Consider the following 143,068-nt stretch of genomic DNA (forward strand, 5'->3'; position numbering starts at 1 on the left):
CACCCAAAGCCTTCAAAAGTAAGAGGAAGAGGAAGTCCTTTTGTGTGGTTCTAACTGGGAAGTAAATAAAAGTGCTGCTAAAGGTGCTGTTGTTGTCAAAAGTATAGTATAGTATGTATCCTGAAAGTGGACTGGAGAAAGGCCAGTCATAGAGTATGTGGCACTAAAGCTGGCCGTTCACTTTTATATTATGCATTTTTAAAAATATTTTTCATCCATTCTTTTCTTCTCAGTATGTTCTATACTTGCCAATGTAACACACCCTACATGCTGTATATTCATGTTTTTTAATATTTCTTTCATTCATTTTTACTTAGCGTGTTCTAGTTTTTTAATTGTCGGTTGCAATATGTTTCATACCCCACATTCTGCTCTATTCTTATTTATATCCTATTTCTCCCTTTTGCTACATCCTATTATTCGCTGCTGCTGCAACGACCCAATTTCCCTGGGGGATCATTAAAGTTTTATCTGATCTAACATGAAGGGATTGGTGGTGGATTTGACGCGTCCCGTAAACGCCGTCTTTTTGTCCTCCCGCAGCTAAGCCCTCGTTCCCCAAGTCCTCGTCGCCCAGCCTGAGTCTCCACGGTTACGGGAAGAGCTCGTCCTCCTCTTCCTCGGCCTACGACTACTCCCACGACGCCGAGGCCGCTCACATGGCCGCCACCGCCATCCTCAACCTGTCCACGCGCTGCTGGGAGAAGCCTGAGAACCTCAGCACCAAACACCACCACAAGGTAAAGGCAGGAACTCACATTAGAGTGTATATCATAACTATGGGTTGGATAGGGATGGAGGGGTCAGAGGTGACGCTAAAACAACAAGCCAGCATGCCATAAATCAAACTGATAAACCATCACCTTGCTTGAGCAACCTGCCACTGTGCTTTGAATAAAATATTTAATTAGATAAATGGGTAGGCTTCCCTCCAAAGCTCATGCCAGTGGGCTTCAGCACTCCACACATTCGAGTCCAGGCCTTTTAAACAATGCCAGTGCCAAAACCCTTCATTATTTTTCATTGTTCAGTTTTTTTTTCAGTATTTCAGTATTTTTTATTCCATCTCTCTCCTCTCGTGGTTTTTTCAGTGGTCGTCAGATACAACTTTATAAAAAGACACCCAAATAATCTTCATTTATATTTAAAAAACACTTTCAGTTTTACAAACCACATATTGACATTTACCAAGGATTGTAAATGTCAGTTGCAGCTTTATAATTGTGGCCCAGATAATACAAATTTATGGTTTACAAATCATTTGTTAATTATTTCCAAATACTTAAGTATTTAAAAGTGTTTCACACGGACATAACGAATGATTAACAAAGTGTTAAGTAAGGCAATCAAAATCATTGATTTAATTTCTTAACGGTATAATATATTAATGAGTAAGTGATCATTGTCATGTCATTAATTAAAATCTACACTATATAATTTACTGTTAATTATACTAACAATGTAAGAAATTAACCCATCATCAGTTAGTTGTTAGGTAATCATTAAATGATAGTTAATAAATATTAAATCATCATTTATTAGTGATGGTTGTTGTAAAGTGCTATCCTGTTTTTCTTCCCATAATGCTCGGGGAAAGAGAGATTGAATAAACTGATTGTAGTGAATTGATTGAAACATTGGAGGCCACAGCTAGGGAGATGAGAGGAGAGAGTGGTGGGTAAGCCTCTCCTCTCCTCTCCTCTCCTCTCCTTTCCTCTCCTCTCCTCTCCTCCTCTCCTCCTCTCCTCTCCTCTCCTGTCCTCCCCTCTCTACTTGCCTCATTTTTTTCCTCCTCAGCCCATCAACTCGGCATGAATATATCATCAGGAGGCATTGGCTTACAGCAACAGGATGGTGTTGAGATGCAGTTGCATCACCTCTCCCCTCCTCTTTCATCCTTTCATCCCTCCATCCCACACACTTTTCATGTTGTTATTGAATTTGGCTGACTGCCAGTTCCCTGGATTACTTTTCCACCAGGTAGCCTTTTTTCATTATCTGCCGGACGGATCTCCCACTCTCTTTCTCCACCCCCGTCACTCTCTTTCATTTTCTTTCACTTCCCTTTCTTTCTCTCTCTATCTTCTTCTCTCCCTCCCGATGTATGTCTCACTGTTTCTCTCTCACTGTCTCTGTCTCCCCTCTCTCTATACCTCTCTGTTGCTCTCTCACTCTCTCTCCACTCCCTCTTCTCTTCCCTCTCTGTGCACAGGAGGTGTAATTGGAGCACCACTTTCCCCCATATTGTGATTTTTAAAAGCTTTTTGCCTCACCGAGGAGAGAGTGACTGCTTCATCATTTTTCGATTTCCTGACACGGTTTTAGGGGGATAAAAAGTGAAGATTAATGTCTCTGGCAGCACAGCAAGGCAAGGTGTTGATCAACAAGGCACTGATCCAGGAACAGGCCTTAGCAGCCCGGTATTACGGCGCAGATCAACCGGGGCCTGATCTGGAATCAGACGCAGAGGCGGTGGAAGTACAATATTGAAACATTGGAACACTGAGCTTATCAACCGGGGACATTTCTGGGATCAGTTCCCATTTTCTCTCCTCCTCTCCTACCCCTCGCTTTGATTTTTCTGGCCCTTGACCAGCCCATATGAGCGCCATTTTAGCTGAATGCTGAAAACATGGCCCGCTTCACCCTTCTGCTTCTGTTCACCTGCCAACACTATAATAGAGCGTGGATAGATGAACTGTGCTGTTGGCGCTGTTGGCAAAGTATGGCCAGAGTACATTAGATATTATTACTAGCATGCTTAACAAAGGCAGGTGCTGCATTGAGCTCATATGCACTCTGTGTATAATATATTGCAAAAGTGCATTACACCGTTGTGTGTATCAACTACAGGATGCTAGAGGCTTTTCTATATGACCAAAGTGATGTAAGATGGACGGCATCCTCTTGTAAGCACAAATTATTAAATGCATCCCCCTGTTAACGAGAGATTTGAGGGGTGAAATTGCAAAAAATTCATCAGTTCCCCACAAGAATGATTTGTTTCATCTAAATCGCCCACCGCCTGTGACTGTGAGCACTGTAAGTTTCATGAAGTCGTGAGACAGGAGTGTGTGTGTGTGTCTGTTAATGTATGCGTAATGCTGCAACAGAATCTTGTCAAGAGGGTAATTAAAATCATCACCATCATCATCCTACAGGACTGCCTCTCATATACGTTGAAGTGCACCGGAGAAGCTGGCAAAAGCTATTTATATTTGTACATGCTTAATTGGATATATTACCTACTAAGCCATCCACATCAATTTTCTCCCAATTACCACTTCCTACCCCTGCTACAGGTATCATTGCTCAGCTCTGTTGCCATAAAATCATGTCTGTTTATCTCTCCTCAATGGTGTCAAAGAGATCAGATGCCGTTTAAAAGAAACTTATTGAGCCAAGACTGCTGGTAGTATGAAAAGCTGATGATGCCATGCAGCCTGACTGTAATCCCGACTATAAAAGTAACCCCATCGTATGTCTTCTCTCAAGGAAATGGACATCGAGGTGGACGAGAACGGCACCCTGGACCTGAGTATGAAGAAGCCCATCAAGCGCGAGGGCAGCCTGTCCGGCGCCAGCCCCGGGGTTCGGTCCCCGGACCCCTCCTCCTCCTCCTCTTCCTCCCTCCACCACGGCGGAAGCAGCGGGATGACGTCGCCGCACCACGGCCACGCCTACAAGCAGGAGGAGTGGGAGGGGCCTCTGGACTACACCAAGCCCAACCGCCAGCGGGAGGAGGAGATGGACGAGGTCAGTCACTAATCAGAGATACATGTATGTTGTAGGCTGTGAGTACTGCTGTGCCAGTGTTTGACCAGACTGGGTGCACACCAAGGTAGAAACACTTGGACAGTATTTCCTATGATGGTATTCACAGAGGAAGTAAATAACAACAGAAAATTCCCCCTTGGCTTTCTGAATATAAAAAACCCTGAATTGTTTATATTTCTTTGTCTTTCCCTAATCCCCTAGCCTTATTTCCTATCCCCCTTTTCCTCCTTCTATTATTCATTTATCTCACCGAAATGAGAGTTACTGTACAGTTAAAACATTGCGCACTGCATCAGAGGTGGTGTGTCAGGTGCATTGCACCATCCTGGCTTTGGCGTATGCTAATTTTTACTCCTTTGAACTTTTTCAAAAGAAATACAAAGGGCCTTGAATATTAATTTTTGATGAGGACACTCTCTGCATTTGGAAGCATCACTTGTCTACAAAGAATTTAAAAAAAATGGGATGAGAGTAGAGACTCTGGGTGTGTGCACACAGTAGTTTCCAAAGTTCCAAAGTTCCTTTTCTTGGATACAAACATGCAGAGGATAGACTAGGACAGATAGACCATACAAGCCCATTCACCCAAAAAAGGCATCCCAAAAAATAAATACAATCCACACCACAACACATGACAATAATTTACATAATAAGACCTTCACCAGGCAGCCTGATGAAGGTCTTATTGACCAAAACGTTGCATTAAAGTGTCATGCAAGTGTAGACGGTGTGCAGGATTCTATTTCTTTCTCAACGTTTTTGGTTTTTGTCCTATGCACCTGTCACTCAAAGACTTTTAGGTGTGCAAAAATTATTTTTTCTTTAATAATTTACATCCTCTCATCCTCTTCAGATGGAGCACACCGGCCAGTCGTTCGCCTCGTCCGACCCGGAGGACTGTGACATGATGCAGGACTGTCTGGAGGAGAGGAAGTACCCGGGAGAGGTCACGACCCCGAGCTTCAAAGTCAAGTTCCAGCCCAAGGACAGCAAGAAAGAGCTGCTCCTGTAAGTGAACGGGACAAAGGAGAAGGACAGAGACTCAGTATTTACCCAGGCGTGTTCTTATTCACTGATCCTTCCTGTGTCCTCTCTCTCTCTGTCTCTTTCCTCCTCTATGTCTCTCTCTTCCCTTCTTTGTCTCTCCTCCTCCAGGTGTCCTACCCCTGGTTGTGATGGCAGTGGCCACATCACTGGAAACTATGCATCTCATCGCAGGTACACACTAAAGCAGACTTTAGATGCACTTTATTTAAATTCTCATATGAAATGTTAGCTCTATTCAGACTATTCTGTTGCTCACTCTGCACCTGAGTCCAGAATCGGGCACACCACAACTATTTCAAATATTTTATTTGATCCTGACATGCCAGAGGCAATAATGTAGCGTGAGCGTGGAGAGCAAAGGCGGTCAACCACTTTGATATGCATCAGTAATTTACTTCCTTGCCGTCTGTCCTCTTCTTCCTAAATGACCTTGGTATGCCTTGCATTCTTGATTTCCCTTCACTCACTTCTTCTTTCTCCTCCTCTCTCCTCTCAATCCCCTCACACTCCTCGCTTCCTCGCCCCCTTTTTTCCTCGCCCCCCTCTCTTCTTCCGCCCGCCCTCCTCTCTTTCTCTCCTCCCTCTCCTTCAGTCTGTCTGGGTGTCCTCTCGCTGATAAGAGCCTTCGGTCCCTCATGGCGGCCCACACTGCTGAACTCAAGTATGTCTGCTCTACACCTTCGCTGCCTTTTCACTGCCACTTCAATGCGCTGCTACTGACACCGCCAAACGCCACAATGCTGTATTCTGCTGACGCTCACTTACCTATTGTTGCCGTCTGCTGCCTCTGCTGCTGCTGCATCCGTCATGGTGTTTTCTCTGACTCTGGCTGTGTTCGCTTTCAGTTCAATCACTTCATGTAAATGTGAAATGGAACTGCAAATCGCATCGTATTCACAGCACTTTTTCCTTGACAGTATCTTTATCGTTAGATCTAGACAGATATAAGCACCGTTTTTATGGCAAAGAGCCTGAATAGATTGAATTGAATGTGAATCAACCCCAGCGTTACACGCGATGAGTGAATGGAAAAATGAGCAAATTAATAAATGGACCATTTCTTTCATCTGCATAATGCTTTTTTTTCATGAAGATTAAATGTCCCTCTGTTCCCCACTATGAAACATCTACTATATCATTTATTCCCTGGTAATGTTAGCCTGGCATTAAATGTTAAACATTGCTCCGCCATTTCCCAGATGTCCTACTCCGGGATGTGACGGCTCAGGTCATATCACAGGAAACTACACCTCCCACAGAAGGTAACAAATGAAAACACACACAAATACACACACACACACACACACACACACACACACATAAACACACACACACACACACACACACACACACACACACACACACGGCCAGAGAAGTCTAGAGACAGATCATACTAGTATTAGACAAGGGCCACATACTCACACATTTCCACACCTTTCCATAATCTAATTTTTGGCCGTATTTGGAAATAGTCTTTTACTTGCCATTTCAATTCATTTTCTTCTTTGTGGAATTGACTGAAAAGGCTACTTGGCTCAGTATTGATATCGCTTTTTTGTATCTTTTTCTTCCTTATAATGTTCCTTGCCTCTGTCCAACAATGACTATACCAGCAGCACCACATAAAGGTGACATCTTGTTGAAGAGCTTTTCCAACCCTATGTTATCAACTCCATACTTTCTGTTTTCAGTCTGTCTGGGTGCCCGCGTGCCAAGAAAAGTGGAATTAAAACAACTCCTACCAAGGACAACCAGGAGGACTCCGAGCTCTTAAAGTTCGTACCGCTCAGAAAGCCATAATGTCTGCTTTTAGCGAGACTGACGGTAAAAGTAAAATGCAATAAAAAAAAAAAGAGAGAGAGGAAAGTCACTCTGAATCATATGCAGAGGCAGTGACCTGCCCCCCTAATTGAATCAAACAATCAGTCCCCTACTCATGGGAAATTACACTTATCTGCAGATACTGACTCCTTTGACTGTAGTTCATGGTAGAGTATCGCAGCGTAGATTGCCAATACATCAGAAATATATGGGCTTCATCTTGCATTTGCACAAATTGCGGTTAAGTCAACAGCATGTTGATAACAGCTTGTGCTATACTTTAGTGTTTGTGTTGTGCCGACTTAACAACTCTGGCCTCAGTAATATTACTCACTGCATATTACAGTAATATATCAAACACAGACCCAAAAAAATTATTTTGGTCCAGTAGAAAAACTGTATTACATTATTGATGTAGCATTCTTCAAAGTGACATGTATAACTTCAGCTTTTGTTATAATATTCTCAACTTTCTCTACATTCCATTGCTTTGGATTCTTCTTGTCTAACCCCTGCGCCTTCTGTTTCTCCATTTCTTTGCTTCAACACTTTTCTTCCCTCTCCGCTCCCCTCCTCCTCTCGCGCCTTCCCTCCGTCCCTCCTTCCTCTGTTCCTTCCCTTGGTTCCTTTGCTTTCCTCTACCCCCAGCAGATGCCCCGTGCCAGGCTGCGACAGCCTGGGCCACATCAGCGGGAAGTACGCCACCCACCGCAGCGCCTACGGGTGCCCGCTGGCGGCCCGCAGACAGAAGGAGGGTCTCATGAACGGCACGCCCTTCAACTGGAAGGCCTTCAAGACGGAGGGGCCCACCTGTCCCACCCCGGGGTGTGACGGCTCCGGACACGCCAACGGGAGCTTCCTCACACACCGCAGGTAAGATTGATTTTAGTGATCTAATTTTTCTGTGTTCTAACCAGTTGCTTAAAGTATGAATTGATATGCAAAATGGGTTGTGAGCCTGTTTCTGGTGGGTCTCCAAATGAGAAGGATAGCAGTGTGTTGGAAAACTTGGTTTGAAAGGTAGACAAAATTATGCAATTCAAATCCTGTACTGAAAAGTTCAAGGAACTGTCAAGTGCTTTTGTATTCAACACATTCATTCAAGTCACAAGGAAATGGCATTTCAATGGTGCCTTGCTTCCATATATTTGACATATTTCCAGGATGTTGGGGTGGGATATAATGTGGAGAGGGACTGTTCAAAAGTGAGCAGGTTGGACCAAAAAGTGTCTTAGTGCTTTGTGCATAATCTTGAGCTGTCACAAATTCCATATTCTTCACAATTCATAAATTCCAGCCACAGGGACACGACCATGGTGTCTTAGGAAAAGGAAACCCACAGAATGCACCATTGTACCATGTTGCCACTCATATCACTTTGAAAGTGAAGTTTTGTGAAGTTGCAGTGTTTATTTGATGGGAGTGGAGAAATGTTCAAAAATCAAAGTGATAGTATTGTTGGTTTTATGGATGGAACCATTTGAAATACAGCATTTTCCGGGAACTAAAAGTTCAACTGTGAATGTAAATATTTTGGCATTTATTGTTAAAACGGTGTACGTTGTGATATGGAAAATTAGCAAACAAGGTGAAAAAGTCATTTTTCATTTCATTGTGACAGTTATTTTAACATACAGTCCACTACAAGTTACAGAATGTCTGTTTAGATACAGTGTAAAATACAGTGTAAGATGTAATGTAACACATGACTGTACATGGCCTCAGGGTAAGTCACAGCACAGTAACCCTGCCTCTGTGTCATGGTGTCTGCAGCCTCTCAGGATGCCCCAGAGCCTCGTTCGCCAAGAAGAAGACCAAGTTCCCCGGAGACGAATACCTGAGCACCAAGTTCAGAGCCAGTGATGGTGAGTGGTGATGGGAAAGTAAATCAGTGGAGTGTATGTAGGCTTGTGTGTGTAAGTGGTGTGCGTACGTGTGTGCATCTTTATAAAAAAATCATAACTTTTGTTTATAGAGCACTTATCAAAACACTGACACAAAGTGCTTTACAGGACAGATAAAAAATGACAGCAAAAAATAAAACCACAAACATGACCAATAAATAGGGAAGAAAGAATAAAAACATTTATCAGTCTGGTGAATGTTGGGTCAGCTAGTGAAATGGAACAAAATTAGTGTACAGGGAGGGTTAGGAATAAGATTATGCTTCTTAAATATACCAACATACTAACAAAACCAATACACCTTATTCTATTCTATTCTATTCTATTCTATTCTATTCTATTCTATTCTATTCTGTTCTGTTCTATTCTATTCTGTTCTTTAGTTCTGGACAATGATGAGGACATCAAGCAGCTCAACAGGGAGATCAACGACCTCAACGAGTCCAACAATGAAATGGAGGCTGACATGGTTAACCTGCAGACTCAGGTGTGTGTGTGCTTCTCTTTTTGTCTCACTTTATGTTAGAAACTATGGATCAAGTGCTAATATGTTTTAAAGAGTCTAGGTTCCAGACCTTATTTACTCAATTTTGTATCCTGAGCCTAACATGCTGAAGAACATGTTTAGGAGCCTTTGATTTTTACTTCACATACCCCTTAAAACATTTACTTACCTGCTTCAAAACCTTAAAATGATAGTGTCACTCCTGAAAACACGATAATGGAAAAATAATGCAACCCAATTACCAGTATCACATATTTGATATTTGATCGCAATTTCAGTTTCTAGATGCAGAATCAGTATTATATGATGCAAACACTGAGAGCTTTTCACTAACCTTATGCCTAAAGTGGCACTATTGCAGAAGAGCCTTTACGCTGGATCTATCCTGCATTAGCACTATAGGATTTTCCAATACTTCTTCTTCTGGGTGGGGCAACAGTGAAACAAGAGACTGTGATGCTCTCCACTGCTGTGAATGCCTTGTCATGTTGAGCTAACGCTGGCCGCTGTGCGCTGCAGATCTCCTCCATGGAGAAGAACCTGAAAAACATCGAGCACGAGAACAAGATGATCGAGGAGCAGAACGAGGCTCTGTTCATGGAGCTGTCGGGCCTCAGCCACGCTCTGATCCGCAGCCTGGCCAACATACGCCTGCCACACATGGTGAGCACACACACACACACACACACACACACACACAGGGCTGGACATACTCACACACGCTCACATACACCCTCACAAGCCGACAGAAACATCCATTCATTCCATATGAGATGAATCATTCTCGTGCATTGACAAGCCCATAGCCGTTGGTGTTGCTCCTGTTCTCAGTGGAGATTGGTTGTCGTTTTTTGCACCACAGCAGGAGCCAATCACGGAGCAGAACTTCGACAGCTACGTGAGCACCCTGACTGACATGTACACCAACAAGGACTGCTTCCAGAGCCCCGAGAACAAGGCTCTGCTGGAGAGCATCAACAAGGCCGTGAAGGGCATCAAGGTCTGAGCCTCGGCGCGGCGAGGGAAAAAACGTCCGAAACGAGCGAGGAGCGTTAACAGAGGAACGGGGTGAGGGAGGAGAGGGGGTGTTGGAAAAAAAAAAAACTCGACAATGTATTGAAAGAGAATTCAAATACAAAAAAATAAAGGGCATTCAGGTTATCTAAATAAACGGCAACTTAAAAAAAAAAAAAAAAAAATTCAACCCAGGGAGCACTCTGTTTAAAGAAGACGACAAAAAGTGACGCGGACCAAAATCCACACCATGCTGCTGCTGGGATTGGACAGGAGGCGGGAAGAGGAAGACGAGAACCAAATCCTTCAGTGGGAATGGATGGAGAAGAAGAATACTGATATCTATATATCCGGGGGGGGGGGGGGGCGGGGGGTTTCATTTGCTGTGTGTTTACCTGTTGTCTCTTTTGTGTCCTTAACCGTTTTTGGGGGACGGGGGGTGTCGCTGTTGTATCGCCGTTTTTGCGCTTTGGACCAGCTGAAGAGGAGGAGGAGTGGGGGTTTCGCTAACAGGAGGGTGTGAGGGCGCGCCGCTGGGCCGCGTGCAGAGGAAGACGCAGGGGTCAGTTGTGTCTGCTCACTCTCGTCCCGGCTCCAGCGGAACTCGGAGACTCTCGGCGCCGTCCTGTAGCATTCGACGTGGCGAGTGTGTGCGTGCCTGTGTGCTCTCTGACCGACGACCACGCACCCCCAGCAATATGGAAGCATACACTGAACTGGGTCGGTGTTTGCTTTGTGTTATTACTGCGGCGAGATGTCAACAGCGCGAGGTTGACTCAGTTCAGCGGGGCAAGTTCCTCAAGCAAGGTCACGATACTCCGGTTTCTCTCCTTCAGAAGAAACGGTGCAGGTTGCCTGGTATCGATTCTTAATGGGACAACTGATATCATGTAGAGAGCAGCAGATAAAGCCTTCTTCTTTTTGTTCCTTTTTTTGAACTGAAATGAGAATAGTCATAGTGTGCACACATTTCAACTCCAGTTAGTCATATCAATAGTATTTATCAACATAGAAATTGCACTTCATTTCAATGAATAGTTTTGTGGTACGATAATTATTGTTATATATTGATTATTTAAATTTGTGAACTCTTAAATTGTAATTTATTGCCATTTATGTTATCAATGTTTATTTATTTGAATCAATCTATTTATTATTAACTTTGTTTTGTAACACAAAAAAAAAAATGCATCTCTACTGATTACCATGGTCAAAGTGATTTCAGGAGTCTTACGTCGATATTTTAAAAAGCTATATAGAAAACTGACCACACTTATTTTCTTTTGAATACTTTTTAAGAACATTTTTAAGTGCAGATATTTTATAACTGATAAAGTTTTGATAATTTTATAAAAAGTTTTTTTTTTTTTTTTGTTGGTTGTTATTGTTTTCTCCCTTTGTTTATGTTCTTTCTGTTACTGGTACATTCAGAAACCCACTGCTGAAAAAAAAGAAAGTATGTATTTATTATTTATTTAATATGAAAGAAATTGACTGTGATATGGTTGTATATTTATTTTGTTATTTATGTGCGTGATGTGACGGCTGAGTCTGAGTAGTCTTAAAAATCCATTGCTAATATTTAAATAAAGAAAAAAAAAAAATCAATACAAAACTGTTTGATTACTTAGGCTTACCTAGACATACCAGCAGTTCCCCTTAGGGAGTGTAAAAGCAAAATAACCAACAAAAGCAATCACTGTTCTGTTGGTATCTGGTCTCTGTGTGTGTCAGCCATCTTGTGTTTGCTTTTGTCAGGTGAAATAAGACCAAGAAAAGAAAAACAAATGACACGGTTCAAAAATGTTACCTCTCCCAAGCGCTTTGTAGCGGCCAGCACTGGCTCACCCAAAACCTCTGTAATGTACCATAGACGTTAAAGTAATGCCTTTTGATGAATTCTATTTATCTCTTTTATTGAGTTTTCCTTTTGTTTTTGATTTCACGAGCAAATGGTACATATATAGAGCTCTATTCCAGCAATGTTTTAGGCTGGATGAATGGGTCTAAAACACACACACACACACACACACATACACACACACACACACACACACACTGACATATCCAACCCTCAAGGATAGGATGGCCTCCTTTGACAAACTTATATCAGATAAGCATATACACCCTTGTAGCCTTACTCTAGATTTTAATTTTTTGATGCACAAAGTGCCACTAAAAACCCTCACTTTCTTTCCTGATTCTTCGCATTCTGCAATGTAACAATGTCTGGTCCCGGGAAGACCACGGCATCAAGAGAGTGGTGATTGTTTCAGATGCCTTTATTTCTCTGCCAAGATGGCCATAAGTACACTATATATACATTCTGTATAAATAGAATTTAAAGATGCTATATATATGAATATAAACATACATATATTTTTCCAGTGTAATTGTTGACTTGCTCTTCTTCTTCTCTTGTATTAGCTTATCAGAGGATCACTAGCTGTCTAGAAGAGATGGGAGAGGCGTTATCAATAGGAGGCAGTTACACCTTATATAATATCACTAAGACCTGCTCAACTGTGGCTTTAAACATACCGTTCAGTCAAGCTAAAGGCAAGTAGGCATTGTTGATGATACAGTACAATACTTTGGAAAATGTTTTTCTAGGTTTCCTTTTTTTCTTTGGATTTGTCTGTCCTTGATCCAGAAAATGTTGAAAACATCTACTGTATGTTGTACTACTGAATCTGAAAAATGACTGTCAATTTGAAACTAGGTGGTTGGCTCTTTGTTCCTAAGTGTCATGTGAGTTCATGTACAGTAAAAGATGATGCCTCTGAATAATGTTCTGCACATAGTGTTCGGCTACATAGTGCAGTTATTGTATTGTTATGGTAAGGCCGGCTCGCTGTGAGCTGATTCTCTCTCATGCTGACTCTTGAAACAAGCAGACAGGAGACTTTAGTGTAACCTGCCTTTGAGTGATCCGTTGCAGCTACTGTGGTGTACAGTACGATGCCCTTGTGTAACTCTGATGTCAAAGGCATGTTGTAAATGTGCTTTTAGCCAATGTAGAATGAAACTCCTTTGTGCACTTTCTGAATAACCATTGAAAATGCCAGCATTTGAGTCTCGACTTGTAAGAACCCAATAGATCACGGCCAATAGCAAGTAACATTTTATTCACCCCCACTGGAGGGAGCGTTACAGAACATTGTTAGACTTGTTTGTTGATGTTCAATGTAAAAAAAAAATACAAAAAACACACTGTACATTATGTCAGATAGAGAAATCTCTTTGATTCGGGGGTTGGTTCTCGACTCAACCCGCGCTGTCAAAGCATGCAAGTGTATAAATAGGAAGTGATACTTTCTTTTTCCAAACGAAACACTTTGACCAAACCAAAAGAGATTGACAGGAAGCAGAGTTTGGTTCTCAGGTGACTGGAGAGAGCTGCTAAAGCAGAACAGAGCAATGCCATAGGCCAGCCAGTCAGCTGAGGCTAGAGGCGATAGCAGCGGCTGGATCAAGGCCTCGTGTGAAATGAGATGAGTGTGTGGGAGTGGGAGATTGATTTGCCAGGCTACACAATCTCCCTCTTGGTTTTAGGAGGAGGCGTTTGTTGCATAAATATGTGTCCATCACTCAAAAGAATGTCAAAGTCTTTTATGACTTTTAAACCCTCCCCCCCTTTATGTCTTGTGTAACCTTTCCTCAGGAAGGATGATTTTGATGCATTTGATTAACAAAGTAGCGTATTCTTCCTCTCTTGAAATGCACGAGCATACTACCCAAGAGTATTAAGACTGTGAATATTCTCCTAACTTATTTGATATGGCATGACCCCTTTTAAACTGCTTGATGAAATTGTCTACTGAGGTATGTAAATGGAATTACACTAAGACCATGAAAGCAGAACATTTTCCAAAATGTCAGCTGAGAAAGTAAACGCAGCCTATGGTTGATCCCGTGCCCACGCACAATATGTATTCTTCTTTACATAAAAGCCCTGAGTGATGGAGCGAGGGGTTTTATTGTTCTCAGCAACAAAGTGCATTGAAAAAGAAAACTGGTCAGTGCAGTGCAGTTTCCCTAAAACATCTGGAGTTAAAACGGAGCGAAACAAAGCCCAGTCCAAACTCTGCTGTGTTTAAGAGGAGGGAGGCACACTCTTGCATCCTGGTGTCATTTCAGTTACAGCTGAAATGTGCGCTTGCCAATAACAGGATGAGCCACACTTAAAACGCACACACCACATAGAAAATGCGAAATAACGAACATTCTTTAGAAAGAAAGAGTGGCACTTTTCATCAAGCTGAGCAAAACCAAAAGCCAAAAGCGCCCCCCCCCAACCCCTGCCCCCCCCCCCACCCTCTTAGTTAGCTACTGTAGTTTCAAGCTGTGTGGTCTTATCATGTGTGCCTTTCTCACTCCACTCATTTCAAACTAAGGTATGTTTACACTTGGCAAACCTGGTTCAAATCCTGCTTAAGAACACTTGGTCTGGATCTAGATCTCTTAACCAATAGGTTCCTACGAGGGGAAAAGGGGGGCGGGTGGGTTACTATGTATCGGGAAGTAAAGTAAATGTGTCTTTTACACGCAGGTAGAGCATATGACTTTTGCCATGGTGACGCTACCGTTTTGTTACAGAGACGCAAAACATCAAGGTGTTGTTAGGGTAAAGAAACTGTGATCTAATTCTGTCGATTCAGGTACCAAACTGCATGGACAGTGTCTGTGAAGGAATATGAAGAACATCACCATCCTAGATAATGCATCAGTGTGCAGGGCATTATTTTGAAACAAGTGGAAGTCTCTGTACATATTTGTATCAAGAAGAAACAGTGTTATTGTTGTTGTATTGAAGACAAGTTGAAAATGGTTAAAAAAAAAAGAAAAAAAAAAGAATAAATAGAGTTTGTGATGAAAAAAAAAAAAATCCACAGCCAAGGGTTGTCCTGCTAGCACATTTTTACAGAGATGAGCTATTTTTACTGGTGATTTTCTAGGCATTGATATTGATATCCTTTTGAAAAAGTACAAAACTTCCAAAATTACAAGCACTTCCACAACGATAGATTGTATGGTAATTTTTGTTACTTTTGTAGAGGTGGTTGTTCCTTTGCTACTGCACCGTTTTGTAAAGTGGGACAGGCCTTGGCTGTGTGTCCTCGGGGTCTCCTGTTTTTTTTCTTTGGGAAGTAAAACGCTGTAGATGGGCCGATTTTGTGACTGTGTGTTTGTGTACTTGTGTACATGTTCCCCTGTTCCTGTGTCAGTGTTATAAAAACCAGAGAAGTGATGTCAGTTATTGTGGGGGTATGAACCATTTTAAATGTTCTCTATGAAAAACACAAATAAAGAATCATAGACAAGTATGCCTCTGTCTCTTCAGTGTGTGTGTGTGTGTGTGTGTGTGTATTAATCCTGTGTTGCTGTGACTCCAGGTCTCGCGAGAAAGCGAGCTGGGAGGCGGTGTATAAGTATATCATATCCATTGACGTGTGAATGGCCAAGCAGTCAGATAAGATATACTGCCTCCTTGACTGCTGAACAAAATGGGGGACTTTAGTGTACTGTTAACATACAGTTACATGTTGCTTTTATGTTGAAGAGCACTGACATCTGCTGGACCATCTCGTATCTACAAGCTCTGCAGGCTCAGTGGCTGCACCACACACACATGAAAGGTCAGACGTGCAGCATCTATCATGCAGCGTACCTCTGGAGCTTTCTAAACATAGGCGGAAACACACACTGACAACTATGACCTTTTACTGGGTGGCTTTTTGCTGACTGTGTTCAGGCTGCACACTGTTTGAGCGATGATTACTTTTTTAATGACTCCTGCTGGTTAAAGCAAACATCATTAGGTGGTAGAGCAGAGAGCAAGACATGAACTTTTGTCAAAGTATAGCTAAAATTAAATAAATAAAGTTGATGTCATCATTATTAAAGCCTAACTGGCACACTAAAGTACTGTATTAAAGTATTAAAGTAAGTACTGTCACTGCCAAGCATCTTGCTGGAGGATCTACTCTAAGAGTATATAGCTTAGTGTCTTTGAGAAGTTTGAAGCTACATATGCCACCAAGTGGAGAGTGTAGTTGTATATTTGTGAGTATATTTGTATAGTAGAAATTGGCTACACGGGACAGTTCATTAAAAAAATCCTAATAATAATCATGAAACAGTTTGTCAAGTGTTCATAATGAGAAATCATTGACTGCTATGCTGTAAAGCATCCATAAGAGCCAATATTCAATTTTAATTGGAAGAAATGTCACTCTTTTTAACAGTTATCTGGCTAGCTGGTTAACACTGCTTAGGCTATTTAGGTCTGTAGCCGACTAGGGAGAGAACAGGCTCAGGTTTACTGGTGGTGAGCAGTGGATATTCTCCTTAAGTTTTGGACTTTTTTTTTATTGATATAAACTAATACAGGTGAATTCTAATGTGCAATAATCTGATGACACCAATGCCTGTACTAGATTCAGGTCAATGGCCCTACTGACCCAATGAAGGCCTAGAAGAACAGAAAAACACAATGACTACCAAAGCATATTCAAAGCGTTCAGCTCGTTATAATTAGTTGTATTGTAACTCTGTGGTCAGAGCATAGACTGTTAAGAGCTAGAACAAAAAAATGAGCATTCATACAACAGATAGTTCCGGGTCTCAGTCCTGGTAGGCCGAGTCACGTTGTACGCTATGGTAAAATACCCGAACACCTCAGACCCACTGAGACCGCATAATTCAGATATTCATGCGCTAACCGAAAATCACCACTCACTATGTGTTGCATACTACGTTGTTAAGCCACTGCTGAAGAACTATAAGGCTTAACAAGCTTGACGGAAGATATTTAACTACTATTGCTATTTAATAATAAAATATTAAACATTAAATACGTATTAACATTTCCGTTCTGTTTTTATTAATAACGACCTCTTAGTTTGAGTGTCAGTTTCTAAATGTAGGCCATGTCTGAGCGTTATTTTGCGTATATTACGTATGACGTCAGGACGTCAGCTGGCCGAATGTTTACATCCAGCAGTGGTGTGTTTCTGACTGGATCCCCCCAACAACAAAAGGCTGAAGATAAGGAAAATCGCAAAGACAGGGAATAACAGTCGGCATTTCCACAAGGTACAACGTTAGTTTTATCAGGTGTCAATACATAGACTCATGGATAGCTAGCTGTTTGTTGCTACAGCTCTGGCAATCTTGCTGTTGTCATTCTTGTCTCGATCTTTCTTCTCTCAGAGAAGACGGGATTGCGGTTGTTTCCGTCTGTGTTAACCTTGCCAATGCATGGCAGTTCGTTATAAACGTTTTATTTTGTTGTTGTTATCTGTATCAGCCGATTGTTAGATCGAGAATGCTTGAATGTTATGGGTTATACAAAACTGGTTCACCTGAGTGGCGCAAAAAATAGCAGCCGCAACGTGAACGTTGAATGTATGCGGTGAATTCAAACCTTCTGTAGTTAACGGTCGCGGTGTGACTGCTGATGCTTGTTAATAACAATGTAAATAAAGGAGTGATAATAGTAATTCATTACCTCAACAACTGATTTGTGAAATATAAATTGCATTGTTTCGCAGGAAGTGTGTACCCTACTAGCCTACTAAACCAAATAGTTTGTTAGAGAATGGGTTACAGTGCCATCCTGTGGTTATTTAGGTTAACGAGTGTATTCATATTCATAACAAGCCATTTATTAGAATATCCATAGAGGTGATATGTGACATGGTTGCCTGATTCCCTTCCCTGCAAGTAGGCGTTCAAGGGATGCCAGGTCTGCTGTTTTTTCTCAGAGGAATCGGTAACTGACAACATCCTCTTCAACTCAACCAACTGGCATCAAAGGCGGGAGGACCAGTAATATTTAAATAGCCGGGCTCCTTTGTTCTTTTGTAGCCTTATGACATGGCAAGCATTTGGCAGTCAGTGCAGCCTGTGATCTCTGTCCCTCCCGTCCCTTGGCATGGCCCTCTGGTGTTGTTTTTAACACTACAGCCACTGCAGCAGCAATCACACCTAGCACGCTGCTGCCAAAAGCTTCATTTAGGCCTCTAAATTTGGTTGGCTAAGTCAGGTCAAGTTTTATTTATACAGCTCTTAATCACATTTACAGTCTCAAAGGGCTTCTCAATGGTTGCTACTTTGTGAGATCAGTAGTGGCTAACATAGTTTCACTCTAAGATTGCTGGCCTTATCTTAAAACTTACACTATAGTCACCCACTGCGCTACCATCATGAAATTTTGTACATATGCATCTCATTGTGGTTGTAAGATAGCCCAGACAAAGGGTTTGGGAAGACTCTGGACAAAATGATGCATAAACAAGATAGAATTTAAGTTCTTGTGCAAGTTACACAGCTATAACTTATCAAGTTATAACCAGTACAGATTCTCTCCAGTCCCACGGCACATTCTTGGTGATAACTTATAGTTCTTTATGAATACAAGAAGAGCATTGTAGGAGTTGTGTGAAAATTTGCAGCTAAGGTGTGAAGATTCATAGTTGAAGTTAAATCTTCACAATAATTAAACTTTCACTTCCTTTGGTACTGTTCAAGAAAGAACAAATATGGTTTGCAAAAAAAAATTCTCAAGCGCTGTAAACCGTGAGAAAGTTTGATAGTGTGCCACTGACCTCAATTCAACACTCAGTGGCATGATAAAAAGAAGTTAAAAAAACAAAAAAACAAAACAGGCTTAAACAATTGAGGAAACACTTGAAATTTAGAACTCATTATAATGGAGGTGCACTGCCTATCGCCCTCATCAACAATCAGAAGACATCTGTATATATAGAAAGAACAATTTCAGGATTTTCCTCTGAGGACCCTCACCATCCTGAAAACAGGGGTGGATGTTAAAAATAAATAGAAATTTTACATTTTGTCAATAATGGTTCTGCATCATTGGTGCAGCAGTGCTTACTGTAGGCTTTAAGATTGTGGTTTTGTTGATAAAAGATACTCAGTAGTCTTTGATGTTTAGAAATCCATTAACATCACATGCAGCGTATTTGTCATTTTAGAGAGTGTACTTTTACATATCCTTGAATCAACCAGTTCCTCTCTTTCTCTTCAGTCAAGATGGGCGGAGCTGTGAGTGCTGGCGAGGACAATGATGAGTTGATTGACAACCTGAAGGAGGCTTACTACATCCGCTCGGACCTGGTAGAGCGGGCCTTTCGTGCCATCGATCGGGCCGACTATTACCTAGATGAATACCGGGACAATGCGTACAAGGTGACTGATGGGTAGTGGGACTAAAATGAAAGCCAGCACTTGAAATTAAGCTTGTATGTCGTAACACACAGCAGCAGAGAGAATTGAGTGTTTCAGCACTTGGCCTTCATCGGTGTTTGGTGGTGAATGGGCCAAAATTACAACATGTATAGCAGGGGGGCATAGTGGGTAGAGAGACTGTCCTTCAACTGGAAGGCCTGGGTTTAGACCTTGGTGAGAGTAACCACCCGCCCTGCTGAAGTGTCCTTGAGCAAGACAATGAGTCCCTACCCGCTTCAGAGGAGCTGTTCTGTAGCTGAACCTGCTCTAATCTCCCTGTGGAGTGGGGGAAGAGAAAAGTGAATTTCCCTACAGGGATTAATAGAACATCACACAAAAAGGCTTTTAAGTCTGAAGCAATTTGCGGCATATAAGATTATAGTGGTTTTGGGGGGAAATGGCGGTGGATGAGACGAGTTATTCTTTATCAGACTCACCCGTTAGTGATTTGCATATGTGAATATCACGTTTGTGAGAGGACACAGTAGTAGTGCACAATGTGATTCATAGGCTTTTGGGTGTGAGAAAAACTGCTGAACTTATAATATTGGTGTTGTCAGGACTTGGCGTGGCGGCATGGCAACATCCACCTGTCGGCTCCATGTATCTACTCTGAGGTGATGGAGGCTCTGGATCTCCACCCTGGCCTCTCCTTCCTCAACCTGGGCAGCGGGACCGGCTACCTCAGCACCATGGTCGGGCTCATATTGGGTAGGTGGTAAATGCAGACTTGCACTTTGACATGTTTTAGTATCTCAGTGCATAAATGTGTGTAACTCTCCTTCCCTCTAGAACTGCTCCCCCAGGCCATTGCTGTAAACAAAAATATTCTTTGTCAACTTGCCTGGATACATAGAGTTAAAAGAATGGGCAGAGTAATACTGTGAATCACAGTATATCACAGCTATCATGGAATTTTAGCAGCCACCCTCAAATTAATACTCAAGGATGCAAGTCGCATATAACAATCTAGCTCAGGTCTAAAGCACAGTGGACATGTAGGTTGTGTTTAAACATTGTAATCCAAGGTCAGTCTAATTGCCAGTATGTATCTTATGACAATGGCTACATTTACATGCGCACAATAATACTCCAATTAAGTCAATAGTGCGATTAAGCCATTTACAAGATTCTGTAAAGTCACACCTCCCCTACTAAACCAGTTTACATGTTGTAGAAAGTAAATGTGTGTCCTTTCAAGAGTGGGATCTCAGTAGAGTAGTGTAAACTCAGTAGTGTAGAGATGTGGATCAAAGATCAGGCAGAGTACTACATACTTGGAATGCTGAAATGCTGGAAATAGATTGTTTTGGACAAGATAGTTTTTGGCATGACGGATGCAAAGAGCTCATATCCTACTGATTGCAATGTAGCTCACAGCTATACAGTACACAGGCTGACTCACAGAAGATATGCAGTTTGTCATCCCTACAATGTGAAATGTGCTTATTGTGAGTATAAAAACACACACTAACAAAACCAGAGTATGATGTTTATATGGGCCCTGCCTTTCTCACACTATTGTCTTCATCGCATGACAATCACATTTTTAGTGTTCGTGTAAATATGGTGATTGTAACACTGTGGTGTACTGACTGTTCCAGGACCATTTGGAGTAAATCATGGTGTCGAGTTACATGCAGATGTGATAGAGTACGCCTACCAGAAGCTTGATTACTTCATCAAAACCAGCGAGAGCTTTGACAAGTGGGTCTCCCAAGTGTATCCAGTAATATTTTATAGTACTCTTCATTCATTACTCGCTTGCGTACAACGTTTGCATTGCTTACCGAGTGTCTTCCTTCAGGTTCGAGTTCTGCGAGCCGTCCTTTGTGGTGGGCAACTGCCTGGAGATCCCTCCGGAGAGCCGTCAGTACGACAGGGTGTACTGCGGGGCCGGGGTGCAGAAGGAGCACGAGGATTACATGAAGAACCTGCTGAAGGTGGGGGGCATCCTGGTGCTGCCGCTGGAGGAGAAGGTGGGTGTCCCGCCTGAGAGGCTCGGGCTGGCAAAGTCCCAGTGTCGTGTTTCACTTCACCGTCGCCTCCTTGTCAATTTTTTTATTCTTCCGTTAACTCTGCTTTCTATTACGTCTGGCATTTTTATTGTTTGTTATTGGCTTTTATTTATCATTGTTTTATTGTGTATGAAGCACGTCGTAACTGCTTAAGAAGTCCTGTACAATGCAAGTTTATTATTACTGTGTGCACCCAGACACACACAGACCAGATCAGCGTTACATTGGCCTCAGTCAGACTTGACTAGAGAGGGGTTTCATTCCAAAATGCTTTAGATATATTTTGGGGGAAAAATTGTTCTCCAACATTCATCATGCAATATTTCAAAAACATGAATGATTGCATCTTAAAAAATGTTACCGTTTTCTCAGTAAAGACCTCAAAATAGCTAATGGTCTTAATTTTATACCATATTTAATTTCGTTTCAACATTTTGCAGGTATAGGTCTCACAATATTCAAATGGTGAACATCTCCTTTTGGAAGAAATCTTAGGTGATTGTGCAGTTTTGCATGACTGAAGGAATTAATTGAAGGATTTTTTCCATTGATTTGATTTTGATACAAGTCAGCTGTTTATGTTGAGTCAAATTAGATAAATTAGAAAATGTAATATACTCCACACAAGCAGTACCATTACTCAACACACCTTCTGACTTCAGTGCTGGTGTAATCCCTTACATCCTCCTGTATTTTCTGCAGTTGACCAAGATCACCCGTACGGGGCTGAACAGCTGGGAGACCAAAAAGATAATCTCTGTGTCCTTCGCTCCTCTGGTCCTGCCCAAACACAGCACTAATGGCAAACCCAAGACTGTCCCGCTACGTGAGTCTCATTTCAAGCTCTGTTACATGCATGACTAAGCCAGTATGACAAGGCTTGCTAAAAGCTGGCAGAAATGTCATTACAATAAGACTCTTGTTATTTGTGCAGCCTCAACGTGACTGAAACTAACACTTCATGAAAAATACAACTAGATTTGAATGTTGACAAATGTAAGATATGGCAAACATTTGCATTTTGTCTTCTTTATCCCCCCTATTTCTTCTTATTATTTTCCTACCCATCCTGTTTATTTTACAGCCATCTATGAGGTGCGGACGTTACAGGAGCTGGCTCGCATCTCCATCCGCCACACCCTCAGGGTGACCACGGATGGCGGCGACAGCCAATCGCGTGGCCGAGGCTCCTCGTTCAGCGTGGGCAGGGGCCTGGCAGTGGCCGGGCTTCATAAGTACGGCCCCCGCTTCAAACGGCGGCGCGTCCACCGGCGCCACTGCAACGCCCTGGTCCTGGCCACCCGGCAGGTGGTGGCCAGCAGCGGCATCGGCCCCGCGTCTCTGGACAGCAACAACAACCAGGGCGGAAGGGTGGAGGAGGAAGACGAGGAGGACGGAGAGAGGGAGGCGAGGCGGCAGTTGAGAGGCGGCAGGAGGGCGGGAAGAGGAGCGGGAGGGGTGGTGGAAGAGGAGGAGACGGTGGAGGAGGAGGACGAGGAGGAGGAGCAGGAGGAGGAGGAGGAGAGGGAGACGGGGGAGCTGCTGCGACCCGAGCCGGCCGTGAACGTCCTGAGAGAGAGGATTCTGGGCCTGCCGCTGCCCGAGCCTCTGAAGATGTACCTGCTGTACTACAGGGAGAAATGAGCCCGCCGGGAGCCGCAGCCGGGTCTTGAGCCGCAGAGCTGGAACCAACAACCTAGCCGAGGCCGAAGCCTCCGTTAACCCCACCACCACCTGTACAAGGCAGGGCAACAGGCCGCCTACCTTACTGACCCCCCTGACCCCAACCCAACCCCCCACCCCACCCCGGGTCTCTCCACACACTGTCCTCGTCCTCTCCATCATTCATTCTCTTTCCCACTCACTCGTTTGCTCTCTCCCCCGCTGTTCCTTACTTGATTCATTTGCTGACACCGTACAGAGTCAGCTCAATTTGTCCAGTGGAGGAGGGGAGGGAGGGTTTTTCTACGCTGGGAATAGAAACAATTCAGCAGTCTGCGTATAGAGCAGACAACAGATAGCTCACTGTAGCTCTCTCAGTCACACCAATGTTTCCGACAACCAAACAGTCACTGATGTATAACCTGTGTCTCCTCCCTGTCACCGCCAGTCTCCTTCGAGGCGGAAATAAATAGAATCTGTATATTGGTTCATAATGCATTTACTCAGTTTATCAGTTTTCTCTGCAGAGCTCTTCAATGCTAATATGCTAATCCAGCACAGCCTAACAATACAGTCACCAGAGCGCTCGGGTCTGCAGATCGTAAACAACAGGCAGCTTGGTAGTGAAGAGAAAGACCACCGTCGTTTAGTCTAGCAGACTAGACCTTCTAGTTCAGGTGTGTGCATGTATGCACTGTAGCACCAAAGGGAGAGAGAGTCTTTACCGGAGAGCAGAAGGCTTTTTGAGTAGAACAGAGAAATAAGACAGAGCGCCTTCTCTCTTCCCTCTCGCTCTGAGCCCACTATTACAGCTGTGACCTGTGTAGGAGGGTGTGGGTCGTGTGGAAGTGGATCTCTGAAACATGAGCGGAGAAAGGTCTGGCTTGTCCACATAAGGTAGTGTGCGATATCGGCTAGTGGGGGAAGGTGTATTTTTAGAAAAAGAATGAGGTTTTTAGAAAGGACTGCCGGACATAAAGTCTGCCCAAAGCTTGACATTGTGAGTGAGAAACATGTACGTCGAAAGATGCAGCGATTGAAGATGATGTGAGAAAGTCCAGTAGATTTTCTCTTACACCACATCATGTTTAATGATATTGTAGCTACAGCTAGTGAGTTTTGGCCGTGATGGTGTGGCGGTTGTGATGATTTCTACTGATTTCCAGATAGAACAGGAGCTTTGTCTTGAGCCCCCAACCAATTAGATAATTTAACATTAAATTATCTGCTTTTCCAAGGGGTTGCCCTCTTCTAATCTGCTTTCCTGGGGCATCAGTAAAGGGTTGATTTTCATTTCATTTTTTGGACACTAGTTGAAATTTGATTCATAAGTAGATGAAAGCGTTTTCCCTTTTTCTATGCAGATGTTTCATGTAATGCGTTGCAGTTCATCTTTGTCTCCGGACTTTGTCGTATGGAGATGAAACTGACCTAAACCCTGACGTGTATCCAAAGGCAGCCTCGATGTTTTTCTCCACATCCCATCGTAATCTCTCATACAAAAGAGAATGACCATAAAAGATCATATAATTACTGTCTAATATTCCAATTTACATTCAGAAACCAGCATGATGAAGACATATAGCGAAACAATTTCTTTGATTGACAGTGTGCAGGTTTTTTCACCGTCAACACATTTCGTTGATGCGTGCTAGTGCTCTAATCTTTTTTTTGTTCTTGTATTATTAATATTTTTATTTTCTGAACTTTATTTGAGACTTGAAGTGGTGTGTACACATGAATCTGTTGTATGTTTTGATTTGTGAGTCATGAAAAAAACATGAGTAGTTGATGAGTAGAAAAAATATCCTATGGACATATTCCTGTATAGTTTCTAGTTAGATGGGGCATTATTCCTTTGTACTATTGCTTTGGTACCAAACTTTCTTCTCCCTTCTGTGCCAAACTTATGTTGCATGGACTCTAAATTCTTGACAGGAATCTCTCTTTTGAATAGCAGATCAACAGCAAGTCACTCATTTGAAGAAACAAGATGTCAGTTTCTGTCTGTGTTGTATCATTTAAAAAAAAATAGCGAAACGCTACTAGCACTGGTAAAATGACATTTTTGATAGGTTGTGTTTTACTTTTCATCAAGCGATAAAATCTGACAGTTAAAGCCTTAAATCTTTCCTATTCTGATTTGAAAGGTAGATTCTGCAGTATGGAGAGCAAGGTGATCTCTGCACAGGGCAATGCAGAAGCGCCGGCATGAGCAGATACAGCGTTACAGAGTTCATTGGATAGATTAGGGATGTGATCACAACAATAATGCGGAGTTTGTATTAGCAGAGATTATATTGGTCATATATCCATTTCCAGGAAATATGAATGGGAGGATGGTGTCCAAAAAGGAAGTCTTTATCAAGCCTGGAAAATGACATCCCGTATAACTCCTACTAATGAGTGTGATGTGCTTCAGTTTTTTTTGCCATTCTGCCATTTTTACTGCTGCTGGATCTACCTTGAAGTACTGTATGTAGGACCATTCCTTCGTTTGACTTCAAATACCATTCATGTTCAGTTGTTGTGCAGTTGTGATTCTCTGCTGAATGTATATCATGTTGTACTTTTTGCACTTAACATCAAGTTTTGGTAAGGATGACCTGTTTGTTTTTAAATTTGAGCTGTATTATTGACTGCTGTTAATAAAGTCCATTATACAAAATATTCCCCATGCACAGTGTGCCTTTTGATTAGGAAACAGCAGTTGTGGTACAAAGTCTTAATGCTTTATAAATGTTTGCAGCCTTTTAATGGACAGGTTTTAGAAGAGACAGGACACATTATCATCTTGTAATCATATAATCGTCTTTAATAATCAAAAGAAACTAAACAAGTAAAAGACGCAGCCAGCCACAGACTGAAGTGCACCAGCATAATCTTGATTTGGCTACAAAACAATATCAGCACATAAAAGTTGGTCACAAAAGTCTTAGATATGGAGTTTGGGTCCAGTGGTGTAGCTATGGGATAAATATGCAAAGGTCTGCAATCAAATTAAGACATTCACATTTTGTTTACCAAATTCCTATATGGATTGATGAATACTCAAACAACCAAACTATTAATCAAGCTTGCTAAAATCATGCGATAGATATACAGCATTGCAATGTTACGGTTACCTCAAACAGGTCTTATTCCAAAGAGATTATCTTTGTATTTAGATTATCTTATGACTTATGAAGCTAAATGTACAGTACACATGTTCAAATACTCAACTCTGGTGTGGATAAATGTCACATTTCTTTTTCTATGCGCAGCCTCCATACTTCACCTAAGGACATCGTGCAACAGTTGATCCAAACTTTCATCTTGCAACAAGTTAGTGAAGTGGAGGAACTTTATAAAGACTAAAGCCATTTGAAGTGCGCACAAACGAACAAAAAAATAAACCTGTACCTTGCTGGATAAAAAAGAAGACGTATAGCACGTGTGATGCAAAAAAAATAAAAATTTGCACATTACTTTAAATTACAAAGCTCCAAAAATAAAACAATAGTCTGTTTTAAAGAAAACAATAAACTGTGAATAAAAAATTGTATCTACATCTGTTTATAAAAAAATGAAAAAAGATGGTAATAAGTTAGATTTTTTTCAATATGGAAACCCATTTTCTTTTTTTTACATCTGCAAAAGTGACTGAGGATTGCCTATCAACAAGTCTATATTCATTGTTACATATCTAAATACATAAGGTACGCAGGCATGGGTCAAACAGCATTTGAAATCCCCTTTTTTTTCTTCTTTTTTTAAGTACTTTCGAGGTTTCGCTTGTCTACTTGGACCGCCAAATGAGATGGGCTTGATGGTTTGGTGGCTCTTATGCAACAGACAAGATCGACTGCACACAGCTCAAATATTTCAGTGGATTTCATCTGCCGTTTGCCCCAGGCCTGATGCAATGTCACAGTGGGTTGTGGAACCCTACACAGTAGCAGCAAGCGGGCAGCACACCCCTCACAGTTAGAGGAGCGTGGGGAACAGAGAGCATCAGAGAGATGCAGACTGAACAATGGAGATTAAAACTGCATAATATTCATCTGTACGCGTACAAATGAAACGGTTTGTGTGTTCAGATCCATTCAAGTCCATAGTGTTTCGACTGAGCTCTATGGCACCGCGGTACGTGATGGGTTTAGCACTCTATTGGGGTTTCGCGTTGATACTTCTTTTACACCGATCAGTTCATTCCAAGGACCACTCAGACCAATAACAAGGTAGATGAGGTAAAAACAGAAGGGGGACCACGTTTCCGCCACCCCTCCACCTGCCCTCCCTTCCTGCGGCCCTTACCCCGAAGACCTGGGGGCAGTTGAATGTCGTGTCCGAATGCTCTGCCTCTCCATCTAAAGTGTGCACTTGATTTTGACTGAAATGCCGGGACCGTGCTATTGCCAGTTCCCTGCTGCAGGAGGGAACGAACGCAGCGGTCAAAAAGACTGGTCGAGAAGAAGAAGAGGAGTGCACACTTCAAGGAAAGGGGCAGAGCTTAAGGACGCAGGTTAAGGCACCTTGGAACCCTGATAAATCTGAGGCACGTTCCAGTTCAGAAACATTGCAGCGACCAAGGCTGTGGTTAGCGTTTGTGATTTAACATGCCGCTATAGAAGACCCGGTGGCCAACTGCAATACGTGCAACCTGGAATGTGTCCTTAGTGGGTGTTGGCGTGTTATGTGTTGAGCTCTCTCCCATCGTTCCCCACCTCCGTCTCGTGTGCCCCAGGAAGAACAGCATCTACTGATTACAGCAACTCGTGACATAGGCTAAGTCTGTAGTGTGCTTCGCTTTCCGGCCTGTACACTTACAACCAGACAGGTTCACTTATCTAAGACAAAAAAAACCCAAACAAACCCACACATAAAAGACCTTAAAGCTCTAACATTTACAGAAGTCCAACCATGGGGGAAAGAAAACAGCGCAGTATGATGTAAACCTAAAAGTCAAACATTCAGGAGAGACAGCAACTTATAGACACACACACACACACACACACACACACATACATACAAAGATACATGGCCAGACCTACAAAGACACACAGAACACTTACAAACACACCCCTCCCCCCATGTCCACACTTAAGAAAGGACTACAACCCCCAGCAAGCAACACAGATCTGGGAAGATATGAGGAAGAAGTGCATTGTGGATACTGCAGTTCATCAAGGGGGGGTTCAAAGCCCACCTTCAAAAAAAATTTTTTCCTGTACATTAAGAACATTGTGAAGTAAAGATAATAAGACGTTGTTGGCATTCAGGCCAAGTGCAGGGAAAGGTAACATCAGTGTTTAGAGTGATCTGGGGCTTCATGCGTGGCTGCCATCCTGGTACTGTACTAACCCAGGATCAGGTCATGATGAGTGGTTTCAAATCCCCACCCAAGATACGGCGAATGACAACAGTTACTGGTCTTGTGGTTAAAGTCAAGTTCAAACCTATAAAGCAGCATGAGTCTTTTAAGTATTCTATCTCTCTTCGCAGTCTGCAAGATTCTGTAGAAAACTGATGTCTTCACCTAAAAACAAACAAACAAAAAAACTTCCCAACAAAACAAAACGAAACCCATTCTCTCAAAGTTTTGGGTCCCAAAGGTGAAAGATGTGCATGAGAGGTGGGTGGTGGTAGTAGTCGTGGTGGTAGGGGGCTGTCACTTGGGCACCAGGCCGCGGGATTGTGGGTAAAGCGGGGATCCAGGACTGGAGGGGCTGAATGGAGAGGTCGGGGTGCTCGACTTCTTGCCTGTTCTCGGTCGACTGGGTGGCAGAAAGCAAAGATAGATGATTAAAGAGATTGTGGGGATGACAGAAAACAATTTGGTTTATACTTATTTCATACTTTCTTTCCTTTATTTGCTGACAAAGTTGACTAATCATACAAATAATGCGAGTATGAGCAGCAAGTGTATACTGAGGTTCTGGCAGCTGAAGTAGAACTACAGAGGACGGTTGTTTGTCTTACCCAGACTTTGGTTTCTTGAGGCTGCTACTGGCGCTGACTGGTGGCGTTGGTCCCAGGCTGCTGTGGAAGCCCGAGGCGTCCACCTGGATCTCGTCCTCATCCCTGAGCGCGTCCTCCAGAGCCGCGGCCACCGTGGGGGCGATGACCGGCTCCTCGTACTCCTTGGTGGTCCGAGCCGGCAGGTCCATCTCCAGCATCAGGATGTTTTCGGCCTGGGGGGGGGGGAACGGGGTGGAAGCAAAGGGTCAAATTTGCCATTCAGACAACTGAGTCAGACTGGGAGATAGAGCGTGCAGCAAAAATATGGTGTTAATGTGGGTGTAAAGTGTCACACTTTGCAATATTAGCTTTAAAAATATTGTGTGTAACTGCTGGCTCGCTTGCTGAATGATATTTATTTTAAACTGTGTTAAAATGTTTCACGTTATACTCCTGCGCACCTTGTAAACCGTGTTGATGAATACGCATATGCTGCAATTCTGCTATTGCTGGAGTATTGAGTAGTACTAAGACCATTCATTGCGAGGTATATGTGTGTGTTTATCGATAGTGGCGGGGCAACCTACTTTGTATCTGATGTCAGGCCTCATAATCATGGCCATGCGTGCGTGGTGACTGAGAGGCCTCCTGTAGCCCACCGCCGACAACGGCCTGCTCATCATCTGATGGTCGCTGAGACAGAAACACAGAAAGTGTTACAATGCACGCACAGTCAGGGAGAGATGTGTTGTTCTACATGCGTCTCTGCAATACACCGTCTCTGTCTACATGTGTTTCTCAGTAGTGAGGTATTCTGTCGGACCAGAGTACAAACACTGCAAGGGACAGAGGTTATACACGTGTGCTCACAGTGAAGCACTTTGGTTAAAGCCATTTAACTGGATTAAGAATGCACCAAAAGGCATGTTATGCTATGTATATTCTGTTACTTACTCCTCTATACGTGTGATGGGCTTCATTTTCCAGTGGTCGTCCTCCTCATCGAAGAAGGCTCTGTTGACTATCTTGTTCTTCTCCTCCAGGGGAATGAAGTTCTCGATGATCAGATGCCTGAAAAACAAAACAGTCAGACAGTTACAGACAGACAGGCAAGCAGACAAGGCAAGACAGAAATAGTTAGAATAAAAGACAAACACACAGGCCAACATGCAGACAGGCAAGAAATTCAGGTCAGTTTTGCTGTGTATTAGACTGAGGCAGGAAATCTAATGGTCTGAGGCAGTGGTTTAGAGATGCTATAATTAATTCAACAGGATGCCTGGGTCACTAGGGAAGAACCCAGGGCTGAAAAGACCTAAGATCCTGCTAGTCCATGTATAAAACATGACAAAAGCATAACCAGAAAATTATTTAAGCATTAGTTAAGCATGTAGAATCAATTCTGTGTAACGATAATGCATCCATGACTTGGCACTAATAACCTTTATTAACATGCAGTACAGCATGCCAATCCCTTTTTCTAATGATGCAGGCAAAAGCCCTGATATTGCTCAATCTCAAGCCCAAATTTTGATAACGGCATGCAATCAGATGCAGCTCGGGGATGATCGTATGTCCTCCTCTGCCAGGGCAGAGGGCGTATATATAGATATTGATCGCCCCCCTCTGCTGTCTTCCTGTTGAGTGAGTAACGTGATATGCGGACTCCATACTTGAGTTTGAGCTCCCTGGTGAGCTCGTTCTGGGTCTGTTCCAGCTCCTGACGCTCGTTGATGTGCGCCTCCTGGACGTCATGTATCTCTGACTTCACTGCCTGCAGCTTGGCAAAGAGCTGGAAACAGAGAGGGAGGGATGGGAAGGAGGGATCAACAAAGAGGAAACAGGGGGAGGAAGGGTGATTAAAAAGGTAACCAATAAAAAAAAAAAGGAAAGTAAAAGTAAAAGGGAGGGAGGAGCGGGTTATTTTGACGCAGGTTACCGCGCTGAATAGTCTTTATATAAAATAGTACAGCCTTGGAAGTTGGCTTGGACATACTTGACTGTCATTAATGTAAACCTAAAAGGAATAATAATAATAATAATAATAATAGGCAATCCAAACAGACAAAGGTAAAAATATATTCCTGCTTGATTTGAAATATCTGACCTACTTATGAAGCATTTCATTACTAGACACATAAAGCCTCACAAGAGCATCAGACTTTCAGGATGGAATAGTCACCGCTGACTATGGTGAGCAGGTCTGGAAACATCGTAAATAAAACCACAGGCTGACGACAGACTGCCTGGTGCCCGTTTGGACGGCTGACAGGACGGATAGCGATTTCCTCGACCGGCAAAGTAAGGCAGCCGCTACCTTTTTCAGCTTCTTGGTTTTGATGTCGACCTCTTGCTGCAGAGAGCTGTAGGTCTCCTTCAGCTCCAGGGTCTCCTCGTCACGACACTCCACCTGCTGCTGCATCTCACGCTCTCGCCGTTTCTGCAAACACACACACATACACACGTTAAGTCATGCACTTCTCAGCGCACATAGCAAGGCTCTGTGTGTAATCAGACTGCGTGAGTCATTGCTTGAAAGTGAGCTAGTCTTCTGGCATGCAATCTGCACCAATCGGCTAAGGAAGGGATAATGTACAGCAAGCTGGTCAATATTGCAAAATAAGCCCTGACAGGTTCAAGACCCCAACACGAAGCGAGGGACCTCAGATGACCAATCACAGTTGAGTATTCAAGAGAGACATTCAAAACACATTCAAAAACAACTATCCTGTGCTTGCCTTGTAAAAAGACTCTCCTTTCCTTGTGACCTTCAAGCAAATGCATTTATTAGATAACCTGAGCACAGCCTTAGCCCAAGACATTACCTGTTCAGCGATTTCCTGTCTCCTGTGCTCCAGGATTCTCTGCTGCTCATTGGTGTGATCCACAATGTTCTTTCCCCCTACCAGGAGCTTGCTCTCCATCGCCTGGATGGAGGAGGAAAAAAGAAAGCATATGGTACAGAGGGGATAAAATAAGATGAGAACCTATGTGGGCTTGTGTGTGTATTTTTCAGATAAACAAATAATTTGTCGCTTATGGATCCGGGGAAATAAATACCGGGGTTCAGGCCAGTACAGTGTTAGTGCAGTTCAAATTAGGGCTGGGCGATTAATCGAATTTTACCCCTTTCCCTCGCAGCGGTGCGCTCCACCCCTCCGCCAAAGCCCAAACACGCTGTGGTGCGTGTAGTTTCAGCTCGAGTCGAGAACAGAGAGCTGTTTTATTTTGAAACCTTCCTTGGTAGAAGATGACAGAAAGAGAGCTGTTGGTCGACAGGAAAGGTAAAACAAATTCATTGGTGTGGAAACCCTGTACAGACCCACGGCGTGTGTTCAACTGCACTGAAGCACTGCGACACTGTTGAATTACCTAATTCCACTAACGTTACTTAAATACCACAAGGTAACGTTAAAGTCACCTACTGTTAAAGTCTGTATGGCGGTGAAGACGAGTTACTGTCTACAAATCCCCGTTACTGACTGTGGAATGTTAAGTTTCACTTTTGTTTTCACACCTGGAGACTCCAAATTACAGACATGACATGATGACATCAGGCGCATTAGAGATCAATTTAGATCCATTTACATACAGTGAGCAACTTTTGATTTTGTGCCTCTGTTACCTGACTGAGTGACTGACATATAGAGATATAGTTTACCAATATGCTGAATATTTTGCAGTAGGTTGTGACTACAACATAGTTGGTGTTTATTATTATTTTTTATATTATTTATTTTAGTCATTTATTTATTTATCTAATTTTTTTTACTTGTATTTATTTATTTTCATTTATTTCTTTGTTTTTCAGTTCAATTATATTTAAAGTTCAAAGAAATCCAGTGTTAAAAGTTTTTTTTTTTTTAAAGTTCAATAAATGCATGATGTTCCCAAAGTCGATGAGTAATCGTGTTAAATAATCGTGATCTCAATATCAATCAAAATAATCGTGATTATGATTTTTGCCATAATCGAGCAGGCCTAGTTCAAATTCTTGCCAGGTTTAGGCAAAACTTACAAGCACATAGGCTACTTGATTGTCAGTAGGGATGCTCCGATTGATCGTCCATTGATCTGATATTCCCTCTAAATAAGACTGGTGGTGTGTAATTTGTCCAATCAGAAGAAACGATCTGATGATACAACACATGCGAGCTAAAACTCGAAATCGGAGCATTCCTACTTGACAGGTGTACATCCAGTCTGGCAAAGGCTGCTTACCTTGACTTTGGCAGCGAGCATCTCTCCGGCCTCCCTCTCCCTCTTCAAGTCTTCCATTTTCTTCTCCTTCTCCCTAAGCAGCCGGAGTTTCTCCTCAGCCACCAGACTGTGATCCTCCATGATAGCCTTTCTCTCTCTCTCCAGCTTCTCCTGCTGCTCCCGCCAGTAATCCCCTTTGTCCTCCCCTTCCTCATCGTCGTCCTCTGTCTCGCCTTCTTCCAGATCCTCCTCATCGTCCCCTTCTCCGACCCTCCTCCTTTGCCTCCTCTTCTTCTTCTTCCCCGAGCGTTTTTCTAGCTGCTCCTTCAGCCTTGCGATCTCCTCCTGAAACTCCCTGAGCAGGGCGTCCTTGGGGTCCTCGTTGATGCGTGGTTTGTTCTTGATGTTCTTGGCCCTGTTGGAGTAGCGCAGCGTGGTCAGCGTCTCCTCCACGTTGTAGGACGCCGGGCCAATGTTGGCAACCATGACAGTGCGGGCGTTGCCCCCCAGAGAGTCCTGCAGCAGACGGGTGAGTTTAGAGTCTCGGTAGGGGATGTGGGTGCTCCGGCCATCCACCAGAGCTGAAATGACGTTCCCCAAAGCAGAGAGCGAGAGATTGATCTTTGTGGCTTCTTTGAGCCTCTCCCCCTGAGCACCGGTCTTGGTCTGCCTCTCACTACCGGCCAAATCTACCAGGTTCAGCTTGCCCACTCTGATATGGTTCTCCCCATCCACGCCCAACTCACTGCACTCAATGGTGATGACAAAGATGGCGTGAGAACGCGAGCTGTGTTCGTTCATGTTGGTGGCGCCAACTGACCGGTTCTGGTTGCCCACGTTCATGACGTGCTCGATCTCCCGCACACTCTTGGTGACAAATGACGAGAGGTCTTTGACGTACACACCCGAGTCAGGCCTCTCCTTGAGTTCAAGGCGACGCGACTGGTCCTTGGAGAGCAAGTCTCTGATCTCCTCTTGATAGATCTCTAAATATGACGCTCTCACCAGGTACTGCTGATTCTGGGACCGTGAAATGTGTGTGAAGATGTGGTCAAAGGAGTTGGGGATCACCCCTCTCCTCTCTGGGTCATTTCTCACCCCCTCCATAGTGTAGGTCTTCCCTGTACCTGTCTGGCCATAGGCAAAGATGGTCCCATTGAATCCCAGAAGAACTGAATCCACCAGGGGCCTGAAGGTTTCATCATAGAGATCCAATTGTTTGGAGTTCGAGTCATAGACTGAATCGAACGTGAAGACTTTGGGGTGATCGTGGGATGAGGCCTCCCTGGGGTTCCTGACGATAATTTGGCCCAATTTGACATCAACGGAGACCACCCTATCAAACTTGGCCACCCGTTCCTTCTCGTTCATGGGCCGACAGCGGACCACCACCTTGACCGACTCAGAGCTCTTGCTCTTGGACATGGTGAGGAGTGGCTGATAACCACTCTTCCTGGCACTTTGTCCCCTCTTCGTTCCAAGTGCAGCTTCAGTTACAGTTCAGTGTCAGAAATGCCCACATCAGAACCTGTTAGACAAGACACAATCGGTGATCAGTACCAGCCTGCTCGCAATGGCATTATTGTCATGATGACATACAACCTTGATAATTCATTGCAATACACATTTTACATGCATATGGGGAATTGCCACATAGGGTTCAACATAACATAGCTACAGATTGACATCAGCTATTAGGGATGCCGCATTCATCCTTTCAGGTTTCACTTTCATTTGTGTCACTTTCAGATTGACTGCCCTTATGTTCTCCTGTACTGACAGCACTCAAACCAAGTGTGGAGAGAAGTCTGACTGATGTGGAACGAGGCTCCTCAGTAAAAACAAAGATTACTGTTAAAAAGGAGCCGGCTGGAGAGGAGTCATATCGGCTATCTTAAAAATGAATCTGGGAATATAGCCTATGCCTGTCATTAGGTTTGTTGGAGGTGACTGCAGGCAGGTAGGTACTCCACCCTTCAATAATTTGCAGATAAAATGGGAGAGGCTTGGTATTTTGGATGGGAAGTGATAGTAGATCAATCAGGCGATGCAGGTACCTTCATGTGTCTGTGCATTTTTTACCATCTCAGACAGCAAAGGACGCCACACCATGTCTCACTCTTATGTCACTCTGTGTGTGTTCAGTTACACAGCGGGAAAGAGGGGAAAGGGAGCGGAGGAGCTGATGGTCAGCTGGTCTGTGCATGGTGAAATGATAGTTACACAGCCAGCTCTCTATAATGTGAAGTCAATTTGAGGTTGAAATGATAAAAATCTTCCTGGTGGGAACAAATTTCGTATCTGTGTATGAGAAATCAATTATTCTGATGAGACAAATTACAGACCACCGATCGCCCTATTTAGGGTGAATATGCTCGATTTCGATCGGAGCATCCCCATCAGCTATGATCTAGCTATAGTTACAGAGAATAAGTAACCAGTAATACAGATCAGCTACTCCTGGCCTTGACAGCTGTTTCAGACACAGGCTAATGTAAATGTTTTACTTGTTTCCCAGGTGTCATGTCACATACCAACAACCCACGTCAGAATTGAAGAGGTTACATTTAGCTAGTCAAAATTAACAAATTCTTTGTGTTTTATTTTAACACTGGACAGTAGCAAGTACACGCCACCCTACTGGTTAGCTAATATGCCAGTGCCACTACCCCAATTAAGCGAACTAAAATTAGCTCCTTCACCGGCAACTATTAATTAACGTTAGGTTAGCTCCAAGTCAGACCTCCAGGTTATCTCAAGTGACAATCATCGGCATCATTCTGCCAGCTGTAGCAAATTCATAAACTATGCAACTTAGGTTACCTAATTAATGTTATGAATGGTTTGTCATGTTAGCCTGCCAGCTAACGTTAGCTTATGCAAAGTGCTCTCCCAACAAGTCTACAAGATCGGCCTAGCAACGGCAAACACTGGTAACCTTACGTAGCTACAAGTCTGGTAGCACTACCTGGCTAACGCTAGTGAGGGCAGCAGTCAATGCAATTCACAGTATCGCCATACAGAGATAACAAGCAAATTAGACTAATAAATCCTTTGCATCAGCTCCAGATCATAAATTCATCAACGTCGATAAAATAAAATAAAATTCAATTACCAGTAGTCAACGTTAGCTAATCCAAAGCTCCCAGTCAGCCATTAGCCGCTGCTCATCCCTGAAAAACGGTCCAGAACAGAGTTGCCAGGTTGTTGTAGTACTATCCCCCTTAAAGGTGTTCATGAATACACTATCTTAATATTTCCCTAACGAATTCCTGCGTTTCTGAGATAAGAGATATGATACATCCAAACATACACTGGCGTGAACCCATTATTCGTTGGAATGTGAATTAACAAAGAAGATACAACCCCCCACTTATACACACGTAAGGAAGGAAGGAAGACAATACTATAAATTCACAGGAGCCTCGCAAACCTGGCAACCCTTAGCAAGTCTTCCAACAAGCCTGTCGAGCATAGCTGTATATCAGCTGATTCTTCCAGCTATTATTCACAGCTAAACTTCCAGTGAGGAAAGTAAACCGGCTGAGGCTGTTGTTTCTTGGAAACATTAGTGTGCATCGATTTATTGATGAAAAACATTATAGAAAAAACTGACATTTAAACTATAAAATAAATGTGTTAATCGGTTTCATACAATTAGCTCGCCACTCATTCCCACTTACATTAAATAAATTCAGCCATTTTCAACCATACACATCAACTCTTTTGTCCTCTTTTGTCCCCCCTGACACATTTATTCACATTCATTGAATCACAACAGTGCTGTCTGCATAACATTCAAACCACGCCTACAGACATTTTGTCAGTTTTTGGTCTTGGTAAATTGAGAGGTGGAAAGACTGTCTCCTTTTTCCTCCCTATAATTAGTATGTACAGGATCAGTTACTGTGCACTCCTTGGAGGAGAAGAGAGAGAGAGAGAGAGAGAGAGAGAGAGAGAGAGAGAGAGAGAGAGAGAGAGAGAGAGAGAGAGAGAGAGAGAGAACATGATCAGTGACATTACAATCAGTGCAGGGTTCAGTGAGGTGACCTGAGCTCCTGCTAACTTGACTGGAATGCAAAACATGGTTACAGCTACAACACATGGCTGTAGCTAAAGGAAATGTTACAGGAAACAGTGTACTTCCCTGATGGAAAGGAAAACTTGCTTCAATATACATAAGCAGGGAGAGACAACTATGAAGAAGCCAAATCTCGAGAGGGCACATACAAATACTGTTTGAGCACTGACGGACTTCCAAGCAGGGAACAGACTACAATAAAGTGTCTCTTGATAGCAGCAGTGTCCATGTCATGACATCCTGCAAACATTTCAACTACACTCTCAACCCACTACATCCTATCTCTTAAGCCCTTCCCCCATTCTCACAGATTAAAACCCATTCTAAAATTGGACCTGAGCTTTGCCTGTTACCTTAAATCCTACCTTTGCTCTACACATTACAAACCATCACTCAAATTAACCACTGGCTTCCCACATGCACCAGACAGTCAGCCAGCATCAGAGTCCAGAGGTCCTTCATCATGATACTTCAATAAGTCAGTTATTCAAACTCATAGCTCTACTCTCTCGTTAACTTTGCCAGGCTTATCCATGCCAAAAAAGGATGATGAGCGGCCGTGGACGTCCCGCTCCCTCTTTACAAAGGCAGAGAAGGAGGAGACACAGTTGCCAATGAAGTGATTGGCTTGGCCCAGGATGTACAGGTCAATTTGGGCCGAGTCTGGCTGGAGACTCACCACCTTCACCTGAAGAAGGCAGAGGGAAATATACAAATATATAACCAGGGAAGGAAATGCAAGATTAGCCCCATTCAAACTCTACCTAATGAGAATAATTCTGCAGAAGCATGGTATGAAAAATGCTGAAAAAATGGGTAGTACAATTTTGATAAGACACTTGTAAAATGACACTGTCTAACTACCTCTATACACGGAGGGCTGAACTTCAACTCTGTTGGGTTCATGCATGTTCTACATCAAATAGCTTCTGGGAACTATGTAAAGAACTTGGTGATGGTGACAAAACTTGTTTTACAAATTGTGCTACAGACACGTAAGTCACAGTATAACCAGTCAGTTCAGGTTACATTTAAGATCACACATACCAGGAAGAAATGGGTCATGTTAAAAGCCAGAGTTACTTATTACATACTTGCAAACTCCACGAAAGAGGCAAAGCAAACCCACCTTGCCCTTAAAGAGCTTGTCAATGTCCCTGCTGTGGGACTCTGAGTCTGTGGCGATGTAGACGGAGCGGGCGGAGGTCTTCTTCACCCACAGCTTGACGGCCCTGCGGATCTCCGACAGGTCAGGGAGGCACATGGTCGTGGTGAGGGGCAGGGCCGTCTGGCGGTTGTAGCCAACACACTGGGGAGAGGCCATGAAGTGAGGCCCTGCATCGCCGCTCTTCAGCATCTTGCAGGCGTTTTGCTGTAGGGGTGGACAGCAAAGATTTAGCAGGGAAACTGGATGATGGAGGGAGTGACAATCAACCAAGTACAGATTCTGTGCAGTCCTACGGCACATCATGGTTTTGCAAACTAGCCAGCTAAAAGAGATTTCAAAACCGATTGCAAAAGTGCAAATATCATCCAGAATCCATGTTAGAATTGTGACTAAAAGTATTTACAATAGTATAATAGTAAAAACAAAGGAGATTTTATTTATTTATTATATAACTTTTACTTCATTTTATGAAGTAGATATTGCTCAATAAACAACTCCTCACATGCTACAAACTGTGATGGCGTTTGATAACGCGCAGGTATAGAGGAGTGAAGTAAATGCCTGGCCTGATTTGTATCTTGATGACAATGGCACCATAGAAAATTCCAAAATCAAAATCACACTGCATGATATGTATGTGAGTCAGCGTGTGAGTGAATGACTAAATAGGAAATCAAAAGACGGAGGGAAAATGACTATTTGTGTCTATGTCCAAATATGTCGTGAAGGCCATCTCACCCAGTCGATGCCAATCCTGAGATGAATGCCAACGTACGGCCTGGGCAGCAGGGCAGCGATGTGCTCCTCTCCCTCCTTTACCATGCTCTCTGACCACACCATGTAGCGCTGCAGGCCCACATGCTCCTCTATCACTGGGAACTGGGCAGGAGCCCCAGGCATGGCCAGGACCGGGTGCTCTGAGGGAGGGAACCTATTACAACAGGGGATGCAGAACACTCATTAAAAAAAATAAGACCAATATACTTACTGGGGAGGAGTAATAAAATCAGTATGTTTCAGGCTAGAAAACTTCATTACAAAATAGGGAGACAGAAAATTAACATACAGCAGCCACCTCTTGTGTTATGATTCAAAGGACTCTAATAAGCATGTGATGAAAAAATTTTAATGTTTTATGTCAGATATAATTATCCTACCTGTGGCCATGGTACAGTAGGGTTGTATCATGTTGTAGGGCTAACACATAACTTTTATACTGAACACTTTGCACGTAGAATTATGAACTCAAATGAGAACTCACTTCTTCATCCACTGAGGTTGATGGTAGGGACTGAAGGAAATGCCACCAAACAAGACAGACTTGTCAAAATCCACACCAACATGGTCCCAGAATGGACCAAATGGGTTCCCATCCTGAAAATGAACCAGAACAATTTGTTCATGTCAGATGAGTGAAACAACAATAGACAGTGAGTGAATTCTGAGTGAAGATATCAGTGAGCCTGGGGTTCATAAATGTTGGTCTTTGGGCCACCAGAGGGCAGCGTTTCAATCTCCTATTCATATATACTGGCTTTCACTACAAATCCATGGACACTACCAGCTGAGCGATGCAGGACTACTACCATCACACTCTCAACCCAACTTTAAGCTGCTTTCAAATAGTAAAAAATCCTTTTGTTTAGCTTCACCTTGACCTCATTCGCACATATCTATGAGGGAAGGAAAGGAAAGGGATACATGGAAAGCAGCAAACCAGCTGGTCATAGTCCCTACACCACTAACCAAACAAATTAGAGATATTAAAGATTCTACTCGACTCGACTCTCACCTTCATAGGGCAGGATTTCTTGTCTGCACTCCTCTGTGCAGCGGTCTCGAAGCAGTAGGCGTTCCTCTGTCCTGAGGGCCAGTATTTAGGAGCCAGCTCCTCCATGAAGGCCTTCAGACTGACCACACGATGATAGGCAGACAGGGCCTCCAGCTGGAAGAACTCACTGTAAGGAACATGGACCTGAATAGAATAGAGAAGAATAGAATAGACCTTTATTGTCCAATTCAGGTACAATAACAGGGCACATGCACCATACAGAAGAGATAAGAGAGATACTGAATACTAGTCACAGTATTGACGTGTGAATTTAGAGATTTGGGAAGCATAAGAGCCTGGGGGTAGAGAGATGAGTTTAGAAACCTTGGTCCAGTCCTGTGTACAGCATGCATATTGATAAATGACACACTGTTCCCCATGCCTCACTGATTGTACTTACATTGGTATAAGGGGGTGTATGGTGGCGGTACACAATCCAGGGAGGGACTGCCAGGGTGCGGTTCAACATCTTTGCAAATGCCAGGGACCCCAGGAAGTGGTCCGCCTGGTTTCCAAAGCGGCCTGAAAAATAACACGGGACACTAGCAAACACTCATTTTAGACATGTCTCACACGACATTTTAGACCTTCTCATGTGCAGGAATTGGAAACTTGAGGGAATGGAGGGAGATGCAAGGGCAACTTCATATCCTTTTAATTATCCTATATTCAGTGAATGAGTTGTAAACATAATGTAGCAATAGTTGTCATTATTAGGCTAACTCAAGACAAACTCTAGTTGTCATTATTAGGCTAACTCAGCTGGTGCAGTGATACAAAGTGGCAATGTCCAACAACTTAAGTTGCACCCTATGTTGTCCCATTTAGCTGCTAGCAACAGTTACATCTGTTTTCTCTTGTGTTCGCATGTTATTCCCACAAACTTCTTCCACCAAAATACATTTCTAAAAATATATACTACTGTGAAGGACGGTATCGAAAAGTGTTAACCATTTCTCAAAGTCGAAATGTGACTGACGTTAGTGTTCCATGGTGAATTGTGTATATGCCGAATTAAAATGTGGGTCCTAACAATTAAAAAAAAACGTCTTGATGTCTTGACGTCTTATTTTATGCGGTAAGTACCTTTACCGATAGGAAAGGCCACATTTTTGAATGAAGTTCGACGTGAAGTTCTCTCCATACAAGAGAAAACGTTATCGCAGCTAACCTAAAGTAACATTGGCAAGCTGGTGCGTGCAACCAGAATATCAAAGTTACAGTTCCAAACAGTTAATTACCCATGCAAGGGCAGTACAAAACGTAGCCATTCTCGTCCCATGTCAGGTCCTCGGCAAAAGTCCGACAAGTTTGGAGCATAAGTGCTGAAAGTAAACATGCGAGGGTGAGAGCAGGGAAAGCTTGTTGATTCGCCGCCATTGTGATTCATTCAATATCCCAACATGCATTGCTCGCGTCAGTTTGGGTTAACCAGTGAGTTGCTGCGCTGAGAAGAGTTGGATAGACCTACAAGTCTAAAGGAGTCCAAATTTAACTAAATAACAGCAAGAAATATAGGAAATATTTACTGAAACCATGTCCGGGCGTGTCCACGTGTTTTTCTCTCTGTATAGGTTCACGAATCGAAAAGGAATACAAGCTTTCAAATGCTACCCTAACGAAAAAGGACTGTGGTAATCCTATAATACATTTTATAAGGATAGGCTACTATACAAATATCACAGCAAAACTCGAAACCCTTCCAGGACTTTTATGAATATGGCATATTTTTAACAATTTTATAGCAATGCCATAGAGATTCTAAAAATGCCATAAAGTACAGTAAAGTCACTATAAACTATGTTGAGTACTGCAGACACACTATAAATCCCTATAGGAATATTATGGGAATAATATACAGATTTTCGTTAGGGTGGATAAAATCTGAATAAGACAATAATATAATAAGTATGCCATGTCATAACCATAATGTTATAGTGATACCATAGGAGATAAAAAAACAAAACAAAACTACAAGGTCACTAAACTCACTATTGAGCACCACAGACACACTAAAAATCACTGTAGTTAAATTATACTGTAGAACACTGTAGAAATATATAATAATACCATAGGAGATGGTAAAAATCGAATTCAATAACTACAGTATGGTCACTATAAACTCACTATTGATTATCAGACACACTATAAACTCTTAGGACCATTATAGGAGTACTACTGTGATTTTTCATCAGGGTGGATAAAATATGAAAAGTTTAATCCAAAATAAGACATAAACCGTTGACACATGTTCTCACAAAATGACTCCCAGCTACACTCTATTACTCAAGTCATTAGCCTTCTTAAAACTCTTGAAACATCTGAGAGCATGTGATCATCTGTGTCACTGAAATCATGAACAATCAACATCATAAGAATTCTTAATCCTATAACTATTCATCTTATAGCTATTAATCACTGCATGTGTGAATGGGTGAGAGAGTGAGTGAGTGAGTGAGTGAGTGAGTGAGTGAGAGAGCGAGGGAGGGAGGAATGATAGAGGAATGATAGATACATACTTCCTGGCACAGAGGTGACTCATGTTCCTGGCAATGCTAATTCTGCATAGATCCACTTTCATAAAAGTAGACTTGATTGCTCAAAGCTCTGTGCCTACAAAGGTTAAGGTCAATCAGAAATTGGTTGAAATGAATGATTGGAAATTGTTTATAGGCATAACATTTGCTTGAACCTTTGCACTAATTCACAGGCTTTGAAAGTGAATAGTGATGGATGTTCGAACATATTGCTCACATGTTTAGAGTTTGGAAGAAAGTCATGGCTTTTACAGTGAACAAAAACACAATCTATGAATTCATCAAACTATCTCATTGTTTGCCTAATCTCTTCCGACTGCTCCTGCAGATAGATACACAAAGTGGTCAGATAAAGTTCACGATGCAAACAAAAATTGCATTATAGATCTTCCTGCTTCGCCGTGGATTCCCCAGAAATCAGATGGAGCCAATCAGTGCTATGTCCAATGATAAAGACCCAGATGAAACAGGGAGCAGAGTTTCCAGATCTCTGTCATTAGGTCCTTCATTAGAAGCTCACATGTGTGCTCAACATGCCCAAACCCACTGTACTCGGTTGGCATGGCAACATGTGGCCTGGGTGCGGTCGCAAACCTTTATTTCTTTAATTTAAATCTGTGGACTCTCTCTCTCTCTCTCTCTCTCTCTCTCTCTCCCCCTTTCCCCTCTTTCTGTTTCAAATAACACGTCAAAGAAGCACATGCCAGCCTTGTTTGACTGAATTGAGTGATAATTGCTTAAATATGTCACATTAAAGAGATCATTATCTACTGTCAAGAGGGTATGACAACTGATAAAATGTGCATGCAATTTGTTGTATATTATTACTCCAAGAAATGTATGCATTTTGTTGGCATCTGTTGCCAGTGGATTAAATAAAATGACCCAAAAAATAACAGTTGTGGTCCAAAACACAAAAAAAAGAGGTATATGGGCTGTGGAAATGCAATGTAAAGTTTCCATTTTCTGTATTTAAATCAAAATCCACCACTTATTTTGCAAGTTCCTCAGTGACACTGATTATACGAGCTCGAGGAGTCTGAGAAGTTCGCTATTCTGGCTCTTTGCTTTGAGGGAAACGTCTCTAATCCGTCCACACATCCTCCAGCTCAGCCAACCCCATCTAACGTATTCTCTCTTTCTATTCAATCATTCTCGTTTTTCTTTTCTCTGATGCTCGACAGCTGGCTGCTCTTTCCCTCTTTTCCTGTGTCGTTCTGTGTGTCTGCTCCTCCCCCACGCCTTGAACACACACTGTTTTTCATTGTTGGAGATGACAGCGACGATAACAATGCAAAGAGCCGCAAACTCACAGCCCCGAGTATGAGAGAGAGAGAGCGAGAGAGAGAGAGAGAGAGAGAGAGAGAGAGACTTCCTTCAGGTGAACCGCTCGCATGGATCAACAGCCGAGTGACTTGAAATGTGAAAGTGTATATGCCTCACTTTTTCTCAATAAACTCCCTCCAATATTTTATGTTCAGATAAGGAGCAACTTAGTAACTTAATTCAGATAAGGAGAGACTTAGTAATGGCAGTAAGTAATGTCATTAACCTTCATTAAAGCAGGAGCGGTTGTTGTTAAAGAGTGGGACAGGACTGTACATGTTCCTGTACGTCTCTGACTCAGTGTCCTATGCTCTAACTAGCTTTCTCATTTCCTTTTTTTCTCCATGATGGATCTATAAGTTCTCTGAAGACACAGCACTACTTAAAGGAGGGGGAGAGCTTGATGTTGGAGGATCATTTAACGTCTATGTACGTTCCCCCGCTTGTTTCTCTCTCTCTCTCTCTACCTTTGTCTCTTTCCAGCTCTCTGCCGATGCGTAATAGCAGACCTGAAACACTCTGCTTGTGGCCTTTCAGAGGAGGGAAGTAAGGCAGTCGACCTCAAACATCCCGCCTCCTGTTGACCTTTCACTGTTGTTACTGACAGCCTTGCTTTCAATTCAGCTGGAGGCTGTGTCTAGTGCCTGTGAGGTGTGATTTCACATAAGCAGTACATACATTTACCAACAGACAAGCAGGGATATAGTTTAGTAAACCTGCCTTAACTCAGTTTACCCACCTTTTTATTTGTGGAATACACTTCATCCACCTTTTAAGGCTGACATAAATCGCTGACATATACTCATAGCCTATATCATAGTATGTAATATTAGACTGATGTAAGTTATATGAAGATAGGGTCTTTTAAGGTAAAAATATAAATGAATGCTTCTCTGAAAATATAATTATTTTGTATGCATTGGTGGCTGTTTGCCTTACGATGATCACTAAAAGGAGGTGATGGTTTACTCACTTTTTTATTTACTACCACTTCACTGGAAACAAGCACAAGTAAAACAGATACCAAAACTCCATTTGGCTCTAAACAAAACTGAAACTCCACCAAAATGATGTTCCCAACGCGCCTATGTTGATGTTCAGCCAGGATCCCCCCTTGGCAGCGGCAGGACTTGGTGACGTGGATGTGTGTGTAGCCGGACGGGCAACTCCAGGTTCCACCCATCCACCTTATCAAGCCGCCGCAGGCCGCTGGTGCCGACTGTCTGTGACCTGATACCCCCACCTCTTCCAAAAAAGCCCAGTCCCAGCTGAGATAGAGCTCTCTACCTCTGACTCTGCTCTACCCAGGCGTTATCACACAGCAGACGCTCCCAGTTACGTCATGACTGCAGCCGCAGGATGGGATTACAAGCTATCATTCAATGCAACTTTAAACTTTTTTTTACATCATCTTAAGCGCTATTGGCATGCTGTCTCACTTTTGAGTTTTGGGCAATATTCCAGTTTGATTCCAATGGTGTAAGAGGTGCATTTTAAACTATGTTAATGCTTCCCTTTAATCCTCACCTATTTGCATGTTAGCTGTTGTTGTGATTCCCTAACATGGCACCATTGTTCTGTAGGAAACCAGTGATTAAATTACACCCAAATAACCTGGCTAAACTTGGGGTTCTTAAGCCTTTTCAGCAGGACCCAAACTGAATAAATTTAGTCTCGCCCTGGGAGCCAGGCTCATTAAAACATACTAGCCCTCTTGATATGTGGGTGCTGACCGAGAAACAGGCACACATCCCATTTTTACTCCCGAAACTATAATTAAAGAAACGCTGGCCCGAAACAAAACCATAGAGAAAATCTCCCATCAGTGTAGCGCGGGGCAAAATGCAACAGGCAGGCGTGGGTGCCAAAGCCGAGCCTGTGTGCTGGACGGGACGGGTGATGTCTCTCTTTGTGTCCCGGCGGTTTCTCCGGCCTTCCTAAGCTGTTTATCACCCGTCTCCGCTAATGTAAACCGCCCATCTGTTTTAAACAAAACACATAAAAAAAACACATAGTCATTTCCCACCGCTCTGGCACCGTGGACCCTGAAAGAAGGGATTGCTGGGTATTCTGGTGGAGAGGAAATACACTCCAGATGTGAACAAATTGTCCCCTTTACTAATTGCCATTGTGTTCACCGATGCTGCTTTTGGATCTCTTGGGTTTGTGTAGATGGGGTGGCCGAGGATGGAAGTGCTCGCCAGACTCTGATGAGTGTGTTTGCCTCTGTGTGTGTGTGTGTGTGTTTGCGTGCAGGCCTGTGTGTACACGTGTGTGTTTATAGGGCCGGTGGTGTTAAAACGAGAGCTCCGAAGCAGAGGGGCGCAAAAAAGAAAAGAGGTAAATTGGGATGACACTGCAGGAACTGTTGGAGATTCGACTACCGTTATACCCAACCGCCGTAAACAGACGCAGATGTTTCTGCTCAATGCCTGATGAAGGCTTTATTTAAGGGAGCCCATCGCTTTCTTCTCTCCTGTCATCATTCCGTCTGAAATGCTGGCTTCCTCGCCCCCTACAGTACATCTAATCAGGACTGATTAGGTGTGTGGTAGCCAGAGACATGCAGGAGGGAGTGGCCCGGCTTGGAATCAGCCTCTGCTGTTGTGCTTTGCTTGCAGGGTGGTTTATGGATGTGAGGGGTTTCTTAGATGTTGCTGGAGAGAGAGAGAGAGAGAGAGAGAGAGAGGGAGAGAGAGGGAGAGAGAGAGAGAGAGAGAGAGAAGGACAGAGAGGGATCAGGGTGAGGAGGAGAGGAAGTGGGTGCCACAGCATGATGTGGCGTTTCATGAGATAGTTAAAAATCACTCCGCAGCTCTAAATAACAGACCACCACTCAACTGCAATCAACCTGAATGCGGCCCCAACCACATCGTAATCCAAATAAACAAACAATGCCATAATGAAAGAAGTCTCCCTATTTATGCTGGGAAATCTCTTTACCTCATCCATCTTCACCCTTCTGTTACTCTATCATTTATTCTTGTCCACTTTGTATTTGGTCTACAGCATCCTCAGATGAGAAATTGCATGGGGAAGTAGCACAAACAGTTTGACTTAGGGGGGGAATGTGCATCAAACTACATTAATGGGTTAAAGAGTTGATATTGCCTATTAGAACTCATGCAAACATCCCATTTTTACGTGCTTAACACAACACTATAGCCATTCTGATCACCAAAATATAACATTCATATATCTAGTAATAACACTGTAACATTACAACACCGGTTTGTATTAACAAGCTGCAGTCAAACCTTGCTTTGTCACACTGAGTGGATTGACCTGAGTAGGTTCTGTTTTCATATTAGCAGTCATTTTATTATTGGACTAATATAAAAGCTTAGCTGCAGCCCCACTATGTGATATGTAACAGACATATCCATTACCTCCTGTACCACATTCCCACTCCCTGTCCCAAATGGCTTCATTGAAGCGTGTCAGACAGCTGCCTTCTCTTTCTTTTCACATTCTCTAAGTTTGTTCATTTATTGTGAGCTGATTAATCACATCGCCTTTTTATATAAGATTAGAATAGTTGGAAATTGTTCATTTGCTTGTCTTTACAGCCAGTTTATGATATCACAGTATTATTGGTGGGAAGAGTTCAACTATGTTCACTTTTGAAAAACATAAAGAGTAGGATTATTAGAATAGGATTATAAAAAAGATTAAAAGTTGACAAATAAGTTGGTTCTATTGTCTAATTATTTAAAAAGATAAACAGTAGGCCTCATTCTTTTACAAGATGCAATCAAAATGAATGCAACAATCTAAACACATATATGAGAGTTTTTCATGTTTTAGAATATTTTCCATGAATATATAAAGTCTAATAATCTTTTTTATGTTGAGTGGATAGAGGATATTTAATGAGATGTATGTGTTTTTAAATGGCATCTTACTAAAAAATCATTTTAAAAACATTAGCACTAGGTAAAAAACTAGGTAGCCCAAACTTTCAAGTCAGTCCAAATATTTCTGAATCAATTGTCTTAATAATAAAAAGATTTAAAAACTTGATATAGGCTATAACTTTAATTAAGATTTTCCTTAAGAGTTACTATATAGATACTATAGAGAGATACTATATATAAAAATATGAAAGCTCAAAACTAATTTTGCTGAATAAGACAGTACTTTTAATGAGCAACATTTTTTATGAAAATATTTGAAAACAAACAATTAATCTTGTGAGAAAACAGCCTAAATTACCCAATTTTCTGTGTGTTCAGTGCTAAATTATTATTATGATGATTATTTCCACAAGGGTTGCTTTCAAAAATAAATCTCTAGGCTACTTTAAGAAAGAAATAATTACTTGGCTTTTAAAAATGCAATTCATAGATCAAAAGTTTAAACATTGCCCTTGTCTTAACATTAACTTACTATGACAATATATGGCCTACATGATTTTTTATAACAGCTTCAACACTGCAGCAAACTCAAAAGTCTCCTCATTTCTTTTGGATACTCTTATTTTTCCCAATTATGTTGGAGTTAACAGGACTGCGACTCCACTTTCCTCTTCAGATAAAAACAAAAGTCCGACCATTGGGGGTTCAAAATAATACCTGTGGATTTAAGTCCCAAGTGAAAGCTCTCCTCACACTGCATCTGCATTTTCACACACCATTCTTCACATCAAGCCTCTCTATCATTTCCACAGGCAGACTTATCAGTTCACAACACTGCAGCAACAGGTAAGCCTATTGTGGTTTGGAGGCATTTCCCCCTCAACAACAGGCGTTTTCTCCCCCCGCTCCTCTGTATTGAACACGCCGATAGGCTTTTGCTGCCTTCACGCGCTGTCGGAAATGTCGTAATCACGAGTTGAGCGCATATGAACGACCCAACAAAGTGGTAAATACGACTGGGAAAGTTATAGTTTTATATTATATCAGAGTTCCCGCGATATTTAGGAGTCAGAGAGTATGTCAACCGCGAGAACAATTGATTAAATATGATGTACAGCCAACAACATTTGGCTAATAAATTAATTGAAACATGAAATACACATCTGAGACGCATTTTCCCTGCTGCATCCTGCCGCTGCAGCATCAAGTGTCGCTTGATTTCTAAAATTATTATTATGATTATCAGTATTATTATTTCCCACCAAAAGCACTCGAACGCACCGAAAAATCGTATTTACGCCTTGTAATATTCGGAAGTAGGAGCTGACGAGCGGCACCTGAAGGCAGCATTATTGAAGACTCTTGCTCCCCCACCCCCCATCACTCTCTCTGTGACTCTCTGCACAAACACATTCACCCCGCGGGGCTGGTGGGGTGGCTGGACGGGGAGGAGGGTTGGGGGTTGGGGTGATGAGGAAACGAGTTGATGTGCCCTGGAAGTAATTCTTTCACCCCCCCACCCCCACCATAAAAAAAAAAAAAAAAAAAACACAAGGTGGTGAAACGGGACCACCACCGGGAGCCTTAACACGTGGGGGGACCCGGGGTGACCGTCCACATTCCTGGGCTCCTCTTCCTCCTCTTCCTCCTCCTCCTCTTTCTCATCCTCCTCTCTATTGTCACTTGTTGACGCTTTTGTAATAATGGCAATAAATAATAATAATCATTTAGAAACTGTGAAATGCATGTCTGAAATCCTTGTTTTATCTTGTGTGATTTATGGTTTGCATGTCGCCTTGCTGTTGTTTAGACATGAAGGTTTTGAAGCGATTTGTGCTGGGATTTCCCATATCTTCATTTAGAATAATTTATTAGGTCTATTGCTTCAGTCGCTATTTATCACTTTTTTAAATTAAGAGATTGCCCTGCAGTCTATGTACAGAACTATTAAGAAAACACAATGCTTTAATGTCTGTAAATCTCAGAAAAATCGGATTATGTAAATCTGCTGTTACAAATGATCACAGAGTTTTGCCTCGCATTTTTTCGATCAAAAAAAGGGGAAAAAAATAGTTGTATTTAAAGTTGGAGAGATATCACAGTCATTCAAAAAACAATATGTGCAGTCTTTGATTCTGGTCCTGAGAAGGAGTTTTTCTTGTACAGTTTTATTCAAATCAACAGTTAGATACTATCAAAATAATTAGAAGAAATAATAACAATATTTCATTATTATTTTTATATGCTAATAATGTAATCTTACCAAACTAGATCCATTTTCTCTTTCAGCAAAAGATATGAACACAGGCTATAAACAAGAAAAGCAAATGAAGTTAATCCATTCAAAGTCAACATGAACACAATGATAAGATTTGATTTTTTTTTCTTTTTTTTTTGGATTCAGATCATTGCATATTTATTAGATGCTAGTTTCTTAAGCCTTGGCTCTAATTAGGCTATTATGAACATTATGACATTATGAAATATTTTCAGATGCTACTGTGTTAAGCTTTGACTGTAAACGTAGGCAACATTATGAAATATTTTCACATTTTAGATGCTATTATGTCAAGCCTTGACTCAATTATAGGTAACATTATGAATTATTAAAATATAAGATCTTTACTTTTTTATGTTATTTACAGCATATATTTGCAGGAGTGCAGGTGTATGAATTGAATCAATTGCATGTGGACTGGCTGGAGGCTGGTGAAAAACCAGTAAGCTGTCCCTGGTTAGAAAAAAAAAAAAAAAAAAAAAAAAAAAAAAGTTTGTGAAAGTGGCCTGACGTCACACTCCCACAATGCTTACCGCCCCATAACTCCGCTGCAGCCTGAGGAGAGCCAGACACACTCTCAGGCCCCGAATATAGAAAAATTATTGAAAAAAAATTGTAAAAAAATATTAAAACAACAGATCGCGGGGAGAAAAGGCCGGGGAACGGTGTCGTGGGCTCTCCCACGGTGGGTTTGTCGTCCGGTCCGTGATGGAAGGTTACCGGGGCTCCATGTGAAATTGACTAATGCGGTGCTGGAAACTTTTTGGTGGGTAAACTGCTCGTTTTTTCTGTAAGACCTCATAATGTGGCTGCACGTCCTGATGTGTGCATGTGTGTTTTTCAAATAAGATTCTGCCCTTTATATCGGCTCTATCGCACGGTGACTGACAGATCGACGTGCGCGAGAGTCGAAATGTTATGAATGTGTTGTTATTACGCCGCGATCGGACTTCGCGTAATTTTGCTCATTTTTGTGGAAGCGTGCAAGCATCTGGGTATTTAATTTTTAATTACGCGATCGCCTCCTCTCTCTCTCTCTCTCTCTCTCGAAGCTTTTTGTCGATAAATACGCTGCGAATGTGAATCTGTGAAGTTGTAAAACACGGTGCACTTTGTCGAGCGGCCCCTCGCTGTTGATGTTTGATGTTCTTTGCAAGTATTCGGCGAATTGGCGAATTTTAAGCAATTTCCGAATATTTATCATGTGGAGCATGCCAGTGCAGAGGAGAGGGAGATAGAGGGAACGTCCCGTGGTGTGTGTTTACGGGAGGAGAAAACTCAGCTAAAAGTTGTTATGTTGTGGAAGCTGTTACATGTCCGCATCACACAGTTAGATTATTTACCGAGGCTGTTGCTTGATTGGTTTCCAGGCGCCTCATAAAGCAAATGAAGCCATTGTAACACACTGTATGTGTGTTTGGCCCCTCCGCTAGGTTATCTACACAGTAATGGCTTATGTCATGTTTGTCGCTGATCGGATGTTTTGTGTCTCTTGCCTTGTGCGTGCGTGTGTGTGTGTGAGTGTGTGTGTGTGTGTGAGAGAGAGTGCGAGAGAGAAAGTCCTTTGCCTTGGAAGCGGGTAAATAACAACCAAGACCCTAAAGGAGGGGGGGTTGGGTCAAAATGTGGGGGTTCAATTTATGCACTTGTTATTGATATGTGGCTCTGCTGTAGGCCTGTACGTTCAACACATGTTTTTGTCAATTGGGAGGGTGGAAAATAAATCAAACTGTTGCTGAAGGAACAAATATGTAGCATTCTGCAGCTGACAATAAATTGAAGGAAAATGACTACTCCTATAGGCACTTATAGTGTGTTTTTGGTGCTCAGTAATGAGTTTATAGTGTTTTTACTGTACATTATGATATATTTTTTTTAACTCCTATGCTATATTCCCATGATATTAGGGTGTTATAGTTTCATGTATTCTGATATATCATTCTACAATTTATTACAGGATTACTTTAGTTCTTTTTTGAGTTGAGGGAGCTTGCATTGTTGTTGTTGTTTAGGTGTTTGTCATTATACCAGCTAAAAGCAGACATCCTGTGGTCGTAGTGGAGTTAGACAAGTAGATCTACACAGACTGTACCTGCAGCGGCCTAACAGGCTTCTTCTGCCAGAAATATTCTCCTGCTTAAGATTGTTCATCATCATCATGATCAACATCATCATCAACATCATTGTCATTCCATAAACAATAATTTTGTGAGATGATTACATGTGATAGTAAGTGCAAGACTTCAACTGATCACATGAGTAGTAAACAAAAACAAGTCATGCATTGACTTTCTGCCTGGGGTTGAACGCCTTTACCTGCTCTATAAAGAGATATACAGCCTAAACACTGATAATTTGTGCTGTAAGAAGAGGCAATCAAATATCAAATATCAATCAGTAAATAAAAGAGGTTAAACTATGACCTCCAGTCAGTGATCATCATAAAGAAAACAACCACCAATATGAACAAAACACAATTATATTTCCAGAAAGGCATTTAATTTATATTCTTATTCGACTTGCATTAAAATGATACTAATTACTCTGGTAGATATTATGAATTTACCTCCTAAAGATTGATGTCAGCCTTGAAAACATGGTTAAACTCTGCTGCTAATTAAAAAGGTGGGTGAAGTGAGTTTAGGTGGATTTTCCCTCCACTTCATGGCTGGAGGCGACCTGCAGATATTTATTGTTGCAGCAGGTCTGAGACAAGCGTGTTCTATCAAGGCCTCCAGCCACATAATAAGGAAATGGAAGTGAGTTCGTCACGAGACAATGCCTTTGTTACTGACAGTTGCTGTGCAAGTCGAGACCCATGTGTTGATGTTTGCTCCTGGCTCACTATAACAACGCTGTTAGCACCGGAATCCCTCCGCCGACGTTAAAAGGTTTAATTTCCTCAGGAGGTTTCTTGCAACATTAATCGAGGCTGTTATCCTGCCGCCGGTGCACCTGCTTTTAGACACTGAATGAGGATGCTACCATGATACTAGACGTGCACACTGTATCTTGTTCACTTCACAGCTATAGAATCTTATCAAACTATCAGAGATGAAAGCTGAATTTATGAACTGTCAGAACTTGTTCAGAAATTAACTGCATGTCCTTGAGTTACCCTCACTGGTTAAAAAAATAGTTCTGTTAAACTTTTAAACATTTTAGAGCATACATATATATCTATTTTTTTAAAGTTTAACATTTCATCAAAAAGTTTTAAGCACTTTATTTAGTACTTTAAACAACCAAAGAATTAACTTTCAAACTGTTAGCTTTCTCGTTTTTTATTAATCTGTTTGATTACCTACAGAATTAGAATCACCTACTTAGAAGTTTGTTTTTTCAGAGCCATAAACACCTGATTATTGGTTTTGTTTTTGTGCACGAGCATTTTCAGTTGGTCTCCTCTCCAAAACATATTTTCAGCCCGGTCCACTGGGCCAGCTTCTTCTCATTAACTTCTATGCGTTGCATCACATTACTTCCATGCCCCTGCGGTTGGGAGGCAGCACGTTTCATGTTTGCCTTTGTGATTGAACGAATGTGTTTGCCTGTGAGAGCTCACACACATGCGTGTTTGTGATATGTCTATGTGTGCTTTGATATGTGTGTGTGTGTGTGTGTGTGTGTGTGTGCCAGCGCGGGTACATGTGGGTGTGAATGAGGCAGAGCTCGTGAGATGTGTTGTGAGAGATTGTGATGTGTGTGTGCGTGTGTGTGTGTGACAGAGAGAGAAAGAGAGAGAGAGAGAGAGAGAGCTTAAGCGCTGTTTGTGTGCTGGAGGGAGGTCTTCTCCAATGAAAATTCCCCCACAATTCCTTGCACCTCTGCGGGCAGCAGCAGCAGCGGCGGCAGCAGTGGCAGCAGCAGAGGCGGCGGTGGCGGCGGCAGCAACAGCAGGCTGATTTCCATGAGAAAAGAGCATCAGTTGGGTTAATGGGAAGGACAGCCCTCTGAGGGGACAAATGGTAGTTAATAACCAGGGAAGAATCGGAAAAGCTCTGATCCCATTCTTTGTACTTCTTCACCTTCCAGAGGGAGGGGTGGGGTGGGGTGAGGGGGAGGAGGTGCAGAGGGAACAAGGGACACCGGGTTCATGCTAGAATGGATGTTGTTCGCTTGGAGGGCGGCAAGAAGATTGTTCTATTTGTTATTTTCTCGGGACAGCGGGGAGAAAAAACCCGGGCGAGCCGAGAGCCTGAGAACTGGAACGGAATATGGGGCAAAGATTGTGTGTGTGTGTGTGTGTGTGTGTGTGTGTGTGTGTTTGTGTTTGTGTTTGCAAGGGTGCAGTTTGTGTATTTGCGTTTTGTTGTGTACGTACGTGTGCGTTCGCGTGTTTGCGTGCATATGTGTGCAGTGTCGTGTGTGAGTATTGCTCAGATGAGCGGGGGAAGATGTATTTATTTGCGTTATGCAAGGTTTCGCACACAGTAGCCGGGGCTGACTGGTCGTACTATGTGGTCGTTCTGGTCAGTCCAATGGAATGGGTGGAGGGGGTGGAGGTTAGGGTGAGGGTAGAGAGAGGTAGAGAGAGAGAGAGAGAGAGAGAGAGATGCTGGAAATAAGTCTGTGCTGGAAAGAGTGAAAGAGCGAGAGAGGAAGATACAGATCGCAGTCAAATTCGTAGGTCTGGTGTCACTCCCTCCACATTTGCAGCTCTGCTGAACCGCTGAGCGGCGATAGCCATCTCTCTGGATCACACAACACATCGCCCAGGGGCAACAATCAGCACACCCTAAGTAGCGATTCGTCATTCCCACAGAGCCGGTGGTGTTGATGGGACGAGTGAAGCTATCAGTAAAAACAGAAAGATGATCAGTGAGATGTATCGAACGAAGAGTGAAGTCTTTTAGTGATGTTTCCTTAGTTTTTCTTAGGTCTTAGATTTTGATTTAAAGCTGTTTGCAACAGTTTCAATGTTTGAATGAGTCACGCATAGATTGTACCTGAGTTTAAGACTGAAAAATAGACCGACGTTGATTTTACACTGAAGTGTGGTCAAAGCTCTGTTGAAGCACGGTCTCAGGTTTATTAATAGTCTTTTATGTGTCGCTTAAGATTCTGTGAACTCAAACTGTGAATGGCTCAAACTGTATAGAGGGACGCTGAAAATGAAAGGCAACGCAGTTCCTTCGTCTTCAACTTTTAAATGAAAGTTGATCACTGCTTCTGTTTTTTGATTTCCAAGTTTGTAAGGTTTCTAAAAAACGAGCTCCAGTGAACCTCTCGCGATACTGAAAAGCTTTTCCCATCGAAATTGCTTTCAAGTCACATTAACAGGCGTTTATTTGGGATAAAGTGTAATGGGTGCAAAAGAAAAAAAACGAAGAAAAAATACCCTTTACCTTCTTTATAGTAAATGCAACGTTCTGTACATTTACTATCGTTGGCAGCCGTGACAGAGAGAAGAATGATGCTTTACTATGTAATGGACTGATTGAAAACAGACATGCATAACATACGTGTGCGCAGTGCACATACACACACACACCCACACCCACACACACAAACATTTACAAGGCTAATTAAAGTTTAAAAAAAACACTTCACATTTTCATTTGTTACATGTATAGGCACAAACATAATGATACAGGCACACATGCTCTCATTTACTCACGTACATGCGGACGCGTTTTGGACCAGCGCACATTCTGATGGGTCCTGCAGTATGCGGGTCAGAAATAGTAAGAGGATGCTAGATGCTTGAACCACATACTGCCACTTTTCCTTGTGGATCTTTTTCTAGGAAGAGCGGGGCAGCTGTGGCTTTTCAGAACCTAGATCCATCCATCAACCAGCACCCATGGTTTACACCACACAACACACACACACCCTCCGTCTCCCTCCTTTCACTCCCCTCCCTCCTTTCTCCCCATCCCTGTCTCTTAATTTCTTTCTCCTTCCCTCTTTCCCTTTTCTTCTCTCTTTCTCTTCGTCGCTTTCTCTCCCTCCCTCTGTCCATCCGTCCCGCTCTGTTTTGCCCTTCATCCATCCCTCTCTCCCAGACTGGGTTTACACCCCCCAGGCCACTTCCGCCAGGCTGTCTGCAACAGATTTATTAATAGGCTTTTCTCTCTGTGCAGTAAACACAACGTTGGTTTTAGGGGGTCGTCTCTCAGACGCTGATGGACTCGCACTTAACCTCGGACACTGACTGACTTGGGAACAGAGGAAAGTCTGATTGTGTCGGTCCCAAATTGTGATGATCCACCTGAGATTAAGTAACTTTTGGGTTCCAGTTTGGACTGAGATTCACTGCTGGAAGAAAACACAAGAAGGAAAGAGAAACGGAGTAGAGGGACAATTATTAGATGATTTTTACAGCATTTCTGTGTTTTTTTTAAAGGCTACGGGCTAGATTCAATGACACGTTGCAAGTATGCACCTTAGCCCACTGAGCCACTAGGATGTACTGTCCTCAATCATAAAGTTATGAGAATACATGTAAAGGAGGAATCATTTACAGAAAGTAAAGTAAATTAATTAATTAATTAATTAATTAATTAATTAAAGTAAAGTTAATTTGATCATGTCCAGATCTAGAAAACAATGGGAATTGCACAAAAGGTCCAGAAAAGTAAGGACAAATATAATTATTCATTCCTTATACACCTATGATTCCACATTTAATGTAGCTGCAGACCCACTGCCACTTCCCATATTGGGATATGTTGTTTGTATTTGCCGCTATCAACATGCATCATTACTCAACAAACGAAAACCTTGAAATCCAGTCAGGTCCAGGTCGGGAAATTGAAATCATTAATTTTGAAATGGAGAATGTGTAGGAGCACTGAGGCAGAATATCAGAGTTTGGCCGGTTGAATTTACATGAGCCCTTTAAGAAGTGGAGTGGAGTGGTAATGGGTCAACTGGTCGGGTATCCGCAGACCCACCAAGTGAAACAGGAGCTCCTCCGCTGGTGGCCTGTCATCGTGCTGTATTGAATGGTCAGAAAAAAGACAGGACATACCTTCACTTACCAACGATACCCTCTTCTTCATGGCTATTACAGATGTAGCATGTATGAGTCCCTTTAACTGCATGTGTTGCATGCATGATGGAGCAGCGTCTTGCTCACTGAGCTGCTTCACACCACAGAAACAGGACATCAGCTCTTGACCTGTGAGCCACCTTGACTCAACCAAGGCTCACTGCTGCTGCACTGTTGCTCCACCACCAAGAGAATTTTTTCGAAAAATTATCAAAGCAAAAATTGGTGTTGGTCAGCAGGGACAAAGTTTGAGAACAGGCAAACACCAAAGACTGTATAGAACTGAGGCATTGAAATTTTATTGTCTCAGAAAATTTGTCTACCAAAGATAAATTTGACTTGGCATTGGGCGCTTGGCAGGTGGTAATTTCAGACCCTGCTTCTAATGATGGAGGGTTCTGATCAAGGACAAGGACTGGGTTTTCCCAAAGCATCATCTTATCTACCTAACAGTAGACAAACGCTCAAAGATGCATTTGTGAAATAGGGCAGAGGTTGCCTCAACTATCTAGCTTTTGTAACTAATCTAAGCCTTATCATTCCCTTCCTATAATTACAAAAGTGTCTCAGTGTCCAGAGTCAGTTAATTTTTCTGACCATCAAGCGCCAGTGTTATCACAATTTCTCTCTTGCGGGTAAGGAAGAGATTTACCGAAACTAGTAAAGAGTCCTTAGCTAAACCCAGCCTCGATTTGAAAGATAAAATGGATTGTGGATCAGCAGCATTCCTGCTCAGATTCTTATTAGATGATCCGTTCAGATGGGAGCCCAAGTGGAAGTCGCGTGGTCCACTGGTATCATACACATCAGTAGAGGAATGCACCAGTACGAGACACGCTAGTGCACACATGCAGAGAAAGGACGGTGGATGCATGTCAAAGTGTTGTTGAGATAAGCCTCTGACTCAGCAGAGAGTTATGTGTGTTTTACCGGCTCAGTAATGGGTTGAATATGGACCCGATCCGTCCAGCCCAGTCTGGAGATGCCGATTTGTGAGTCAGCGAATGTGAAGAAACCTGATCTGTATGGAGAGAGAGAGAGAGAGAGAGAGAGAAGCGGGAGCAACTCCTGACTCACACACACACACACACACACACACACACACACACACACACACACACACACACAGCTATAGTAGTAGTGACAGGCGATTGCGCTGCTCCTGACTCATACCAAAGAGAGAGCAAGAAGGGAGAGAGTGGAGAGAAAGGCAAGAGAAGGCAGAATGTAGCCACAGTGTCTGATGACACATCCCCTCTTCCTTCCTCTGAAGTGATTTTTAATAACCCCTCCACCACCCCGCCCTGCTCAGCAATCCCCTACTCAAAAAATAATGCCAAGGAAAACCTCCAACTCCCTTGGTAGACAAAAGAAACTTCTCCGCAGCTCAGAACTGAAGGGGATCGAGATGCAGTAGGGAGATGGGCAGCGAAATGCAAAATGATCCCCTCAGCCTATCACTATGTTCAAGAAGTGTAAGAGGGAATTTGAAATAAATTAACTGATTGATTGATTGGCTGGTGACTGAGATGGATTGTTGGGAACAAACTGTGAAGTGAGAATAGAGAGAGAGAGAGAGCATCGTCAGATCGTTTCGACCTGCTGGGACATCAGTTGCGTCAAAAGGTGTGTGTTCAACTTTCAGTTCAAATCGAGACAATTGCATGATGCAGCTTGATTGAGCAGGTCTCAGTCTCTAAATGCAAATACGCTGGGATTATTAACATTAATATCTGCCATGATCCTATGATGATGTAAGAAAAGGCTCATCAAAGTGAAGAAAATTCATTTTGGCCCTCCAACTGGTCCAGAGAGTGATGATATTTTAGTTTTCGTTTGTTTTCGTTATCATTTGTCATTTTCAGTTACTGTTTGATAATATGAGCGTTAACTTGTGAAGCCCTTTAAGACTGTAACTGTGATTAAAGTCTATATAATTAAACTGGACATGACTTGAGATATTCCAACGCACTCTACTTTTAGCATAAATTTTCACGTAACCTGCTTGTTACAACACATATTAATCATCATCACTCATCAGGATTTCAGCCGTTAATGCCCACTGGTTAACGTTTCTAAGTAGTTAATATCCATTCATGTATTTTTTGGCCCATGTCCCAACACCCATGTTACATTTTGACCTTTAGCTCTCCATGTCAAAAATTTGCAAAGGGCATCCTTGCAAAGTTAAGGCAGGAACACACACGGCGATGCTTTGAGCAACTGATGGGAATATGTTGTTGCCAGGAAACGTTTAGATTGTTGACCCGGTGGCTCACTTTGTTGCCTGTTGCTGGGAACGTTGCATCTGTACATTGCCCCCCAAAAATTGCCTCGTGCATCAGCAGCCTTTACTCACTCCAGGATGCTCCAGGGCGCTTCTTGCTCTCTTTCCCGCATCACCTGCTTGCTTCTACTTCTCCGGTTTTGTTCCCTCTCTAACTTATCTATCAACCTGCTCACTTCTTTCTCCTCTTCTCCTTTCTCTCCCTCCCGGCTCGCTCTTAACGCCGTGTTTTGATCAGTTGCTGAGCTCCCTCTCTTCTCCCCTCACATTGCTTTTCCCCCTTCTCTCCTCTCTCCTCAAGCGTACTTCTCCTTCTCATTATTTCCTTCAAGTATACTTCTCTTGCCCATTCTTTTCTCGGAGCTTTGAATTTCCTCCCTCCTCCTCCTCCTCCTCCTCTCTCTCTCTCCCTCTTTCTCTCTCTCTCTCTCTCTCTCTCTCCCCCTCCACTACCACTTACCAAATTTAACCCCTCACCCACTCAAATACATTCCATCAACTTCATAAACACACACGTGGTACCACACATGTAATGGTACTCAGAGGGACTTCCTCCTCTCTCTTCTCTCTCCTCACGTTTCTACATCTCTCTCTCTCTCTCTCTCACTCTCTCTCCTCTGTCTCTCCCTCTCTCTTTCCGCTCAAAGTCTCGGCGGACAACAACAACAAGTAGGAAAAATGAAAGTGGGGTGACAACTGCGAGTCCCCTTTCTGCGTCCCCTCCAGGGCCAGTGTGAAGTTTTCAGTTTGATTGAAGGCCTCTTTTCTGTGGTGTGCGGTGTGAAAGCTGTCCTAATTGAATGATAAAGTGCCCCGAGATGGAGTCCAGTGAATAGCCAACAATGGCCAGCCTGTGTGTGGTAGAGGGATTTTGGTTCACATCCAGCCTCTGCCTCTCTACTCCGAGAGGGGGCCTATTATAACGCTCTCTGCTGGACTCGGTCACGTGACGCCGCCTCGCTCCCTGCCCTCCCTGCATCCACCCCCACCCCTTCCCCCTCTGCATCCCCCCCTCCCCCCTCCCCCCTCCCCATGTGTGGGACTGGCCAATCCAGTCGCATCGGCCTCCTCTTCTGCTCTGCCCGTTTGGTCGGATGGTCTCATTTTGCCAGCGAGTGACTTTCCGTGGGTGCTGCCTGTGTGTGTGCGTGTGTGTGTGTGTGTGTGTGTGTGTGTGTGAAAGTGAAAGTGCGCTCAGCTCAGTGAGTCCGTCCACTGCTCACCGGACACAGCACAGTGACACAGAGAGAGACAAACAAAACAGACAAAAAAGACATTTCGTGTCTTCTGAGGCTGAAAAAAAAAGGAAAAATGACCAGAAAATCATAAACTGAACTCAGTAGACATGAAAATTCACAAACTTAAGTTTTTTCTGCTGATTTGCATTAAGTGATAGAGGTTATGTTAATGTCTATGAGATGATTCAGATGATTCAGATCAATAGTGCACTTCATCTGTTTTTGTGTGTATTTGTGGCTTCGCCCATCCTGATGCTGTACTTTTACACACTAAACTGATAAGGTGTGTAAAAACAAGACAAGATTCTTCCTCTAGATCATCAAATAACATTGACAGTAGCAGATTACCACAGGAGATAATCTGATGTGATTTGGTTATCTTTTAGTTGTTCAGGCTTGGTTTGAAGAGCCGTCCACCTGCTGCTTGGTTGTTGTTCTGAGGATATAAAGATGGCCGGTTGATCTCCCTTCATTCTCAGCTAGATGGCAGCATGACCACCAAGAACCCAATCAATTGTTTCACAGCTTTTCTCATTTATATCTATAGATCTGACTTCTCAGCTTATGTTTAGTTGTGGTTTACAGGGGGAATTCGAAAGCTCGAGGAACAGCTGTGATTGGTTGGGTTTAGTGTGATGGGGAGGGTTAGTAGGCGCAGAGGGGCCGAGGACGGGCATGTAGTGAGGAGCTGTGGTACGAACGCCGGGCAATCTGTTAACTATTTCACCCTCCATCTGAAACCTAAACCTTTCTCAGAGAAAGACAGAGCTTCTAACAGAGCTCCCTGCATTCCCTACACACACACACACACACACACACACACGCACACATGCACACATACACACACACACTTTCTAACACACACATTTAAAGTGTTGGAGAGGTAATGAGGTGGAAGACCACCCTCTGGCATCCCAGTCATTCAAATGAGTGTGTGTTTTTATCTCTGGGGACTGGAAGAAAGGAGGAGGAAAGTGCTGTGTTAAAATGTGTTAATGAATAACTCCTGAGCTCAACGCTCTTTCTGCAGGGACTCCCCCTCCATTCCCTTTCCCCTGCTTCCTCCCTCCCCCTTGTCTTTCTTTCTTGTCTCTCTTTCTTTCTTGTCTTTCTTTCTTTCTTTCTTTCTGTTCGCATTTCTCTAATTTATATTCATTTCTTTGGGTAGATGTGCTGCACCTGAAGGTCGCCCTCCACCAGCACTAACTAGTACGTTTATCTTGAAGGGAGGAGTAGCACAGATCAGATCGTAATATTGGGGAATAAAAACTACTGTTGTACTCTGGAGAGCTTGTTTGCCCTCGCTGGCGTAAAGGAACTAAGTTTTCAACTTCTGTTAGTTTCAGTTTCCGTTACTACATTTTTGGTCGTAAATATTTCATGCATGTTCAGTTTTTTTTTTTTTTTTCATGCAATGCACTTTTGCTGACTTGCTAAGAAAAATTGTGTGCCATGAAATGTATTTCTCAGGATTGTGTAGTAACGGATTGCAACAAATACAAGTACAATACTTTGGTTAGCAAAAAAAAAACTGTTTTGATTTGCAAGTTTGTGAAAAAACGCAATATTCAAATAGTTTTGGAGAAAAAATTTCACAAACAAGGGATTCATCAGGTATTGGTACAAATTGTTAGATATGAACATGCATAAACATGAATCAAGAGACACAAAACAAAACAAAACGAGAGACAAAGTACAGAAAAAAAGTCTTGATATCCACCAGAACAAATAAAGAGGATAAATGAGAGGTATAAACATCACAGCAGCCATATTTCACCATATACATATGCAAAGAAACAGGTGACATTCATTCTGGATCCAGAAGCATATTTGAATAGAAAGAATATACAGAGAGGCAGAAGTGACAGGACAACATCAGAATAGTCTCTTCAGCAGGTTCTTCTTGTTGCATAGCGTGATCATAGCAGTAAATAATGCATAATGCCATACTGAAATGACAAGCTGCTGTAACATGTAATCACTCATGGTCACTAGTCATAATTAATTATATTTCTACAAGTCAGAAAAGATAAATTGAGATATCTACAGAACATTCAAATTCAGACAAGTGATAATTGAATTTTGTGGAGTCAAAATGACATTTTGACGGGTGGTAATTGATTTATAGAGTTCTGCAATCCAGTAATAGATACCTGCAGTTGCTTTGCCTGTAGGAACAGTAGACCTTGGCTGCAGTCGTGTAGCTTCCCCTCCCCTTAGTGTCCCAGACGGAGCGGCCCACCTCTGATCTGTTACCCAATAGGTGCTGCTCCGCTTCAGCACAAAGCCTCATCTGTGTGCTGTGACACTGAGGAGAGGAGAGTCGCTCCGGAGCAACAACGGGTTAAGGTGAAACGGGTTAAGGTGTGTTTGAACAACTGAGGTTTGCTTTAATTTGACTCATTCAGGCCTGGAAAGCTCGCTCCTCAGCGCAGAAGCTAATTTTAATGGGTCTGTTATTCCAGCGACGTAAACAGTCAGTTCTCCATAGGGGAATAAGTTCTGTTACAGCAAGAACTTAGGGTTTTTTAGAGGGTTTTTTAGGGGTTTACAAGTGGTGAATCATGCTCACGCTGCTGCTCAAATGCACAAACTCAATCACATCACAATTCTGAACTCAAATGCACCCTAATACATCAGTGGCTGCTGTTTTGCTGTTGTCTTCCCCCATTCACTCTTTCTTCTCTTTCACTCTGGTCCCTCCAGCTTGCCTCTCTCTCTCCTCTCTCTCTCTCTCTCTCTCTTTCTCTCTCTCTCTCCCTCCCTCCTTCCCTCATGTTTGCTTGTCGCACGGCTGTCATATCTGCCAGGAGCTGCCTGCAGCCTCCGATTCGGAACGTGATCAAGTTTCAAAAAAAATTCAAGGAATGCGAGCTGCCCACTGCCCATTTTTCAAGGCCCTGTTTATGCAAGAATGTTATTTTTACTACTCTCTACCTTTCTAGACCCCCCCCCCCCCCCTCTCTCTCTCTCTCCACCCCACTTCTTGCCTCCCCTTCCCTCCCATTACCCTGCACATCCTTTAAAAATACAAATGGAAAATGGAGTATGAGGGAGGGGGGGGGGGGGGGGGGGGAGGGGGGCATACGCAAAACAAAAAAACAAAACAGAGGAAAATTAGCGCTAGAATGAAAGCGGTAAGGAAAGGAGAAAAAAAGGGAAAAAGGCAGTGGGGTCTATTGAAACCTGTAGATTTCTGTAAACAAAAGCCCGTGGAACAATGCCTGTTGTTTTAAGCTGAGCTGACGTTGCCAAACTTAGAGATTGTTTGTTGCTGACCCCGTCTGAATCAGAGAGAGCCAGTGGCAGCCTGGGGAAACAAAAGTGTGAGAGTCCCAGCGGCTGGATGGCCTGGCTCAGACCAGCAGCTAAATGATGACTGTGTGAGTGTGTGTGTGTGTGTGTGTGTGTGTGTGTTAGTCTCCTCATAGATACAGATTGTCCACTGTTATGCCTGAATTAATTTAGTGTGCCATTTAAGAGAAACCCTTTATTGTAAATGTGGGATATCAACAATGATACCAAGTTGTTACAAAAAGCAGACATCACTATGGTTCTTTTTATAGGTGTAAAACCCTGTTGATTATTCCCATTGCCATAAAGTTGGAACAGGCTCTCCAGAGTCAGACTTAAATAGATGCATAAAGTGCTTCAACATATTCTTATATGCAAGGTACACTTCATCAGTAGTGGAGGAACAGAGTAACAGTGACAGGATTTCAGCAATGAGATTCCAAACATGGCATCTGGGTTCGACAAATATTCTATACAACTGTAAAAAAAAATAAAAAATAAAAAAAAAAAAATAACTGTGATCAAATTACAAAAAGCATGTGAGAATACAGATCATTTCTCAAAAACATGATTGAAAGGGTCAAAGGCATTAAAAAATATCTGCAAAAAATACAATTCATTAAGTCAAGTATTGAGTCTAGAAATCTTGTTTTCATTAAAGCACATGAAAACATCTGCCCTGTTAATTTCACTTGTGTTCAATGCAGTTTGAACTGTTTGGAAAATTTTCTTGAAACAAGGCAGAACAAGGCAGATCATCCACTAGTATCAACTTCATTCAAGAAAAATTCGTTAAAAAGGTTGATTTGCGTTGGAAACAAGTGAAATGACCTCACCCCTTTTTGATTTTAAGTCTCAATACCAGAATAAATGAGCTGTTAAAATGGAAATCAGTTAGAATTATTCCCTGGATAATGTAATTGAATACAGTTTGAATACATTTTGAAAGTAACTTTTTGACCCTGTGAACTAAGTGAATGGACACAAACAAAGATCCCCTAGATTTATGACATTTATGTAATGAACTATTTTTCAGGTGTCATGTCAGTTCGATCAGGTGAACAGAGACGTTGCTTATTAGAATAGGTGTACTTGCTGATTTTGGACAGAGTAGCGGATTTATATGTGAGTGAGGAGTCCAGCGGCTGTAAATGTATGCATGTTTGTAGCGTCCGCAAATACTCTGCTCTTTAAACGTGACGGGGGGGAGGAGAGAGAGTGAGACAGAGAGAGAGAGAGAGAGAGAGATTGGCGTGACGCCCACTGGCACTGTGCCCACTTCTCCGGCTGCTGTGGAGCTCCGTGTCACGGCCAGGACTCCCTGCCAGAAGGGCTTTCCCCAGAATCACCTCGGCACACACACACACACACACACACCCTCACACACACACACACACACGCTTACACTCAGTCATGCCGCCCATGTGTTTAGTGTCAACATTTTGATAAAGCTCTGCCAAGCAAACAGTATATCCTGTGCTAATGGTCTGACTTGGCAGGTTTTTACTGCTTACCAATAAAGAAAATGATGTGTTGCTTTAACAGATGGTATATAAACATCATAAATATAACCTGGTATTGTTGCGTACGGTAAAAGGCTGAAGGCTATATAATTTGCGTCTAAAACTTCCCTAATGAATGAATGCGCTGCAAAAACCTCTCATTTCTCAGTTTTGAATTGCAAAATGTCGTTTTCCTTAAAACAAGTGAAAAAATTCTGCCAATGCAAAGAATTTTCTCAAATCAAGTGACATTATCTTGATACTAGTGGAGCAATTTCACACTTGACACTATCATTTGTTTCTATACAAATCCTGGAACAAGTGAAAGTGCATTGGAAACAAGTGGAACTATCTCACCCCACTGGTAGAATGTTTCACCTGTTTTCAGGAAAATAAGATTTTAAGACTCATAACTTGTTAAGATGGACATTTTTTGAGAGTAACCGTGACGAAAAGAAAAAAAGTAAGACTCCCTTAAAGCCACCTACATGCTCCACCTACACACACACACACACACACCTCATGAGTGTAAGTAAACCTGTGGACGATAGGAGGCTGGTAAGAGAGATTCATCAAAGCGCTCGTCTTCTTAAACACCCCCCCCCCCCCCCCCCCCCCCTCCCCCCGTTGTATTTCCCGCAAATTAGCGGAGGGGAGAGACGCCCGGCCCTGTCGGTCTTTGTTTGTGGAGCCAGTTAATTTTCTAATTAGTCTCCATCAAAACCGAACCGTCGTTAAGGGAAGGATGTGTGTTGCCCAGATGTCTCTCTCTCTCTCTATGACACCAGCCACAGCTCAGCCAGGGCCGGGCGAGAGAGAGAGAGAGAGAGAGAAAGAGAAAGAGAAAGAGAGACAGAGAGAGAGAGGTGAGGATGATGATACTGATGATGATAATAATGATAATTGTGGCAGTGATGATGATGATACCATCTCACGTCTCTTTTAACATGGCACGGCACTTTGGTGTGGTCACGTTTATGTCTGTGGGTGTGCCAGCTTTAGGTTGTGTGTATGGGTACTGTCACCCCCCCCCCCCCCCACACACACACACACACACACTGCGAAACACATGAATCTAGACTGCTTATTTTGATAGGTGCCTCCCAAACGGCGGCCACAACAGCGATCATCAGGAGATGAAGGGCAGGGGAACGGATAGAGAGAAGAGGGGAAGATGAGGCTCCTAACGAGTCCAGGCTGCTTTCGGGGTGTTTGAGTTGGCATGGAGGAGCGACAGAGAGGGAGGGATGAGAGAGGGATGAGGGACGTGGAGGAAGAGCAGAAGCACTGGGAGAGAGCAGAGGAAGAGGATGGGGTAAGGAAGAGGAATAGGAGGTCACAACAAATGGAAGATGAGAGGAGGATGAGTAGGTGAATTGAAAGGCATTTATTTCATTTATTTTAGGGCAGTCCACTCCCCTATTTCATATATATTTGAATATTCATAGAATGCCTGTTCAAATAAGATAATTTTTTCGTTTTCGTGTTTTTCAAATATTCACACCTGAATTGTCCCCCGTGGGCCACCATAGATGATTTGACTGGGGGATTCTTTCCAGTGCGCTCTGGCCCAGAAACATGGAGCAGTGTTTGATCAGAACACAACCGAGAACACAGCCTGAGACAGTAGAACATGTTGGTTCCACGCAGCCAGCAGTAGAAGAAAATACTGACACCACACAAACCACTGCATCAACAAAAAAAAACCCAATCAAAGCTCAACAATCAGGAGGCTGGAAGATGGAGGAAAACAGCGCCATCCTCTTCTGTAAGATCTGCTGCGAATTTCCATCAGTGGGAAAGAATTTAAGACAAATCTTAGTGGCACAAATTGTGTATTAATTTCCCAATATGTAATATGTATTATTTCATAGTTCAATAAAATTGCCCCGAAGAGGACCAAAAACCCTAAATATCAGATCAATCTTATTTTCTCTTTACTGAGACGATAGGAAACACATAGGGACACAGAACAGAGGAGTGTGTGTGTGTGTGTGTGTGTGTGTGTGTGTGTGTGTGTGTATGCGTGTTCGAGTTTATGCGTGCCGGTGCATTTGTATGGGAATTTATGCATGAATTTGTGTGTGTGTAATCTACATGTGTGTTTGTGTGTTTGTGTGTGTGTGTGTGTGTAGGTGTCTGAGAGTGTGTGTGGCCTACAGTCTCACTAACACACACATTCCCAGTGCCAGAGAGGCAGCGTGGACTCAGTGTCACCCCAACAACCCGGCTGACCCCTGCTTCCTCCACACCACCACACACACACACACACACACACACACACACACACTACACTGTTTACATCAGTAGAGGATTAACTAGTTCCACCATAGTTAATGCGTCTCTAATATACCAGTAGTGTGTCACTGTCTCTGCTGTCTTCACTGTGCTTTCTTATCGCTGCTGATGTCTTAGGGTTCATATCTAGAGTAGACAGTTTAGAAGACTAACAAGTTATTCCATGGCTGATGCCTTTGGCTACGCTATCAATGCGTTCCACTGTTGTGTTGCAGACGGAGTGATTGATGCTTATTGACTGACTGTAAAATCCTCCCAGTAGAACGTCTTGTTTTGGAAGCATAAAGAAGAAGAATGATTTGCAATCCGCCCTGCAGCAGTTTTTTCATAGCTATGGCTGTGATTCAGTATAGTGGCTTTAAGCGGCAATCTGCAAGATCTTGCTTTTTTTTGTTTTTTTTGTTTTGGACATCTCTCTGGCTAAGCGGCCATTGCTGCGGTCTTGCACTGCACTTCCCAGAGTCAATCAAACAGTGTGTCCAGTACTGTTTCCTTGGATTTTCTGTTGATGCAGTTTGAGTTTCTCTTTTCTTTGTCTGTTCAGCCATGGTGGCTATCACTGCTCATGATAACTACCCAGCTCTTCTTCTATGTATTCCAAATAAACTGTTGCTGCTGCTGCTGCTGGAGTGTTCAGAACAGCAAATGTTAAAGCGTTCATGAACCGATTAGAGGTTGAACCATTATCAATCGGCACTAGAGAGTAGCAAAACGGACATGCACTTGTATGAAAATGTAGCAGATTATTGCTTAAATTCAGCAATGAAATCAGCGATATAAGCAATATAAGGAAATGTCAGTCTTGTTTTCCTGGTTCATAACAGCAGGGTGAAGTCAGGAGAAGAAAGCAGTGCAGCAGTCAAGGTGTTCCTCTGCAGCAGTTAGACGAGCCCTCCCTTCTCCCCCCAGCCAGACCACAGCCTGGGCTATCTTTAGCCCGGGACACCAGGGCAGCCGTGCCGTTTTTTTGGCCACATCCCGGCCCCCACCGTAGCAGACCGAGCCAGCCCCTAACTGTCGGGACTGTGAGGGTTTGGCATGGAAGAGCCTGGCTTTCTCTGGCCCTCCGCCCCCCCTCCATCCTCCCCTCCGTCCCCCCCTCCATCCCCTCTATCTGTGCAGCTTTGCCCGGGGTCAGAAAACACAAGCAGGAGAGGAACTGAAACCTGAGGGAGGAGGGGGGAGGCGGGAGGAAGGATGGGGAGAGAGAGAGAGAGAGAGAGAAAGAGAGAGAGAGAAGGGACATTGTAGAAAATAGACGTGGGGTTTGATCTGCTCTATTACTGTAGGCAGCAGAACACAACAGAGTTCATAAACACCTCTCTCTCTCTCTCTCTCTGCTCTGCTATCTAGTGCTATCTGTTTGCTGCCTTCCAGGATTGAGAGTAATTCCTTTTCTGTTCACTAATTTCAAAATGTAAATTGAAACAGCAATTCACATAATCATGATAGAGCCTTCATTCCCTTCATTCTTTGTAAATTGGTTACACAAACTCTATGTATATGGAAACATATTTGCTTCAATCTGCTTCAACTTGTAAACGAAGTCGCTTCCAGTCCAAGACGCTGTGTCTTAATTTATTTATTTGCTTATTTTCAATACGTTGTGTTTATATCGTATTCTCTGCTGTTGTGACGGCCCAGCATCCCCACAGGGATTATTAAAATTTCATCTAATCTAGTCTAATCTGATCGACCATGGCGAAAGATTTTTGAATTTTGATGGAAATCGGCTTTCTGAATTGATTAAACTGAAGTGAACTGATCCCGGTCCTGCTGCCTTCATCCTCCCTAGCTGTCAGTCCTGGTCAATGTGGTTAGTAAAGCATGACCTGCACCCCCCCCCCCCCCACCCCCTCCCTCTCTGGAGTCACTTGACTAGCGCAAAGACCCCTGACTGCACTGCTGCAAGTGACTCCTGTTTTCCCTCCCTTTTTCTTCATCCCTTTATCCCTTATCCCTCTTTCTTTTACCTCTCTTCCACCCCCCTCTAAAATCTGCCTTCATCCAGAATTCTCTCTCTCTCTCTCTCTCTCTCCCTCTCTCTCTCTTTCTCACTCTGACTTGTTTGCTGCTGCTCTCGCTGCCTATCTTTCCCTCCCTGGCTTACTGAAGCCCGCTCCCACACCCTCTCATGCTCTATCTGGCAGCTTCTATCGCTCTTTATTTCCTTTTGAAAACTCCCTCTTTTGCGCTGTCACACTCCCTCTCCAAGTCCACCTCAAATTTGCACATATTTATGTCTGAAATGCCACAGCGGCATTGACACAGTCAGTGGATTTGCAGTCTTAGTGATTGGTGATCAGTGTTTTGCAATGCGTTAGAGTACGCAGATTTCTTTTTCTGGTGGCAACTCATACCTTAACATGTTAGTTTTTCAATTCTTGTGATGTATGATTAGTATGTCATCCATTTGTTTTTTTTTCAAATTGTCTAATTTTGGGGTTTTTTTGTTTGCAATTTTTTTTTAAAAAGTAGAAAAAAGTGTCAAAATTCTACGGCATCTTGTGCAGACAATATGCTGCTAATTGCAAAAAAACTCAAGTATGCTGAATATAAATGAGATTGGTTTAGTGACTTTAAAAACAGAGCAATAGAGCAATGCAAGCCATATTGCTACAGCAGTTTTTGAAGTGGGCAAAAGTACTATAACGAGTGACTTTTAATAAAAGTTAATTTGTTGTATGTAGATAATGAAGCAAGGTCACTAATTACTTTTAACACTGTTGGTGATAGTGTATTTTAATAATTACTCTATAATATAGCAACATTTAAGTAACCATGCCATGAATGAACTTGCCTGCACAGTGACGTAAATATGCACAGTGTAAGATTTAATGTCACTGGTGCTATCAGTAATCACTTTGCATCTTTGTTTTTGTTAGTTTGTTGGTGTGATGTGTTCACATCTAACCTCCCTCCCCCGTCCCCGCGGCTGTTGTCACCTAAGCCCCGGACGGTGAACTCACTTTCTATATTTAGCGTGTTCGTAGTTTAGCTGAGCGGCTTCTTTAGCCCCAGGCCCCGCTATGTGGATCACAGGCCTGTAGCTTAGCCTCCTAGCTTAGTTTAGCCTAGCCCGGCCTAGCCTGGCCTGGCCTCGCATACCGCCAACCAGCGCCACAATGAATCTGACTATCTATCTACCCCCTCACGCTCCTCTGCACGGCTGCAGCGGGCAGTGAAGGGGTTAACAGCAGTCACTCAGCATGCGGGAGCCGTGGCGGGCGGGCAGGCAGGCAGTGCAGAGGCTGACCTCTGACCCCTTAGGAAAGGAATGTGGAAGCTCTTTCATCCAGGACAGAAACCAAAGACACCCGGGCGGTTGGAAAGTGGCGGTTCAATTCTGCTTTCAACGTTTTTGATTAGGGGAAGTAAGGAGCAGCTCCATGTGAATGTACTGCGTAGCGCTTCTCGCAGTGGCATCTGCCATTTTGGGATGAAGCTTCATTTTGCAGTAATGTTTGTTACTGTGCGATCGCTGCAGTGAGGGCGAGTGTGATTAGTGGTTGTAAATGGCTGCAGTTGTGCCGTTCGGACTGAAGGAAAACCCTGGTTATGAATCTCTCTGCTCTGACCTATAACCTACAACCTATAGAGTGTTTTTGTAGTTGCGTGACAATGAAGATAGCCGTTACTTATTACATACATTATACTGCTGAGTGATAAATAACTTCATTGATAATTAGAAGATAATGATAAGTCAGTGATGAGTGACATTAAACATTTCCAATAGCACTTTTGGTAACTTGTTTACTTGGAATTATTAAGATTCCATCTGTGTTCAGAGGAGTTTTGAGAAATCCCACAGAGTAAAACCGATAAAACATTTTTAATTTTCATTTTTAAACCCACTTAAACTTTTTGATCCATATCTAAAGAGTACAACAACTTTTTACGAGTAACTCAGTTTTGACCCAATCTGATGGAACCTTCTAATTCCAAGGTCAAGTACAATTCTATATCTTATTTTTGTTATCTAGAAAACAAAGCTAGAGTCTGTGTGGGCGTTGTTTGTCGTCTAACGATGGCCAGTAATTGAATAGAGCCTTGTAATCTAATAGGATACGCTGCTACTTTAGATGATGTTTTTGAAGCAGTGGTAAACATCCAAGGGGCTTCCATGTATAGATGGTAGTTCACAAAGCTTGTAGGTTTCTGAAACTAGTAAGAAACAAGCAACTTATTCACAGTAAGCTAATCCTGTGTGTTGAGTGTCCTCTTCAGTTTTCCATTACTGTTAATGGACCGCCACTGGAAGACACAGAGTAGTCAGTCAGATTTATGCCTTCAGATTGTAGTTTGTTCAGCTAGACGTTGAGCAAAACTTTACTGAAACAAAAAAAAAATGATATACATTTTTATCCTATATCACCTTTTTTAGTCAAAAATTCCAAGTGCATTTTCTCTCATTAGTATCCTATTCCTTTGCCTTGCTCTCCTTAAAGCAGTGAGAGAACTTCACTCACTACTCTGTCTTTTCCTTGTTAGAGAAGGAGAGAGTATGGCTCCATTTTGACTTGAAGTGCTTGAACATGAGTGCAGAGAGTGCATCAGATACCTGTATACCCTGGCTGAAAGCTGAGAAAATGGCTTAGGCTTGAGTCATCTGTAGGTAGAGTGACGGACTCCATTTTGGATTGTTAAATTCTTGAACGAGGGCCACAGGTGGCATCTGATGCCAAATTTAAGACTTTTTAAGACCTTTGTAATGCTAAGTGGAATTTAAGACCAATTTAAACAACGAAATAAAGAAAGAAGCCTGGCAAAACTGGCCTAATTAGCCTAATTAATTTTCCAGTTGAACATAGCTAATGAAAGTTCTGAAACTATAAATGGGCACTGAAGGGAAAAGGACAACAGGAAATTAATTGTGAAGTCATGAAGTCCAAGCAGATATGATGAAGAAAACATGTTTGCATATTGTACTACAAACCATGTTCTGTGTTAACCTAAGAGTGGACATGCAGTGTGAAGAAACCTGTCACTGCATAGTGAAAAAAAAGATTTCTAATGTCTGTTAAAGACTTTTTAATATGTTTGAAGGTCTTAAATTTAGATAAATTATTTTAAGGCTTTTTCAGACTTTTTAAGGATGGATGCCCTGTGCCCATGTCCTTTGCTAGTAAAATATGGAAAATTGATCAAACATCAAATCAAACATGTAACTGTTAAAAAAAGTAGTCTGATATTACTTGAATTAGCTCTAAATTCCTGTTGGATGTTCCCTGATTGTCCTGTACTGCCTGTCAGACACACATAAGTAAGTGAGTAAGTCTTCTGACTGTGAGACACAAGTGTTGGAACATGAAGGCATCTGGAGCACATACTGCATATCATGGCTGCTAGTAGCCTGGGGGAAGCAGGAGACTAATGTTGACGGATCAGGCTTTACTGTACAAACAGCAGAGTGTGGGAGAACAATGAGCAGAAGGACATTAGGAATATAGCATGTGGAGTAGGAACATATGAGAAAAACCTCCGCGAGATTCTCAGTGGTTGATTGCTATAAAATGAGGAACATGGCGTGTGAAGTTTCTACAGAGAGACGCATGAGAAAGGCCCGCTCCGTTCACATGATGAATATGTTGAGTGCTAGAAACATATGCGGAAGGACGCAGTATGATGTTCTTTGTTGATTAATTGGTTGATAAATAAATCAACAACCACAATGGTTGATTTGAGGAACATACTATGTGGTGTACAGACAGAGAGTGAGGGAAAGGATGCAGTATGTAGCTCATTGACTCAAATGATTTTGCAGTCTGGATAGTTATATGTTAACAACACTAATACACTGGTAGACATTACAGTAACTCTACTAACTATAGTTTGGATAGCTGGACAGTAACAATACTAATATACTGGAAGACATCAGTACAGTGACTTTATACAATTATTATGTACAGTTAGCTCAATAGTAGCTGTACTGAAAGTCTGGATAGTTTGACTATAGGAGTGTAGCAGGCTTTTAGAGAAGGAATACCAATGCTTAAAAAGGGCTGGGCAATAAGGACAAAATTAATATCACAATAATCATAACAAATTATTTATTTAAATATATTTCAATATATAATGATGTTTGCAAACATACAAAATCACATGGTAAATAATCAAATGTATGTCCATTGCATGGGTCATAAATCATTTTCAAATTTAAAGTTCATTATTAATTGTCATATAATATTCCCTAATTTGTTTCTGATCTGATTTTGTGAGAAATCTTAATTCGTATTTGCTGTTTATAATTAATTTAAACAAACATTGTTTATCATGATAACATTGTTATATCATTATTTCATTATGATACGATTCTATTGAAATATGATACTATTAAGTTATTACCCAGCCCTATGTTTAAAAGCTTTTTTGGAAAAGGAAAAACTTACAATATTTCATTTAAATGGGGTGGGATTTAGGGGTGTAGTGACAAACAGTGGTGGAGAAACTAAAAGATGTTAATGAGAAATAAGAGTGTTTAAGGGAACTTTGTAATACAGGCATAATACTTTGAAATATTGTAAAGTTCAGTATGGCTCCTTCTGGCTTGTTGACTGTTGGCTCCATGTGTGGAGTCATCGCTCTAGATGGTTTATCATGGTGTGTCCTTTGTGGTAACGGTATATTAAATGAGGTGAACTTGTAGGTGTGGATTTTATGTGGTGTATGCGCCTGTCCGCGCGTGTGTGTGTGCGCTCGTATGTGAGTGTGTTTGAGCGTGTTGACTCGGGGGAGGGTGTGTACATGATATGGCATGCGGCATGACCATACTCTGCCTGCTGTGTGTGGAGGAGCGGGGCAGCGCGACACGGCATGGTTCAGGCCAGGAATGTGCGATGTGGGTAGGCTGTACAATAGAGCCGGGCTCCCTGAGGGTGGTCAATGGGACGGGTGTCACCCCCCTGCACCCTCCCCGCTGGGTGATGACCACTGCACCACGCTACAGCTGTCAGCTCCTCTTAACCACCACTATAAACACACACACACACATGCGCGTTATGAGAGCATGTACACACACTGAGACTCATACGTGAGCACACAGGCGCACACGTGCTCACGCATGTCTTGTGTATAAGAAATACATGCACACACACACACACACACACAGTCAAACACTCATGTACACGTGCTTTAGCCACACACACACCAACCTGCGGATGCTTGTGTGTGTGTACCTATATTTGTATGCACACGGGCAAATATAGGTACACACACAAGCATCCACAAAAACACTCAAACCAGATTCCAGCATAGGCATATTTGCACTCTCTCTTAACTCATTGACCTCTCACACAGACAGGATTCCATTACATTTGAAGCTGCGTGTGTCTGCGTGTGTGTGTATGTGTGTGTGGGTGTGTGTGTGTGTGTGCGTTCCGTCACAAATGCCCACATGTGTTTACAGTATCTATGTGCACCCTTCATTCACGTGACTGATGCTTGGAGCACGGCTGACATTGCGATCAGTGTTGGGCCGGCTCGACCTTGGACTTGGCCGCTGTGTTCGCTTGCAGAGGTCACTGAGGGTAAAAAAGTGAATTCAGAGATGAGAGAGTTCAGTCAGTCCCTCTGAAACGCAAGCTGACACGGTTCATGGTTATTTTATGACTAATAAACAACATTCACGTGTTGTACGTCAATAGCTACTCTGGTTTTTTAGAGAGTTAATTAGGCTGTCCTGTTTGACTTCAAAGGTAGCAATGGTTTTTACTGTTGTTGTCAGGAATCTGTTGAATTCAGGGTGACAGGTAGCGCAGGTTCTAGGAAGCCCGAGTTTGTGGCGCAAACACCGCTCAGCCCCCCCCCCCCTTTCCCCTCCCCAGCCCTCTACCCCGGGGGGCTGTGTGTGTGTTTCTCTGTTTCCCCAAGGATTACAGGAGCCTTATCCAGTTTCATAACAAGTACATACATGTACACACACTCACACAAAGCTGGCTTTGTGCACCATGTTGTCATCTGAAGACACACATGATGAGGCATATGCATAATGAGATGAAGTCATAAATACATACACATACGTAGTTATAGAAATGGAGGTATTATGTAAGGACTGTGATTGATTATTATTATTCACATCATAGAAAACTGACTTTTGCCAAACTTTTCCAGGCCATGTCATGTCAGTCACACTTGTCATTCAGCTCCCCCTAGTGAGGCCAACGGAAACTTGCCTTTGAACTGGAATTTGCAAATGAGATATTATGATTCTAGTCAAGCCTTTGGGTTTCCTGTATTAATGCATGACATTTTGTTCAAGTTTTAAAATAGAAGAAGAATAAGGATTCCCTTTTTATTGAGTCGCCTCTTTGTTTGTTCTCTCTTTGCAGGACAATAACGATGCAGAGCAGTATTTCCCACTCACCCCCAACCATAGCTGTTGGGACTGGGTGAGGAGGAGAGATAAAGAGAGTGAAGGAGAGAAGGAGTGAGTGAAGGAGTGAGAGGACAGTGCAGTGTATGTGAAGAGACAAAAGGAGGACAAATAGGACTTGTTTAACAGAGAGGTAAGAAGGAAGTTTTATATATAAAGATGGTTTATCATTACCAAAAAAACTGGAATTAGTTAAAGAAATCACAAAGTTTGAAAACATGTACCTTGTGTCCCACCACAGATTCGGACCACTGCCTTCCCTTTATGTTCCCTCTGGACCATTGGCCCTTGCTGTGAGTTGATTATCTCGCCCCTCTCGCTGACCAACCTTCTTTTTCATCAAGCTCCCTCAACTTCCCACATTGAGCCTGGAAGGCAGGGGAGCCACGGCCGCGTTTTCATGGCAGCGGCACTCTAGGGCTGCCATGGCAGCTGCTGCCGCCGATGCCTCACACCGTATTACCGCACTGACGCCGGAGGAAGAGGAAAGACGGACCGCCGCCAAGCTGTTTGGGAGCGCCGCCCCGCTGCCACGGACGGAAAGAGAGAGAGGGAGAGACAGGGAGAGAGAGAGGGAGAGAGAGAGAGAAAGGGAGAGGGAGGAAGAGGAAGGGGTAGGGAGAGCGAGCGGTAACGAGTGCCTGGTGTGCGGGGCCCTGTTCGCCTCGCAGGATAAGCTCCGGCTCCACGCCTTTAGTCACACAGGAGAAAAGCCCTTCCACTGCTCCCAGCCACACTGCCCCAAGGCCTTCAGCTCCAAATACAAACTTTTCAGGTACTAAGCATCAATCACATCGGCCAATACACAGTTTTCTTAATAGGCATGGGTTCTCCAAGTTTCTCAGGCCATAATCCTCTTTGAGGTGCTGCCAAATGCAGAATTGCCACACACTTAATGACTCATACTCAGACTTAATCCAGTTATTTATCTTTATCCAAGATGAATGAATCTGAAAAAGCAACAATGTGAAACCTTGAAAACATAAAAAAAGAGATAATTGAAACAACCCGGTATATGAGTGACTAAGTCTCAGACTCATTAACATACTAGGATCTTGTCATGTGGGGAATCACAGGAGACTGTATATATATGAGTCACAAGGGTCTTTCCTGAAACGGATGTATGCTTTACTCTCAATTTAAAAAACACCCCTATCATTCACAGTCTCTCTTTGTCTCTGCTCCATCTGTTCCTTTGCAGGCATATGGCCACACACTCTCCACAGAAGACCCACCAGTGCTCGTTCTGTGAGAAAATGTTCCACCGCAAAGACCACCTGAAGAACCACCTGCAGACCCATGACCCCAACAAGGAGGCCTTCAAGTGCGAGGAGTGCGGCAAGCACTACAACACCAAGCTGGGATACAAGCGCCATGTGGCCATGCACTCTGCCACGGCAGGGGACCTCACCTGCAAAGTGTGCATGCAGAGCTACGAGAGCACGCCGGTGCTGCTGGAGCACCTCAAGAGCCACTCGGGGAAGTCCTCGGGTGGCGCCAAGGAGAAGAAACACCCGTGCGACCACTGCGACCGTCGCTTTTACACTCGAAAGGATGTGAGACGGCACATGGTGGTCCACACGGGCCGAAAGGACTTCCTGTGCCAGTACTGTGCCCAGCGCTTCGGCAGGAAGGACCACCTGACGCGGCACGTCAAGAAGAGCCACTCGCAGGAGCTGCTGAAGATCAAGACGGAGCCTCCGGATATGTTAGGTCTTTTAGGTTCTGGCTCGCCGCCTTGCTCCGTCAAGGAGGAGCTCAGCCCCATGATGTGCAGCATGGGTCCCAACAAAGACCCCATGATGGGCAAACCCTTCCCCAGTGGGACCCCCTTCCCGATGGGCATGTACAACCCCCACCACCTCCAGGCCATGTCCAATACTGGGGTGGGTCACCCCCCCCACCCCTCCCTGATGCCCAGTCCCCTGTCTGCAGCTATGGGCATGGGCTGCCACATGGAACCCCCTGGATCTCTTCACCACCACCCGCACCACCACCACCATCATCACCACCATCACCACCACCACCACTCCCCTCCGCTGCCCCCGCACCACCAGCCTCCGGCTCCCCAGCAGCAGCACCAGCCCCAGCCAGCCCCCAAGTACCAGCTGGGATCTACCTCATACCTGCTGGACAAGCCCTTGAAAGTGGAGATGGAGAGCTTCCTCATGGATCTGCAGAGCGGCTTGCCAGGCCCGGTTCCCTCTGCGGAGCCCCACACTGCTGCCTCGCCCCCCAAGGACGGACTGGAGCCCACCTCGGGCCTGGCGGACGAGCTTTGCGGGGATCCCCTCCTGTCCAAGAGCCCTGCGGTGATCGCTGAGTCTCTGTGCGCTGCTAACATGGACTTCTCCCACCTGCTGGGCTTCCTACCCCTCAACCTGCCTCCCTACAGCGCCCCCATGAGCACGGGAGGGCTGGTGATGGGCTACACCTCGTCCGCGGCCTCCTCCTCTTCCTCCTCCTCCTCTTCCTCATCCCTGCACGCCGCCGAGCCCCACGCCGCAGCGGTCGCCGCGGCAGCAGCTGCCGTCGCCACGGCGCCTCTTACCTCTTTGCAACCGCAACCTCAGGAGCAGCAGAGCTCCGGCGGGGGTCTGGGCCTCGGACCCCTGCACCCCCTCCCACCAGTGTTCAGCTCCAGCCTTAGTACCACCACACTGCCTCGCTTCCACCAGGCCTTCCAGTGAGAGACCCGGCCCTCGGCCCAGCCCTGCCCAGCCAAGGTGGCCTCGACACCAGCCTCAGCTCAGCTCAGCTCAGCTCTGCCTGGCTCAGCACGGACACTCGGGGCTGCGGTCCCTTACAGGGCCTGATCAAAAAGGGTGGAGAATTAGAAATAAATAAATAAACAGTTGAACACTTAGAAGCCTTAAATGAAAGCGCACAAAAGCTTTTGATTGAGCCTTAGAGGAAGTTAAACCCCTTTATCGAGCAAAAAGGAAAAGGTGAGAAAAGAAGTTGAAGCAGCTTTTATTTGGGCTTTCTTTCTATCCTTTAGTTATAATGACGTATTAACCCATCTCTTTTATTTCCATATACTTCCCCCTTTACCCCCCACCCCTACCCCCCATACCCTATTTAGTAGTATAGAGGGCAGGATCAGTAGGCCAAAAGGCGTGGTACTGCATACTTTCTAAAGTAATAATATTAAAAAAAATCAAAGATAAATTTTTAGTGAAGATTATCTGTCTTGTTGTGACCCAGAAAAAAATAGTTTGAAGTGGATATTTTGTTTTACCTTTTTTTTTTTTTTTTTTTGCTTTTCCAAATGTGAGAACATGCTAGAATGTGTCTCGTCTTGAGTTTTGAACCACCTACTCTGATAACCTAAACTGTCATGATGACTGTGGAGAGGAGAGAGATTAGTGAAGGAATAAAGAGATATAGACATTGTGTCAAACTAATTGACCCCTAACTCTAAAAGTTGGCTAGGCTAGAGCCACGAAACCTACCCCAGCCTGGAAAAAAAAGTGCTCTTCAAGAAAAAAAGAAACAATTAGATTACTGTTACTATTATTTTCTTTTAACTGCAACTGATGTGCAGCGGCTCCTAGAGTCAGGTCAGTTTGAATGAAAATAGTTCACTAAATGAAAAACAGAGACCGGGTCACTATTGATCAAGGTCCGTCTGTTTGCTGCCAAACGCGAAGACCAGTCACACACGAGGCCACACATTTAAAAAAAAACAAAAAAACAAAAAAAACAAAACAGAGAAAGAAATGTGAAAGTGTGTGAGTTGGTTGAAATTGATGTATTGTCATGCTGGCTTTTTACTGTTCCTCAACAGAAGCACTTTTTTTTTTAGCAGAAGGCACTTCACCTTTAGGAATCTCTTCAGCAAACCTTTCGTCTCCCTCCTCGTTGACTTCTAGAGGTTTTCACTGCGAAGGCCGAGAGTCGGCCGACCGCTCACCGATGGGACTTCCTCCCCTCCTCCAGGTCCTCGACTGGTTTCATTCGTGAGGACTCTCCTTCCTTCGACTGTCTTCCCTCCAACATTTATCTTTAAAAGTCCCCACGGTAATGATACGCCGCATCTGTTTCCCCCCGGCTGCCCAGTAGGCCTATATCTGAAATATATTTTTAAAAGAAATAAAAAAAAAAATATATCTTTCAGGCAGTCTTTTAAAGAGATGCATCATGGTAATGATGAACCCTGACATATGTGAATGGCAAAAACAAAAAAAAAATAACAGTGACAGTTAAGGAAAATGTGTTAAAGAATGTTATTGCAGTGTACGAAATATCTCAACAAAAATGAATATTATAATTGCTTTTATCTCAGTAAGGTGTATTTTAGGTAGACGTATTAAAACTAAGTGATGATGTTTTTGATGTCTGGCAGGTTTACATTTGTGTGTATCTTGCATTTTATTGATCAAACAATGGATGAAGTATTAGCTTTCCCTTTAGCTTTCTCTGTCATATCCAATCTTTACCTTTACATGTACTTGAGTTAGTATAGCAGAATCGGGACTGTGGATCGGAATATCTATAGAAGGCTGTTAGTGGCATAATAATCGATTAGCATTTGAACTAGATAAACTTTGATTGTATCATAGGAACGTTGACATGGATGGCCTATGAATCTGTGACTGTAGGTCTTTATCCTTAATCCAGTTGAATATTTAACCCCTATGATGAAATCCCAGCCGACTTCTCTCCAAGCTCAGCTGGATGTCTTGGATTGTAGATGCCTTCCTTTATAATCATTCACCACCAGCCTATAAAAACCTAAGCCCAAAGTTAACCTAAGCCTCAAAATGAAATAGGTGCTCTTATCTATGTCATGGAAATGACATAATATAGACATGTTTTCCCCCTAATGTTCTGTCTGTGGCATGGCCAACGCCGTTGGCATACTCAAAGTTCAGCGGTCAGAAGTAAGTCAGAGTCCATACAAGGCTGAACTCTTGCATCACCTGTCAGAAGCGTGACTCACTTTGTGTGTAAATGTCACTCTAGTCATAGGAAAGGACCCATTTACTTTGCCTTTATCAGTTAACATGCCACCGTCAAGCCCCACCCGCATCTATTAGTCAATTTACCCTTAATGGAAAATGTAAAGAAAAACAAAAAATGAAAAAAAAACATAGGAAAAAGTACCACATAACAAAATAATAGAATTTTTTTAAAGAACGTATTGCTGCTTTTAGCTACGGTTGCTGACGGACGACAACTGTAGACCACTAGAACATTTCAATTTCATTCTGCAAGATGTACAGTGAGCTGAAAACATGCACAAACCCAACCGACGAACTGTTCATCACCTCCCTACCCCCCCCACCCCCCACTCTATAATCCTCTTCTCTCAGCTGCTTCTTAGAGTCAAAGGAAAAGGGTCTGAAAATAAGGCGATATCCAGGAGCGAGCGGTCACCCGCCTGGGCTTTGACATTCAAAGCGCTGAGGAGGCATGACTGACCGACTGGGGTTATTGCTTATAGTCATATTTTTGTTTTTGTTTTTGTTTTTGTTTTGTTTGTTGTCATATGATATATTATTTTCTGTTTGTATAAAACAGGACCTCGAAACAACACAACACATCACCTCATTTTTATTTGTTTTATTTTTCTTACCAAAACCTGGGGAGAAGAAACTACATTTTTGCACAATTGCTTGTTAGAAAACGATACGAGTGTTATCCAGTTTTGATACTGTAGGATATTAAACCCTGCTGATCAGCAACCCATGGCCCATATAGGCCAAACAAATCAATATTCCCCTGTCAGGTAGGAGCAGCTGATAATTCAGCATCATCAAGCACTGATGTAGAAAAAACTGCCCCACAGCGATGTGACTATTTGTCTAATTATCACCAAGTGTAACAAGGTTTATTGTCCAGATAGTTGCTATATCCTTAGATTGTATAATCCAATTTGAAATTTATTTGACACTTATTAGTCTTCCCCCTGGAAAGTCATTAATTTGATGACGAATTACGTAAAGTGATTTTACTTTTACACGATCAAAGTTATTATTGATCTTAAAAAAATAGCCTTCGGCACCTTTCTGAGTATTAACCTGATATACTAAAAAGGCAAGATTCAAAATTGATCTTTATTTTGAGTAAAAAAAAAAAAAAAAAGATATTTTTTAAGAAAAACCCTCTTGGCTTAAGCCAAATTTGTAGCAATCAAATTGAGCATTTATTTTTTATTTTTTTTGTAACAAATGATTATATTCATTTAGTGCTAAAAAGTTAAGGAAAAGCTATTGGCATGTATTAAGTTTGTCCTCCCTGGGTTTCTGTGAGCTAATCCGAATTCTAGCACTTTCAACCTTTAAAAAAAAAGAGTATTTTTTTTTCTTTTAAAATTTCAGCTTATATGTTCATATGTTTTTAATTTTGTATTGATCCTGTATATGTATGTGCCATTAGTTTGATGTGTAGACTTTATCAACCTCTGTGTATTTTTCTCCTCCAAAAGAATAACAGTATTTTTGATAGACTTTTCACTAATATCCTACATAAGAGCCCCCCCCCCCCCCCCCCTTCCTCTTTGAAACCTTTTTTTGGGTAACCAGCTTTGCCTTCTCTATCGCAAAAATTTATCTAATCAAATCCTACAGCCAAGTGCTTGTGAGAGAGCTTCAACAACATATCTGTTATTCTGGGTCGGTGAGAAACGAGACCGTTGTCAGTAGAGTGTTGAAGCCACAGCCTGACCACAACCTGACACAGAAATGCTATTGCAACACAGACCCATCTGCAGGCCATTTTTAGACCGTATAACTGAACAAAGATGAAGTCAGGGGCAACCCCAAAATATAGCACTTAAAGCTTACACCCATGTTCACTAAACTTAGAGATATCCTGGCCAAATGGAACGACTGCACGTTGATTTTTCCAAACATCAGGCTGTGTTGATACGAATCAGATCAGTGAGCCATGGGTGCCAGGCTGTTGCTAGAATGCCAGTGTCTGTTTTCCACTGCTGAGTGGGAAATCCATTATCAACTATGGCTTTAAAATCATGTTGCAAAACATCAAGTCACTGAGTCGCTGAATAAGACTTGAAATAAGACATTTTTAAGACAGAAGTGAAGAAAGGCTCAGTGTGAATTGCTGTTTAAGTGTCAGAATATAAGGAAATGCAGTGCAAATACTCCAAATGTACTAATAATCTTCATAACTGTGGTCAGGCAGTCGTCGTAGCTGTGAAAAACTGGCAACACCAGATCCCGTGCCTGTCATTTAATAGGTTTCTCCGGGGTCTGGTTCCAGGACCGGGTCAGGAACAGTTTTATAGCGCTAACAACATCCTTAGTGGTGAGATTATTCTGGGAAGCTGGGCCCGGGTTTTAGCCTCGCACACTGATCTGAAATGACACACAAAAAAAAGCTGATAACCAAATCAGCGCGACTCTGAAACACTTGATACAACACTTGATACATGTCAGTCCTCCCCTGACTGGTGACAGCGTTGTTGTTCTGCTCCTGGGCTTGGCTGTAGCTCCATTACCTCGCCTGCACCTACTAGGGATGCACTTATCCTCACCTCTTCCTCTTTACTAGTAGGTGCAGAACACAAACATTTTAAGGGAATTTATTCATCAGTTTAAGCCTGAGGAAAACCGATTGGATTTTAATAATGCTATCTTTTATTTTATTTTTTTTTGCTTTTAGTGAGAAACTGGGTACTGTCTGATGCAGGCAACATCCACATGTAGTTTTATATATTTCTAGCTTAATGTAAGTCTTGCATTCCAAGCTCTTTGTGTATCTCGTTTAGCGACATAGCCCATTTTATTTTTACTACTTGCTATTACAGCCACCTCTGGAAAAAAAGGTGAAAGAAAGGAAAATGGAATATTTGCATTCACTTACACTATTTTATATAGCATGGAGTTTATCAACTACAGGGAGAATTATATAAATGATATGCTTCGGAGGAAGAAAGAAAAAGAAAAGTCTTGCTTTTTTTTGTTACATATCTCACATGCAATCAGTTGCTGCAATGTAAAAGTGACAGATTTGTATATTGGTTGATCCAAAGAGATGATGAACACAACAACAGAACTATTGACTTATTGTACAGTACAATGTATCTTTGACTTGTCATGTGTTATGTTGAAATGATTAAAAGACAAACCAGCGGTTTCATACCTTCTTTGCATTCTTTTAAAGTCTTCACACTTCAAGAGTTTCGCTCCAAAATGAGATCTCCACCTGCACAAAGACACTGTGAAAGTAAAAGTCATTACTCAGTATTAGTGAAGTTATTAGCTATCTTGAGTCCTTAGAAATGAATCAATATTTCTGTTTTAAACATTGAACAATGAACATCACTTTTTTAATTGATACATAGAGTGTTTTGACTGTTTGGGGACTCATATCCTTGTTATCTAGACTTCTTTCAGTCAACTGTCAACTCAAGCCTCTGATTCATTTTCTTTCTTCAAGCCCATCCATCCATCACATTCAGTTTTTTTTTCTGGGGACACTGATTGACTGTTGAAAACAAAGCACAGGCAAAATGGGTTGACCAGACTCTGCTGAAAGATTATTCTCATTTTCCCTTTATAGACATTCACCACAAGGCAGTGCACATGATTAGAAACACTCAGAATGAGACCGGCTTGCTATGAATAAGATATCTAGTGTGTCAATTATAGGAAGTGTAGCTAATTTTATGTTAATGAGCAAAATACTCTATGATCCTGGCAATATCCAGAGATTTGATTGAGAATGCAGAAAAGTAGCTCCATTTAGAATGTATGGGAATTGTATTTTCAAAAAAGTGAATTCTTTAAAAAACAAAAGAGAAAAAAGAAAAATGCCATCCCAGAATATCACAAGCCTATCTTCCTTGTGGCTCGGGTCCCACAGTATGTCTAACCCTCATACTGGACCCAGGTCTGGATTATGTCTCAGAGTGCTAGACCAGTAAGCCTACATGCATAGCTGAGCCTCCAGACTGCCCTAATTATAGTACTACGCAGCTAGCCTATACTTACATCAACTGAGCTGCCTGCAGCGACTCACACACATACACTTACTGGATGCCAACTGTGCCATAACTCAGAAAATAGAAATGCGTTTGGTTTTCGAGAAATTTCTTAGGAGGAACCTAGAGAGCTAGTAAAAAGGATTTGAGAGGACCAAGACACCACAACACACACTTCGCAATGCGATCACAGCCCCTCCAGACACTAAACAGTTTGGAAATAGAGAGGGACAAAGCATTAGCATGGGTCAACACCTTCACACACACACACACACACACACACACAACTGATTCAACCATGATAGTAAAAACAACACCTGGAAACCAATTCTCAAATTCAACTTGTCAGCACTTTATTGTTTCGTCATCGTACATTTTTTATAATTGGACATTCTGTAAAAGAAACAAAAGAGAAAAATAACGGTAACAAGTTCCTTAAAAGTCATCATCGGCATCATGCTTTTGGCTAAAACAATGACAGGATCTATACTTACAGAGAGCGCCACGAACAGCGAAACGCAACAATACAAAGCTGTTTTTTCTTTTATTTACATTGTAGAGCCCTCATTCATACATACACACGCATGACTCGGGCCACTTAAAGTCTCATCTGTAAAAAATCTCCCCCGGCACGTGGATTTCAGTGCCAGGAGAGGAGTGTCTCTTCTGTCTTCATGTAAAGACAGCAGCCAAGTGTCACAGCTCAACAACTCCTTGACAGAATACAGAGGGAAAAGGAGGAGGGACAGCATACTGTGAGTGAGAGGTGATGGGGGAGGGTTTGGTGGAGAAAAAAGGGAAAGACATGAAAGAGAAATGGTCCAGATCTGAAATACACTCTTTAAGATTTAGGCAACAAAGTAGGCTTAAATAAGCTGTTATGCCCAGTAGCAAGTGGGAGGAGGAATTTCAATATTTTTTTTGCTCTCCTCAACCGATTCTAATATCTCAACGAGTGTCTCAGGTTGATCTGATTATGAGGCAGGTCATAATGAAGAAAGGAAGGGGGGGGGGGGGAGTGGGGGCAGAGGAGGATCAGTCATTCATTCATTCAGTGGTTCACTGTAACTGTTTCACCCCTGGAGAATCAGGGTTGATCTAGGCACCTGTCTCTCCTCTGTACAGCCCGGCACTCACAAACCAACTCTTTATTTCTGTTCTGTGCAAAACCCGCCTACCGCTCAAAAACTATCAAGTGATGCTCTTAAGGTCCTCGACTGAAATCAATTTGACGGTAACGCTCGTGATAAATATTTACCTACACCCTGTGCGGGTTTAGGTTTGTGGAAAACTTGCCAGAGGAACAGGGTTTGGCTCAAAGAGCTCCGATGTCAGCTGCTTTAATCACACTTAAGTAAGTACTGTTATCAGTTTAGGAGAAGCTTCAGTTGCTTGATGAAAACGTCTCATGTTCCCTGGAGCCTTCAGGTCCTTACAGCTCGTTGGAATTTAGCCTTAGTGGATGCTTTTTGTCTCAGGATTGAGTTACAAACATCTGCCACTGACTAGGGGGGGAAAACAGTAGGAAAACATCGTAATGGTGGCTAGTCAGTCTCTTGAAAATCCTTCTTAGTAACTCTACATTGAAGTACATCATCATTAAGATCAATGGTTAAGTAAGTAGTGAGCAGCTGGCCAATCAAATATCTTCGTGTATGATGCCATGTATAGGCTGCTGGCCCGGCGCTCTGCAGGACGATCACCATGTGGCCTTCTACATCCAGAGCAAGTTTAGGATCTGCAAGCTGCCTGCGTCTGTCTCAAGGCAGCAGAGAATGGCTGTACAGTACTGTGGCTTGTACAGTAGGGTCAGACCGATATTGGCCAGTCAGTGTCGTCTACCTGATGTGATGGATATGATGCAGTTTGCTTGATTACATATTGTATAATTGATCAATACTATGCCGGCTGTTTATGGGAAGCCCTTGACCTGAATTGATTCTCATGCCACATTTATGTTCCACAAATATGCATCAATGGTATTATTAGCCTGGGCTTCAGTGGACATCAGTGTCCCATGGTCTAAATGCGGTTTGAGAAGCTTGTCGGCCCTGCCAATAAAACATTTTGGGGAAATATGTAATAGTTGTATTAAATTAACATTTTTTGAATATTGGCACAGAATAACATAACGCCTTGAAAAACCCATATCGGGCGAACCCTACTGTATAGATCTATTAAGAACACCGTGGGTTGCACTTCAATACTCTGCAGTTATGCGTCATCCAGTGAGAATACAACACAGTTCAGCACATGAAGAAACAGAATCCTCCTACAGTATCAAATTGCAGAATGATCATCCTGAGAGACCCAAGTACTGTCTGAATGACAACTACCTCTGTTGGTAGAAACACATGGAGCCAGCAAGATATAGATCCGGCTGGCTTTCAAAAATTACTTTCTGTGATGTACACAAAACAATGTATCGTACATTTGAATCAAACTCAGTGGAGTATCCGAAATGAAGCATCATTCTTCAACAAAAAGGATCCTTCGAAATCAACATTACAAACAGCGATTTTGCACCCCCTTCCTTATATGCATAGTTCAGCAGACCAACAGCACTGCTAAGGCTACACTGATGGCATGGTCAATGATGGGAAAAATTTACATTTTTGCAAGTGACTGCTGGAAAAGCTTCATAGACATACTGTGTTGTAGACAAAAGACCATATACATTTCCAGAACAAAAGATTACGCCTCCTCAACATTTACAGGTTTTGATTCCATAGCATTTCCTTTTCTCTAGCGCCAGTGGCTTCACTCAAGCACTATAGACCATTGATTCAGGGCAATGGGTTCACATACTTTAGCACATTCCTTCTCAATGGCGTTCAGTATCATTTAGGGCAAGTGGACCAATATTTCAACATTAAAGAGAGACCATTGTTTTGGAAGGAGAAACTGATATTTTGATTGCAGTTGTGGTTAAAATGGTCACACCAGGACATGGAAACTGCAGTAAAAAATAATAGAACATTTTAATATCCTTTCTCATGTTACAATGTAGAATTTCCCAGCATAATTTCCATATGAGCTCAACCCAACAAACTTAACGCCATAACCACAGTTTGACCCCCCAACCTTCCTCTGATCATAAAAGTCTCTGAAATTAAACAAAACCGAAAACTACATTTGAAAACAGAGAGAAACAGGAAAAAAGTAAAGACAGAATTCATGTAAAGTATGATGAAAATACCTTCCTGGAAACAGATTTAAAACAAGTGAATTCTGAGATAAATGGGAAGAAAAAAATAAAAACCTGGATAAGTTAGGCTCGCCCAACTCAAAACACGCACGAAAAGACAAAACAAAAATGTACAGAGACCATCACTTGACATACTTTGGCCCATTGTGTTGTGTGCAAGGTGAACCAGCAGAATACATGAATTGTCCCGTCAGAGGAAAATTCACTCTGTGTCTCTGTCTGGTAAAGAAGGGAGGAAAGGAGGGAGGGGGAGAGAAAGAGAGAAACAGCACGGCCGATGCTGCCATCTTGCTGTTCTTCCCCCTCAGACCAGTGGGTGGAGCTGTCGCACCATAAAAAGCCCACCTCACGCTTCCTTCTGTACACAAGTCAGTGCTTGCTGGACATGAAGAATAAAAAAAATATATTAAAAAAACAGGATGTGGCAAAAAATCAAAACGAAAAACAAAGGACAGCAGCAACAGTGACGACTCAGTCAATCTTGACGGCAGCATAGATTTTCCTGATGAACATGTAGGCTGCGTAGAAGCCAATTGTGCCTGTTAGCAGCCAGAAAGACAGGACCATCAGTGTCGTGTAGCCAAAGTACAGGAGGGAAGGGATGAACTCCACTATGTCCAACTGCAGAGAAAAGAGAAGAAGAATCAATGTCAGTGCTGTCCATCTTTTTTTTTTTAATATTGGCTAATACAACCATTTCAGACTATTTTCACCATTGACCGCCATTTTTCAAACACTTCATTTTTTCTCATCACCAATTATCTTTCATGTAAGTCTTTTCTTTTTAATGGGTTTTTTTTCCAAGAGGAACTTATATATGAGAATATATAATTTCCAATGATTGGTTAACATTTATTCATAACAAAATATTCAACTGAAAAACATGATTCCTGCAGCAGCAAGCTTCACATTAGCTGCAGCAGAATCAGAGAACAGTTTGTTGTGGCCTCGTCAGATGTCTCAACAGTCCTGGGACCTTTACCTTGTTGACAAAGTAGAAAATGGCGTAAACAAGGACGTAGAAGGCTGAGCCTCCTGACACCAGGAACGTTCTCCACCACCACCGGTAGTCCTGTTGGAGAGCACAAACAGAGAAAAATAGCACTTAGAGTGTGGGTACATGACTGAGATAAGGTTCAGGTAGGACTGGTGGGACTACATACTGTTAAGGATTTTTCAATACAGACACTGGTTCTGCTACCAGTTCTTAACTCCAACTCCAAAATACCACGAACTGTCTAACATCTGTGCATGCCAATTTTTTTCTAAGTAGAATCAGACCAAACAATTCATAACAAGAATAAAAACGTTTATAAACGACTATAAAACTTGATTTATACCACTGTAAGAATCCAATATTTCAATGTTGTGGACACCTTAAAGCTAAACACTTATAACTAATTTGTACAGTACTCATTCAAGGAAAAAAAAATCACCCTCAGATACTCTTACAGTGTTAAATATCATCAATCTGTGATGTTCAGTGTATTAGTTATTTTGTGATAAAGTGTTGTAATTTACTTTTTTGCTGTATCCACTTACCCTCAACCTGCCTTGTCTACTTCAGTTAGTGATTTTCTACATTTCCCAGAATGACTTCTGACAACCCTGAGACAGGGTGTGAACTTGTTGCTTTCAATCAAAGGTGGGCGGAAGAGCAAATAAATATAGCTAGCTAGCCGACGTCTTTTTTAACAGTGTTAAAGCATTTTTGGGTGGATTTTCACTTTTAATATTACTTCTTAATGAATGTGAATCAGCAGGTAACAAACATTCAATGCGATTGACATTACTGTGATAACAATGTTTCCTTAATCTCTTCTCTTCTAATCTCCTCTTGATTAAAAATAACAGTTAGTTATCCGTGCATCAAACACTTTTTTGTGCAACTGAAACAGATCTATAAGGAAAATTTACAGCTTGTATAATTCTAGGTATGTGTGTTCAAGCCTAGCCTAGACGTGCTTACCTCTGCACAGAGCTGGAAGTAAACCATGACAATGCTGATCTGGGAGCAGGAGACAACCAGGATGATGAAGACCAGAAACAGGAACCCAAAAAGGTAATAGAACTGATTCTCCCAGATGGCCTGTAGGTGGCAACACACACATATATGTTTACGTTACTATACATGTGAGGAATATTGCATCGGTTTACATCAATTCCCTAACTTCTAAACCCAACTACTAAATGGCTGACACTAACTGTAACCCCACCCTCACTCTAAAGGGGGTCCTTTTCAAAGTGAAGGCTGACAACTGGTTCTAGCCAATTTCATTTTAGGACCTTTCTTCCTGTATAAAGTTATGGATAGAAGTACAACAACACACAAGCACAAACAGATGCCTACAAAGTACACATCAAAGGGGCTTTGACTTATAATTCATCACAATAAATGAGGAGCAGAGCTGTTGTACTCACACTGAAGATGAAGAAGAGCTCGATGAACATGGCGCCAAACGGCAGGATCCCTGCCATCAGGATTCTAGTGGAAATAAAAGAAAACATGTTTGGACAAAAAGTTTTCAACGCATTTCAATCCCTGTGACATTATACATGGTCTTTCCATACATCGCGGTCACCAGCTGTTTACTTGAGAGCATCACAGTAATTGGTTGAACATTAAGAGCGGGCGGGGTGTTAGATTGGCTCAGCACTCACCCAACAAACTTGTTCATGTACCAGCGCTGCTCTGGGACCTGCCGAGGGATCTGGTTGGTGCGTACGGGGTTGTCATACGGCTGCTTGCGGAAGCCGAAGTAGTAGCCCAGGTAGACCAGGGGCATGGAGATGCCGAACCACATACACAGCAGGGCCAGCATGGTGGTGAAGGGAACCTGAGGTGATGAGAGGGGAGAAGAAGAATTACCCAAAGATGAGGGTATGGTGCTTCAAATCCATCTGCTTGTGTTGATGATTAAAAGCAAAGAAGTTAAGAGGAAAACTCCACGCTCAGATACTCTTACTCTACTACTTAGCAATCTATGATGTTCGAGGCATTCCAGGAGTTCTTTTGTGATGAAGTGTTGTAATTTACCTTTTTGTTGTACTCACTTTCCCTGAACATGCCTCGGCTACTTTGACTTCAGTTAGTGATTTCCTACATTTCCCAGAATGCCTTTCGACAACCCCCAGAGAATGTACCTGAACTTGTTCTATTCAGTGGTGGGTTATATATATATAGGTGGAAAGAGCAATAGCGATAAAGATACTTAGAGCCTGGGGGCTAGTTTTTCCAGTCGAGAAAAAGCGAGTCACGCCCCTTACTCAAAACATGTCTTGTGGCTGCATTGCATTCCGGTCTATTGAGGCTACTGTCAGTGGAAAAATTGGCATCTCTGCCTCTTCTACATTGGATTTCTCCTGGTATGATTGTTGAACGTTGGTGCAAAATGGTGAGTCTGGAAAGAAGCCCTTGCTCTGTGATTCGTCATGTTGTCTACGTTTGGCCACTTATCCACCGGAATAATAAAAATACAGCAAACAACAACAAAATGGGCCCAGATATGCAAGGTACATCAGCATTAGCTGGTTTTTAAGTGTTAAAGTGTTTTAGGGTACATTACCTTCACCTCAAATTGTATTGTAATTTGCATTCTAGCTTGCCGTTTCCTAATTTGCTTTCTGTATTTACACTGAGCTGAACACAGTGTGTCTGAGTCATAAAACTCACCGCCCCGGAGGAGTGTTCTCCCCAGATGAAACAGTTGAGGACGAAGCAGATTCCGAAAACCACTGCAGGATACAAAGTTGCCGTCTGCAGGAGACAAAACACAACAACACTCGTAGTTCACTAACACGCTTTCAGCATTAAATCTAGATTGTCTGAAAACTACCATCAGTGAGAACCTCTGGCTTCACACCCAAAATTAATCCAAAGCAAAAATGTACTTGGTGGGCTGTTAATTTACCTGGGCAGGCCACCAAATATTAACATTGTATGGGAAACACTGCATCGTATGTAGTAACATCAACAAACAACTGCTATGCACTAGTGAAAAATATATTGACAAAGTTGCATATCATACATCCTCTTTTGCACAAATCTATGTGTATGAGTAAATTAACATCCCACACTGGTGTTTAACTTATTATGCACTCACACAAAACGCTCCCTTCTTCCACCGGTGGCCTTTCAGTGTGCGGTACAGTCTGCCAGCGAAGTAGCCACCAAATACACTGGAGGAGAGACAAACAAGCATAAGCAGCGTTATATCAAAGGAAATAAAAAAATGGAAAATATGAAAAACACAATTTGAAACTTGGTTACTTCCTACTTCCTGACATCTGCTTTGGTTTCCCTGCTATAAGGAACCTTAACAGAGACATAAATATGGATCTTACCCCATGAACATGAAGAGGAAGCAAGCAGTGGTCATCAAGGCTCCTCTACTGGATGGAGACAACATCCCCAACATGGCCACAACTACAACACAAATGATAGTCAATACCACAATACATTTTGTAGATTACAGCAAGCATGGCCTCACATGAGACAGACATAACAGCAGGGTAGCAGGACACAGTACATCAATCAACAAATCAGACATGCAACACATAAAACAGAATATGCAGCTTTCTCAACACAATCATTCTATTTCTATGGCTTTTTCTATTCTATTTAGAATTGAGGCTACAACACAGGACAATGTTATACTCATTAAGGCACAGGAGAGCGTCCAAAGCTACAAAGGACAACTGTATATTTATCTCCTGTGTCCTGCAGATAACTTTTACAGCTATTTCCTTCATTTTTATGCAATTTACATTTTACGTTTTAGTCTTTTACCAACGTGCTTATCCTCAGCGACATAAAATCAGAGCAAGAATAGAGCAAGCGTCAATTCAGACCGAGGACCAAAGGAAGATTGGGGTTTTACAGTCAGAGCCTCTAAACTCTAAAACAACTTGCCACTAGATATAATGGCCAAGTCTGCATCATATTTAAAGTCTCTTTTAAAGACTCTTTTTTATACACTAGCCTGATAGATTTTTTTTTTTAATTTCTGAAAAGTATATCTGAAAAGTTAACTCTTCAGATATACAGGAACACTGATGATATAAGAAACAAACTCACAGATGACAATTAGGATCATGCAGAAGAGCTGGATGCCTGAGCCCAGCAGAGAGCTGAGGATCATGGGATACTGAGGCGGCCTGAAGACATCACCGTGAACATTCTTCCATCCCGACTCCTCCATGGTGTCCTCCTGGTGAGGGAGGAGAAAGATTTGGTCAAATCCCTGGTGTACACACTGATCTAGAACATGTAAAAATCTGTAACATATACCTGAACAAATATGATAACCCGAAACTGATTTCAATCAGACAAAATCAATTGCACTAAAATCAATTTAATTCACATGCATAGGTTTTCTAGGAGACTTTCGATGCAATCTCTCCCCAAAGATTTGCACAAGTAGGGAAGCAACGGTTTGAGTTTGATGGTGTGATTATAATGTGAGGAAAAAAAAAAAATCACAGTTTCACGGTTTTATGAATATTATGTAGAATTTATTTTTACTACACTAAGGACATGGAAAATCAAATGAGCATTTTATAATTAAGTTTTATTCTAGCCTATAATTTAATTAAAAAAAACGTTTAATCAATACAGACAGGGATGAGCAAACAGGAAGTAAATGTCTGCACCAAACATCTTCTGATGACTCAGACAGATACCCCACAATGACTGGAAGACGCCTCGAATACTTTAACTTTGTCTGGACTAGATTAGATGGACACGCCATTTTGGAGGGACTTTTTCAAACAGAAAGTAATTGATGAACGCTGTAATACTACAGAGATACCATAAGTTCTGAAATGTTTAGTTAGAAAACCGTGGCATTTTAAAGCTTGATTAACTGACTGGTCAATTGCTGCATCCCTATGCACAAGCCAACAAATGTAATGTAATTTCTTCTGCTGAGTGTGTATTTCCTTACTATGTCATCTTCTCTATTGTAGTTGGCGATGTCCTTCCTCAAGGTCCGGATAATGATCATACTCAGAATACCTGACATGGAGAAGGCAGGGCAGGAGAGGTAGGAAATCAGTCAGGGAGAAAGACAGAAATCTCAACATTTCACATGCTGTCATCAACCTAAAGATTTGAATCCCATTTACACAGGAGGAAAAGTGTCCAAGGAGTCCAAGTGTCTTATAAACAGAGCATGAGGTCAAGGCTCCAATTTAAAGTTCTATATATTTCCATACAAGTTTTAGATATTGCAGATTTATCACCATTTACACCTTTGATTAGAGGCCTATGAAGTGCAGTTACCATCCATAAGGTCATTTCCACCACAGGTCTGGTGACAAACTCAGCACATAATGATAGTAGACGACAGCTTAGTTAGACAGGATTTGTCAGATAACCAAAGAAGGGACATACCGGACAAGAAGAAGACGACCACCACAGAGTTGACGATGGAGAACCAGTGGATCTGGACGTCGCTCATGGTCAGGTACGTGTCCCATCGAGAGGCCCACTTCACCTGGCTGTTCTACACAGAGGAGATAAGAGGCTCAGCAGTGTTTCCTTTACATTCATTTAGTTGTGATAGCCCCGACAGCTTGAAAACTGACACAGCTAGAAAAATGTCTAAATGCTAGAAATCCCAGAATGGGCACAGGAGCAAACCTGAGTTTCAGAACCAAAATTATCCCCCCACATCCCATCTACAAAATATTATACAGCAAACACAGAGCTTGGGGCTTATGGCAGGGTAACCCAATTTTGAGGTCAGAAAATTCCTGTGACGGGCAGTGACACATTTGCACATCTGGACATTCTATACATATGTTCGTCCATCTGTATACTCTGAAAATCTAATAATGCAGGAGAGCCAAATATAAACGTTTTGCACACCCTGTGTATATGCTGTCAGATGTAGATCTGTAAACTGCAAAATGTGTCAATGAAGATGCTGTGTCTTTATTTATTTGTTGTATTATCCTCTATGTTCTTTACTTTGTGGTAATTACTTGTTGTATTATCTTCAATACTCTGTATTTGCTCTATTTTTACCTATATCATATTCTTTGCTGCTGAAATGACCCGATTTCCCCACAGGGATAATTAGAGTTTCATCTGATCTAATCTAATCTATTTAGTCCCTCAGTGGGACGGAAATCAAGTTGTGAGCTCTTCTTCAGCACAGCTGCTGCATAGTTTTCACTCTCTCTGTGTACTCCTAAAGCTTTTGGCTGTCGTTTTTCAAGTGAAAATGACAATATGGTTATTACAGACATTTTAGTTTGATTAGGATTTTTTTCATAGCAGGGGACTGCAGCCCAACGATGAGAAAGTGTGGCTTAGGGTTTAGCAGTAGTTAGGAAGAGGCTAGAAGGAAGAAAGAGAAGGAGACAATACTGTTGTGGCCAGACAGAATTTGGGGTGTGAAATATGTAGTGAAAATAGTAAGGCATTTGTGCAGTCTCTCATGGATGAAATGTTGCAGACTTGGGTCCGAGGTTCACGGTTGCAAACAGGCAAAGGCATACACATAAGAAGACCTATTAAGCAGGCAAGGTAAGTAGGAAGAGTACAGACCAAAATGAGCTTGCACTGAGACAGTCACAGGGATAAAGACTAATTAAACATGTCTTTTGGGCTTGGGGAACTGAAAAACACAGCTTAATTAAACACTTGACTTTCTGGGGACTTGGGGAACTGATTCAGAGATCAGTCACAAACTGGTCTGACTCCTGGCTACAGGATGTTTCAGGTTAGGTGAGAGTCTACGCTGCAGTCACTGACCATCCACTTGACGGAGTAGGTGAAGAGGACCTCGTTCTCCTTGGTCGGGTCGATCTCCTGGGGGGCGGAGCCGCTAGCCTCAGGCAGGGTGCAAGTCTTCTCACCATCAACAGGCTTCAGGTCTGAGAATACAGAGAGACACAACAAGTTAGTATTATATGGGAAGCGAGGGAGGCATTTTTAAAGGTGGTTTGTATCTTCTCAGCTTTATTGGACTTATTAGTGGAGAATGACAGCAAAGGTGGCAGCGTGAGAGTAGATGCTTTGCATCTGGTAAGGGATGAAATGATGTCCTGAGCTGGACTCACACCCACAACCTTGAGAATACAGGGTATGTGGCTTTGTCTACTGATACTTGTAGTAGTGAAGTTTATATGCAAGTTCAATCAGGGAGACTACCTAAAACCACCCACCTCTCTCTAGTTTCATTCATGCTTTCTCTTTACCCAATCAGAGTTGGCAAATACTTTCCCTCTTTTTCCAGAGAACCAATCAGAGCTGTCACTTTCGCTCTCTTTTTCAGAGAACCAATCGTCTAAGTGGCCGGGAGTATAAACACGTCACCTACTACGCTATTGTGCTACTCACAGAACTATGCTATATGCTGCTGTCATTCCAGTCCTGTGCTTACCCTCGCCCCTCCTCCACCCCCAGAGGAACTCCCCAGGGGGACATCCTAATTCCTACGTCCATCCACAGATGTGCTCCTAACTTCATGAATGAGAGGAGTTTCACCATGGAGCTTACGCCAAAGTTTCCATCATGTTTCGCTTCTGAATAAAGTTTTCATTTGAGCATTCAACCTAGTTTGTCCTGATTGAACTCTGGATGCCACAATTGATGCCATCTTGCTGCCTTTTTCTGTATTATGAAACCAGTTATGTGTTAATGAAGACACTATTCCATTCTGTTTTGGAGATAACAATGAGCAAATGATGGATCAATGAATATCATGGTAATATGGTAGGGTTGCATGATTATGGCAAAAATGGCACTGATTATTTTGCTAAATATTGTGATAGTGATTATTAATCATGATAATTTGTCTCAGTTTCAGGAAACCAAATTATTTTATTGCACTTTTTTCCATTAACAAATATCTTCACTTTTTTCAGTGCAGTATTTCTCAAAGAAGCAGCAGCTCCAAAGTCCTGATTTCACTCTTACTGTGTTACTCTTGTGATCCTTATTTATAAATTTCAAATTAATAATTACTACTTTATTACTTTGGGCCGTGACTATAACCCTGAGGCAAACCTTTTCACATAATCTGTCCTTGTTTGTCATCATTTGGTTTAAAACCACAGCATCTCCAAATGACAGATGATGATCCACACTTAAGAACTAAAGTAACATTGTGACTTTCAGACTTGGGAGAAGGCTTTTCCTCTCTAACGGGTCAATCTATTCTTTTACACACTACTTGTTGGTACATTTTGCCAAAGACAGTCTATGTAAGGTTTCTCTCTTTCTTTTCCACATGAGCTGTCTGCTTCTCCATCTTAACTACTGTTTTGGTCACATGGGTGCACATTGCACATTCAAAGGTTGTGATTGGTCATGCGTAATGGGAGCGTTTGATATACCAAACCGGGATGTTCAGGAGAACTGAAAATTAAACAAACACTTCAATGGAAACACATTAATCGTGATATCTACGATTAATTGTGCAGCCCTATAACAGGATGTCAGCAAGCTTCATCAAGTTAAATTTAAGATCTTTAAAGACCACTTAAATGCCTGTTAGAATAAAATATAAGACCAACCTCACAACTGAAATAAACATGAAAATGGAAACAACTGTCCTTCCTCCTTCAACTGGAACGGTACCTTTCTGACACTATATGAATGTTCCACGACCTCCAGCCACTCAATAGGGTGCATTGTCACTTACCATCTACCTTGACGCTCTGGGGCACGACCTCGAATCGCACCACCCTGTAGTCGTGGTCATCCCCCTGCTCCAGCTTCTCCCTGTGGTAGTACAGGATGAAGGACAGGTGGTTGTGGAGATAGAACTGGGAGGGAGAAAAGAAAACACAGATTAGTACGCTGCATGTTGGCAAACCCCCTCTTGTTAAAATTAAGTGGACTAACGCTCCCCAAAAAATCCACTCTGCTTGTATTTCTAGTGATTTTGACAGAAGCAAAAGCAAACCTGTCACTTTAGTTCTTACAAGTGGGCTACATCATCCAAAGAATTTACTTCTGTGGTATTTCTAGTACTGCTGGCAAATCCTGTTGTGCCTGCCAGTCCTGCGAAAGTGCAGTCAGGATTCCCAACCTCAATATGCACATACACATGACGTGTATATATTTTTATATATGAGCCAATACATACAGTATTTCTGGATACATCTCTGTATGTATGATACTTCCATCTGTAAATGCTAACAATGCACATTTGTTCATCTGGACACATTTCTATATGGCGAAGCACAAGACTACAAAGACAATTTTCACAGAGTGTGAAACTGAAGTGCTTGTTGGGAGGTTGCGATGAGGCGAAGGCAGACCTATTGTTTGGTCGCCTTAGTTTGAATATCACCAACCATAAAAATTTGTTAAGTGGCAAGTGGCAACATGTCACAGCAGCAGTTGATGCTGCCAGCTCCAAGAGCCAGACTCGTTTGGAAACACAAAGAAATGGTCTGATATAAAGGTTGATGCCAAGAAGCACACTGTTACGCATCGACAGAGTGTCAGTGCCTCTGGCCGGGCGAAGGGGACACCGGAGCTCTCTCCCTTGAAGGACGTCTCGCCTCGATAATGGGGGAAACTCTAATTACTGGGATTGTGCCAGAAACAGGGTGAGTCCGACATGGCATCAGAGGAAAATGAGACTGCTGCGGGTGACCCAGGTATCCTAAATGTCTTTTCTTTTTGGAAAGAGTGAACCTAACCACGCATTCAACATTTCACACTCATTTGGTTTGACTCAAAAAACAAACAAACAAAAAAAAAATAGAAGTAACTGCTGCAACTGGTGGCTGAAGAGGACGTCTGTGTGCCCGGCTCAGCATTGCTGATGCCCTCTGTGCACCACAAAAGCAGCAATAATGCATTATTCATATCATTATTCATATCATATATCATCATTGCAAGCCCTTGTATAAGCCTGTGACAGTCAGTCCGATTGCTTAACACCTTGATTTGTCACACCACACCACTTATGAGCCCATAATCAAAGTTCACTGCAAATAGGGAGATGCTTTTTGGGCTAACTAGATGGCTTTTAGACAAATACATTATTAAGGCTTGGATGTCCCTCTGGTATATTATAAGTCTGTGTAATTTGCTATGGAGCATAAAGAATTGACTGAAAGATCATTAGAACATTTTACTTTATTTCACTGCTTTGCCATCGGAATCTCCATTTCACAGTGTGTCCAAAAGTCTCTTTTTTATAACTCCCAACTTATGTGTGGAAAGTGGCATACGCATCTGTCAACCCCCGATTTGTGCGAATGCAACATTTATTAATGAGGCCCCAGGTCTTTTGGTCAGCTATTTACCTATTCTCTCCATCTTAACAATGCGTTAGTCAGGACAGGAGGATCTAAAATCTACCTTGTTGTTGTCGGCAAAGCCCAGTCTGTAGCCATGTTCAAACTGGACGTCCTTCACCACGTCCTTCTTCTGCTCCTCCTCTGCTGCTGTCTCTCTGTTGGGGTAAAACTCCAACCTGGTGGCAACTGGCAGGTTATCTGCAATACTGAGAGAACAAGGACGTTTCAGTTAGTTTGCTGCTACATGTTGATTCTTAAAAACAAGACTAAGAGTCTAACAGCCCCGAAATGTTGAATTTTGTGGAATCTAACTCGGGTCTCCCGCTTGAAAGTCTGCAGTCTCACTCCCTGCGGGCCACGTGACCCAAAAAGTGGTGGACAGAGCGACCAACCGACTGACAATACCATCCATACAGCCCCTGCTGTCGCGGGGCTAAGAATAAATACATAAATCTCTTACATTTCAACAGGAAAGCGGTTATCTCAGAGATGTGTTTGGGAGCAGAAAAAAAAGCAGGAAAAATGATCTTCCATTAAAGATATTGTCTAATGAATTGTCTGAAACTGAAAGATCACCTGCCTGGTTATCTGTACTGAGGGAGAAATAGACTAGAAAGAGATCAGTTGAGGATTTCCATAGACATGGCAAAGGGAAAAAGTGCAATTTCAAACAGAAAGGTTGTGATACACTGACAATAAAACGATCACATGCCAATCTGAATCTGACCCCAATTATTTGGGGTCATGGGACAAAAATTATTACTTAAAAAGAATCTAATGTGTGGTATTCCACATGGCCCTGGGTCTAGGTCAGCAAGGACCCCTTCATGGAAACTGTGATGAGGACGGGACACTCACAGGTGAACATAATACTCCTCCTGGATTCGCTCAGCAACCAGCTTGCTCTCCTCTATGCTGAGCTTTTTCTTGTCGCACACCATCTCACAATCCTTGGGCAGGTTCATCGCAACATTGTAGAGTGTGTTCACAATACGGTCCCCCCGTAGCACCTCACCTACATTAACAAAAACATATGTCAATAAAAAAATAAAAATCAGCAACATGCTGGCAAATTGTTAATTGATTTTGCTTTTCCTGATTGGGATGAGGTGAAAAAAAACCTCAGTGATACTTTTAGACAAATACGGAGAAAATAAAACACAAATCAATACATGATTGAGTGGCTAAACAGATTAGCCAAAACTTTGCGGGCCTCAATTCTACTTCCAGGAAGCGTGATACGTGATGCACAGGGTGGAGTAGCAGTGAGAGTCCACTTACCCAGGTTCTCTGCCTTGTAGAAAACAGAACCTGGCTTACAGAAAGGCAGCGAGTAGTATTCATAAGGGAGCTGGGTACGGGAGCTGGTCAGCTTCACTGCCTAAAAAAACAAATGATCCAAAGACTGACTGGACAATGGATATAGTGATGTGCAAAATTGCACCTGTGACAGGTATGTCTCCAGCCATAGACTGGAGTCCAAAATGAAACGATCATCATCACTAAATGTCTGATCAAGCATAAAGAAACCAAAACAAAATAGGGCAATGCTTCAGACAAATTGATTGATGGTGTTTCAGCTATCAGTTAAACAGTTAAAGACAAGTGACTATCAAAAAGACTGGCAATATGGATTATATGCATTTTAATCTTACCTTAATATCTACTGTCTCCTTGTCATGGAAGTCCCGGGGAGCGACACCAGGGACGTAGAAGGGCCGGACCGCAGGCAACATGGACAACAGCAGCAAGGCCCACCACGTCTCCTGCAGCACAGACACCACAAGACATTTTACAACACAGACCAGACAAAGAGAAGAAACTGATCTGGAGTAACTTGTAACAGCTGCATATTAGGTGTATATTAGCCAAATAACATATAATGGATGAACATCCATGTGGGATTTGCCACACAACCATTGGAAACCATCTCACCTCATGTTACAGAAAAATATTAATACTAACACCGCATAAAATACAAAGGATATGTGAATTCCCTCACTTCAGATAAAGTACTGTCAGAAATGCCTTTGTCTTGGACAAAGCAAACCTGAAACTAACAATTCCCGTTCATGATGTAACTAAATGCGCACAACCAGGTAAAAGCTAATCTATAGCAATTTAGGCCTCTCGCCAAAACGTGCTGTTCTTTCTTTCTCCTTCTGTGTGGGAGATTTGGTCACATCAAATTTCACTACAAACTCTGTCAGTTTATGATGTCTGGCTTATCAGCAATATTCTTAAGCCAAATATGAGATTTCAGTGACTTTATATGTTTTTCCAGGAATATAAATCAGGGCTGCTACCAGAGGCTGTATGATAGCCTGTGTGAAAGGCTGAATGTCAGTGCAACAGTCAGCTGTAGTTTGTAATATTACACATAACTTAGTCCAGCTATATGCACAAGCACAAACTAAAGCCCAGCCTTGACATTAGTTACTTCCCTATACACAATCACACTATTGTCCAAATTCTATTAAATTTATCAGCAGTAGCTTTAATTGGGATGAAATTTGCCTAGCCACAAGGACAAATAAAATACCTCGTACAAATCAGTAAAATTACTTGAGTAGCTGGAGAACCATTCAACCCAATAAACCTTAGCTAGCTCAATATGTAAGCTACTGCAATGGCAGTGAAGGAGGAAACTGCAAGCAGTGCTCTAGCCTCATCGACAAATAAGTTGACAGACAACACAAGAGCTAAGCTAAGAAAGGCTAAGAAAGAAATGTTCGACCAATCACTTCTAGTTCTCTTATGTTCGTTATGTTAGCCTCTTGTAGTCTGCTGCTGTCATCTTGACATTCCTTCGGCTCTACCGACAAAAACCTAAACACTGACTTACGTTGGTTGGCGGAGTTGCTAATAGCTAACACGCAATGCCAAAGTTAAGTTAGCTAACTTCTCCTTGCTGTGCCGCAAATGACAGCCTAACAACTGAGAACAGGGTTATTTGTCCTCTGACAGCATGGTTTAACACACCAGAGAAATGAAACAAACCGGTACCAGAACATTATTAGCCACAGCTGACTGACAAACTAGCTAGGTAGCTAAGTTTAGCTGGCTAGCAACATCGTCAACATTCATACAGTAGCAAACTCATTTTAACCAAGACAATAAATCCACACATAGCCGACTCTAAATGTTTATTTTCCGACCAAAGTAAACATCCACCGTTGCACTGTCACGCCTTCATCGCTAATTTCAATTAAAAAAGTACAAGCGAGAAATGATTTGAAGAAAAAGATTTCGCTTTTCCACTTACCATAGCCGCTGCCGCCATCTTGAATACACGTGTCATTAGTGACGTCAGAGGAAGTGCTGTGGTTTTTCCCCTAAGCCAATTAATTAATTTTCTGTTTTTGATATGACACACCCAGAAATGTAGTGGTACATAAAAGGTGAGCAAATTATGACCTCGACTGTCATAAAGCTAAACAACCACCAATATAAACAACAAATAATCCTATTTTTTAGGAAAGAGTAACCTATGCTTTTTCCAATTGAAAAGATCCTATCTTCATCAGTTTAATATTATTTACTTACTATGATGTATACTGCAAATTCATGTCATAAAGATTCATATCAGCCATATAAAAGGTGGATAAGCTAAATTTAGCAGGGTTCATCCTCCATTACATCCTTGCCTACACCCATAAATGAATGTGCTTAACATGTCATAAAATTGTAGGCTATTAAAAAATGAGCATTGTGATAAAAGAAATAGACATTTGTGAAGATAATTGTTTCTTAAACAATTTATTAAGCACATTCTCACTGAACCAAACATCTAAGAAAATATCCAAAAAATGCTTGTTTCATATCGATACAAAACTAAAATGTTAATGAAATGATATATATATCCACACCATACCATTCCCCTGTCAACATTTGTCGATTGTGCAGGAAAACAGTACCCTAAACACATTATTCAACCAATGTAGAATAGAGACAGCAGGAGCCAAGAGTCATTCACAAAAAAAGAAAAAAAAAATCATTTGATAATAAAGAAAAAAGGTTTTACTTTGGGAAAGATCAATACATTCAAGATAGAGGGATCAGAGTACTATGTGCACAAATAAATTAATTCTCCAAACAGAAAAAACAAGAAGGCCAAAAGACGTGATGAATCATTACGTGTTTGCTATATTATCAAGTCACCAAATACAGAATAAAAAATTAATGCGCTGAAAGAGTAGACAGCTAAAATGAATTCGTATGGCTTCTCATTGAAGACCCTATCCCTGAAGACTTGCATCGCTGTGTGTATCCCAGCTTATATACAGAGCATATATAAAAGCCTGAATGAACAGAATCACCCACTGCAAAAGGCACAATGAAGGAGTAATGCTGAAGTCAGCCACAGCATAATGGAAAATACCTATGGAATATAAATAGAAGATTTTTAAAGCGTAATCAGCCGTACACATTGCACTTTGTAAAATCTATCTGCTTTCCTTTCACAAAGTAAAACGCTGTACATTTCCCAGGAGGAAAAACAGACAAAGGCAGCTTTGCTTGCTGAATTGTTGATAATAACCCTATTTAATCTGAGCAGGACCACGCACACATTTCACTGTGATCATCTGAATCGTGGCTCTACCTTCTTTTTGATGGATGCACAATGTGCACCAGAGCATAAACGACAAAATCCAGTCTTTTCCATGCGACTGCTTTCAGATGACCTATAATCATTTGTTTGTGAATATGGCCGTGTATCTTTGTATCTGTGTAACAACAGTCTGTGAGGAGGATTATGTGCTGTATGTAAGACAGTGCAGGATTGTACAACAGCATATATCTGCCTGCTATGTGTTTGCGTTGGCATTTGTGTGTGTGTGTAAGAGAGAGAGAGAGAGGGAGGGAGAGAGAGAACAACAGAGAGAGATAACATGTGCATGCTTGTGTGCTGGATTGCATTGCTGCATGTACAAATTAGACATTATTGTTATGCATGAATGGTACAGTACTCTAACACAAAATGTGTCTGCCTAGATGTGTCTCTGCATGGGCGTCTCATGGCTGCTGCTGGTACTGGCTCTCTGTGGCGGTGTAGAAGTCCTCCAGGACGCTCTGCAGGTACTCGAAGGTGGGCCGGTCCTCGGGCTTGTTCTTCCAGCACTCCAGCATGATTTCATAAAGTTCCTTGGGACAGCTGTCCTGGCGCTGCATGCGGTAGCCCTTCTCCAGGGAACGGATCACTTCCGGGTTGGTCATCCCTTTAAAGACAAGAACGCATAACTGGGTAAAGAAGCTGCTGAGCTGCAATGTCTGGAAAGTAAATGAGAACTCACACTGACCTTCCATGCCAATGCTGCATAGACATTGAATTGAGTGGCTCCCTTACCTGGGTATGGTGTGCGTCCATAACTGATGATCTCAGTCAGCAAGATGCCGAAGGACCAGACGTCTGATTTGATGGTGAAAGAGCCGTAGTTGATGGCCTCAGGGGCCGTCCACTTGATGGGGAACTTGGCTCCTGTTTATGGGGGGAAATGAGAAACACAGCATCAGCAATAGTCAAAGTATCAGCTGATATACGACATCGACATTGGTAGTACACAGTAGCTCTCTTCCTCTGGACACACATCTTCTCAAACACTTGCGTCCTTTGGCTCACTCAGTTAATCAGCCAGCCAGTGGCTCGCTCACTCACTCTCTAACTCGTCTGCTCTCTTGCTCACCCACTCGCTCACTCAGTCAGTCACTCATGTACACAGACATACTTCACTGACACAAGGCAAACTTCACTGAACTGTTGAAACTGAGACCGCTCCCATTTCTTCAGTTCTGGGGAATCGGTTCTGCTTTCCTCCCCAGCGCCGCTGATAACACCTGGCCACGCGACACTGTTGTGTAATGGTGAATAGCCATTGAGTGTCACTCTACAGCGTCTCACCTTCCCTGGCTGTGTACTCATTGTCCTCGATGATACGAGCAAGGCCAAAGTCGGCGATTTTGCACACTAAGGCCTTGTTGACCAGGATGTTGGCGGCTCGCAGGTCTCTGTGGATGTAGTTCCTCTGCTCAATGTAGGCCATGCCCTCCGCAGTCTAGAGACAAAAACAATAGTCAGTGAAAAGAATGAAAATGTGGCTCAATAGTAACCGTCAGTGACAATAACCCTGCTCTGTTTCATTCAGTAAATGGAGTGACTCATTGTCCAGCTATTTATTTGCAGTCTTCATGTGTCATTTTCTGATGCCATTGCATAATCTGCCTGACGTGGTTCTCAGTTTTGCAATGCTGGGTAAATAAAGCACACCGCTGGTAATTATAGTAATAAATGATCATCAACATTTAGTCTCCTATGATATGAACACCACCTGTGTGAGCCAAATCTGTAGATATCACTAGTCTCTCTCTCTCTCTCTCTCTCTCACACACACACAAACACTCGCATTAAAACCAGATAAGCCCCATCTGTCACCTATCAGCTGAACAATTTAACATAACAAAATCCGTCATGGTAGATTTAAATCAGAACGGCCAGATCTAACCTTCGTCTTCCTCTTCCCTTCCCTCTCTGTTATTTTTGAACAATCCCTCTATTGTTCCGCATTTCTTCATCCTAGCTTCTGTTTGAGTGTTTTATTGACAATAGCTATAGCCTCCGAGTTCACTCTTACTCAGAAAGAGTTCAGTTCTTCTTTGTTTGTTGATATAGAGAGCCAGAGACGCAACAATGCAGATGTAGTATCACCCATGGCCTATAATGTACCAGGCTTCTACTGTATGTAATGTCAGGGAATTACAGAATCGATCACTTTAAAATGCATTAAAGCAGGTACTGAATGATAAAATCCACTTCACAACAGACTGCTGAACTCGAGAAGTGATTTGAATATTGAAATGTAGGAGGAACAAAGGATTCGCTGACATAAAACACGCAGCAGCCAAATGGCCAGCGGATGTAGCGAGCCGCCATTGTTTGGAATGGAGGAATGGCAGTACATGTGACTGGCTGAGCCTCACCTGGGCAGAGAAGTCGATGAGCTTGGGGAGCTGGACACGATTGCCCTCATCGCTCTTCAAGAAGTCCAGTAAACTGCCTGTGAGTACACACACAAACACATTATGAAACACACATTATACATGTAGGGACAAGGGATAGACTGACAGACTAAATTATATAAATATATAAATGATAAAATTATATTGGCTTTTAATAAATATCAGATATTGGCCAGTCATGTCGTCCACTGCCAATATGATGGAGGTTCTTCCCTGACTACAGCTACATAAACAGTCTGTAAAACCTGACATGAAGTTTTATTTTCTTTGCCCATTTCATTTATTGATTTAATTGTTCAATTATGTTTTTTGGAAATTAATTCTACATTTAAAGGCCTAATGTGTCCCAGAGGTTCCCCTTCCATTGAATAGTATAAAGAATAAAATTCTGGGGGAAACACTGAATGCTTGAAAATGGGAAAATGTAAAGATTGAATATCGGCACAAAATAACAGCTATCGGTTTCTTCAGTCAAAAAATATTGGTATCAGTATCGTCTTCAAAAACCCACATTAGCAGAACCGTAGTACACATGTACAAACACACACACACACGGACCTTTCTCCATGTACTCAGTGATGATGTAGATGGGCTCCTCCTTGGTGACCACAGCGTTGAGTCGCACCAGTTTGTCGTGCTGCAGGGTTTTCATCAGGTTGGCCTCGGCCAGGAAGGCTTCCACTGACATGCTGCCAGGCTTCATGGTCTTCACTGCCACCTTGGTGTGCTTATTGTACATGGCTGGAAACACAGCAATAATTAGATGTTATAAAAATGTCTGTAAACAAACCAAATTGCATGACAAGCAACTGTGCATGTTGTTCCACAGTAACCGATGGAATAATCTTTAACATGAACATATTTGAATCTTTGATTTGATTCAAACATATTTGAATCATCAGCACTCAACAAGAATGAGTACAGCTGCCCACTATCTCCAACAATGATTGACTTTCGTCTCACCCATCCAGACTTCTCCAAACTGGCCGGCGCCCAGCCTCTTCTCCAGCTTGAGTGACTCTCTTGGGATTTCCCAGGCGTCTTTCTCCCAGGGCTTCTGGGGTTTGGGGCTCAGGCAGGGGTTGGTCAGGGACTGGCAGAGGCCATCTCCCTGCTCTGGAATAAGTGGACAAAAATATATTTATGTTAATCATTAGGGTTTATTACATTTTGATGTCTTAGAGGTCAGACTGTAGAGCGTCTAAGTTTTATACAATGTGTTTATACAAGAAAAATCCATTCCACCTAACAATAAACTATCCCAATGCTGTCAGTGGCGATTACAGCACAATACACAAAGTGTATCACCTTGCTGTAAACAGTGATAATGTCGAGGGGAAAGTGAAGTTTTCTATTTGTCCAGCAGAGTGTGCCCTCAGTATGAGCAGGAGGTTTAGTGGTGCAACACAGACTGTGGTGAGATTCACGCTTCACCATCCTTTACCTCACAACAACCTTCACCTCCTCCTGATACACAGATCTAAGCCTTGTTGGCACTAAGAGCTTCCCTGATGGCTTCAAGCAAGGCATTTAGCACCTGCTGTACTTTGGTCCACTGGTATTATTCAATGACAACTGTAGATGGGTGTGTCAGGTACTTAAAAGACCAGTAAATGAGTGCAAACTTGAGGAAACTAATCCATAGTGACGGTTTATTATTCCTCTGTTGCCTGTTCCATTACAGACTTGATGGAGAGAGACAAAGCCTCGAATACTGTGTTAAGCTGGAGGCACACAGCTATCAGGAGGTAATACTGCAGTAACAAACACTTTACAGCTACACAGCAACTGAGTCAGCTAAAATGAGCTGCTCAGTGTGCTTCCCACATCAGACAGTGGACTCACTCTTGTAATGGCTGACCAGGTCCTGCAGGGTGCTGAAGGTGATGCGAGGGGAGATGTAGAATCCTCCGTTGTCCAGCGTACGAATCTTATAATGCTTCACTGTGTCGCCGGACTGGTTATCACTGTCCCTGACGGACAGAGAGTAGCTGCCTGTGGGGAGAAGGCAGCAGTTACCGCTACGGTTCGACTGTCGATGGGCTTTTAAGGCAGATACTGATATTTTGTGCTGATATTCAATATCTTTAAATGTAACAATTTTCATGCTAGAAATGTACAGGTATTCAGTTTCCCTCAGAATTTTATTCTTGTCAGGGTGAAACAGCATTTAGTCCATGAGACACTAAAACTCTTTACCATATCTATTCAGTGGTAGAGGAAACTCTGGGATATATTAGGCCTTTAAATGAAGAATGAATTTCCAAAAAAAAAACACATAACTGAGAATAAACTAAAAAAGAAAACTTCATTGCAGGTTGTACGGACTGTTTTTATGTAGCTGTGGTCTGTGTGGATGACACTGATATCTGATATATAATAAAAGGCAAATAATGGCCTAGTATAATGTACTCTTTGTAACAAAGATGAATTCACACCAGAGGACTTTACACAAGATGAAATACTGCTACAGCACAGCTAAAGAGATGCTTGGTCTAAAGAAGCATAATAACTATGTTAAGGCTTAACTGTTTGTTTATATATTTTATGTGTTTCAAAATATAAATCATATAGTTTCATTACATCTTGACATGTGTGCATGGTAAAGATAGAATTAAGTCCACTTCTGCCCACCTGACTCCAGGTTTTACTATCAAGAGTTTCTCTCTGTGTACTAACTACCCTGTTCACCCCACTTGTTTGAAGCACTGGCACATCACTCTTTCAGATGGACCAATAAACTGTTTTGAATGTGTCGGCTCACCCTTGGTGGTCTCACTGTCTCGGATCATGAAGGATCCCGTTTTGTTCCCCGAGGCCAGCAGCTGCCTCTCAGCATCCTTTCTGCTCACACCCTTAAAGAACCAGCTGAACAACAAACAGGCAGAAGAAATGATTCATATGGACACTCCTTAACAGAGCCAGCAGGGCAAAGTTTACTTTTATCATGGCTGACTGCTAATATTGTTTGCTTTGTGCCCTTTATTCAACACCACTTTGTAACTTTGTTGAGTGCCATACAATTACATAATACTAGTACTACTACTACTACTAATAATGATGATGATAATGTATAATACTTTGTTTTAGGAAGATATTTGCGTAGCCTCAGTTCCACTGTAAAATTGTGTCATATGTTATCCTATCATATCCAATCAAAGAATTGAATTATAGAAAAAAAAGAACACTTTTCATGAGAGAGATATTAAAGCGTGCACTGTGCTTGTGAGTCAATGAAGTGCTGTCAACATGAGCACACTTACTCTTCTGTCTCCAGTGTGTCTTTGGCTACATAATTACTGGGGATGTAGCCCTCCCGACCTGTACTGATTGACATGGCTCTCCACCACTCCCCCGATCTGCACAGAGAGAGAGAGAGAGAGAGAGAGAGAGAGAGAGAGAGAGAGAGAGAGAGAGAGAGTGTGAATCAAATGTGAAACATATGTGAATATATCTTGTTCACAAAGACATCTATTGCACTTATTATTGACACATTTTTTGCAACTTGTTCTGTGGGTAATTATGCGTTATACTCACTCCTGTAAGATTTTGAGCTTGTCTCCCTTCTTGAAGCCCAGGTCTCCATCATGCATGGCCTCATAGTCGTACAGCGCAATGGCAATGCTCTCTGCTTCAGGAGCACGGGTGGAAAAGAAGAAGAGAGAAAAGGCTCACTTTGATACACCGCTGTCATGATTTACAATGTAAAATATATCGCTGTTATCGCTAAGTTTGGTGATTTTCATGTTTTCATTTCAACTGAAGGATTACATGGTCTTCTGTGTGCTGAGAAAATGTTACTATCCTTAGGCTTATAAAACGCCTTTCAAACCTCATTGGATAAACTCAAAAATGCATAGTGGTCAAGGTAAAAACGAGGCTGCTTTTCTGAGAAATGTTGACATTTTGGAGACACAGCAGCAATGGTATGTAATGGAGGGTGAGACAGACAGAGTTTGCATGAGTCTTGGAGTGCGTGCTGTCTTCACTGCACGTGCTGCACTTGAGTATAAAAGTGTCTATGTGTGCTATACCCCCGCTGCCGTCAGCTACCCTGGACTCTGAGCTGACTTCCTTGTCTGCGTGATAATAATAGCAGTGCAGGGTGGGTCTTCTGCACTGAAGCCCTGTGTGGTGAGGCAGTGAGAGGGGTTATCACTCTGAACCCACACTCTCACTCTCCTTCCTCTCTCTCGAATGTTGTCTTGAGCTCCAGACAGCGCTTCGCCCTGTCTGACCTGTGCTGACCTAGATTACAGTCTGAGGCACAGTGACCATCTCGCTGACAAACTGCTAGATGCACGCTGGGAGGTTGGAAATACACTTGAGGTCTAATGGAGAGCTTAGTGGTTGATTTTAGCGCAGATACAGACACAAGAAGTGCTGCTTGAGGGTTTCACTACATACAAGCAGAAGTTGTGTCTTAATAAAAAAAAAGTGTGACTTACCATCGGAAGAGTTTGGAGGGCCGTTGGATGGCATTCTGTTCTGTAGAGAAAGAGAGATATGGAGAGGAGTTCAGCTCCATTGGATCTAAATGTAAGTTTTTTTCATTAGATTGATTCAATTTTATTTGCATTTCATGTAAATGCCATGCTCTTAATCTGTTGATTCAACACTTCATTTGAGCTATAGCAGGCCTGAACTGGAAAAGCAAGACTTGGCTGAGATGAAAAATGTTGTTTCTTATTGATGAACAAGATGTTTTTCCCCAGATTTTAGGGCTAGAGTGAAATAAGTGAAAACAGCACAGTTCAGACTCAATTTAATACCTGATTTTCACTAGAATACACTATCAAACAGAAAAACAAATTGATCAAATGTGAAAGAAAGGGCTGTCACATTTTCACATTTGAAAATGCCTTTAACAGTTAAGTTTATGTTTTTGGAACACTTTTAGGCTAAAACTAAAGGGTTTCCAGTGGGGTTTCTCCATTGCAGAAACAATTTGTTTTCACCAAACTGCAGTTTACAGTGAGACAGAGCTGTGAAGGGAACAGAGAGCAGACAGCCAGATAGACAGACTGTAAATAAGGACATCATATAGGAGAGAGTGTAGGTTTCTGCTCAGGTTTTGATCACAAGTCCCCCCCACTCTGCGCTCCGGTTCTGCTTCTGTGTCACTTCCTCTTTCCCCATTGAGGGCGACAGAGTCTGTGACAGTCATTACAGTCAGCACACAGGAAGCAGTGACCAGAGGAACCACACTTACATGCAGTACAGCTAGTTTACCCGTGGCACAGATCAAAGTCTGGTCGGTATGCAAAGTCACAGCGCGCCACGGGAACACACACAGACTGTACATCAGGTGCAAATCAATCATCTCTGCAAACACACAGGGAAGCTGGCTCCTGCTCACCTGCAGTGAGAACTACTGCTGTGATACAGTGGGTATCTTCTCTCTTTCTGCGTTTTGTCACTCTCCTCTCTGCACTTTGCCTGTTTCTCTATGTGTCACCATCCCTATTCTCTTCTTTTCACTTACAGTCTGGGTTGTATTGAAGGGTAAACCCACCTAAAGTCAGTTTACTCACCTTTCTATTTACAGAATAGAGTCTACGCACCTTTTTAAACTGACACAAAACTGAATTAAACTGATATAAATGTATATGAGGACAGGGCCGTTTAAAGAAAGAGAGCATAAATGAATACTTATCTGAAAATATATTTGATTTTTTAAATATATTTTGGGAGTTGTTTGCCGTATGATCACCGACTGGAGGTCATAGTTTTCTCAGATTTTTTTTTTTTAATCACTATATTACTGCTTACTGCCTTGCTGGTGGAGTTTCCTGCGGTGGGGTCTTTGACGTAGTGGGGCGTCTGGCCGCGGCTCTGCAGCTCCTCGTTGACCGTCCCTTTGCTGAGAGGCTCCTGCTCCTTCTTTGAGCCCACGCAGCCCATGGTGCGGTCTGCAGGGGGACAGCGGAAAGACACAGCAAGCGGACAAACGACAGCTTTGAAACCCAGCAGAAAACAGCTTTTTCATCGGGGTGTTTGATATAGATGTTGACACTGTCAGGACTAGCCCTCCTAGCACTACAATGTGTTTGCACGTATATGTTCAGATATAAACAGTGACGTAGTGGAGGGTAAACCCATGTTCTGTACACAAACTGAAGTTATATGAAGGTTGGATCTTTTAAGGAAAAAAGCAAAAATTCTAGCTTTTCTAAAAATATAATTGATCATTTTTGTTCATATTGGTGGTTGTTTGCCTTATAATGATCACAGACTGGAAGTCATAGTTTCCCCAGCGTTATTATTTACCACTACATCACTGCATGCGTCACTTTCAAAACTATTGTGATATATCTGGTAAAAATACACACCTACGAACGCATAACAGTTCATTTAAATATTAAGGTGTTAACTGAAAATCACCACCATGTGTTGCTACTGTTCAAGAACTATATTGCTTGTCAGAAGAATAACATTTAATCATGGTTATTATTACTTAATTATTATTGGGTAGAAATAAAATATTTATTGAACATTTGTGTTTTTCTGTTTTAATTATATTCTCCATAATCCCCATAAACAGATTATGAACTAGTATCTGTAATACTGTTTGCATGAAAACACAATCATAGAGTTGAACAATTAAAGTATTAGATGGCCTTCCTCAAGATGAAAGGTGAAACACTATTAGGAGTGAATCTATAAGTAATCCCTTCCCTTGGAGACATTACCTGAAGTCATTATTAATGTATGTGAAGGATTTCATTCCAAAATGAGATATCTACCATTTGAAAAAACTGACACATACTTTCAGAAAATGATTATTGCCGTTAAAGCAAAACACATAATGGGTTATTCAGAAATCTAAGTCATTGTAAGGCATTTGCTTAAGAAACAGCTATGCTTTGAGGATAGAATCATCCGTATCTGGGTCTGGATCTGGATCACTGTGTTACACTTTGTGGTTGGTGGACAGGAGGATGGGGCCATGCGGGAGGTGAAGACCGTGAGAACAACAATGATCAGATGAGTCAAGTTCACGGCAAGATCACTTTTTTTATGGGTGTTACTGTAATTGTATTTTGTCATGTCACTAATACTGGGTGGGGAAGGCGTGAACGTGACATGACATGTCACATGCTAATGTTTGCTGTCCCTCGCTACAGGGGGAGGACGACTGAGAGGACAAAGATGACTGCAGGATTTTTTTTCTGATGTGCTTCTGCCAGCTTCTCCATCGCCACACTATTGGTATATGTCTTTCTTCTTGAGTCTTTACAGTCTCCTGCACTATAGCAGCGTAACAGCTAAGTCACTGGCTGCAATTGTTTGTTGATTCTTAAGTCTCAGTAAGTGCTATTAAGCTCTTCCATGGGTCACCACAGCTGTTAAAACCAAAACTGGATGAACACTGAAAGGCCTTTCATATCTGCCCAGCCACACTGTTCATTTGTGTCATCTATGGAATACTTTGTTTTTTCTTAGTATCGTACTGTATGTGTGTGTGTGTGTGTGTGTGTGTGTGTGTGTGTGTATGCATGTATACGTGCGTGTGCGTGCAGTCATATGGAACAGGGCGTGTGAAACACTGGTGAGATGGAAATCAGACAGGGATTGATAGGAGAGCGAACAGAGAGGGAGTCTGTGTTGGGAGAGATAGAAGCCTTGTTTTATAGCTCATCTTGGTTGACATAAACAGATGAGAGAGAGAGAGGGAGAGAGAGAGAGAGAGAGAAAGAGAAAGAAAGAGTTATACTGTATAACTCTTCACTCTTCACCTCTCAGGTGCAGATCATTGCACATTTTCTGACGGAAGGAAGCGATGTTTCTCAGTAGCACAGAACAGCTGCTTACTGGCCCCAATAATCATTAACAACTTACTATGATTTTAAAGGTCATGTCAACTTGCTGGAACCAGAACTTCCCAAAACACCAGAGGACACGACTGAGTCTACAGGTGAACACTGCAGCAGCCTGTGCTCACCAACACTCTGACAGTGATGGTGTTGTCACTTTGAGTTTATAGTGGTTCTGTGAGCAGCTGTTAAAAGCCATATACAAAAAAATACCTACAATCTTTACTATAATCATTACTGTTCTTGGCCTGGTGCCACGACAGTGTCACTAGTAGTAAGTCATGGAAAATGTTTCGTTTGACCAGTTAGCCACAGGAAGTTCCTGTGTTCTCGAGCTGACCTGTTCAAAAATAATGGTGTAAACATATTTGCTTCCTTTTTCTCTCTGTTCAAACTTTGTTCCTCTTTAGATTGGTTGATCAAAGGAGTGCCAGGGTTTCTTTTTACACAGTTTTGACTTTCATTTAAAACTGCGCTGCGATTCCTATCCCAGGTAAAACCAATAAACAGGCTATAACTAGGAGGTCAGTATGAGACTGATGGTCACACATTGTCCTAGTTTTGCTCTGTAAACTTCAGCCGTCATCAGCTACATTTCTAATCAGACCCAAGGTCTATCTGTCCACCATTAATTTACCTAATACCATGGAAATCCACTCATATGTTTTTGAAATATCCTACTGACAGGCAGACAAACTAACTTACAGAAGCAAAAACAAAACCTCCCTGGTGGCTGTAAAAAACAAAAGAAAGAATCTGATTTGTGTATTTTTCTCTTTCACTTAGGGACTGAATATTGTATTTGTTAAGATCCTAAGAATATAAATGTCTTGATTTCAGATTACCTCTCAGGTCACATGAGCTTCACAATGACTTAAGAACCAAACTGGAGACCTGTGATACTCAAAATAAGCACTGTACTATTCAGGTGTACCGCTGCCATCTAAACTCTTTAAGAGAGTATATAGTTGAGTTATATATATCTATATATAGTTCACCTATATATATCTATATAAGCCATTTGTTTTGAAAGTTGATAGCGAATATTGAGCAGAAACCAGAGAAGAAACAAGTGTGAAACTATACTGCAGTGACATGTGTCAGAATCAGCCTTCACTCAACTTACAATTAACATAATAAATAATCATATGACCTTGAAAAGTTCAGTCCAAATTTGTAAACATGAACACATCTCTCCAAAGCCACAACACTCTCAATGGTGTCATCAGGAGACACGTACTAGAGCCGCTGCATTGACAGTGAATGGGAGGTCTGTCTAAGACAGGAATAATTCATGTGAATTCTGGGTGGATTCAGATGCAAATTCATGGGGCTCTGAATGGCTGCCATGCTGTGTCTACCTGCTTGGCTGCCTCCAGCCATAACCACAACATCACCAGCCAATCAGATTCACTGGCATGTGACCACAACCACACAACAGGATAACAGAAAGAAAGAAAGAAGGCTATTGCTTTGCCACTGTACAGTGCTCACATGATACACATACACAAGTACCCCCCCCCAACCCCTCTCCCCCTCCCACACACACACACACACACACACAGACACACACACACACGCACACACACGCACACACACAGACACACACACACACACACACACACACACACACACAAACACTGCCCAAGGCTTAAACCAGCCACTTTGCATTGGGAAGTTACTTATCAATAGGGAAGGCCGGGGGTTCTGGACGGATGGGCTTCTCCATTTCAGCTTAGTTTTTACTGGCACACTGCATTGTGCTGCACTGTACAGTATGAGCGTCCTGTGCTACATGTTCTGCACTGTCCTGCTGGACTGAATGCGAGCTTGTTGATACATATATCCCTGCACCAAAGACAAATTAATTCACATTAATTTTACCTGCCAAATAAAGTGGTCTTCTGAATGCTGCTGCACAGTTGCATTGTTTGGAAGATTCAAATGTTGCTCTTCTGTCAGGGCAAGAAACGCTCTACCAACCAACCACGAATCTTGCATCATTTGAAAGACGCAAATTTTGGGGTCTTTCACAATGAAAATGTAGGCTCAGCTGCAGTACTAATGCAAGATAGACGCCAGGTAGACGCATGATGGGGGATTGGCAATGGCCACCAATGTGATGTAATATTGGCATTTCTTACAGTACACAATGCAAAGTCAATTTCTGAGTCAAAACTGCCCTGGGATTTAGTACTATTGTGGCTTAGGTTTAAGGCATGGACTATATAAGATCATTTAAAAATACAGAAGTCTTCATATATCTTTATATCCCTAAACCTCTTCTGTTCTACACAATATAACACAAAGCCTTAAGGGAAAGCTCAAAGAAGATCTGGGTTGTGTAAGAGATGTAAAAGTATTTTGACTGTAAGGCCCGTCTATGTTTGACTGTCTATACAAACCTATACAAACTCTAAAATTAAAGTTACTGCACAAGCATCTGGAAGAAAACACATAGAGAACAGAAACTAGTCTGGTTTAGTTTAGATGGACCATCTAAAAATAGCTGGAAAAAAAAAAAAAAGTTGAAGCAAAGATGAAGTACACAGGGCTAAATTAAGATGGGAACATTTTTGAGACTCATCATTTATGCTACTCTAAGAAAAAGGAAAGTATTGGGGCAGTGCTGACTATAACCTTCACTTCATCACTTTTTATCACTTTCCACACTTGATCAAACCCTCTGCACATGCAACAAACCTCCCATGTGAATGTGTTAAAGCACACCGAGTGATTATTGTATAGGCGGTGGTTGTTTCAACCCAAAGACCTTGAAGTTCCTCTTTTTGTCAAGTTAGACTTACCTGAGCATCATTGTTGTAAAATGAGACAATAAACATGTCAACTTGTGGACAACCATAGACAAAACGATGTGATTCTACCGCATATTTATCACATGTATCGCATGCATCATACTTTCATAATGTCATCCACTTTCACAGTTGGGCTACTCCCTCCCGCCACAGGCAAAGGAGATTAAGAATACATTTACCTCGTTTCAACCGGACTCTTCACCAAATATCTCTGTAGTTGCTGATGATCTTCTAGAGTCGTTTTACTTTGTACAGAAAACTCCTCATGTCTTCTTATGTCGGCTCCATCCTGGTAGGACTTCGCTGCGGGTGATGTGTGGACGGTGCGGCGGGGCGCGGAGCACTTGACTTTTGACGAGGAAGTTTGATGCGACCGAGTTGGTGAAAGAGGAACAAGCTCTCTGCCTTCACGCCAATCACACTGTTTGTTTCGGGGGCAGGAATAGCCGGCTTATCGCTTTTTTTCAGCTGCCTCTTTAATGATGCTTTCTGGTGTGGAGCGCAGAGAGCTGCCGTCGCGTCGGTGCGTCGGCCAGTTGGCACCAAAGATGTAGTGATGGCTGAAGTCACCTAAAACTTATTTTATACTGCCTTGTTTTAGGGTGACATAAATGTTTGTGACATAAATTCATGGTGCACATCAAATTAAATAGCATCAAATGTATGTAAATGATAAGAAAATAGTTTTTTTTAAGCTTTTCTGGACATTTTTGTTTATATTTGTGGTTGGTTGGACTTAATTATCACCTACTGGAGGTCATAGTTCACCCATCTTTTTATTTACCACTATTCCACTGGTTAGTGACAATGCTCCTGCTGCATGACGTCATGAGGAGGTTATAAATAGCTACTGGACATTTTTCTTCCCAAGCCAAAAGTTTAGCCTGTAACAGATATCTGGGTTACTTTGTGTCCCAGCATAGTAATAGTATTATAGTAGATGGAGGAGTGGAAGGATGGGGGGGTGGGGTGGGGGGGGGGTTGGATGGATGGATGGATGAATGGGAGTGACACTTTTGCATGGTGTCCACGACAACTCTAACATATATTCAAATAATAGTTTTACAACTGTCATGCTCCCACTGTATGCTGTGGGTGCAGGGAGCAGAGGGGAGGCGTGGGCGGCTCGGCCCCAGTGGCACCGCAGGTCAGCAACAACACATCAGAGAAATCCCCCGGCTCTTCAACTAATCCTTAATCAAATGTCAGGATTAGAAAACCGACTTCCCACTGAAACCCGGGCTGCAGACAAAGAGAGACAGAGAGAGAGAGAGAGCATATGGGGAGAAAGGTTGGGAGCGAGGGAGTGGAGAGTGATGAGATGAGCATAAGAATGAAATGGATGAGATGACAGAGAGATCAGAAAAGACAGGGAAAGGTAGAAAGTAAGCGATGGAAAAAAACAAGAAGGATAATACAAGATAAAAAAAATAAATCGCAATCTGGGATAAACACAGAAAGAATTGGTGTTGAGCAGCTGTTCAGAGCTGCAGATGACATTTTCTGGTGTGGGTTGACGGGCACAATGAGTCTTTTTCTCTGAGACGCGGGCCAGAGGTTACGGCCCTCTGTATGCAAACTGCAGGGGGAGAATGAGGAACTTTGCCTGGCTGATGATCCACAGATAGCTTTAATTATTACACAGGCAATTACACCGTGTGTGCCTGGCAGGCTGCATACAAATCCATCTGAAGGTGTATTTTTTCCTGTCTGCAAGCACTCTTTCTGCGCTTATGATTTTTTCATGTGTTTACATTGAAACATCTGTGTAATTTGTGTATTCTGCAACTCTGTGCAACTTTTATATCAGAGTCCATATTGACTTTACATAAGATGTCATTAATATTTATGACACCTGGCATCTTGGATACAAGAAGTCACAACATGAAACAGCTTTTGGCAACACTGTAAAATACAGCTAATATATTTCAGCCATTATGATAGGAACACACTGCATAAGTGTATATATCCCTCTCATAAACCAGAAAATTCCTTGTTTTTTCACACTAGTGGTCAAGTTTTTTGTGTTCATCTACAATAGGTAGCATTAGGCGACACTTTAACAAACTTAAAGTTAGACACCAAATTCCAAAGCACGCAAAATTATTGCTGTGCATTGAGTTTTACTTCCCACTGCAGGACGGTTTGAGGGTATTTCCAGGGACATTGAGTTAACACTAGGCGACTTTGTACGAAGGCGGCTCCGAATGGCAGCGAAAGGAAACCTGAACTTGGAAAATTTGAACTTCAATACCCACAAATCCTGTAATGTGACATCAGTAACCTGTATGTGATCACTTTATACCAAAGTATACAAAAGATAAAGAGACAGAAGATCTAACGTTGGAGAGTCCAGTATTCTCTGGACGGAGCGCTGCTCACTGCTGTTTAGGAGACAATTCCCATTTCGATCTTAAGTTTTGATTCATCACTTCCTATGGGTGGAGAAAGTGTCAATATCAGACACCAGAATTTCATTTGGGCAAACACAGCAAATCTACGGCATCTCAAAAAATCTTGCCTAGTGCAACTTTAATCTGTTTGTGGGATTCCCATCTAGTGCTGACAATGGAGCTGATTTCCTCACAGTTATACCAAACCATGCTGCCACAGGAGGGGTTTTCAATGCTTTCCACTGGTTTGTACATCCTTGATCATGACACCACAATTGTTTTGCATAACGTCCTGGACCACACGTCACACATACAATTACTTCTGTTTCCCAGAATAGTCATCATTATCCACTGGGGACTATGCATGCTGTATATAGCTGTGTATGGTGAAGTAACAACATGTTATTGAAGCAACAACAAGAGCAGTGTAAGAATGGAAATTTATTTAAACATTACATTATTTAGTGCATTAGCAGTGTCTAAGAGCGCGGGTCACATCATTCTAAAAATTCTCAACAACTTTGAAATAATAAAAAATATCTAATGAGACAAAACAACAACACAGTGTTTAGCTTGGTAGAGTCGCATATTCTGAAAGTCAAAGCATGACAGTACATTTACAGTACATTTGCAATCAATCACAGTTTAATTAACAGACAGATGTGAATGGCAGGGAAAGGCCATTTTGTCACAACTTTTCTCGGCAACTGCAGTGCTCCACTGACCTTTGACCCAATACATAATGGACTCTAATGGCATTAGAGAGGCACGTTAGAAACAGTGGAAATCAATATAGCAACATTAGGACTACTCAACTATTGGAGTTGTTTCATTTAATAAAGCCACACACACAATAATACAAACTACACTCTTTGAAAAAAAGCTACAACATCATTCCCATTTGATAAAATGATACAGCCTGACAATACAATGCTGTAGTCTGACTCTATCACCCTTGTCTTATCATCTCCATCCACCGCGACGTAACACAAGCTGTGTCACAGCTGCGAGTGGAAAGTTAAGACTTGCAAAATATGTGTTCTCTGAAAACGAAAAAGAGGAAGAGGAACATGTTTCTCTCTTCTTTTTTTTTCTCTTTATTTGTCATTTAAGCGAGGGCGAGGCGGGCTCTTTGTGGCAAAAAATAGCCAGGCAGAGGTGACAGCATTGCCAGGAAAGAGAAAAAAATATAGAAATATGTTACATGAGAGGTAAGTACAGTGTGTATGGGGAGTATTTCAAAAGGACGCTTGAGGCATTAAGAGTTCGTAAGTGACGCCCACACTTCCTTTAGTTGGCATTGTTCGGCCTTGAGAGGGGAAAACATGAGAATATTGTAAAATTAGTTTAGTAATGGAACGGGTATTTTTGCAGATACATTAGATATTTATCATACATTTATTAACAGAAGTCACAGGTCTCAAAATATAAAACGAAATTAGAGGGGTCATCGTATTCATTCTTGACACTTGGACTGGCTCTTCCACTTCAGAATGGAGGAATGATGATGGTAGTGATCATTTACTGAAGAGAGGTGGTGCTGGTGGTGACGGTGCTGGTGATAGTTGTGGTGGTATTATCGATTTTGACCATTCGACAATGATAGCTGAGGGGAGACACACAACAGAGGCCACACTTTGATTAAAATCAGCCTATGTACCTGAGGTTTTTACAGGAAAAACTGTGTCAAGGACAAGGACATTCATTCATTCACTCATTGTACTCATCTGCAGTGGATCTTAATTAGGACATCACTTTTGTCAGTTTTGCAAAAATGGGCTGGTATGTGTTACAGAATGTGTGATCCTCCAAGTGTGACTTTCTCTTCCTTCTCCACCGAACAACTGAGAGCTTCTAAATATATCTCCCTTTTCCGTGTGCGTTGACATGCACATGATCTTTGTGACCAGCAACCACTTTTTCATATACCTGCATACATGAAGACAATCTAACATTCTTATTTTGATGCTTGTGACTCCATGGAAACAGTGTTTGTGCTGTTCACCAAACCCAACAATAAACAGGATATGGTGTTTACATGCCAGAATATACCAGTTAATATCGGCATTTCCCAGCTTCCATATTTATTTTTTTTTATTCAGGATATGGGCTTATCTTGGTTATTGTAAATGGTATATGCCGTTTACATGCATCAACTCATAAACAGAATATTTGAATATCCTGAATATAAAGGGAATATTAATGCGCATGTACATGGACTCAATGAATAGAGCAGTAGTAGAGGCTCTCAACACATTCAAATTTTGATCCCTAGTTTAAGAACTAATTACCCAAAACAAACAAGACCATCATTGAGATTGGCAGCCTCTACTGCCCTCTATACTGCATTTGTTATTACATTGTGCACCATTAGGTCAGATTTAGTCATAAATCTGCTGGATTGTTTTATGGCACAAAGAGAGATTGCTTTATGGTGCAAAAAGAGGAAGAGGAAGCTGTTTTCTGCATGAAACTAAAGCTTTCAGAGTTTCTGGCAATGGCAGATGGTGGAATGAGTGAAAGGCCGATGGAAAAACCACTTTGACCAAAGAAGCAACTTCCATCTTATGACAGGGCAACGGGGTTTATGGGAGATGTGGTCTTAATTTGGACAAACATTAGCACTAACAATACCACTGGCATGAGATAGAGACTTCCAATCGTCTCGAGCATTTGTTTTCAGTAATTATCCAAAGCTATCATAATTAATTTGCTTCATTATGTTACATAATGTGGACAGTTTTGTCAAATTTATTGAGGGGCATGGTGAACAGGTTGAATGCTGACTTCCCATATAGTTTCCTAACATCTAAAGTGAGGGTAATTTGCGCCTATATTACATCACCCACCTTATGTGGTGTCATCTTTGTCCTCTTTAGCTGGAGCTCGTCTCCTCAGATCCCACTGTGATCTTGATCTTCCTCAGCTGCTGGGCATCTGAGACGAGAAAGAAGGAAGAAGTGAATGTATTCATTACCGCCAAACATAAATATACTGTGTGAGTTCAGAGGGGCATGATGTTCTAAACAATTCCTGCGGGGGATGGTGCAACAGTTCACAGAACAAGTGGAACCTCTATGATGGTTACATTAGTACATGTGGGTGTACTGTATGAATCAAGACTGAACAAAACAAGGTAGGAAGCAGGGCTGTGGTCAAGACCGCCTCAGTCGAGTCCAAGTCATTTCCAAGACCAAGTCCAGTTGAGTTTGAGTCAAGACCAGGTCCAAGGGGGTCGAGATCAAGTCAATACCGAGACCAGAGCACATCCTATTCAACAACAAGACCAAAATAGGCAACAAACAGTGTACATTTCTTTCCAAATATAAAAATAAAGGAGTACTAACTAAGGAGTCTTTTGTGGATCAATCTGATCAATCAGATCTATCTGCAGGAGCTCTGTACTATACCCTTCAACATTCAACTAATTTATGCACAAGATTTTGACTAATCAATACACAAGTTTGAGAACCATTGCATACTTTACACAGGTGTAGTCCCTTAAATTGTCTGTACAGATGGGGAGAAAATAAACAAAGGTGGAGCTTTTTAGATAGGTAGGAAACAGTCAACATCCAATAGTGGCTGAAACCAAGACAAGTTTCAGTCAAAATAGGCACAAGACCAAGGCAAGACAAGACAAGAAAGAAAGGACTGGAGACACGGACTCTGACGCCCTACCGTCTATGTCAGAGTCTCTGTCGGTGTCTGTGTCCAGGGATGCCCTCTTCCTCTTGGAGCCCTGGCTGCTCTCCTGTCCAGACACACTCTCCTCCCCGTCCTGCTCCTCCGAGCTGCTTCCCGGTTCAGCCGTCGGTGACGATGACTGTCAACGGGAGGCAGAGCGAGGACACTCTTTGTGACTGAGCTATGACTCACGAGATATCATTAATCAGTTAACATATTACAGCGGTCAGATGAAAACCAGGGATAACAGATAGTGGGCCATGTGAAATTTCACTTCAAGTAAAAAAATAAAAAAACAGCAGAATTACAGTTATGATGTTTTCGCATGACAATGGTGATATAGATTGAGTAAAAATAAGCTAACACCATGTCACTTGTCTCTCTGCTTTTTCCTCAGCAATGCAAGACTCAACATGACCTGGGGAAACAACATGATTTCATGACTGAACACAGGAAGTTACCTTGCCATTTGATGATAAGGATTCTTGCTTTTGCAGTGCACAGTTCAGAGTCTCCAGCAGTACTACTGTTATAGAAATAAATAAATGAGTAAGTTTAAACATGCACAAATGTATGGATGCATACACACACATACAGTCAAAGTCCTTACCTGGCCGTAACGATATGGTGAGGACAGGCACCTTCTTCCCGTTGGTTTGGTCTGCTTTCCCGTTTGCCTCCTCCTTCTGCTCCTGCTCCTCCTGGAGTGACAAGACCATCACACCATGACCATTGATTCACTCAAGTAAATCCTGCTCGTCCCCTCTTTCCCATCACCCTTATGTGTTCATCCATGCACTTCATTGTCAAACGAGACGTAACATTACCTTGTGGTTATGATCACCCGAAGCCTGTTCCTGTTGTTGGCTGGGTGGAGGTGTAGCGGAGGATGAGGGAGGGACAAGAGGGGAGGACGACGGCGATGATAAAGAGGGACAAACTGGTATGTGTGTGTAAGGATTTGTCTTCATGTCCCTGTCAGAGCTCTCCTCTTCTCTCTCCCCACCCTGCATGGTTAACGGCTTATCACCCCTCGGCGGTTGGCTGGATTTGGACCTCCCTCGATCCGATAGGTCCAGAGGCCCCTCATATACCTCTCTGAGCCCCTCTCCGAAGACCCTCTCAGGCTTGGACGGTGGCATTTCCCTTTTCTCCTTGGCCTTAGCTTGACTCTCCCCCTGCTCTGACAGACTCCTCACCCTGAGCACCAGAGTCTGCTCTTTAGAAAGCGGTTGAGGGGGGCTGCGCCTGGGCCAGGGATGCCCAAGAACTTGCCTCCTCCCCTGGACACCGGGGCTGCAGTGGTTGGCCTGCTGGCCTGTCGGGATCAGGTTGGGAAAACGCTGCGGGTTGGGTTTGGGATTGGGCTGCACCACCAGGCAGTTGCCCGGGGAAGCAGCCAAGGTGACCCAGTCAGAGGATTCGGACAAGGGCCAGGGGAGGGAGAGAGGGCTGCTCTTGACAGGGCGAGGACGGAATGGGACGGGGGTGTGGAGCACATGTCTGCTAGGGTTCACTTCTCCGCTGGACAGGGAAGAGGAGGAGGATGAGGAAGAGGAGTGGGGAACGTTCTTTAGGAGGAGAAGATGGGGAGGGATGGCCGATCGCTGGTCCAATCCTTCAATACTTTGAGTTCTAAGATATGAGAGACAAAGGCCAGAGAGAGAGAAGGAGAAATGTTAAAATGGACATACATACCACTGTGGTGTGATTGCACTCTATTGCTCTTTTTTGCTATCTCCCATGCCCTCTGTCTCACCTCCTCTCTCCAGCACTCCCCCGACCTACACTGTGTTCTGTCTTCCAGGACGCTGCAGTGGGAGTCGACATAGAAAGAGGCTTGTAGGACTCCTGTGTGAGAAAGGAGAGGGACAGCAACACAGAGGAAACACTTCAATCACACAATCGCCATGCTTATGATTACCTATTATCAGATTAATCACCATGCATATGCACTACTGGAAAAGTTAGAAAATGCCACTCCAAGATTTATGCATATTAGACTATATAATAAGGCTGTTTTTAAATCATTTGGTAGTTGATTTAGAAACTTACAAAGAGGCTTCTGTTCCATCCCCTAATCTGTCTGTGTTCAGACAGGGTTTCTGTTCAAACAGAACAAACAACGTGAATAAGAGCAATGAGAACAGGCATGAAAATGAGCAATGAACAAACAAGCAAAGACTGTTTCAGAGAAAGAGTTTCCTCCCAGCTCTTCTTCCTCATCACCTTCAGTTCTTTGGTCTGGGTCAGTTTTCACTGCAACATCGCCATCTGCTGGCTGGTTGGAGGTTCTGCTGGTTGCCGCGGTGATGAGGGCCACGGGTCCAACAGAGGGTGAAAGGTCAGGGGATCTGGTTGGCTTGACCTCTGGGGTGGTGCTGTTGGAGGAGTGTTCACTCTGACCTCTGCCATGGCACACACATGCACACACACACACATACGCACACATTTAGATCAAGAACAACAGTTGACAGTTGTTGAGTAAGAAATGGCTTTCAGGTGGACCACAATGAAAATAAGCATTGGGTGTTGACTGTGTGATCTATAGTTATGAATTACTGCTCCCAGGGAGTAATGACTAAAGTAATGACATTACATTTGAATTGAGTATATTAATTTTTTTGACTAATGAGCCCAACACTGATGAGAGACAGTTTGTAATCAAACACCATATACTCACTCCAGCGCTCCTCTCAGACTCCTGATCTCATCTCTCAGTCTCTTGTTCTCCTTTTTCAGGTTGTTCATCTCTCCCGCTACAACACACACCAGAAGTCACGGTCAGAGCCCGTTAACTGTGTTATTTATTTTTAAAAGGATCATAAAAAGAGGCATAAGAGGTTGAAAGAAGGGTAAGAGAAGCAAAGGTGAGATGGGAATGGAAATGTTTGAGTACCCAGGATGGAGATGTGCTGGAGGCTCTGTATCTGAGAGGCTTCGTACTCCTGCTGTCTCCTCTTGGCCACCTCCTGAGTGACTGTGCACCTGTCACACAGCCCCGCCCTCAGCCTGCACGGTCAGCAGAGAGACGTCACAGAGCGGCACACACAGCGCACACACACATCCCCATCACACCTGAGTCGAGTAGTGCTCGCATATAACGCAGCCTTTGTTTTATCCTGCTTGGGGTACTGGATGGGCGGAGGTTACTGCATCAGGTCAATTCAGGAAGTTAGTTAAGTTGTCAATCACATAAAAGTACACTAAATTGATTTTCTGTGATGATCTAAACATTCAGGTAGTCATTGCATCATCGTACGTGGCAAACCACACCCACTTGGTGCTCCATGCAGGTTAAAACATACTTTGCAAAGGCTATGTGACTCAGATCTGAGCTACATATTTCCTTGGGCAAAACTTTGCTTGAATGGTGCTCATAAGGCATTATAAGCAATTATTGTGCCCACATAAATATTATAATCAGAGCATGATAAAAGGATTTCTGGGGTTGAAGACTTTATGGGGCACATGTGTGGTTAGTGACATGATATTAAATTTAGTATAATCTTCTGATGTATTTCTGATGATTATATTGTAAGAAAAGTGTATCTATCCCGCTAATGGGCTTTTAATCTGCTTGCAATGCATCAGAATGCACTTCAGGTAAAGTGTTACCTTTCCTTGCACTGGCACACACACACACACACACACACACACACACACATACACACACGCACACAAATAAGCACACACCACTCCAACCAATCAAACAGGTTACACCGATAAACAGTGGTGTTGACATTAAGTTGATCCACATAATACTACAGTAACAATACAGTAATAAACTCAGGTATCTAACACCAGTACCTGTTTTCCAGTGTCTTGATGTTTTCGGTGAGCAACCTCTGCTGTTCCCTCATCTGCTGGTTTCTACTGAACAGTTCCTCCATTCGCTTTGTATCACTGCTCACACACACACACACACACACACACACACACACACACACACACACAGGGGGAGAACTCTATTGTTACAACCTGTCATTACCATCTTGCTTTATCAGATAACATGCCAAACATAACATGATAATGCCGATAAGAGGATTATACTTGTTCACTGGAACATGAATCATTTCTGAAGGATAAGCAGTGTGGGGGTTAGTGGTTTTACTTTATTTATTTATTTTTACTTTTACTACACTTTCACTTCACCTTTCACCTTTCACTTTCCTCTTTTATTTGACATTTGATGAGAAAGGTCATGCCCATGCTAGACAGAGGCGTAGCTGGACAGCTGCCTTAATGTGGACTGGGATGACAAGATGCTGAGGCAGAAGTGGAAGTTGATTGACAGACTAGACACAAGGTCTATAGATCGCAAGGTTGATTGCCAGTTTGTGCAAGTATATTGCAACAAATTCAATCTAGTAGTCTTAAAATCTTATTTCCCTGAAAACAAGTGAAATAATCTTTCAGTGGGGATGAGACAATTGCACTTGCTTCCAGTACAAATAAACTCAATAATTTCCTTCAATTGAGTGCCATTTTGAAACAAGAGTGTTCTGCCTTATTTCAAGACGCTGTCAGTTGTTTAAGTGAACTAAACAACACTGACATGGACCACCTACAGGACTAGCATGCCCGCCTGGTCCATACAGACTTCAGGCCCCAAAGCTGCTCTCTCAGTGGCTGAACTTCATTACTGCTGTCAGGTAAACTTGATTATCTTAAGTGTCTAAACGTGCCACTGTGGAGACCCTGTGTGGCAGAAGAATCCACTCACCAGCCCTTCTTGTTGGACAGCTCTTGGACCTTCACCTGCCAGCCTGGACAAGTCAAAAACACACCACACATTTGGTTATTTCACAGACTTTACGAGAAGCGGTTGTAGTCATCGAGTGGTTTTGTGGTGCAGTCAGTGTCAGTTCATTGTTCATTGTTTCCACTTACCCTCCACCTCCCGCTCATGGGCCTCCTCCAGTTTATGGAGCAGCTCATTGAAACCCTCCATTGCTACGGAGATCACCGGATGACCGGACGGCTCCTGATCTTACAGTGAGCGGGACAATCCCCCCAGAGGAAGAGAGAGAAAGAGAGAGAGAGAGAGAGAGAGAGAGAGAGAGAGAGAGAGAGAGAGAGAGAGAGAGATGATATGACAGGACATGAATGACATGATATGGATGGATGCTGGTCAAGAGAATTTTCCTCTTAGATCAATCTGACTTGACTTGACATGAAAGCAGGAAGAAAGGCGGTTGCCTCACACCCTAAATCCAAGGCAAACAGTTGGATTCTTGTTTTTTTTCTTTTTGGGATGAATCATAAAACCATTTCAACTTTAAGGGGACTACACCAGCAGAACTGACACATAGAAAACTGGTCTGAGTGTACACATAGTCTGAAGATAGTGCTGTGAATCCAGGGTGGTGAGAGCTTTGTTGGCACTGTAGTTTGATAGGCTGTCCCTGTTACCCAAATATGAGAGCAAATTTGGTAGTGATATTGGAAATGATTGAAAGTAGCTCAACTGGTTCTGCTAGGTCTGCACTACCTGAGACTTTAGTTTGCAGTTTATGTGTGCATATATAATTTTGCATGTGTGTATGTGTGTATGTGTGTATGTGTACGCGTGTGCATATGTGTGTATCGCAGGGTGTCCATGTAATAATCATTACAAAATAACTAAAGAGTTTATCGATGGTAAATCTCCATGCAAACAGGTGACTTTGCAAACTGATATCCTGGGTTATGACATGCGCCAGTGGTTCTGAACTGAGCACAAAAATCATTGTGCGTTGAGTGCTGCACATGTGCTAGAATGTGTGTCAGTCTTTCTCTTTCTCATACTCACACACACACACACACACACACACACACACACACACACACACACAGAGGATCACCAGCTCACACAGGCACACACATTAAACACTATTTTGCATTTCGATCAGCGCAGTTCACGCTCTCTCGGCATGTCAGGATATGTCGGCCAACTGGCTGTTCAGATCATCGCAGCAGAGCAAGAAAAGACCTGTCTGCCTCTATTCGCTTGCTCTGGCGTCTCCAGTTCATTATTCACACACACACACACACACACGCACACACACACACACACCTACACACACACACACACACACACACACACACACACACACACATACAAAGGTGTTACTGTAGCTGAGTAATTATTGTTACAGCGCACTTCCAGTATTCTCACCTTTAAACTATATCACTACTGCAGTTTTTCTTAATATATCACACTACCGTATCACACTATTGACAGAAGCATTATCACGTTATGTGCAAACATGTAGCCTCGATGCCCCACATACATAGGCCTTATAGATGACAAACTGTGTGTGTATCTCATTGATCCAGTCCGACTGTAAAGCCTTTCTCAAACAGCTTCAGTCCAGTGGGATATTTACTGTTTAATCAAAACCATACTTGACTTCTGGGAGGAAGATTTAGTGCTGCTGTTGCTGTCATCTGTCACACAACAACAACCGCTGCACCATTGCTCTTCTGAACAAATGGGAGTGGTCAGCGCCCAAAAATGTCATTTAACACCCTGGAAGCCATTGTCAGGGCCGCGCTGCTTTTACAACTTCCTTGACTTGTCATCGTCTCGTCTCTGTCTGTGCAGTGAGCAGGTGACAAGAGACACAACTAGACAACGGTTTACCACTGTGGTAATTACATAAAGGCCACAGGCGCAGAGACCTCTGGCCATCAGTGGAGAGTGACACCGAGTAAACTATCTTGGTATCCACCTTCACACCAGACATTTTAATCGTGAACACTGTAGGAAACATGTATGGATATGGATTTTGTGCAAATAAAGATACAATAATAATGAATGTGTTCACGTTTTCATATCAAGGCCTTCCATCCTTTATACATGTATGAGCTCCTCCCTACACACACACACACACACACAAACTCGTCACTTGTCTCTGATGTCATCAATATCAAATCAACCCCGAGCTTATGTGGAAGCAGTGTGCAAGCCAGTCCTATTGTGCATTCTGTTTGCTCTGTTATATTGTAAATGGCACATAGCTTATTATGGACAAACAGCCTAGCTCTTACTGCATGGTGTACATTAATAAGAGCAACATTAATAAGAGTACATTTTACAACAATGTGTGGTAACAACCTGGATTTCGGAGGATTACACACGCACACACACACACACACACCCACACCCACACACACACACACACACACACACACACACACACACACACACACACACACACCCAGACACGCATGCCCCCTTCCAACCTACCATTGTAATGAGCAGTGAGCTGATAAGGACATGTATGTTTTCTGTATGCTAATGCAGTGATTGCCCTCACAGCACAGCCACACATACCTACACAGCCTCTACCCACCTGCCAGCTGGCAACAAGTCAATAGTTAATCAATGATACTCACCTCATCCAGTCTAGGACTCTTTTAGCCGTTTTCTGCCAGTCACTGTTGTCTTGCTCAGACTCACAGCTCAGCGGAGATGGACTGAGTGATACAGAGAGAAAGAAGAGAAGCAGAGGAGAAAGAGGTGAGGGAGAACGCCCCACACCCTCCCTTCTCTCATCTCTCCACCCCAGAAAACCGGTCGGAGCGGTCTTCCCCCTGAGGAACACAAACACTGAGGCCTGGGCAAGTTCTCCCTTGATATTCCTGTTCTGCAGAAATCCCAAATAACCGGCTAAACCGGCTCCATAAAGCCCTCCAGGGACTGGGAGACACAACTTATTGAGAAACATTAACGTCCAATGCAAAATCCTGCAATGGTGCATTTGGCTTCAGCAGAACAGAAATGGGAGAAACAGATTATGAATTATGTATTTGGATAAATAAGATCATAGATACTCATAAAATATACTTGCAATATTGACATGATTAATTATTGAAATGGACATGGATGGTGTTTACCTTCACAGCATGAGGGTGTTATAAATAATAAAACTGCTGTTAATTCACCATCTCACTATACCCCAAGCCTTAACCCATTCATTTGATGGATGTTGACACAGTGGTTGTGACAAATCAGGCATTTGGCGTGTGATGATTACAATATTGGAGCCATTGCTTGCTCTTAGCGAACTATATCTCCTGAATGACTTGCAGTTTTACAACATACAGTAACTATGGGAGACTACCGGGGTGTAGAGACGTAGGGTGCGGTAGGATACTCAGTGACCCGCTCAGGTACTGGTATGTGAATATAGTGGTGCACAGACAATGACAATGACACGTTGTTGTCACTTAAGCCTGATACGATGCACACGTGACGTGGAAAAACGCCGTTTCCTGATTCTTGAACCAGATTCCTCATGACTGGCCTGACCGGGCCCAGGCAGCCTCTTCATCCTCATCCTCCTGCTTCTTCTCCTCCTCCAAAAGTCACTCCCTGCTGCAGCAGATGCCATAAATATGCTTGAATACGGGAAGATTTATCTGACAAATGAGTGAATAGTATGAGCGAGTTATTCTGGGTGTCGATTGTCAGTGATTATTGATGGGCCTTGAACCAGGAATCTGGCCTGAGCCAAAGGTCAAGCCTGTGACGTTACAACCAAGATGTCACTGGCAACGTCTGAAAGATCCCCGACCGTCACCTAACCATGAAATCTTGCTTTCGAACCAACTTTGCCAAGCACAAACCAATCACGTCATTTCACATCCCAGCTTCATTCCCACCTTTACATAACTGTCTTATTTAGAGAGAACGGCTCCAGACGGCACGTCGACCCCACCAGAGCCAGCCTTAATGATGGAAGACTGAAATGGCTTTCAAGTTGATCCTGTAATCTCATTGTAAACTGCAGAGGAATGCCAGCATGCCCGAGTTTTCTTTGTCTTATTGGTGGCAGGAATGTTTCATGAGTATGAGAGGAATGATCATGAGGTCACGCACTCTCTGGCACTATTCTACGCAGATTGCATACCCTGTATAACCCTTTGTAGCCATTGGCAGAATGAAAATACACCGACTGGCAATCTCTTCCTGTAATGTCTCTACTTGCAACTATTTCCAAAATAAAATGAGATCTGAAAGGATCCGAAAAGGCTATTCATGGTCTCGGAGGTGGATATCTTACTATTAAACCGAAGAGAGATCTGTCAAGTCCCAGCCTAGCTCCGAGAGGAAATGAGGTTTGAAGTGAGGTGAATTTAATCTGATAAGACATTGCATATCATCCATTCTGCAGCGAGCCTGACTCAACCACAACCTGTCTTGCAGTCTTGTTAGGAGAGTATTGTAGCATTCATTACCCAAGTTCTGTTGTCTGATTTCTTCAATTTGTAATACCTCAAGCCTTGTATTCACTGTGGTTTGTTTTTACTTCTCTATGTATCTGATGTACTACTAAGATAAATGTAATGGGCTTGGCAATGTAATAGAATTGCTTTTTGATGTCCTGAAATGATTTGGCAATTGTGGTTCCCTTGCATTCATGCCAATAAAGTTGACTTGAATGGAATATAGCACACTCCCATATCATAGTGCAAGGTCTATTTTCATCCACTAGAGGGCCCAGTCGAGCCTCGAAGCAGGCAGAGGAGAAGTAATCTACACACGTTCCACTTTGTGGTCTAGAGAGTAAAATACAGCGGAGTCCTTTCAGCTTATGAAGCGGTTTGTGTGGTTTTAGGGAGTTGAGTACCAAGAGTGGAATGAGGACTCTTACCTCATGTCTTGTGCAGGGCGATGCTGGGGTCAAAGGTCAAGCCTGCAATTCATCGATGCCCTGTTTTCCTCTCCTGCAATCCCCCTTCCTCCCTGCCTTTCTTTTCAGTAGCTGTGTTCAACATATGAAAGTCTGATAATATTTCAAATGAACTAGCCAGCAATAAAATCATTAACATCAACATCATTCCTAGCATGTTGTGGTACATGTTGAATTACTCCATGAGCTATAACAGCTATAAAAACATTAAAAAGATGAAGAGTGTTGCAGGTTTCTATTAGAGTTGTGAGTCATTTTGAAGAGCTTTGTTTAAAAGATATTTCTAGTTTGAGGATAGAATAAATTCGTTGGCTGAGGTATTTCAGGTAGCATTTTTTTTTCCAAAATGGATACCCAGCAAACCCATTCACACTCATTTTGTTCTTTGCATTTCAGCTTCCTACATTAGTACAAGTGGAAGGAAAGTGCGGTATATATTGTCTATGCAGGTTTCAGTAGTGCAGCCACAGACTGATAGGGCAGAAGTGCAGTACAGTTCAGTACAGTTGGTTCTCTATTCAAGGCAGACAATCCAAGAGGAACATGAGTAACATGAACAAACAGAGAGCTGCAACTACACAATCCTATCAGAATATGTGTGTGTTTTATAGGGTGAGTCTGTCTCAAGGGCTTTCTGGTACAATAACACAGGCCTTAGCATACCTTTCAGTAAGTCTGTGTGTGTACGAATGTGTGTGAGTGTGGGTGCAAGTGTGTATTTGCCTGTCTGACTTTATACATTTGGTTAAAATCAGTTCTTGGGATACCATTCCTCACAACTTTCTTTTTGCTGATCAAATATTTTTACTATTTTTGTTGCAGTCAAGACATTTAACCAACGACAGAGAGATTCCTGCACATAGCAAATCCTCCATTACAATGCCTATAATGCAGTTACATTCATATGAATATCATAAGAAGGTCTCACATATAGCAAAGATGTAATATTGTTGTGTGCTTCAGTTTGGACTACAATCCCCTCCTCTTCTGCTCCATGTAACCTTGCCACAGATTATTCCATAAGAACAATGTCAGTAAAAGACAAAAGCCATTGCTGTTTTCCATTTTCCCGGCTGCTGCTGAGCCCACCAACAACTTTCACAGCTCTCCTTTTGGGTCAACAACACGAGGTGCTGTAAGTTACGACATCATCCCTGAGCTGCAGGAATTTGAACCCGTCCTTAGACCTGTTATGATGTTCAGCCACCCTCTCTCACTTGTTCTTTCTCTCCCCCCTTCCTCTCTCCTGCCCCTCTTATTTATGATCATTACCTTGACCTGCACCAGTCATCATTAAAACACTCACAGGCCTGTAAATCACTGGACTCTCTCTCGCTGTTACATAAACAGCGTTTAACAAATCTGTTGAGGAGGAGATAGGACTAAGGGGCACCAATCACAAAGACATTGTCACTGTCTCTCTGGGAATATTAAGATAATATTGCACCTTTTGCTTTTTTTCACTACTTCCATTTATTTTAGCTTACTATTAATAGCGATGCTTTTATTATCTGTGGTTTTCAGAGACCAACATTCCCAGAGGAGAGAATCCGTCTCCATAAAGTCTTCAGTTAATGGATTGACTGGTGGCCTCAACACAATCGCCGGCTTGTTCTTACTCTATAGGCCAAAGCTTAAATCACCACTAAGCATGTCCAGAGTGGCAGCAGGGCAGAACCATAAATCATACGCAGAGACTAAATCACTATTAGCAGGTAGGGGGTTCAATGTCTTGCTCAATGGCACTTCAACAGGAGACATGGGTGTGGATGGACACAGTGGCTGCTGCAGGGATCAAACCTGTGACTGAACCTGCACTTGTTCCCCCTGTTACATGTAGAGCAAAGTGCCTTCATGTTTAATGCTGAGATTGAGTTGAGCTTATTCCGTACATTTGTAATCAGTTTAGAAAGAATTGTATGTAAATGTCAATTTATGTATGTAAATGTATATAAATGTATTTCTGCGTATGTCAGAAATAAATGTGTGTTTGTTTATGAGTAAATGTGTGTTTTATGATAACCGTGACTATTTTAAAATGTTAGAGTATTAGTTCGATTGAAGATACAATGTATAACATTTTCCAAAGTGGGCAGACTGAAGGTGAGCATTAACAAATGAACACACACTCATCCCACACATACAGTAGATGCACGCACACTCAAAAACACACCATCACACACACACACACACACACACACCACAGACACACACACACACACACACCACAGACACACACACACACCACAGCGCCGCAGATAAGACATCAAAGCAGCAGGCAGATTTACAAGACACTGCAGAGGGCCTTTAAAAAATACTGCTGCGTAAATGTTTATGCAGCACTCTCCATGTCAGGCACTAGGGGGAGGAGAGCACGGCCGAGCAGCGCACGACCAGACACTTCGGAAATTAATGGCTGCCTATGAATCTGCCGAAGCGTTTGCATTTCTGTGAGGGAGGCATTGTAATAGGTTTAAATGGCCGGCGGTGTAAATCTGCGCCGCTTAGCCAGGCCTAGCAGCTTTGACAGGTGCACTCTGGAAATCTTTGACCATGAATTTAGAGGCTTGTAATACAAAAGGCAGTGGTATAGTGAGTGTGTGAGTCTTTTTGTGTGTCTATACTAGAGACAAAGTGTGTATTGCTGATGTTAGACATGTTCAGTATGTACAGCACTAAAGGCAGTGTAAGGGGCTTTGGAGAAAAGTGTCCACCAAAGAGCATATATGATTACACAATGGCTTAGTAGGCTTTGCTTCTGTCATATGCACAGTACCATATATACATGTACTGACACCAAATGTGCATGTATTACTGAGTACAGTATTACCAAGGCCCATAAATCAGGTACTAAATACATTAATTAGAACCAGATTTAGGTGCTCAAAGGGTCAACTGGGCCTCATGAATGTTCAGAGTGCATTTCCACACTCAAAGATGTTCTTTGGAGAGAAAAATAGTATTGAAGTGTAAGATGTGAGGTATGAAGTTAAAAAGGTTCCCTCTCTCTGATGAAGGCAATGTCGTCGAAATGCGTAGGTGTCAACCTTCTTTCTATTATGATATAGCCAAGAAAATAAAGGCTTTTTAACTTTATATTTCACATATTCAGCATTTTAATACTAAATACATTGCATAGAGCAAAAAAGAGAAAAAAAAATCCAAGGCACTCTCCACTGTGTAGAGTTAGAAATCCTTTATGGTTCTTGGCTAATTCATGGTAAAATGTAAGAAAACACACCTCATTTGTGTGTTTTCTAACATTTTTACATGAAATAGCCAAGAAGGCTTTCTAACTCTATAAAGTGGAGAGTGCCTTGGACTTTTTCTTCTCTTTTTTGCTCAATATAATGTATTTAGTGTATTTAGCTCTACATATGGACTGTCATATTTCCAATGAGCACCTCCAGTGAACACGTTTGAAGCCCATCCACTAAATACATTATACTTGAGTCTAAATGAGCCATCATTCCAACACCAACATCAACCCACTCCATCTCTGGCTAGTGTGAATGACCTCATTGAATGGTGGCGCATATAGTTTCTTTGCCAACCAGTCAGCCTGCCCTCTTGGTCATATTGTTGATCTCCAGATAAGGTTGTGTGTGTGTGTGTGTGTGTGTGTGTGTGTGTGTGTGTGTGTGTGCGCATGCAGGAGGGGCAAATCATTGCAATATTAAAATCAACTCTCCTTTCAACCACTCTCATATTTCCCACACCCTGTGTTTGCCTGCATATGTGTATGTCCGTTTGCTTTTGTGTTTGTGTGTGTGTGTGCATTCATGTGTATTTGTGTGCCCTTGCATGTGTTTGAGCGTGTGTGTGTGTGCACGTGTCATTGGACCTAGGTCATTGGACTCAGACATGGCATGGGTGTGGGAGACAAAAGCAGAGCTTTGATGAGAGGGTGGAGCGTTGGCACTACGTGGCTACTATGTCTGCTGGACCTGCGCCATGTTTAGATACACACTGTAGGGTAGCCCAGGAGACACACACACACACACACACACACACACACACACACACACACACACACACACGCACACACACACACAAAAGTATGCTCGCAGAAGCAAAGGTACAGCAATTCACTTTTGTCACTGTGGAAATTAACTAGTATTGTAGTAAAAATGACATACAGGTGCAGTGACAAAAAGTGAGTTTTCTCTTTCTTTTTTCTCTTGGCAAGTTTTAAGTCCCAGAAACAGGCAATAGGGGGCGATGTACAATCCTAAAACCAAAGCCAGTGGAGCAATGCAACAAAACTCAAATTTAGGGCCGGTACTATCAGCACACACACAATAGGCACAGGATTTTACTTCTAAACAATGAACAATGCTCAATTTTAGTGATGGCATGTGTTGACTCAGCTATTATGGAAAACCACTTGAAAACACCTGTAGAATTGCTTGGTAGCTTATGCTTTATTGTGTAGGTTTATCTCACAAACCTTGTTTTAGGCTAATAACTTTACTAGCATTACAAACTATTTCACCATCTAACCTCTGGCAGCCTAACATTGGAATCCCATTCCTTCACAAAATACTTCACAGAATACCAATGTGACAAACCATTTTAATCCTCTTGCATTGCTGGATCCTCAACCCAGGCTTTACTGTAAAAAAAGCACTGATGTAGGCCATAATAGTGTGACTGAGAATAATGTAGCAAGTAAGTGTCCTTTCTAGAGCGGAGCCAGAAAGCATCAGGAGCTGGCAGTGTGGCCAAGGCCACCCAGAGCGATGAATAAACCTGGGACGTCAAACAACCGGAGAGGTAGGATAAATACTTCAAACCACAGCGAGAGGGAAGAGAGGAGAGGAGAGGAGAGGAGAGGAGAGGAGAGGAGAGGAGAGGAGAGAGCGGGCTGTGGCGAGAGGGAAAGCATGGTAGGCCATGATGGCAGAGAGAGGACAAAGCGCAAAAGAGGAAGAACGTGCGAATGAGCGAGTTTGTGTGCGTGATAGTGTACCGATGTGTGCACAGGTGTGTGTGTGAGAATGTGTGTGTATTTTATAGGGTGAGTCTGTCTCAAGGGCTTTCTGGTACAATAACACAAACCTTGACATAGTGTGTGTGTGTGTGTGTGTAGGTGTAGGTGTGTGTGTGCGTGTGTGAAGGAGATAATTTTTTGTATCATATCAATCAAATTAGAGTCGATGTATACAGTAAACATACAGGAAAGAACCTAAGATTTTGAAGCTGTTTTCGTGAAATCTCCTTGAAAATGAACTCTCAAGGTCTCTCCTTGTCTGCCCTCTATCTAACACACACACACACACACACACACACACACACACACACACACACACTGCTGTATTACAGCAGAGGTCTGAAAGTGAAAGACCGGCTTCCTCTTACCTCCTGTATTTCATTTTGTGAACCATAGAAGTAGAGATTTAGGTGTAAGTTTATTTTCACATCTACTCAAAAGATTAAAAAAAAACACTTAATAAAGAGGAGTATAAGTTGTGTGGGTGAGACAAAGAAACCTAAAGAACTCATAAGGTGTCAGGCAAATGTTTGACCCCACACTGATCTGGGGTTAGGGCTGCAATCTTCCTCATTAGGCTAATTGTTGAAGGAATACAGAGAGATTGGCCCATTGGTCAATGTTCCTGTTAAGTGATGAGAATGTAGACACCAAATTCATCCATGTGTCCCCGGTAGATCATTGACTCTGGTGCTCCATGCTAACTCTTTAGCATGCTCCATGTTGAGTGATAGTAGGCGACTAGCTTTATCTCAAAAGTGAGGAAATGATAACTTGTAGCAGCTCAAAAGCTAAATGGTAAGTTACTTTAAATTATAAAAAAAGAAAAGCAGTTTTCTGTAGGAGATTGGTCAAATTTACACAAAATGTGAAAAATAACTGACTAACAGAGACTACTTTCTCTGTTTCCATAAGTGAAGGTAGTGGGTGATAGGAGATGTACAGCTAAAAATCACTGCACAGTGGATGAATATGTGGCTGCTCACCTGAAATAGTTCCAAAAATAAAGCTGACTCCATCAGCTATACTGAGCAAAAAAAATATGTATCTACAAGCCATATAATAAAACCACTCATGTTTTACTACTAAAAAGTATAATCGATAATGCTAGTCACCTACTATCACTCAACATAGCGTATGCTAAAGTGTTAGCATGGAGCACAGGAACACTGGGAACAGATGAATGACTTTTTGCCTGTGTTATCATTACTTAAAGGGTAAGTTGACCAATGGGCCAGTCTCCCAAAAACATGGTGCATTCCTATAAGTTTTGGATTGGTGGGTGGACAAATTGATGCTTTGTCAGTTCACCAGGGCAACAGCATTCCAGACACTGGCACTAATCCCTTGCCCTCAGTTTGATGAATTCATGCAATCGTTCCAAGATGCTGTATATCCATTTTGGAAAAATGTTATTGTCTAAAGCTCACCAGTCAAAACTTCAAAACTAAAGATGATTCTGTCCTAAAAGCATCATTATTTATAAGCAAAGGTCTTAAGATGAATCCTAACGCTCATAGAGATCCATCATTGTGGTGATTTGTTACTGGATTTGTTGTGCTTAGATGTTATGTGCTTTTATTGTTTTTACCATGTTTTTTCTTTATTATATATTTTCATTGTGCAATTTTTCTGCTAAGAAAACTTCCCTTAAGAGACAGTTAAATATGAAGTGAATTAAATGAATGAGCATTTGAATGAAACTCTTCAAATATACTAATATAAAGGTTCCAGATGACCTTTGACCTAATGGAGAGATTTCCCTCTGGTAAAGTGGCCCAGTCACACTCTCAGCTCCTACTCCACTTCTCTTGTGTTAACACACTGGAGTGGCTAGACACTGGAGCCGCCTCCTATATACACACTAGACCCATGCGCACGCACACACACACACACACACACACACACACACAGACGCACACACACCTGTCTATCAGTTGATTTGTTTGTTTGTCTGTCTGTCAGTAGTTTACAGTAGGCAGGCGGTGTTGCGGGACACTGTGTGCCCTGTTGTTGTGTTGCCACTGGCTTCCTGTCTGTACCAGGCTGTTTCCTGTGTGCGTTCGCCTCCATGGCAGGACGCCTACAGGCTTCCTCCCCTGGGCCAGTGTGTGGCTGAGCTGATAAAACCACTCTCTCTCTCTCTCTCTCTCTCTCTCTCTCTCTATCTCTCTCCCTCTCTCTCCCCCTTTCTTACTCCTGCACACGTGCACACCGCCACCAGTGAAGGGGTCCGAAATTGATGGCCGGTGAACATATACAATGTCCACATCTATCTTCATTCAAGGTAATAGAGATGGAGAGAGGAGAGAGGCAGAGAGAGACCGAGAGAGACGGAGGGAGAGAGATTTGTATCTTTCACATGGGGGTTTCCAACCAGACTTATGGACTGAAGACAGACTGAGAGGAGTGGGTTAAGGATGGTTTTGAGATGGCCAATATTAGGCATTTTTCTCTTGCTCTTTTTTTTTTTCTCTTGATACACTGTTCTCTCACTCAGCCCTTTCTGCCTCAGCAGACAGATTGCTTGGCCTTGGATGGAGTGAGTGTGTTCGAGAAGAGGGAGAGTTAGAGGAGGGAGATAGAGAGAGACTTTGCCCTGATTTATGCCCTGTTTCTAGGCCATGGCCTTCATATAACACCCTGCAACTTCCAATCTTCCTGTCTTCTGTCTGTAATGTTTAAGGAGTGAATGTTACTAAAATGCCATAAAACATATCACATCATCGCTGCACAGCTACATGTGTGTGTGTGAACCAGCTTCACATGCTTGTACGCGTCCAAACAGCTCAAATCTTTTTGTTGTTACCATTAACAGTTAACCGTCGCACAGTAAATACACTTTTAAACCCCATTAGGTCTCTTGGGAACCAAAACTGGAAACATTCTTTGAAATTCCCTACAAAGAGAGAGAACATTGGATGTCCCTGACTGCAGAAAAATGCTGTTTACTCTCTTGCTCACACTACTCACCCTGCTGTGGCCCCATTGGCTGTCAGCGGGGCCATTCATCCTGGGAGGAGCCAATGAGCGATAGGCCCTGGCTCCGAGCTCGGCCAATCGGAGCGCACGGAAACGCTGACATTGAGGGAGACGCTGGGAATAGCTGGCCGGTGTTTATGGGCTCCTGCCTGGCTGACAGAAAGCAGAACCCCCGACGGGAGAAAAAAAAGCAATTAGGCAATTACACCATCTAGGCCTATAAGGATCCCACATCACACTGTTTTCTTAGCCTCTTCGCGGGCCGATAAGGGACAGCCGCCGCCGCAAGCCGAGGCAGAGCTGAAATATTATCACTGGAAGGACCTGCGGAGGATGGCGGAGAAGAGGAATGGGGAAGGGAAGAGGAATGGGGGAAAGGCTGCATGGCCGAGAGGGATAAGAGGGGGAAAGAGAAGGAAGAGGTTTAGAGGCAAGAAGGGCAGAAGGCAATGGAGAGGGAAGAGGTATGAAGAAGAGAGAGAAAGTGAGGGATAGGGTTCAGAGAGGGGATGACGGGGGAAAGCGAGGGAAGAGGTTCAAGGAAGAAGGATGAGGAGAACAGGGGGTTAGAGGCTGAAGACTGGATGGCGGATGGTTTGCTCCCAGCAGGAGTGATTAGTATCCACTGAACTCTCTGATTAACTTCGAACTCTCACTGGAAAGTCTGAATGGTGGTAATGATGGGCTCACCTCTCGCTAATTATGCTAAGTTTAAAAGCCATCCATGATGCCAGATCAGATCAGCTGACAGCAGGGATCTTAGCCTTTCACCATATCTTATTACAGTTCATCCTAGCACCTCTCATTAAATGAAGTGAATTCCTTATTTATGCAACTCTATTCACCTATATGGCTAAAATGACACAAACTGTGGCTTTATGCTCATTGTTCAGAGGGCTTAAGTTTCTTGTGTAACCAAAATAATATAATAACATATAAGCACATTAGCGCCTCAGCGTTAGAATAGAACAACTCTATTTTCTCTAATGCTGTGGTGATATATTACAGTAAGTCATGCTGTGACTGTGGGAGCCAATCAAAGCACAGCAGAGCAATGTTACTAGGTAACAGAAAAGTTCCTATTGTTTTGCTTAGGTATGTGACTGATGCTATGGCTATACAGCACACAATATATGGTTTTTAATATGATTACCTCTTTTTATTAAAGGGAAGAAGGTTATCCATAACTTATCATTAACCCATAGGAGGAAATGAGACACTGCAGCGATGGAAAACAGTTATAGATGAAGTGGAAGTTCTGAGACTGATTCCTGTTGCATGTTTACCCAAGCGGGGGAGGGAGGAGAGGAAAAATAAAACATTGCAGATCTTAATTGGGTGGTCAGTAAGTACAGTGACATAAGATGGAGCCTGTTGCAGCAGAACTTGCTAAACAACTTATTCATTTTTTTGTTTTTCATTGCATGTTGCTATATTAAACAGTGTACAGCAGAGAGTAATGTCAGGGCAGCAGGGAGGCTACATATGTTGAGTCATGCTATTGCTGTGGATGCTGAGTCACAGGATCAAAGCTGAAGCAGGCCACGGAGGCTTGTCTCTCAGCCTGGACCCACCAGAAACCATCCGTCTAACTGCTATGAGGAGCGGGACACCTGGGTGGTCCGGCCTCTCTCTCTCTCTCTCTTTCTCTCTCTTTCTCTCTCTCACTCGCTCTCACATTCTCTCCATACATCTTTTCTTACCTCTTCTCTCTTTCATTTGTTCCTTCCCTCTTTCACACTCTCATTCTCCTTCCTTTTCATTCTCTTCATTCTTCTCTCTTTCTCTCCCCCCCCCCCCCCTCTCTCCTTTCAACCATTCCTTTGACAAGCACGCCTCTCCAACGAGCAAACGCTGTTATAATAACGCTGATAAAAAGCCATAAACAGTTTTCTTTCCCTCTCCCTTCGGTGCTCCTTCATTTTCTGCCTCTCCTCTGCTTCCTATCGTCCGATTCCCTCTGTTTCGAAGCCAGTTCTTCTCCCTTTAAGTATGCCATTGAGAGACACATGAGGTCCTCAAAGACCATTTCAAAACTAATAA

At 42.5% G+C, this 143,068-nt stretch overlaps 8 protein-coding genes across 10 annotated transcripts in view; 3 read left to right on the forward strand and 5 right to left on the reverse strand.

The window, feature by feature from the left end:
• Positions 1-10,074, forward strand: part of myt1b (myelin transcription factor 1b) — a 30,859-nt gene extending 20,785 nt beyond the window's left edge. Inside the window, exons 11-23 of the mRNA XM_071918692.2 lie at positions 1-18; positions 544-740; positions 3,496-3,756; positions 4,631-4,785; positions 4,933-4,995; positions 5,417-5,485; positions 6,024-6,086; positions 6,516-6,599; positions 7,294-7,518; positions 8,419-8,510; positions 8,933-9,036; positions 9,574-9,717; positions 9,917-10,074. The exon at positions 1-18 is cut by the window's left edge and continues 197 nt beyond it. Coding sequence (XP_071774793.2) covers positions 1-18; positions 544-740; positions 3,496-3,756; positions 4,631-4,785; positions 4,933-4,995; positions 5,417-5,485; positions 6,024-6,086; positions 6,516-6,599; positions 7,294-7,518; positions 8,419-8,510; positions 8,933-9,036; positions 9,574-9,717; positions 9,917-10,060 — 1,619 coding nt within the window. The 3' untranslated portion in view covers positions 10,061-10,074. The remainder of the gene's footprint in view (positions 19-543; positions 741-3,495; positions 3,757-4,630; positions 4,786-4,932; positions 4,996-5,416; positions 5,486-6,023; positions 6,087-6,515; positions 6,600-7,293; positions 7,519-8,418; positions 8,511-8,932; positions 9,037-9,573; positions 9,718-9,916) is intronic.
• A 6,964-nt stretch (positions 10,075-17,038) lies between these two features.
• Positions 17,039-25,654, forward strand: pcmtd2b (protein-L-isoaspartate (D-aspartate) O-methyltransferase domain containing 2b). Its single transcript, XM_071918694.2, has 7 exons — positions 17,039-17,166; positions 19,124-19,284; positions 19,884-20,034; positions 20,928-21,030; positions 21,131-21,302; positions 22,044-22,167; positions 22,426-25,654. Exons 2-7 carry the CDS (start codon positions 19,129-19,131, stop codon positions 22,983-22,985), a joined length of 1,266 nt encoding a protein of 421 aa, XP_071774795.1. The 5' UTR covers positions 17,039-17,166; positions 19,124-19,128; the 3' UTR covers positions 22,986-25,654.
• A 2,958-nt stretch (positions 25,655-28,612) lies between these two features.
• kif3b (kinesin family member 3B) lies at positions 28,613-36,319 on the reverse strand. Its single transcript, XM_071918693.2, has 9 exons — positions 36,259-36,319; positions 33,165-34,671; positions 31,769-31,870; positions 31,261-31,383; positions 30,617-30,735; positions 29,898-30,014; positions 29,531-29,636; positions 28,965-29,176; positions 28,613-28,759 (listed from the first exon to the last, which is right to left on the reverse strand). Exons 2-9 carry the CDS (start codon positions 34,566-34,568, stop codon positions 28,654-28,656), a joined length of 2,289 nt encoding a protein of 762 aa, XP_071774794.1. The 5' UTR covers positions 34,569-34,671; positions 36,259-36,319; the 3' UTR covers positions 28,613-28,653.
• A 390-nt stretch (positions 36,320-36,709) lies between these two features.
• On the reverse strand, positions 36,710-41,603 carry pofut1 (protein O-fucosyltransferase 1). Its single transcript, XM_071918695.2, has 7 exons — positions 41,465-41,603; positions 40,624-40,745; positions 40,185-40,367; positions 39,654-39,766; positions 39,131-39,323; positions 38,354-38,596; positions 36,710-37,912 (listed from the first exon to the last, which is right to left on the reverse strand). Exons 1-7 carry the CDS (start codon positions 41,601-41,603, stop codon positions 37,718-37,720), a joined length of 1,188 nt encoding a protein of 395 aa, XP_071774796.2. The 3' UTR covers positions 36,710-37,717.
• Positions 41,604-50,849: 9,246 nt separating this feature from the next.
• plagl2 (pleiomorphic adenoma gene-like 2) lies at positions 50,850-78,898 on the forward strand. Its single transcript, XM_071918737.2, has 4 exons — positions 50,850-50,987; positions 76,165-76,341; positions 76,450-76,983; positions 77,410-78,898. The coding sequence occupies exons 3-4, from the start codon at positions 76,634-76,636 to the stop codon at positions 78,896-78,898; spliced, it is 1,839 nt and encodes a 612-aa protein (XP_071774838.2). The 5' UTR covers positions 50,850-50,987; positions 76,165-76,341; positions 76,450-76,633.
• Positions 78,899-88,123: 9,225 nt separating this feature from the next.
• Positions 88,124-102,941, reverse strand: tm9sf4 (transmembrane 9 superfamily protein member 4). Its single transcript, XM_071918697.2, has 18 exons — positions 102,906-102,941; positions 101,296-101,406; positions 100,922-101,021; positions 100,499-100,655; positions 99,702-99,846; positions 98,026-98,149; positions 96,132-96,253; positions 94,764-94,875; positions 94,315-94,385; positions 93,447-93,579; positions 92,714-92,795; positions 92,473-92,548; positions 92,043-92,126; positions 91,031-91,206; positions 90,791-90,854; positions 90,339-90,458; positions 89,352-89,441; positions 88,124-88,990 (listed from the first exon to the last, which is right to left on the reverse strand). The coding sequence occupies exons 1-18, from the start codon at positions 102,939-102,941 to the stop codon at positions 88,841-88,843; spliced, it is 1,953 nt and encodes a 650-aa protein (XP_071774798.1). The 3' UTR covers positions 88,124-88,840.
• A 442-nt stretch (positions 102,942-103,383) lies between these two features.
• Positions 103,384-117,624, reverse strand: hck (HCK proto-oncogene, Src family tyrosine kinase). Of its 2 annotated transcripts, none has more exons than XM_071918746.2 (13): positions 117,467-117,624; positions 112,427-112,566; positions 111,103-111,142; positions 110,192-110,282; positions 109,918-110,013; positions 109,419-109,522; positions 108,500-108,649; positions 107,618-107,770; positions 107,213-107,395; positions 106,616-106,692; positions 105,540-105,693; positions 104,988-105,119; positions 103,384-104,859 (listed from the first exon to the last, which is right to left on the reverse strand). In XM_071918746.2, the coding sequence occupies exons 2-13, from the start codon at positions 112,556-112,558 to the stop codon at positions 104,657-104,659; spliced, it is 1,515 nt and encodes a 504-aa protein (XP_071774847.1). In that variant the 5' UTR covers positions 112,559-112,566; positions 117,467-117,624; the 3' UTR covers positions 103,384-104,656. The 2 variants fall into 2 exon arrangements, with proteins under 2 accessions (XP_071774847.1, XP_071774845.1); XM_071918744.2 differs by having other exon boundaries at positions 110,192-110,285.
• Positions 117,625-121,066: 3,442 nt separating this feature from the next.
• rbbp8l (retinoblastoma binding protein 8-like) lies at positions 121,067-130,837 on the reverse strand. Of its 2 annotated transcripts, none has more exons than XM_071918724.1 (15): positions 130,751-130,837; positions 128,261-128,354; positions 128,094-128,136; positions 127,178-127,273; positions 126,267-126,379; positions 126,051-126,126; positions 125,597-125,775; positions 125,423-125,472; positions 125,127-125,218; positions 124,195-125,002; positions 123,978-124,068; positions 123,829-123,893; positions 123,362-123,506; positions 122,530-122,617; positions 121,067-121,286 (listed from the first exon to the last, which is right to left on the reverse strand). In XM_071918724.1, the coding sequence occupies exons 2-14, from the start codon at positions 128,319-128,321 to the stop codon at positions 122,556-122,558; spliced, it is 1,881 nt and encodes a 626-aa protein (XP_071774825.1). In that variant the 5' UTR covers positions 128,322-128,354; positions 130,751-130,837; the 3' UTR covers positions 121,067-121,286; positions 122,530-122,555. The 2 variants fall into 2 exon arrangements, with proteins under 2 accessions (XP_071774825.1, XP_071774826.1); XM_071918725.1 differs by having other exon boundaries at positions 128,261-128,359.
• Between the last annotated feature and the right edge of the window lie 12,231 nt (positions 130,838-143,068).

This window comes from Centroberyx gerrardi, chromosome 14 (assembly GCF_048128805.1).
Source record: "Centroberyx gerrardi isolate f3 chromosome 14, fCenGer3.hap1.cur.20231027, whole genome shotgun sequence".
NCBI classification, from domain to species: domain Eukaryota; kingdom Metazoa; phylum Chordata; class Actinopteri; order Beryciformes; family Berycidae; genus Centroberyx; species Centroberyx gerrardi.

Coding starts and splice junctions, on each gene's coding strand:
- pcmtd2b (XM_071918694.2), top strand. CDS start 19,129: ATGGGCGGAGCTGTGAGTGCTGGCGAGGACAATGATGAGTTGATTGAC. Junction 20,035..20,927: donor CATGGTCGGGCTCATATTGG/GTAGGTGGTAAA, acceptor TGACTGTTCCAG/GACCATTTGGAGTAAATCAT. Junction 21,303..22,043: donor TGCTGCCGCTGGAGGAGAAG/GTGGGTGTCCCG, acceptor TATTTTCTGCAG/TTGACCAAGATCACCCGTAC.
- kif3b (XM_071918693.2), bottom strand. CDS start 34,568: ATGTCCAAGAGCAAGAGCTCTGAGTCGGTCAAGGTGGTGGTCCGCTGT. Junction 31,871..33,164: donor TGCTCGCTGCCAAAGTCAAG/GTAAGCAGCCTT, acceptor TCCTCCATCCAG/GCGATGGAGAGCAAGCTCCT. Junction 29,177..29,530: donor GGCCTGACATCAGATACAAA/GTAGGTTGCCCC, acceptor CCCCCCCCCCAG/GCCGAAAACATCCTGATGCT.
- plagl2 (XM_071918737.2), top strand. CDS start 76,634: ATGGCAGCTGCTGCCGCCGATGCCTCACACCGTATTACCGCACTGACG. Junction 76,984..77,409: donor TCCAAATACAAACTTTTCAG/GTACTAAGCATC, acceptor GTTCCTTTGCAG/GCATATGGCCACACACTCTC.
- tm9sf4 (XM_071918697.2), bottom strand. CDS start 102,941: ATGACACGTGTATTCAAGATGGCGGCAGCGGCTATG. Junction 100,656..100,921: donor CTACAAGGCAGAGAACCTGG/GTAAGTGGACTC, acceptor TTGTTAATGTAG/GTGAGGTGCTACGGGGGGAC. Junction 90,459..90,790: donor AGCTCTTCTTCATCTTCAGT/GTGAGTACAACA, acceptor TGCCACCTACAG/GCCATCTGGGAGAATCAGTT.
- rbbp8l (XM_071918724.1), bottom strand. CDS start 128,321: ATGGAGGGTTTCAATGAGCTGCTCCATAAACTGGAGGAGGCCCATGAG. Junction 125,473..125,596: donor CCCAGACCAAAGAACTGAAG/GTGATGAGGAAG, acceptor CTGTTTGAACAG/AAACCCTGTCTGAACACAGA. Junction 123,894..123,977: donor CACCATATCGTTACGGCCAG/GTAAGGACTTTG, acceptor TTTCTATAACAG/TAGTACTGCTGGAGACTCTG.
- hck (XM_071918744.2), bottom strand. CDS start 112,558: ATGGGCTGCGTGGGCTCAAAGAAGGAGCAGGAGCCTCTCAGCAAAGGG. Junction 108,650..109,418: donor AGACAGTGAGACCACCAAGG/GTGAGCCGACAC, acceptor TTCTCCCCACAG/GCAGCTACTCTCTGTCCGTC. Junction 106,693..107,212: donor CACTGAGTACATGGAGAAAG/GTCCGTGTGTGT, acceptor GTGTACTCACAG/GCAGTTTACTGGACTTCTTG.
- pofut1 (XM_071918695.2), bottom strand. CDS start 41,603: ATGGCGGCGAATCAACAAGCTTTCCCTGCTCTCACCCTCGCATGTTTA. Junction 40,746..41,464: donor TTTGTACTGCCCTTGCATGG/GTAATTAACTGT, acceptor GTTATTTTTCAG/GCCGCTTTGGAAACCAGGCG. Junction 39,324..39,653: donor CAACCTCAGTGGATGAAGAA/GTGAGTTCTCAT, acceptor CTGTTGTAATAG/GTTCCCTCCCTCAGAGCACC.